At 43.0% G+C, this 136,133-nt stretch overlaps 19 protein-coding genes and 1 long non-coding RNA gene across 29 annotated transcripts; 10 read left to right on the forward strand and 10 right to left on the reverse strand.

Moving 5' to 3' along the window:
- Window positions 1-4,123: 4,123 nt before the first annotated feature.
- Window positions 4,124-6,895, reverse strand: LOC130699918 (transmembrane protein adipocyte-associated 1 homolog). 2 transcript variants are annotated; one of them, XM_057521974.2, is made up of 7 exons: window positions 6,705-6,891; window positions 6,494-6,626; window positions 6,274-6,436; window positions 6,014-6,210; window positions 5,703-5,950; window positions 5,507-5,636; window positions 4,124-5,430 (listed from the first exon to the last, which is right to left on the reverse strand). In XM_057521974.2, exons 1-7 carry the CDS (start codon window positions 6,875-6,877, stop codon window positions 5,281-5,283), a joined length of 1,194 nt encoding a protein of 397 aa, XP_057377957.1. In that variant the 5' UTR covers window positions 6,878-6,891; the 3' UTR covers window positions 4,124-5,280. The 2 variants fall into 2 exon arrangements, with proteins under 2 accessions (XP_057377957.1, XP_057377958.1); XM_057521975.2 differs by having other exon boundaries at window positions 5,281-5,430; window positions 5,507-5,592; window positions 6,705-6,895.
- Window positions 6,896-8,568: 1,673 nt separating this feature from the next.
- Window positions 8,569-9,763, reverse strand: LOC130699921 (uncharacterized). Its single transcript, XM_057521978.2, has 3 exons — window positions 9,362-9,763; window positions 9,088-9,300; window positions 8,569-9,009 (listed from the first exon to the last, which is right to left on the reverse strand). Exons 1-3 carry the CDS (start codon window positions 9,697-9,699, stop codon window positions 8,862-8,864), a joined length of 699 nt encoding a protein of 232 aa, XP_057377961.1. The 5' UTR covers window positions 9,700-9,763; the 3' UTR covers window positions 8,569-8,861.
- A 2,953-nt stretch (window positions 9,764-12,716) lies between these two features.
- On the forward strand, window positions 12,717-17,646 carry LOC130699923 (sphingomyelin phosphodiesterase-like). Of its 3 annotated transcripts, none has more exons than XM_059497241.1 (10): window positions 12,717-13,026; window positions 13,823-13,905; window positions 14,213-14,656; window positions 14,743-15,275; window positions 15,362-15,534; window positions 15,620-15,811; window positions 15,875-16,045; window positions 16,112-16,495; window positions 16,554-16,730; window positions 16,969-17,646. In XM_059497241.1, exons 2-10 carry the CDS (start codon window positions 13,854-13,856, stop codon window positions 17,024-17,026), a joined length of 2,184 nt encoding a protein of 727 aa, XP_059353224.1. In that variant the 5' UTR covers window positions 12,717-13,026; window positions 13,823-13,853; the 3' UTR covers window positions 17,027-17,646. The 3 variants fall into 3 exon arrangements, with proteins under 3 accessions (XP_059353224.1, XP_059353225.1, XP_057377963.1); XM_057521980.2 differs by having other exon boundaries at window positions 12,718-13,026; window positions 13,819-13,905; XM_059497242.1 differs by lacking the exon at window positions 16,969-17,646 and having other exon boundaries at window positions 13,819-13,905; window positions 16,554-16,944.
- LOC130699920 (uncharacterized) lies at window positions 17,184-19,186 on the reverse strand. The gene is made up of 2 exons (XM_057521977.2): window positions 18,788-19,186; window positions 17,184-18,665 (listed from the first exon to the last, which is right to left on the reverse strand). The coding sequence occupies exon 2, from the start codon at window positions 18,639-18,641 to the stop codon at window positions 17,739-17,741; it is 903 nt and encodes a 300-aa protein (XP_057377960.1). The 5' UTR covers window positions 18,642-18,665; window positions 18,788-19,186; the 3' UTR covers window positions 17,184-17,738.
- Window positions 19,187-20,384: 1,198 nt separating this feature from the next.
- On the forward strand, window positions 20,385-28,199 carry LOC130699914 (transcription factor HIVEP2-like). The gene is made up of 6 exons (XM_057521969.2): window positions 20,385-20,680; window positions 22,516-22,611; window positions 22,701-26,695; window positions 26,758-27,173; window positions 27,247-27,691; window positions 27,756-28,199. Exons 1-6 carry the CDS (start codon window positions 20,632-20,634, stop codon window positions 27,870-27,872), a joined length of 5,118 nt encoding a protein of 1,705 aa, XP_057377952.1. The 5' UTR covers window positions 20,385-20,631; the 3' UTR covers window positions 27,873-28,199.
- A 149-nt stretch (window positions 28,200-28,348) lies between these two features.
- Window positions 28,349-31,385, forward strand: LOC130699917 (guanine nucleotide-binding protein-like 1). Its single transcript, XM_057521972.2, has 10 exons — window positions 28,349-28,493; window positions 28,554-28,849; window positions 28,906-29,073; window positions 29,145-29,294; window positions 29,363-29,488; window positions 29,549-29,576; window positions 29,639-29,730; window positions 29,791-29,875; window positions 29,966-30,006; window positions 30,065-31,385. Exons 1-10 carry the CDS (start codon window positions 28,373-28,375, stop codon window positions 30,713-30,715), a joined length of 1,758 nt encoding a protein of 585 aa, XP_057377955.1. The 5' UTR covers window positions 28,349-28,372; the 3' UTR covers window positions 30,716-31,385.
- LOC130699915 (nuclear pore complex protein Nup153-like) lies at window positions 30,765-36,587 on the reverse strand. The gene is made up of 7 exons (XM_057521970.2): window positions 36,384-36,587; window positions 36,077-36,320; window positions 35,922-36,014; window positions 35,571-35,858; window positions 35,353-35,498; window positions 34,938-35,295; window positions 30,765-34,871 (listed from the first exon to the last, which is right to left on the reverse strand). Exons 1-7 carry the CDS (start codon window positions 36,453-36,455, stop codon window positions 31,528-31,530), a joined length of 4,545 nt encoding a protein of 1,514 aa, XP_057377953.1. The 5' UTR covers window positions 36,456-36,587; the 3' UTR covers window positions 30,765-31,527.
- A 1,032-nt stretch (window positions 36,588-37,619) lies between these two features.
- LOC130699928 (double-stranded RNA-binding protein Staufen homolog 2-like) lies at window positions 37,620-40,933 on the reverse strand. Of its 3 annotated transcripts, none has more exons than XM_057521981.2 (12): window positions 40,780-40,933; window positions 40,347-40,606; window positions 40,213-40,288; window positions 39,800-40,151; window positions 39,539-39,744; window positions 39,367-39,473; window positions 39,200-39,292; window positions 38,978-39,139; window positions 38,432-38,908; window positions 38,285-38,371; window positions 38,127-38,225; window positions 37,620-38,051 (listed from the first exon to the last, which is right to left on the reverse strand). In XM_057521981.2, exons 1-12 carry the CDS (start codon window positions 40,850-40,852, stop codon window positions 37,950-37,952), a joined length of 2,094 nt encoding a protein of 697 aa, XP_057377964.1. In that variant the 5' UTR covers window positions 40,853-40,933; the 3' UTR covers window positions 37,620-37,949. The 3 variants fall into 3 exon arrangements, with proteins under 3 accessions (XP_057377964.1, XP_059353162.1, XP_057377966.1); XM_059497179.1 differs by having other exon boundaries at window positions 40,347-40,600; window positions 40,807-40,867; XM_057521983.2 differs by having other exon boundaries at window positions 37,623-38,051; window positions 39,539-39,716; window positions 39,778-40,151; window positions 40,780-40,932.
- Window positions 40,934-41,493: 560 nt separating this feature from the next.
- On the forward strand, window positions 41,494-43,127 carry LOC130699929 (alpha-ketoglutarate-dependent dioxygenase alkB homolog 6-like). Of its 3 annotated transcripts, none has more exons than XM_057521986.2 (5): window positions 41,494-41,677; window positions 41,747-41,862; window positions 41,937-41,997; window positions 42,096-42,197; window positions 42,257-42,398. In XM_057521986.2, exons 1-5 carry the CDS (start codon window positions 41,651-41,653, stop codon window positions 42,281-42,283), a joined length of 333 nt encoding a protein of 110 aa, XP_057377969.1. In that variant the 5' UTR covers window positions 41,494-41,650; the 3' UTR covers window positions 42,284-42,398. The 3 variants fall into 3 exon arrangements, with proteins under 3 accessions (XP_057377969.1, XP_057377967.1, XP_057377968.1); XM_057521984.2 differs by having other exon boundaries at window positions 41,505-41,677; window positions 42,247-43,127; XM_057521985.2 differs by having other exon boundaries at window positions 41,518-41,677; window positions 41,915-41,997; window positions 42,247-43,127.
- Window positions 42,211-43,255, reverse strand: LOC130699930 (ribonuclease H2 subunit C-like). The gene is made up of 3 exons (XM_057521987.2): window positions 42,984-43,255; window positions 42,702-42,934; window positions 42,211-42,616 (listed from the first exon to the last, which is right to left on the reverse strand). The coding sequence occupies exons 1-3, from the start codon at window positions 43,150-43,152 to the stop codon at window positions 42,599-42,601; spliced, it is 420 nt and encodes a 139-aa protein (XP_057377970.1). The 5' UTR covers window positions 43,153-43,255; the 3' UTR covers window positions 42,211-42,598.
- A 229-nt stretch (window positions 43,256-43,484) lies between these two features.
- LOC130699932 (centromere protein K-like) lies at window positions 43,485-44,991 on the forward strand. The gene is made up of 5 exons (XM_057521991.2): window positions 43,485-43,838; window positions 43,902-44,031; window positions 44,098-44,251; window positions 44,311-44,382; window positions 44,456-44,991. The coding sequence occupies exons 1-5, from the start codon at window positions 43,601-43,603 to the stop codon at window positions 44,852-44,854; spliced, it is 993 nt and encodes a 330-aa protein (XP_057377974.1). The 5' UTR covers window positions 43,485-43,600; the 3' UTR covers window positions 44,855-44,991.
- A 24,663-nt stretch (window positions 44,992-69,654) lies between these two features.
- LOC130699908 (uncharacterized) lies at window positions 69,655-70,446 on the reverse strand. Its single transcript, XM_057521963.1, has one exon. It carries the CDS (start codon window positions 70,444-70,446, stop codon window positions 69,655-69,657), a length of 792 nt encoding a protein of 263 aa, XP_057377946.1.
- Window positions 70,447-82,876: 12,430 nt separating this feature from the next.
- Window positions 82,877-85,398, forward strand: LOC130699907 (leucine-rich repeat protein soc-2 homolog). The gene is given in 6 exon segments (XM_057521962.2): window positions 82,877-82,919; window positions 82,961-83,097; window positions 83,503-83,677; window positions 83,745-84,727; window positions 84,802-85,073; window positions 85,075-85,398. Coding segments are annotated over 6 exon segments (1,773 nt in total). The 3' UTR covers window positions 85,238-85,398.
- An 8,197-nt stretch (window positions 85,399-93,595) lies between these two features.
- Window positions 93,596-94,967, forward strand: LOC130699931 (uncharacterized). Of its 3 annotated transcripts, XM_057521990.2 has the most exons (3): window positions 93,596-93,978; window positions 94,162-94,323; window positions 94,488-94,967. In XM_057521990.2, exons 1-3 carry the CDS (start codon window positions 93,617-93,619, stop codon window positions 94,507-94,509), a joined length of 546 nt encoding a protein of 181 aa, XP_057377973.1. In that variant the 5' UTR covers window positions 93,596-93,616; the 3' UTR covers window positions 94,510-94,967. The 3 variants fall into 3 exon arrangements, with proteins under 3 accessions (XP_057377973.1, XP_057377971.1, XP_057377972.1); XM_057521988.2 differs by having other exon boundaries at window positions 94,162-94,543; XM_057521989.2 differs by having other exon boundaries at window positions 94,165-94,543.
- Window positions 94,968-95,518: 551 nt separating this feature from the next.
- Window positions 95,519-98,328, forward strand: LOC130699906 (N-acetylated-alpha-linked acidic dipeptidase 2-like). The gene is made up of 13 exons (XM_057521961.1): window positions 95,519-95,579; window positions 95,668-95,788; window positions 95,865-96,159; window positions 96,245-96,367; window positions 96,470-96,653; window positions 96,731-96,821; window positions 96,938-97,113; window positions 97,170-97,292; window positions 97,358-97,504; window positions 97,586-97,754; window positions 97,855-97,945; window positions 98,043-98,066; window positions 98,131-98,328. Exons 1-13 carry the CDS (start codon window positions 95,519-95,521, stop codon window positions 98,326-98,328), a joined length of 1,803 nt encoding a protein of 600 aa, XP_057377944.1.
- Window positions 98,329-98,722: 394 nt separating this feature from the next.
- Window positions 98,723-104,326, reverse strand: LOC130699905 (uncharacterized). The gene is made up of 2 exons (XM_057521960.1): window positions 104,257-104,326; window positions 98,723-104,112 (listed from the first exon to the last, which is right to left on the reverse strand). The coding sequence occupies exons 1-2, from the start codon at window positions 104,324-104,326 to the stop codon at window positions 98,723-98,725; spliced, it is 5,460 nt and encodes a 1,819-aa protein (XP_057377943.1).
- Window positions 104,327-104,921: 595 nt separating this feature from the next.
- On the reverse strand, window positions 104,922-110,525 carry LOC130699904 (uncharacterized). Its single transcript, XM_057521959.1, has 2 exons — window positions 110,456-110,525; window positions 104,922-110,311 (listed from the first exon to the last, which is right to left on the reverse strand). Exons 1-2 carry the CDS (start codon window positions 110,523-110,525, stop codon window positions 104,922-104,924), a joined length of 5,460 nt encoding a protein of 1,819 aa, XP_057377942.1.
- A 6,502-nt stretch (window positions 110,526-117,027) lies between these two features.
- LOC130699935 (uncharacterized) lies at window positions 117,028-117,667 on the forward strand. The gene is made up of 3 exons (XR_009003583.1): window positions 117,028-117,065; window positions 117,194-117,240; window positions 117,300-117,667. It is a non-coding gene; the product is annotated as an uncharacterized LOC130699935 (long non-coding RNA).
- A 1,797-nt stretch (window positions 117,668-119,464) lies between these two features.
- On the reverse strand, window positions 119,465-120,609 carry LOC132088401 (nudC domain-containing protein 1-like). The gene is made up of 3 exons (XM_059497291.1): window positions 120,205-120,609; window positions 120,012-120,137; window positions 119,465-119,934 (listed from the first exon to the last, which is right to left on the reverse strand). The coding sequence occupies exons 1-3, from the start codon at window positions 120,607-120,609 to the stop codon at window positions 119,677-119,679; spliced, it is 789 nt and encodes a 262-aa protein (XP_059353274.1). The 3' UTR covers window positions 119,465-119,676.
- An 8,543-nt stretch (window positions 120,610-129,152) lies between these two features.
- Window positions 129,153-130,903, forward strand: LOC130699903 (nudC domain-containing protein 1-like). The gene is given in 5 exon segments (XM_057521958.1): window positions 129,153-129,363; window positions 129,421-129,696; window positions 129,753-130,111; window positions 130,179-130,304; window positions 130,382-130,903. Coding segments are annotated over 5 exon segments (1,494 nt in total).
- Window positions 130,904-136,133: the final 5,230 nt, after the last annotated feature.

Genomic DNA, 136,133 nt, shown 5'->3' on the forward strand with positions numbered 1-136,133 from the left:
GGCAGTATTTTCTATTTTTTAGATAACTACAAGAATATTTGTAGTATGTTTTAGAAATTTTTGCCCTAAGTGTGGAATGGAATTTCCCATCACAAACTATTTTTTATATTTCATTTTATTAATATCCCTTTGAGTTATTGCGGTTGTCCAAATTGGTACGTGTCCAGTTTGGGTCCGCTCTCCCCTACTACTTAGTACATAATCGCGCCTACAGTTTTCTTTATGGGGAAATTGTGTGTTGTCGCCCCTAGGGCTTTGATTTGGTTGCTTTAATGGTTAAACCGTTAAAGTTAAGCCAGTTAAACAAAAATGCGTGTAGCGCATGTCTTAATTTTTTCGAAGCGAATAATAGGAATGCATTTTATATAAATTTATATGTACAATACTATGATAATGTATATAAATACTACAATATAATAAATACACATATATACAGTATATTACAATTATATATATATATATTATATATATATATATATATATATTTATACATACAAATTATATTTATATATTTATACATACATAGAATTATAATATATATATTACTATTATATATATCTACAATAGTTATAGTAATTGAAATAAACCAATATAAGAGAAACAAATTTTTAATTATTTGTCAGCAAAATTAATTACGATATTCGCTGATTTAATATATAAATAATATAAACATAATATAAATCGATAGCCCTTGGTAATGGCTATCCATTTTTAGGTAATTATAATCAACATTTTCAAATAGAAAAATCTTAAAGGCAAAATGTGTTTTTGTTGTTTTTCCATCTAAGGTTGTAATGGACGCAACTGATAAAAACAAAAAATAGATATTTCGCTTAAACTTTTTCCTTTTCTGAAAATTTAACATAAATTTCATAGAAGTAGATAGCTGTTGAAAAGAGCTATTGATTGATGCAAAATTTGTCAATTTTGAATGTTTATTTTCCTCGTAAATAATTATTAAAGGCTTTTATGATTTTAGAAAGGGGAGGGGGTGTGTGAAAAAGACGAAACTTTGCATTGATCGTTTGATGCGTAATCTTCGTCAAAATATATAATCATTATAATATTTTTGTTGCTGGTGATTCCAGGAACAAGTTGTTGTAAACGATTGATTTTCAGATGCTACATTTAACCCCAAAAATTACGCTTGAAAAAGTGGTTTTTGACAAATCAGTATGGCGGCCATTTTCTTACCGCGCCAAGTTCAAATTGTAGGTAGGTGTAAAAAATTGTAATTATAAGTAAGTATTTAAATTTTGTTTGCAGCTAGGGAATTTAATATCCGTCTTAGATAGAAAATCGCAGAAATTAACTAAGATAAGTTAAACAAATTTATTTCGACGGTTCTCATTTAATTTACAATTTTAAGGGTCTTTTTCCACATTCCGCGTGGAGAATTACGTTTTATCGAGCGTTCCGCGTGGAAAACTACGTTTTATCGCGCCCTCCGCGCGGAAAAATTACAAGCAGACAGCATACCAAAAAACAATTGAATAACGCCTTGCGCGTTTAGCCCATAAGAAAAAGTGCATCTGCAACTATGCACTACTTAGTACATATATACTGAGACCATGTTGTAACGCTTAGATCATGGTGTATTAGTAATGGTGAGACAACTCTTCGTTATAACGGCCTATCTCGGCTGAAGACTATTTGTGGTCCAGGTTACCTATAGTGAGAGACGCTTAGTGGCAGATATTGAATAAAAAGTAAAGGCTGCACTTACTTGAAAAATTTTCTAAGTCCAAACAAGGGGACATGTCCCATTACCTGTTACATATCAAAATTACCTTCTAACCTTTGTGTAGTTATATTATCGTATTTTTATGTTTAGTTCGTATAGAATGTGGAAGAAGTGGAAAAAAATCTTGTTTGTACTTGTCGCTCCTTAACAAAAAAAAATCATAAAAACTTTTTAGCTTCGTATTCCCAGGGGGCTAATACCCCAAACCGAGCTCCACTTTCCACTGTTTGGTAACTAATATAGAATTGAAATGTGTGGCAAATGAGTGGAAAGTGGAACCTAGCGCCGCGCGTGGCCAGTTTACGTTAGGAAAGGAGAAAAAGAAAGATTTATACTGGGTTCGAACTCCAAACTCCCGTACTGCAATCGAATGTTCTATCCATTAGACCACTGTATTTGTAAGTACTTCTCTACCGCGACACTAGTAGATCTCCTCCTTTGCCATTCAGTGGTTGGCGAATGATCTAGTTCCTAAGTAGTTCCGATGGTGGCGTTGGCTATAAGTCTCCTCAATTAGGCCACACCCACCTCCTCTGAAAACAGGCTTCATTCGAGATAGGCCTTAAAATGGAGAGTTGTCTCACCCTTCTTGTACACCATGGTAGTACAGTATCCTGCACAAAAAGAAGAACACCCGATTTTATTTTTAAAAGCCATCTATGGGCAAAATATATTAATTATTGACCTTTTTTAAATAGGGTTAGGGTGGGTTTGGCGCAAAAACGCTATAAGTTGGGAAGGGTAGTTTTAAGTCCAGACACCTTTTGCTAATGCCTCAGGTGTTACGAAAAATGTCTGGAAAAAGTAGAGTCTAGTCTTTTTTTGTTAGACCCCAAACCCCATGCCCCAGGCTAAGATGACAAATATCTAATGAAAAAAATATTATTCTCAGTCACCCACTTTGTTCAACGGCGACTTTACAGCGCGGTAAAAATTTCGTCTCATATCGGGATCGAACCACTGCTATCCGTGTCTGAATACGAACATCTACCACTGAGCTACAATTTCATAAGACATTGTCTTATAAATACCTATATAATCGTTTATTTCATGGAGGTTGAAGGGAAAAAATTTTTACTATTTGTAAGTTATATTATTTACAAACGATTCTTCAGAACGACATGATGTATAAAAGTGATTTTCTATGTGAAGTCTTGAACACCGATCTCCCGCGTCGCAAAGCGAAACTTACCGCTTACGCACCATAATGACTAACTAGATCGGCAGCGTATAGCACTGCCATTTTTGTATTCATCTTCCACATCCTTTTATAAGCAATTAGCAAAAGGTGTCTGGACTTAAAACTACCCTTCCCAACTTATAGCGTTTTTGCGCCAAACCCGCCCTAACCCTATTTAAATAAGGTCAATAATTAATATATATTTTGCCCATAGATGGCTTTTAAAAATAAAATCGGGTGTTCTTCTTTTTGTGCAGGATACTGTACATTATTGGCAATAATATAATTGACAATATGATATTGACAATAGTCAAACAACAAGTGGGAATAGTGAATACTTATGACAAATAATAATAATAAACAAATATGTAAAAAGCTTATTTTATTTGATGACGAAAAACTGCGAAATTTTTTTTAAATTTTACTGTGATTCAATTAACTTTATTACAGGTATATATATGGTTTTGCATAGTATACCTTGTTGCAAATGTATAGTGATTTGCCCTGGGGTTAATAACATCTCATTTTACGAAAAAAACAAAAACAAAGGGGGGACGTACTTTGACATCAATTCATCAAGTTTTAATAGCTCCGACCAATTATATTTAATTTACTATTTATTAATTGAATTATACCCGACCATTTATAATTTCCAACTAAAAGTCCCTTGGGCCCTTGTTTACATTTTTTCGTGCCATATTACTAACTTAAATGGATTTTCATAAATACGTGGTAAAAGAAACCAATGTTTTGATTTTAGCAATGGAACACGTGAGTTTTCCTTCAGACCGGTTAAACATTCGTCTGCTAAATTTACTGAAACGAAACTAGCAATGGTTGATGCGAGACACGCCCATAGTAAAAGTAAAGTCAGTATATTAACAAAACACAAATTCAAGCGTTCAAAAGTCAAGTGCAATTTTCTATTGAGAATATAACTTTAAAATAATCTAACTTGAAATTCGACTTCGACTTTCACTGGCTTGACTTAAGCCAATTTAAGTCAAGTTTCTTACTTGACTTACACCGGAGTTCGGAATACGACCCCTGGCTCCGAATCAGTTATGTAGCTTATTTGGCGATGGAGTGGGTAGTTTCGAATTTCGGTGCGTCTCCTTTTTTTACAATTGGGAATTCATTTCAAAATTGGTACCAAAATGTTAGGAAAGATAACTCGGATAAAAGCTTATACGTAGAACAAGGGTTGATCCATGCTGTATTAAAATCAAATAACGTAGAGTTACATAATTGACAATGAAACAGACGTAGATAAAACCGTATAAATACAATAAGTGTATGCCACCTCCATGACTAGTACTCGCATAAGCGTCAGCGCTTGTGTCATCAGATTAATTAAAAACTCGATTTGATTCTAGTTCTCTTTTACAAACAATTCAATTACAACGACCAAGTCGCTTATGGAAACACTTGAACAAACGTAAGCCGCCATGACAACCATTTCTTCAGTTACATCGTTCCTAGCACTGGGTTATTTTCTTTCTTGAGAGCCAAGTGGATAATAATAAATCTAAATTATAGTTGAAAATCCGTCTTGCTTTCTTTCAAATTGCAAACAATTATTGGAAATAATATTGTGGATATTAGGATAGAATGATAGAAGAACAATTTTAAACGGCCATAAAATATTCAAGGTGGGCAACATAGCATGTGGTACAGTTCCACGTCGATTCCCAGTGACATAGGAAGACTTTTTTTTTTTTTTTTTTTTTTTTTTTTTTTACTTGACTGGTAAACTTTTAGTTTAGCTACGTTACAAAGATATGCGCCGTGCGCACCGCGAAGAAGAAAAGTATGACGAAAGCTTGTAATATCCATTTTGTCGGTTTTGGGTCTTAATTTTCTTACAGGCTGTTAGCGCAGGAAAAACAAATGGATTTTAAAATTATCTTTAACCCTTTATGTACCTATGTTAGCTAACTGCAGTGTAAAACAGTTGACGAGTCAGGTAAAATTACGCTTTCCCATTTAGACCTAAGAAAAATTAAGGAATAATTCACAACTTACAAAAGTTTGCAATAACCTACTAATAGAGGAAAGTTGATTTGCAACATTAATGTAAAATTGATTACAACTTCAGTTGCAGCAACAGATACTCTGACTTTCCCAATGAGAACTCTTAAAATCCCGGAAACAGGGCAAAAACTGAATTTTTGTCCACCAACGGAATGATGTAAACGATGTATAGCATGGCGGCTTATGAACGTTTCTCGAATTTTCGAAAATTCTTGGTTGCTTCTTTGGTACAATATTTACGAAAAATCATGAAAAGCGTTTTAGCAAGACAGAATACAATTAAGCAGATTCACATACTCCCTTGTCTTAATTTGATTTGTGGTTACTGATGAAAAGCGACCGAATGGTCAGCATTTACACTAGAGATGCTATAACCTGTAACACTGTCAGGGCTCCGGAGAGACACTGCATATAACGGATGAATCGGAGTAGAACTCGTATCTAATTGAGTGCTATCATAGAAGCCATTAGCCTGCGAAACCAAAAACAAAAACCACAACCTAATTTTAAAAAAATTGAAAGTTAAGCACAGGGTACAATGTTTATACTTGATAAATGTAGTCCGAATCCGCTTTCAGTGATGAAAATGAATGTTGGTGAGGTAGCGAAACACTTTCCTCCTCTCCGGAGTCGTCTATTTGGGATTTGTATGAAAACAGAAGAACAGGTTGGGCGACACTGTGACAAAGAAATACTATTAAACTGATTGCAGCTTATGAATGCACAAAAAGTAATTTAAGCTACCTGAAAAAATCTGCCAAGAACGTGTAGTAGACGAAGGGTGTCAAAAAAGTGTAGTAGAGCAGTGTGGTAACATCCACGATACATAGACCACATTCCGTCACGCGATATAGGAGCAGTCCGCTGCCGACACATTGAATTCCATTAAGTACAGAGAGAATGCCAACATAATAATAAAAATTTTTCTTAGTTGGCAGCGCAAGTCGTTCTCTTAATCTTGACCACGGTAACAAAGTTATGATCGCATACACCTTAAGAGAAATAAACAAACTTTTTAGAATTAAACTGTTTGAAATTGTTTCATTGCCACTTACTGAGGCAAAAACTATAGAGGAGACAAACCAGAACATCATGCCACCATGGCCAAACAAATCATAGTCCTTGGTATGAACATGGAATGATTCATCAGGAGAGACAAATTCTAGAGCTCCTTGACTGACTGAGAAAGCTAGAGAAATGCATGAAGTTGCCAGAAGAACTCTTCTAATGCTTGTTTTACTTTCAAGATGCCCTACAGAGAACTGCTTTTAAATTTTCTCATTTACTTATTTCTAAGTGTGCATTTATAACTTACCAAACGCAAGACCAAATATGACTACACTCATTTCAGTTGAAAGGAGAAAAAAACGCACTATTATCCACAACACTTTATCTGCATAATCTCCAGCTGCTAAGGAGGCATTTACTGTCATTGAGACTACACATCGAATTAGACTAATTATAACATTTAACACCACCTAGATAAACAATAAATTGGAAGAATGAATAATACGGATTTCAAAAATAGTGTTTACCAAACCAAAAAATGTGGCAAATATGGGGCTTGACGTAGCTCTTAATTTCAGTCTAGCTCTGTTGAACCGGATAAGCATAAACAGGAAAAAGATAAAGTTGGGGCCGAAAATTGCCAAATCCCATATTCTGACACTGTAGAATGTAAGAACAATAAACATTTCAAGAAATGTTCTTTGAAAATTAAGGTTCCCACAAGAAATTTTTTTTTACCGTGATAACCCCACTTCATAGTAAAGAACCCATTTGCAAAAAAATTCTTCTTCACTAGGTACAGCTTCAACTGTTGTGTTTTTCTGTGATTCTAACAGATTGCCTGTGTGCATCGTAATGACTGAAGGCATCAGGCGAATCAAACATAACGTCACAGGAGATAATAATTGCATGTAAAACAAGTTCAGAGGGAGGAGACTATTCGCTAAATTGCTATATTAGTTATTGGTAGTGTTGCCGCGTCGTTTCTTTTTTCTTCCGTTTTTTTATATTCATCTCCTACTCAACTTTATAAATATTCGTACGTTTTTTTTTTTCAGAATAAAACGATTGGTTTCTTTTCCAAAATACCATCGATTTGTTAACGATCGTTAATGACCGTTAACGAATTTTGTTCCGTTTTTATTGTTTTGACATTTAAAAATTTTCAATCTAAATTTCTCCATTTTGTTTGTCTTAACTATCTCTTTTGCAACAACAAAAAAAGTTTGGTATTTGACCAAAAATTTTGCAATTAAACGAAACAATATCGGATTATTTTGATTTTCCGGAAACATTTTTTAATTGCCTAAACAGATGCAGAGAATCCAGAGATGCCGTTCGACCATAGAAAATTGATCGATGATCTCGATCACGTAAACAAATTTATCGATCGATAGTTCATTCGTTCATAAATTAAGCTGAGCAATGGATCATTTTAACCGGTCAAAAAAATAATTACTATTGCTTACAGATTTACGTCTATGCGATTGGTCTCATTATTACTGAAAGGCGTAGTAGCTTCAGCTAATATTGTTCACGAATCTTTAATACTCTTTTATTCTCTTAAAATAAAAAACGAGTGTAGAAATGTTTAACAACCGTTGGAGTATGACAGGAACGCCGTCATACAGCAACGGACTGGAACAACGTTAGGCTTCCGAGAGCTGACGAGACCTATTGTACTCTACGCCGTGTGGCCGTTGACTTCGTATCATGAAAGTGATTATAATATAACCCTTAAAGCGATTGATTTAATTATATCTGGTTGTTAAATTTACTACAGTGGTGGATTACGTAATTTGAAACCCATTTCTTGGATAAATGGGAAGTGGGAAATTTTCACAATCGTCTGCAACCCTCAAGTAGCCTGTATCAGTTTGCGTTTTTCACGTCTATTATCTTGAAGCATTCTCCCTCTCGGGTGAATGGCTTTATGAATTAAGACAACTATTAAATAAAAGAACTCAGACACGTTTACCCACAATGTCTAATATGTTTTTCAAGTTTAGGCCATAAAAATGATTTTAAAAATGAATACGCGAAAATGAAATACAAACCGGAAACTAACGAAGAAAATAAAGAGAACAAATCAAATCTGGCCTAACCCGCGTCACCTTGAGACGGATACATGAGAAGGCGCCAATCGGGACGAATAGGGAAACAAACAAAAGGTTTTCTGCTAAGCGGAAATGTGGACGACCAATACGATTTCAGTTATAACACGTAAGAAACGTTTACCCGTCACAGCAGTCCAGTTATCCCATAGGCTAGGGTCTGACTTGATACGGAGCCACAAATTCATTGACGGTGGCTTCCACCAGGTCCAATCGAGAGTCTGCAAACATATTTCGAACCATTCTCGTGCGAAATAACATGAAAAAAAATATATGTTATCTGGACGAGGTAACGTTAATTTTGACATTACAAAATGTCACTCCGAAAGACCATTTCTAGTTTAAGGTAGACGTTGTATGTTAAGTGTCGTCAAGAATCAAATTAGAGCTGACAACCGAAACCATAAGAAAACCGATAAGAAAAATAAAATAAAATGCAAGGTCAGACGCAATAACGGAAATTGTATTAGCCGACTTACTCTCATCATGCCGCCTGAAAAACGACGTTTACCCGTCACAACGGTTCGTTTAGCTAAAACGCCGCTTTGGGTGAACACGCTTAAGTAAGTCTTACAAAATTGAAAAGATGTATGTGATCGAAAAAAAAAAAAAATTTAACGTATTTCGCAAGTTGCAATTTGTTTAAAAACGCGGCTAAGTATGTGGGTATTAAGTGCATACACGTGAAATGATGAATTCGGGGTACGGCTTGATATGGGAGCCCCTCCAGTTTGACACTAGTCATCTTTAAAAACATTGGAACAAGTTTGGTTTAAAACCGTTAGTCGTATGGTTCACCGCATTTGACAAGTAGATCGAATAATTTCGGATTACTGACAATATCTTGTTCGGAAGCTAGTAGCAGTAGCTGTAAGATGTATCTGATGAAGTCATATATGCCGCGCAACTTTTCCAATCGGACCTTAAGCCTATGAATACAGAATAAAAGTCAAACAAATGTAGAAATATGCCTTTAGCACTAGTGCACAATACATATTTTTATATACTTAGCAATTTCCTCAGCCCTGGATCCAGGACGAACTTCTTTATTGTCTTCTTCTGGAATAACATATGGCTTAAGTTGATTGATATTTTCTTGAGCTTGCTTTATCTCTTGGTCTAGTCTTTCATTCTTGTGGGATTCTGCCAAGTTACTCAAACAGAGGTTTATGTATTCAGCTGATAAACATGCTATTTCTACATCAGTATGGTCATCAGCTCTATCAAGAAAAATAAGTAAAATTTTTAATAAAAAAACAAATGCAAGAATAGGAGACTCACGGATCATGAACTTCAGCTGACTGCAGTATCAGACTAAACTGGGCGGTTTCAATAGCCTTTTGACAAATCATGTACAACTGCATGTTTTCTTCACTTTTTATTATAGCCAGTTGAGTTTTCTCCACCAGTTCTTCAGGATTCTTGACATTTTCATTCAATTTTAAATTAGCAAGCTTTCGTTTTCGCACCTCGCCTTCTAGTACTAGCCGTCGTTGCCACTCAAGTTTCTGAACAAGTTCCTCAAATTTTTTTCGATCATAGTTCTCTTCTATGGAATCTAAGTCTTTCTGAGTCGCCAAACGAAGGGCTTTCCGAATTTTATCAATTGATTTATTCATGTGGTTCAGTACAAAAAACTTTAGTGGCCCAATAATTATCGGCTTGGCTTCCGTGCCTGCTCAGTTTGCTATTGTTCCCGCGAAAATTTTCGGCTGCTTCAACAACACTGCGGGTTGCCAAATTCCTTGACTTCCATCTTCGGATTTTCAAGTGTTGACCCGGTTTGCTAAAACCGGGTTACCCGCAAAACTCGACAATTTTAACCGAGACACAACATGGTCTCACTACATATGTACAGTACTAAGTAGTACATAGTTGCAGATGCACTTTTCTTATGGGGTAAATGATAAACGCGCAGGGCGTTAGTCAATTGTTTTTTTTTAATATTGTCTGCTTGGAGCTTTTCCACGCGGAAGTCGCGATAAAACGTGGTTTTCCATGCGGAATGTGAAAAAAGACACCTAAAATTGTAAATTAAATGAGAACCCATGAAATAAATTTATTTAAATTATCTAGTTAATTTTTAATATAAGACGGAATGCTGAAATTTTTTAGACACAAACAAAATGTAAATATGTATAATTAAAATTTTTTACACTTATATACACTTTTTAAAATTTGAACTTCGCGCGGTAAAAAAATGGCCGCCATAATGGTTTATCAAAAACCACTTTTTCAAACGTAATTTTTGGGGTTAAATATAGCATCTTAAAAGTAAACGTTTAGAACAACTTGTTCCTCAATCACCAGGAACAAAAATATTATAATGGTTTCCTGTTTTGACGAAGATTAAGCATCAAACAATCAATGCAAAGTTTCGTCTTTTTCACACCCCCCCTCCCCTTTCTAAAATCATGAAATCCTTTAATAATTATTTATGAAGAAAATAAACAGTTAAAATTGACAAATTTTGCATCAATCGATAGCTCTTATCAAGAGCTATCTAATTCTATAAAACTTATGATAAATTTTCGGAAAACGAAAAAGTTCAAGTGTAACATCAATTTTTTTGTTTTATCGGTTGCGTCCATTAGAACCTTAGATCGAAAAACAACAAAAACGCATTTTGCGTTTAAGATTTTTTCGATTTGAAAATATTGATTACAATTATCTAAAAATGGATAGCCCTTACCAAGGGCTATCGATTTATATTATATTTATATTATTTATATATTAAATCAGCGAATATCATAATTAATTTTGCTGACAAGTAATAAAAAAATTGTTTCTCTTATATTCGTTTATTTCAATTACCATAACTATTGTACATATATATAATAGTAATATATATATTGTAATTGTATGTATGTATAAATATATAAATATAATTGTAATATACTGTATATATGTGTATTTATTATATTGTAACATTTATGTACATTATCATAATATTATAAATATAAATTTATATAAACCTAATTCATAATATTCGCTTTGAAAAAATTAAGACATGCGCTACACGCATTTTTGTTTAACTGGTTTAACTTTAACGGTTTAGCCATTAAAGCAACCAAATCAAAGCCCTAGGGGTGAAAACATACACTTTCCCCATAAAGAAAACTGCAGGCGCGATTATGTACTAAGTAGTACATATTGCCTCGCGACCAGCCTGCCGAGACAACTCTCCATTTTAAGGCCTATCTCGAATGAAGTCTGTTTTCAGAGGAGGTGGGTGTGGCCTAATTGAGGAGACTTATAGCCAACGCCACCATCGGAACTACTTAGGAACTAGATCATTCGCCAACCACTGAATGGCAAAGGAGGAGATCTACTAGTGTCGCGGTAGAGAAGTACTTACAAATACAGTGGTCTAATGGATAGAACATTCGATTGCAGTACGGGAGTTTGGAGTTCGAACCCAGTATAAATCTTTCTTTTTCTCCTTTCCTAACGTAAACTGGCCACGCGCGGCGCTAGGTTCCACTTTCCACTAATTTGCCACACATTTCAATTCTATATTAGTTACCAAACAGTGGAAAGTGGAGCACGGTTTGGGGTATTAGCCCACTGGGAATACGAAGCTAAAAAGTTTTGATGATTTTTATTTTGTTAAGGAGCGACAAGTACAAACAAGATTTTTTTCCACTTCTTCCACATTCTATACGAGCTAAACATAAAAATACGATAATATAACTACACAAAGGTTAGAAGTTAATTTTGATATGTAACAGGTAATGGGATAATGGGACATGTCCCCTTGTTTGGACTTAGAAAATTTTTCAAGTAGGTGCAGCCTTTACTTTTTATTCAATATCTGCCACTAAGCGTCTCTCACTATAGGTAACCTGGACCACAAATAGCCTTCAGCCGAGATAGGCCGTTATAACGAAGAGTTGTCTCACCATTACTAATACACCATGGTACTACGTTACTTGTTTCTTGCACATTCGTCTGCAATTAATTTGGGTGGCGGTACAGCCACACACAATTAGCATTACTAAAGTACGACTTCGGGTGGTAAATCCAACAATTTGTTGGATTGACAAAATACTTTTATAGAAAAGTACAAAAAACCCTAAGTTTAGTACAAAACTTGACTTAAGTCGACGTTCGGAATACGACCCCAGATCAGCAAAGGATGGATGGACTTGCTGCTTCAGTTATAATTTTTCATCCTAGAACGGCAAAAGAAAATAGTGTGAAACTCGGCGTACAGATGGCTTTATGTACGTGCAAACAACAAGTAGACAGCATCGTTGTGTTCTGCGTTGACTAGTCAAATGAGTCAATTTTCGCAATCAATCGACGTTTTGCTTGGTTTAACGATAGTGGTTATGTAATCGTATCGTAAGCTGGAAGACCGCAATGTCCTGGTGAAATGTGCTTCGTTCAAGTGAGTCCTATTTTGAATCCGATTTGTACTTTTTAACGTTTTGAGCCAGAGTTTCATTTGTCAAGTCAAACAACATTGGTTTGACGACAAACAATTCCCCAAAAGAACTAAACGTGAACAAAGCATTAAAGTATTGGATATTTGGGGGGGGGGGGAAGATCTCACGCAGTCAGATTCTTTTGTAAGAACATTTTTGTTAACGTTGTGGTAGCTAACGGTATCATTGGCTGTATACCGAATAGGAAGAGGGAAAAACAAACGGAGCAAAAGAGGTTCCCATTGGTACGAGAGTAGGAGAGAAGAACCAGCTTTTAAGAACTAGAGGAGTTGTTGGTGGTTTCTTTAGTGCAACACCCACTGGACCGCCAGTTGGAAGTCCACCGTGGTCCGAGTCGCACCCGATTTTGAGATACGTCCCGTGTTCTTCCTCCCCCAATCTTTCAGAAACTTTTCCTCGTAATCGACAGCATCATGTACGTTATTTGAAGTTGTTTTTTTTCCCTTCCGCTAGTTATTTCAACACATTCGAGCCACTGCGTGTAGTCCAGTACAGGTGAGTTTGTCGTCATTTTCTGACACTTTTCAGGTGCAAAGACCTTTTTCTAGTTGATTTGTTGGCTAGTGACACAGGATCGAGGAACGCAAAGTGTTATTGAACTTGCTTGTGCTGTCCTACATTCATGCATCAAGTTGAAAATGGGGTTCTTTAGAGGACGTCAACAAGTTGGCTAGATACGTTTCGTTAGTCAAACGGTGTGGTGGCCGTGAATTGCTATGCGATGAAGAAAAATGGCTGATCTCGTAACGGTACTTTGCCGGTGTGTTTCGGCACCCCCCCCCCCCCCGCCTTCCCCCTTCTCTCCTACCTTCTTTTCTTTTTTCCCCTACGTCCATCGGCTGTTGACTTCCGCGTGTGCGGAGGGCACTGGCCGTCAAGTCTAATACCAGCATTCCTGGTGCGTACCTTTCTTTAAAAAAAAAAATTAATAAATAAAAGCGAAAAAAAAAACAACAACTAGAAAGTCGAAAATTCATCTTCCGAAATACCGGTGGTCAGAGAAAAGCCTATTAGAAAGTGTTTTGCTATTGAACTGTTCAGCTATGCCCAACAACAACGGCTCATCAAATGCTTTCTTTCTCGTGCTCGAGAATTTCACAGACTTTCTCGGGCATATTTGAGAAAAGAAACCGATGTACCTATTCAAGAGGTCATGAACCCCAATGGCTAGTCGCCAAGGTCATGGACCTTAAAATTTAATGTTCCTGTTGCTCTCAATACGAATGTGTTCATCAACCATATACGTATTTATTTTTATTGTATTTTTTTTTTTTTTTTCGTAAAAAGGAAGGAATACGACTGGATAGCTGATTGGCATCATCATGATTGTCTACGTCTTAGTGGCATTTTCAATGTCTTTTATTGCCGTCTATGGTGAGAAAATAATAAAAACACATCAATAATCATACGTCTAAGGGCCAGCACTGGAGAAAGTGAAGACAGCTGCTTTCTAGTAATATTTTTGCGTGGAAAAGTCAGTTACGATTTCACTAAAGTATAAAGACCCATTATTTGATGATTGTGAAAATGTGTCGAGTCAAAAATGTGTGACCTATTTTCGTGCAAATCTGTTTGTCGTTGCTGTCTTCTTAACTATTTCTAGGCCAGAGGCGATCTTTTCAACGCGTTGACCCCGTTAAGATTGCGGTTTTTAATGCGTCTTGCTGATTTATGCGCACAGGCAACCCACTTGACCAACCTTTGCCTTTGAATTCGGATTTTTGGGAGAAAAAATCGCAGTACTATTCACACGGAGAATCATCCGAACAAGATGTCCGATTGGCGGAAGAAATTGTCGTCGAACGATTACGCACCAACGACGATAAGAAGGCTCATCGATTAGAAGCCCAGTTGGAGCTGATAGCTCCTGTTGTCGATCAAGCCCAACGCAAATGGACCCAACTGGCTGATTTGGACGATTTAAATTTCACGGCTATCGAATGGGAAATCGAAAACGAGCTTCCCGAGCCCAACGACCGGACGTGGCGCAAAGGGCGAGGTCGTGGGGCACGTGGATTGCCAGCCTTCCTGGGCAATGCTGTCAAATTATTTGACCTGAAACAAGTCGTCAAAGAATTGGAAACTTCCGTCATGACCTCAGTCTCTTGTTCAGCTTGTAAAGCAGGTATAGTCATTGCTGCCGCCTAACGGTGACTGCCTCATTCGAATTGTCTAACCCACCGTTACATACGATCTTGTTGATTGTTGCAGGTGTCGGTCTACTGCAGCATTACGTTGATTCAGGCAAGTCAACAGACGAAATCGTTCACGCAGCAACGAAACTGTGCATGAGTCTCAAAATCGAATCACGTCGAGTTTGCGAAGGCATTATTCTCGCCATGGCTGAAGAAGTTGTCTTTGTTTTGTCGCGGTTGATTCTCACGGCTGATGAAATCTGTGGTTTCGTCATCGGCGACGTCTGTGCCATTCCGTACAATCCATATCACGACTGGGAGGTCGCCCTGCCACCTATTCCCAAACCATCACTCATTAGCCAACAGCTCCACAACGGCGGTGTCAGCGCCCAACCGTTGAAGGTCCTTCACCTTTCCGATACCCATTTCGATCCGTACTATCATGAAGGAAGTACGGCCAATTGCAACGAGCCGCTCTGCTGCCGACTGACAGACGGTATTCCGGATTCTCCTACTAACGGCGCTGGACGCTGGGGTGATTACCGCAAATGTGACACGCCGAGACACACCATCGAAAGCATGCTCCAACATATCGCCAACTATCATCAGGTAGGATTTCCGCCCACCTGAAAAAGTGTGCGATCAAAGTTTGACTATGGCGTTTTGGGTTATTAATCAATTGTTAAAAACACAAGGATATTGACTTCATCATTTGGACGGGGGATCTTCCACCCCACGACGTTTGGAATCAGACGCGTAACGATAATCTCTACGTTTTACGGGAGACGGTCCGCCAGCTGACCTACTATTTTCCCAACGCTCGCATTTTTCCTGCATTAGGCAACCATGAAAGTGCGCCAGTTAACAGGTGAGCTACCAGAAATGTTAACAAAAAAAATAAAGCTAATTCTTTTTTCTTTTTTTTAAATGCCGTACGTTTTTCTTGGTTTTAGTTTTCCTCCTCCGAATATCGAGGCTACACATACAATGGATTGGTTGTACGATGAACTAGATCTTCTCTGGCGTAGATGGTTACCCGATTCTACGTCACCAACTGTCCGAAAAGGCGCCTTCTATTCAGTTCTCGTCAGCCCAGGCTTCCGGATGCTTTCACTCAATATGAATTATTGCAACAACAAAAATTGGTGTGACCAAGTCCCAGTTACATGCTAAGAACTGCAATTGATTTTTTTTGTCTCTCTCGGCAGGTGGTTATTATTGAATAGCACCGATCCGGCTCAAGAGCTTCAATGGCTAGTTTACGAACTCCAAAGTGCTGAGCTTAAGGGCGAGAAAGTACACATTCTCGGTCATATTCCTCCCGGCCACAGTGACTGCCTCAAAGTCTGGTCTCACAATTATTATCGCATTGTCAATAGGTAAAATCATCTTTGTTTGATACAATCTTGATCGACCAGTATACATCTAACTTTGTCTCTCACTAGGTATGAGGCGACGATTGCCGGCCAGTTTTTCGGACACACTCATTTCGACGAGTACGAAGTCTTTTACGACGAAGTTTATCGTGGTCGTGCGTCCAGTATCGCTTATATCGGTCCATCGGTGACGCCTTATTACGGCCTCAATCCGGGCTACAGAATCTATCATGTCGATGGCAACTATGCGGGTACGTCACGCATGGTTGTCGACCACGAAACGTGGATCATGGATCTTCAAGAAGCCAATCGACATGCCGTCGACTCGCCTCGTTGGTATCGCCTTTACACGGCTCGTGAAGCATTCCGAATGCCATCGCTCACACCTCAAGATTGGGATCATTTGGTCCACCGTATGACTTACGACGACAATCTTTTCCAAACTTATTACAAGTAACATTTAAACAGTCTTTTCAAATGAGTTGCTGGTTACTCAAACGTTGCCATTAAGGTACTATTGGAAAGCATCTCCTGTACGGCCGAGTTGCGATGCCGATTGCAAGAAACGATTGCTGTGCGATCTAAAATCCGGCCGTTCAAATGATCGAAAATTGACCTGCCAAGAAATCGAAGAGCGAATTGACAGCACGAAAAAGAGCTCCTCGTGGAAGACGTGGCTGTTTAATGGGTTCGCTATTTCATCTGTTTTCACTTTATGGGGCAGGTTGGCTGGTTATTAAAGGGTCTTCTTGCTTCTTTCCAAAGACACGCTTTAACAATGGAAAATCTATTGCGGTGGAATTTGTCCGGTGCTGGTTTTTATCCTTTATGTAAAAGCAGCTCGTTGGTTTTGGTTTCCCACTGCCCTGAATCGTCCTGTTATATTCCATTTAATGTACACGTAATTATTCTAATTCATTGGACAGAGTTTCCGTTTTGGCATTGGGCTTTACATTACCTCATCTGCCAGCGCTGTTCGGATAAATGCTCCCATCATAGGACCTCTCGCCTGGATTCAAAAGTGATACTCGCTCTCGTACTATATTAAAAGGATTGGAAAAGTTTTATACCGGATGGACTTCTTGTTGTTGTTGACTGTGTACATAATACAAAATAAATAAAATAATTAAAAAAGAGACAGTGTGTCTGCCGCATTCTGTATTTGTTCGCGATTGTGTAACGTCAACATGAGTATAGACAAGAGAGCATTTATTTTTTAAAAAGAAGTATTGTTCGATAGATTTGTTTGAAAACAGGGGCACCGAGGCACAAAAGAGGAATGCCAATTTCCGTGTATTGGAATCAGAGGTTCGTCGGATTCCTCTTACTAATACCAGAATTAAGGCATTCATTTTAGACGATAAATGAGCAAGACAATTGAGCTTGGATTTAATTAAAGGAAGAATTTTTATGACAGATAAAAATATGATTCTCTGACGTTGTGCATCAACCGAAAATAGAATATGATGTAAACAAGATGACAATGGGAAAGGATTCGAAATATTTACAAAGGGAGTATTTTGTTAAAAGAAAACCGGGCAGTAAGCAGATTAGCTGTACAGGTTGCTCGGAGGAAGAAAAAAATAGGACAGGCAAGAGGTAAGAACATACGACACAAATTTTAAAAAAATTAGAATAAAAAAAGAATTTAAAAATAAATAAAAAACATTAAGCACTGCAAGTTAATATGTTTCTTTTATCTGAATGGCAAGGTTTTAGGGCGTGTGACCAGCCGGCTCGTTTTAGTGCGTCGGTTACAGTTGAGGCATACCTCGGTTTTCCGTTGGTTGACCCGAACGGCGACAAGTCTACGGCAAGCGCGGCAGTTGATGACGCAGTGATGTTCAGACAACGTCGTGATCAAATCAACCAGCGTCCGAAACTGGTCAGGGACCCTGTTCATATCGATAGTCTCCAATGGGGAAGGTACCGTCCAGACAGTCCCACTTGGCAAACCAACATCCATCACGTTTTGAATGGATCGAAGCGGAATTCCATGATGCGGTCGGTTACCTACGTTGTTGTGGCTCGATGTTGTTCGGTTTTCGCGGTTCTGATGGCTAACGATAAGAAACTTTGATAGTCGTTTCAATGCAGGTGGACATTCGCATACGGCACGGCAATAATCGTCTGACACTTGGCAGAGTCTCATTAGATCTTGATCTTCAAGGTATGTAAGGACCCTGTGGATGGCGGGTATGGAATGACTTCTGATCATGCAACTCAAGACATCACTCGGGCAGTCTATCACATCTTCATTAACCACGAGACTTGTCCTAGTTGAAGGGATCCGATCTTCTGAAAAATGTGTCCTGTTGGGCAAAACAGGCTGGACAGGGGTCTCCAGCAACATTTTTGGATAGGCTATCTGGTGTGATAAAATTGAATCTTCTGCCACTGGAGTGCTGCAGTAGAGTCGTGATGAATCAGAGACATCAGATAGGGGTGTAAAAGATCTGCTCGAGGAAGCAATGCTGGATTGGTAACCAGAATCTGCTGTGCGATTCAAAGAGCTTTCACCCAGTCTTGAGAAACTGCTCTTCATCAGTGGTGTGACTCTGTGTTTACCCCTCATACTATGAGGGCATCTTCCAGCCATTGTATTTCGGGTGGAATTCAATACCTTAGCGGAGAAACAAAAAAAAAAAAACAATAAATACAAATTTGACGGTTGATTTTTTACGAAGGTACATGAAACGGCCTTGAAACTTTATCTTTGCAATAAGTAGCTGAAAATTGTCTTACCTTTTAATTTAAAAAGAAATTTCTCAGAGTGCCAGTTGCTGGTCAATGTTTGACATCGGTTACTTTTATTGTAAAATTGCCTCACTGTGATAACATGACGTGAGCCACTGAGCGTCGACGGCAAGGTTTTGAATTCGAAATAAGCCCAACGGTATAATTGAAATGGTGCGGTCCAACATTGCCAAATGTATTTTTGAAATTAGCCAGTTTCGCCAAGCAACGAATCAAAAGCAGGGGTAGACAGGGCGCAGGGGTATATCAAGGGCATATACCCCTGGCAAAAAGCAAGAGTTCAAGAGTTTTCATTCTTTTGCTTTGCTATAGAAATTTATATTTTAAAATATAAAAACTGTAATTTCTTTTATTTTGATATTGACAGGAACACGATTTTCCATTGGTTTTTCTAGGCTCAAGTTGGTCTTCCGTAAATCCTATATGTCATTAGTGATAATTCACGACACAAATGTGTTTATTTGAAAGAGTGTTGACTTCACACTTGAACTGAATTTTTCATGAGTGTATAAATCCTATAATATTTAATTCAATTATAACGTTCTATGCATCTTAAATATGCTTCATAAAGAAATTGGGCCAAGTATATTAATTAATTTTAAAATGTCAGCTATGTAGGAGTAAATGACATTGCATCCAATAAAGATATAAGACTCACGTTCATTGGCAGGGTTCCGAAATGTTTCCGTAAACGTCCTGCATAGAATGGCGCATTACATTTCGCTGGCGACAGGGAAAGGGTAAGCAAGAACCGTTTCACGGTTATTTTAGGAAAGCGGAAATTCTCGAACGACACGCTTTGCACGGAAGTTGTGTAGTGCCATTCCAATAGCAATTAATTTTTTTTTTATTTTTTATGTTTTGCTACTTACATTTTTAGTCTCAAATTTCTAACATTTTGTTTGTTACGTCAGCTATTTTTATTTTCAGCTGCATCATATAGTAATCAACGTAGCCGTTAGATGGCTATCCGATAAACTGTTGATTTCGAAATTGCTCGTTAGATGCTCGTGTGTCAGTTGTAATCTTTTCTTTTTTTCGTCTGAATAAAGTGCGGTGATTCCCAAAAATCTCCCCTCCCCTTTTTCCGCCTTGAAGCTCCTAGCGGAAGAAGGGAAGGGGGAATGGAAGAACTACGCAGTTAACGTGTCTTTGCTTTTTGGTAGTAGTTGGCTATCTAGTCAAAGAAGAGTGGGTGGGTTGGGCGAATGAATAAGGTTAGGCTTGGTGGACTTTTCTCCTGACTCAGTTCGTATGCACGAAATAAATATAATCTTCATTAAATAATGTACCATTCGCATGTGTAGACATGCATTTAAAAATGTGTTTAAAACGAAGCCTTTGCTTCGTCATAAAATGAACGATCGGTCAAGCAGATTTTTGATTATGGAAGACGAAAACATCCAAATGACGTACATATGCACCGCTCGTGGGGTGGCTGTGGGCTGGAAAATACCACCGGTGAATGGTCGCGTCGCCCATGTTACACTCCTCCTCTTCCTCCCCTTTATCCTTATTCGTTTCACACACGAAAAGGAAGAACGAGAGAGAGAGAGAAGAGGTTTCCCCCGGCGTTTCAAAACAAATCCCAAAAGTTGGTTCCCCCAGTTAGTCGGGAGCATCTCACCCCGTTGGAACTCCCCGAGCCTGCGCTCACACCGTTTCAGTTTCACAACCGATTTTTTTTTTTTGTTGGAATTTCTTTTTCTTGGTTTAGTGTCATGTGACTGTGAATCACCTGTCGAAAAATTGCAATGGCCATGGGGATCAGATAGTCGGAAGATAACATTTTTGTTTCAATTTCGTCAGACAAAAGTGTCCCAACACCTGTCATGCCACGACGGAGAGGATCTAACAACAGCGCTGGACGTCGCACAACTAGTAAGTTATGCGTCATCTTCAACTCTTGGTATAGTCGCGCAAATTCAGTTTTAGTGACCACTTGAATGTTTGTCGGGACTATGGTGGGGGGAATTTAGTTTCAACCAGTTTGATACGAAAGTTATTTTCAAAGCTTTCCACATTTTCTAGTCAGTTTGAGAGTCGCCACGATGAGTCGTGAATGGTTGAATTCCCCCCCCCCCCCCATCACCACCTCCTCCTCCTCGCCGCCCAAGGTTGGCACAGTGCCGGCCACCAGACCCTCACCAGACTGCGTCCCCTTCCAACCCGTCTTTTTCTCGTTATTTTTCTTCGAGTTTCTCTCACGTTATCGGGCCTAAGCAACTTTTTATAGTACTAGAACAATATTAGGTTCAATAAAGTTTGAAGCAAAAGATCCAGCTACAATGTTGTAGTGTTAAGGACTTGAGGAATCCCCCTTCTCAGTATAGACCGATTGGTGGCAGCACTGGGCGTCCTTGAACGAGTACACTGGGACCCATACAAAAAGTATCTCGGAACAATTTCCGTATCACAATTCAGTACGCGAGCTTGGACTGGAATATTTCAAATGATTGCTGTTTATTTTTAAGTTGTCCGTTATAGTTCGACATTTTGTTAGGCGACGGGCGCCAGACGAAATTGGCAGTTGTCAAAATGGCGTCGTCGACCACGACGGAGAATGTGCGGGCAACGAGCCAAAAAAGTCCGTTGTGTGGTGAGAAAAAAACGCTAGGGTTTCTCATGTTTTTAGGCCTGTTCATCGAAATTCCGTCAAATGAACACACACCTGATGTCGGAATGTTGTGGAAGAAGGATAAAGGAAAAAGATGGCGGTCGGGCCACGCCACCACCACGTTCAACCTTGTAGGGAAGCCCGGGTGTTTCGCGAGGAGGGTTTCCCTCCCACCACCAGCCTTGCCTCCAACCTTGACAGCCTCCGGGTGGGTTGAAGGAAAGGGATTTTCACTCTGCCTTGTGATTGGTCCTCACACGAGCAAAAGATTGGAAACGAGAGGAATGCGCGCGCGCCCCCTCCCCACCTCCCCTTTTTCCCGCCGCCGACAGCCACGTCCCTTCCTTCTCTCTCTTTTTTTCATTCAACCCACGCGCAATGTTGCCACTTTGCCATAAGTTAAATTAACAAAGATTGATAAAACGATTGACTAGTTGATAAAAGGATTTGATCCAATTTTGTGCGTATCAGTAAAAAGTATAGAAAAATAAATTGGACATTGACCTGAGATACATTTCAAATGCCGCTTCTGTTTTTGTTTGATAGGGGTCACCCCAAGCCTATTTTTCTTCCTCTAACGGACCCCTCCAAAAGTTGTCTGCTTTTGGCTCGTTAGGGCTTTTGCCTCTATTTAATGGCGACTCGGGTTGTGTGACTGCATTCCATTTCTTTTTTCCCAATGCTGGGTTTCTCAATAGATCCGCCATTGAGGCGCCAATGCGTTTTTGCGGTCTCTTTTGACGTGACGTCCCGAGGAATATTTTCTAATGTTAAACGTGCGTCGTAGGCGTTGCGAATCCTTTTTGCGTACACGAAATTAGTCATTGTGTGTTTCTCGATCGGTCAAATACCTGCAGGGCATTAGCCAGAAGAGGGACTATCGTCAACTCTGTAAATAAACAAAGTGCTAGAGTGAGGCGGTTAGATGGAATGTGACCTTGCCAAACAGGTCATCCGGCAAGAGCCCCCGTCAAGGTTCCCTTCTCACCTCAAGGCTCTTTTCACCTGTCTCCCCTCTTGGCGTTTCTTCCCGCCCGATGATTCAATCCAATGGGATTTCCCTCCTTGATTTCCTTACAATCGTTTATTTTTCTTACAGTTGAAGATGGACGTTGCAATGGGAATAAGAAGATCATGGCCCCTCCACGTTCAACGACTAAAATCGTAGTGGCCTCCCCACCAATTGCTCAGCCAGGTACGGAAAGACTTCCTACTTCATTGGTAGCAATCGTTGCTTACAGCAATTAAAAAAATTAATTCATTTTATTTTTTATGCACACGCAGTCAACGAAATTCCAACGGAAGCAACGCAGTCCAGCGATCTTGGCTACTTGCACAAAAAGTTCAAAAAAGTAGCCGCCACCTTTTCGACGACGCCGGAACCAACAGGGCCGACCGAACAGAAGGTGGACGAATCGGTTGATTCAAAAAAAGAAGACGATGGCTCATCGAAATCGTCCAAAAGTGGCGGCCGTTATGTTTGTCCGTACTGCCAACACGCCTGCGCCAAGCCGAGCGTGCTGGAAAAACACATTCGAGCTCACACGAACGAACGGCCCTATCCGTGCGTACCATGCGGATTCGCCTTCAAAACCAAGAGCAACCTGTACAAACACTGCAAGTCACGCACTCACGTTCTCAAACTGGAAGAAACTGGTGGAACTGCTCAAGGCACAGCATCGGCCATCATCGATCCGGTGGAAGGCGGAAGCGACGATACCTCAGACGACAATGTTATGCTCGACGATAGTGACGATGGAGAACCTCTCGTCCCTGCCGAAGTCGTTCCCGCCTCAACCACCACACCCGAAAAATTCAAAACGCCATACAAACCCAAGTTCCATAACTTGAAAAATCCCGAAGACAATGTAGAAACATCGCAGACGGCAGATGTTGTGGAAGGACCGAATCGACCCAGTGCCGGATTTCTTCACGAAAGAATCACGCAAATCATCAGCAAGAATCAAGCCATTGTCGAAACGTTGGATCCCATTTGGCCGAGACGGTACGTCCGTCAATCCAGTCGCGATAACAAGGAAACCGCAAAGAATGTCTCATCTCCCGTCAAGAAACTCGGCCCAACCGGAAGAGAGAGGAGCTGCAGCTTGAGTTTGGTTCCGCATCAGGCTGAATCCGTCGTGACTGCACCTCTGGTTATTCCGGCGACAACTCGAGTACTGCAAGAGACTTGCGATGAGAGCCAGCGCAAGAGGTGCTATTCGGAAGGACCGGCCGCAACAGATAATCAAATTCGACATTCCGTCCGGAACCTGTTGCAACAACCCGCCAAGCCCCGCACGTCAGACGTCTTCAATCCCCAAAATCCAGAAGGCTCAATTATCAAAGACATCCTGTTGAAAAGCCGTGGATTACTGCCCGTGGTGGATGGCAAAGAAGTTGACCCGCCAACGAAAATGTCCTCTTCTTTCACGGTGAGTGCTCTGCTCAATCCGTCGACGACCAGAGCCAAACCAGTAGAAATACCTCACACGAGCACAGAACTGGTAGACGATCCGGCCGGAGGAACAGAACAGCCATCTAAAAGACTCAAAGTGTCGAGTCCAGACATTCGACCAACACAATCGTCTTACCCTCGTGAAGACCGGATACGCACGTCGCTGCCGCTTTTCGGCGGCGAAGTGGAAATCCACGATGGACCTCAACGGACGGTGATGCGGATTGATCCGTCGGGTTATACCGAATCGAATCGAAGCAACGGACAAACGGAAACACAAGCCGTCATCGTGACAAAAGCCAGTTTGAATTCTGGTGGTGGTATCGTTCGCATTCAACCGCAAGAATGCCGCATTTTGCCCGTCATCAAAACCGCGGGATTGGAAGCGGGCCGCAGCGTCATTCAATCCTCTGTGCCTTATATACCGGGAATCCCCGGTCCTTACAGTTCAAGTGGATGGCTGCCGGCTTCGACCGTCACGTCAATCACGAGTGCTCAGTCTTCGTCATCCGTGGTGTGTAGCTCATCAACGTCACGTCCTATTCCTTCGATCACGGTGCATCCACCGCCGCCAGCCAGTCATCAACCTAGCGGGATCGCCCCGCATGCCGAAGAACGGACGGACAGCGGGTTCGGTGACGAGGATCCACCGACGTCGTCCAAGTTTTTGCGTCCAAATTCTCTGTCGTTGCAGCCGGGGACTTTTAATTTGAAAAAGACAAATATGGCGGGACTGGATCATTCCGGCCAACCCAACATGCTCTGCGTTTCTGGAGCGGGAATGACGTTGATCAGCCCCGAGACGCCTCGTCCTCGGAAACTCTTCCGACAGTTGTATCTCAATGGCCACGCCTACACCTATTTGGGCCTCAAATGCTCGACCAGAGTCTATTTTTGCTGCTTATCCCGGGCCCAGCCCATGTACGTCCCGCACCACCCGAAATTGTCCATGTACTCGCAATGGAAGACGAGAGCTCCCGCCTCGGCGCCACCCGGACTAGAAGCATCCAGTCCAGTTCAAACGATGGCCCTTTACGATTCCAGACAACGTCCGTCTACTTCAAGCATAGCTCAAGCCAATGATCACTGTCGCATGATTTTGACCCATTCTTCCTATTGGACGAACAGAGATAGACCCACTACCACCCATTTCAAATTAGAGGTAGCCGAAGAATCGGATGTTTCGGTTATTGTTCGACCTGAAGTCACCCGAACAGAGAATGAACCCACTCGCCCTCCGGAAGCCACCAGTCCATCGGTTCGGCAACAGCAGCAACAGCAACCGAAACGTGTGCGGATCTTTGCTGGTGGCTACAAATCGACAGAGGAGTACACGTACGTCCGCGGCCGTGGCAGAGGACGCTACGTCTGCGAAGAATGCGGCATCCGCTGCAAAAAGCCATCCATGTTGAAGAAACACATCCGGACGCACACGGATCTAAGGCCCTACACCTGTCGCCAGTGCAATTTCAGTTTTAAAACCAAAGGGAATTTGACAAAACATATGAAATCGAAAGCTCATCACAAAAAGTGCACAGAGCTGGGCATCGTGCCCGTCCCCACCACCGTCGACGAGGCCAATATCGACGAAGATAGTCTGGCCAGGCAGGAAACACTGAAGAAGATGAAACTGGCAGGCGGATCCGGAAATGAAGGCGATTCCGATTTAGACGATGAAGACGACGACGATGACGACGACGAGGAAGACGAAGAAGTCGAAGGTGAGGAAGAAGAAGAGGAAGAAGAAACGCCAATCGCCCCCGTTAAATTACCGATGGGGCAATTTGAAGATGCGAGCGAACCCATACGCGAAGAACGAGAGCAAGAAGTGGCTCGTAGTTTGCTCGACCTTGGTGTCATTGCTCCAGCGGGATGTAAACCTACCACGTATCCGTACGCCAGCCATTTTCATTCGACTGAGGATGAAAATTTGAATCCGTGTGCCGAGGAATTGAAGGAAGAACCTCCAAAAACTCAACAACCAATAGATTTATCGACAACCAACGCGATCGCCACTGATTCCGCGCTTTTGGCTTCCATTTACTCGCCCATCGTTAGCGAAACGGCAGCTCGTCGAGGTACCTCACCCGACATTGGTGCCCAACCGGCCACCAGTGGTATGCTCCAAGCTTATCTGACTGAAAAGGCGTTGAAAGAAGGATTGATGAAACGTCATCAAGTCAAACTGGTGACGCCATCGGTCGTAGTGGAAAACCCAGTCGTCACCTTCTTTCCCGCTCACTCGAAAACGGATAGGAGTCGGTCTGAATTTGTGGTTCCTCTTTCGTCAACCTCTGCGGCCATACCCACGTCGGCGACGGCGTTCAAATTGACGGACGACGGGAAAACGGCGTGCAGCATTTGCAACAAAGTCTTCACTAAACCGTCTCAACTCCGATTGCACATCAACATCCATTATTTCGAGCGGCCGTTCCGGTGCGAAGCCTGCGCCGTTTCTTTTCGCACCAAAGGGCACCTTCAGAAACACAAGCGATCCGTCACTCATTTTAATAAAGTCAACATGAATTTGACTTTCGGGACTCCCAGCACGGAGAACCCTCGTCCGTTTAAATGTTCCGATTGCATGATAGCCTTCCGCATTCACGGCCATCTGGCCAAACATCTTCGCTCCAAAATGCACATCATGAAACTTGAATGTCTCGGCAAGTTGCCGTTTGGCACTTATGCCGAAATGGAACGATCCGGAATTAATCTCAACGAAATTGACACCACCGATTGCCACAATTCACTCGAAAGTCTCCAGTCGTTGGCCCATCGACTCTACAAACAGGATCCATCCAAAATTCAGCAGTGGCAACAAGAGGTTCGTCTTTTTTTTTGGCTTTTGTTTTTGATTTGTTTTTCATGAAATTATTTCCGCACTAGGCCCAAGTTGCAGTGGAAGCTAGTCTGAGAGAACGGACGATTAGCGAATCGTCGGAAGAATTTTCGGATGTTGCCGACGAATGTGATGAACTGGATGAAGATGGAGAAGACAGTGAAGGTCTTCCGGATGGAGCGGGGGTCGAGGAAGCGCCACCAAGAAAACCAACCCCCCCAACAGGGCCTGAAACGAGTCATACTCCTCGGCCAGTGTCTCCACCACTGGATGCGAGGAAAGCTCCTCCGGCCATGTTTTGTTCCGTCTGTGGAGAGTCGTGTATTTCGATGGAATCGTTCCAATTGCACGTCATGGAAAAACATCCGCCTTTGTCACCACCTTCCACAACACCCGTCAAGTCTTGTTCTCCAACGACCGAGTCTCCCGCCAAATTGGCGCCACCCAGTGCAGACATTGGCAGGTACACTGCATAGCTCAAAATCTTTTATTTTTTGTTTCCCCCTGTTGATATCTTTGATGTTTTATGACAGCAGGATTGTCAACCTTGCTGTGGAATCGAGACGTTCCCCCCCTCGTGTATCGGAAGTGACAAAATCGCCGTGGAATCGAGGTGATCTCCAACACGCCCAACCTCGTGGCTTTTATCATCCGTCGACAGCTGCCACAGCTCATTCGTCTGCTAATACGTGGCCACCACGGCCACCCATGTTTGGTGACGTGATGAGCCTCAATCCCATACCGGCTATTCCACCTCAGTGGCATCAAGATCCAGCTGCCATGGCCTGGATTGCGTCACGCCACATGATGATGGCCGGTCACCCGCACAACTACACCAGCGGACACCATGCACATACGACAAATGGGACTATGCAGCCACGGCACTACAGTCCCACGACTAGTTCTTCCACTAATGAGGACACCCTCTTTGCCTGCGAGCTTTGCGGGAAATCGTTTATAGCCAAAGACACGCTCCAACAAGTAATTTGTGTTCTATGCATCATCCAACAACTTTGTGTGTCATTAACGTTGGTTTTCTTTGTAGCATATGTTGGCTCACGCCCAGCCGCGGCCGTTCGTCTGCGAATTTTGCGATGCGGGATTCACCACCCAAAAGCAACTTGAATCGCATTTGGTTCTGCACAGACCCCGGACATCCTGATGCCCAGCATTCATTTTTTTTTTTCTTTCAGTGGCAGCGTGTGTATGATGTAGATGTGTGCTTGCACCCGGTGAAGTTTTGTCCTCCCACGGTATCTTTATTAATAGCGTCACATTTGTTTCGAGTGTGTTATTGTGTAAATGCTTTTGCTACTATTTGGGTCGCTATCTTTATTCATTTTGCTTATATATCCTTTGCGATAATTTTATACACGCTCTTCATATTGCGTCAAATTCAGAAACATATCAGATTGACCCGGCATGTATAGATGACCCTTTTTAATTTTACCTGCTCAATCAAACTTGTTAATAAACTTATTTTTCGATACGGGCTATTATATACTTAGTTATTCATTAATTGTGTCATTTACTGGTACTATTGTTTGTGGAACGTTCATTCGTATCGTTAATCACCGCCCACAAAAAAAAACGTTAGACTGGCATCGTGCGCATTATAAAATCGTCTGCTGCCCCATAACATTCATTCCATTGCAAGTTAAAATGGCACCACCAAGTCGTCGTGTAGCATTTTCGGCCAAGGCAAAGAAAAAACAGTTACAGAATAAACGTGAAGTCAATAGAGAGCGAGAAAGTCAAGGAGATGGCGATTTTTTGGAAAGACGTAAGTTTTTTTTTTCTTAAACGCACATAACGTTTTTAGCTACGTGGTTGTCTTAAACAGGTAAAAAGAACTATGTTGCCCAACACCTGTTGACTAATGATGGACCAGCAGCAGCAGCTAGTTCCACAGAGGCAATTAACTTGCAACCTGGAAGGGGCAGAAATATCAATCGATACAACTTGAAATTTCATGTGGAAACTAAAGAGGAAATTGAAGCAAGGAAAGAGTTGGCAAGGCAGGCTATCGTTCCTGAACCAGAGACAGGCCTTGAATTGGGAACAGATTTCTGTTTTGTTCCTGGTCTCGAGTTTCCTCAGAGACCAAAATGGGACTATACTCTAACACAACAGATGCTGGTATTTACATTTAAACTGCTGCAACAGAAATGAAGTTTAAACAATTTTTTAAACAGGACATGAAAGAAAACAAGTACTTTCGTGAGTACATCAATGAGATTGAAAAGACATTTCCCCTCTCTGAATTGAGCTACTTTGAATTGAATCTGGAAACATGGAGACAGTTGTGGCGTGTATTGGAAATGTCAGATATCCTGCTAGTTGTTGTTGACGCTAGATTTCCTGTAAAACATTTTTCTTTATTTTTTGTCAATTTCATTACTATGTTGTCTTATTTTATTTTATTTTTACCTAGTGCTTGCTGTTTCCTCCGTCCCTGTACCATTACGTTTCACAGCAACTTAAACGAGATGTTATACTTGTCTTCAACAAAATCGATTTGGTACCCGCGCCCGTGCTAGCGGCATGGAAAAATTACTTTCAGACGCAGTTCCCCTTGTTACGCGTAATCATTCATAATATTTGCAGCCTTTTTTTTTTTTTATAAATATTCCACGATGTTTTATTCACAAGGTTGTTTTCTTCACCTCATTACCGTCTTATAACTTACGGGGTGGAGAGCGGAAAACTGGTTTGAAGGCGCAGCGGCGTAAAGGGACCATGAAAATGGCTGCAGAAGGAGCCCTTAAATTGCTTGAAGTACGTATTTTTTAATCCTCCTGTTCATAAAACATCCAGCTAATATTGTATTATTATTAGGTTTGCGAAGACGTTTGCGGAATGCAAGGCATGTTGAACTATATTCATGTCTCGTTGTAAAATTTAATTAACGAGTGGAATTGGATTTAGTTGATCTAAGTGCATGGCGATCCAAGATCATTGAGGAGATGACATCAAAAGGGGATGACGAAGAACTGGAAATTGGAGAAGTTATCCAACAGGTGTCTACCGGTCTTTACTTAAAAGTATTTCGGCCTTTAATCCTTCCATTTTGGCAATAGGCAAAGAAACCCGATGTAGGTTATCATCAACAAGAACGATTCCAAAGCGGCATGTTGACTATCGGATGCGTTGGCCAGCCAAACGGTACGGGACAATAATGTTTACAACGAAATGTTAAAAATTAATTTACTGGTTTGCTTATCCTAATTACTACTATTTTTAAATATCTTACAGTTGGAAAAAGTTCATTGATTAATGCTTTGATGGGGAAAAAGGTAAATCTTGTATCGTGTAGGCCCGTTTCTTGCACAAATAACCAACTGTTTTCTATAGGTCGTGAGCGTTTCCAGAACACCTGGTCACACGAAACATTTCCAAACTATTTTTCTGACACCGAATGTGAAATTGTGCGATTGTCCGGGATTGGTTTTCCCTTCCAAACTGCCACGGACGTTGCAAGTGTTGGTCGGTAGCTATCCGATCGCTCATCTTCGAGAACCGTACACGGCTGTTGGCTATATCGGCAAATATTTGAATTTGCCAGAGTTGCTTAAACTTGAGCATCCTAGTGGTGAAAAATCGAGCGAGGGCGTCGAATGGTCCGCTTATGACATTTGTGAAGGATGGGCAATGAAACGAGGATTCATGACTAAAAAGGCAGCCCGTCCGGACGTGGCTCGCGCAGCAAACCACCTACTCCGGCTTAGTTTGGAAGGCAGAATTTCTTTATATTTGCGACCACCAAATTATAAAGCAGAAGAGAGCAAATGGCAATCACATCCTGATGTAGTCGAAATCACCAACATTCAAGCGCTCGGGAAAAACGAAGACGATGGTTGGTTGAAAGAATCCGCTGAGGTGGATGACGCAGAATCAGATGAGAACGAAGACGAAAGTGAAGACGAAAGCGAAGAGGCCAGTGAAGATGATGTTCAAGTCCCTGCATCTAGCAACAAATTTGCTCTTCTTGAAGATGACGATTAAGAGTCTTATAATCAAAGCACTACGTGATACTAATACAAGATGAATTGAATCACAAATGAACGTCGTTTATTTGAATGAGCACTAGTCGGAACGCTTTTTTTAGTTTCCATAATAACATCAGTTCACATCGCCATGGGTTCCAAAGAAGAAGCCACTGAGCAAGAAGAGGAGATACATTTTATTTTAATAGAGTCATTCCGGCTTACAAAACTTTTCCAACTCCACATAAAGTAAAAACTTCCGACACTATTAATTAATCTCCAACATTTCAGAAAGAAATTAATCAGTCTTAATCGGTCTGTATGACAACTTCTAGATGTGAATTTGTTTAGGTAAGAAAAGAGCCAGAGAATGAAGAGGTTGGATTTAGCGTTTTTTTTTTAAATTCAACCCCTGATCAAGAGATTTGAAGTGTAAACAAAGATCGGCCGAATAGAAAATACCATGCACATTCTTTCGGTAAGCCAAGAATAAGAAACCAGATTGATCTAATTTCGCATTTACTGTACAGAAAAATCACAACGGGTCAACAATGTGTCCCTCTTAATATAAAAAAAAAGGAGCATGGAAGCTCCCTATTGGCCCCGAATTAGAATGTGAAAGGCAAGTTCAGTGCCACTTGTAAAAAGTTCGAAAAATGGAGGTGAAAGAAAACAGAAGAGGAAAAGAAGTAATTACATATGGGAATTTCATCCACACCTACACGTATACTCTCTCTCTCACACACATACATACATCGAAAAAAAAAAAAGAAAAGAAACATTTTTGTAGAATCAAGTAGCGCTTAATCGTCGGGTTACCCAAAGGGTTGTCTATCGTCGTCGAACTGCTTTGCGAATTTTGCGATTGGGCCCACCTGCACTGCCCGTGTTGTCAAAAGGGTTGGCTCCAAGAAAACCGGAAGCAAACCCGGGAGACGGTGCATCAGGTGTTGTGAATCCCGGAGACGAGGCAAAATTGAAACCCGAATTTACGGCCGGCGTAGGAGCACTTCCAAACTGGAAAAGACCAGTCGGTTGTTGTGGAACTACAGAAGGAGTGGGGACGGTGGGAGCCCCAAAATTGAAACTAGATGCGGCATTGAATGTAGGAGGAGCAGCGGCGGCACCGGACGGTTGCGCACCAAATGAAAATGTGGAAGAAGAAGAAGGGGCAGCGGCTCCAAAACCTGTTGGCGGTAAAGTACCAAATGGCGTGGCTCCAAAAGGAGTAACAGTGGATTTTGTAGCCATTTCACCGAATGCCGGGGTTGAAGAGGTTGACGAATTAAAACCCATAAATGGCGCAGCTGTGGTCTTAGTAGCAGCGCTGGCACCGAAAGATCCAAAAGTCGGAGCCGTTGAAGTCGCCGGTTCCTGAGGCGTTCCAAAGCTAAACTGCAATTTGGGTGCCTCCGATGGGGTTGCTGTGGCTGCCGGTGCAACATTTCCAGATCCAAAAGAAAAAACGCTTCCTGCTGGTGTTGCCGACGTCGTCGCTGCTGTTACAGGCCCACCAAATCCAAACGCACCAACACTGCTGCTGGAAAGTTTAGGCGTTTCTTTAGGAAATTGGTACGGCGGTGGTGCCGCGGCTCCGAAACTGAATGGTGCTTGGGTAGATGACGGTGCCAGACCAAACGAAAATCCACTTGATGACGATGATGTTGTAGTAGCTCCAGCAGTTGAACCGAACGTGAAAATGGAACTGGAACTTGCTGGCACAATTGACCCAACTGCAGTGGTAGTAACAGCCGAAGTGGTTGGTAAACCGAAAGCTATCGGGGTGGCCGAAGTAGAGGATATGCCAAAAGGTGTAGGGGCGGCCGAAGTGGGAGGTAAAGCGAAAGCTGTTGAAGCGGCCGAAGTGGGTGGTAATCCAAAAGTTGTTGACGCGGCAGAGGTGGTCGGCAAGCCGAAAGTTGTCGTGGCGGCCGAAGTAGACGGTACGCCAAAAGTTGTAGGAGGGGCCGAAGTTGTTGGGATACCAAACGTGGAAGGAGCCGTCGATATCGCTGGTAAACCGAACGTAGTCGAGGCGCTTGTTGTTGTTGATACACCGAAAGCCACGGGTGCAGTTGTTGCTGATGGTAAACCAAAAGTTGTTGCGGCCGTTCCTGCAGCTTTCATACCGAACGCCGAAGACGTGGCAGTCGTTGACGGGGCACCGAAAGTCGATGCTGTGGTTGCAGCCACACCACCAAAGGTAGTTGGACCACCAAAATTAAAAGCGGGGGTTGCAGTAGGTTTGAACGGCGCCTCGGCAGAAGTTGACGTAGGAGCTCCAGTAAAATTAAAAGAGGTCGATGACGTCGTCGGTGCCAATAAAGAGCTTTTGGAAGTTTCCGCTTCTTTTGCAGCGGTTCCCAGCTTCAAAGTAGACTTTTCTGCACTGCCAAATGAAAATGGAGTCTTTGTCTGATCGCTTGCTCCGAACGAAAATGTGGGGGCCGAAGTGACGGGTGTCTGACCAGCCACCACGGGAGCCGTTGGTTTCTTCCCTAGGATGTCCATCACACTGCCAGTTTCAAGTATGGAAGTTTTGGAAATGGGAACAACAGGTGCTGTACCAAAGCTAAAAATTGGGCTCGCTTTGGAAGCTGGGGTTGTAGTAGTTGCTGCGGCACTGATCCCTGTCGACACCTGAGGCATGAGAGCCGGGACCTTAAAGATCGGTGCTCCTGTTTCAGATTTTGTCGAAGAATGAGAGGTCACGCCTTGACCTACCATATTCGTTTCTTCTGCTTTATTTGTTGTTGATTCTGCCGGTTTCAAACCAAATAGCTGGGTAGGCTTTATAGTAGACTCAGATGACACGACAGGCGTGGTAACGTTAGTTTCTTCTGTTTTCTTGTCATTTCCAAATTTGAATCCACCAACTGGTTCTGTTGCTTTGCTTGGCTCGATTGATGCGCCAAATTTGAATCCACCCTTTTCAGTACTGGCCGGTTCGGTGGATGCAACGCTAGGAACCGATTCTACTTTCTTGTGTTCAATCGTATTTCCAAACTTAAATCCGGAAGTTTCCTTTACTTCTTTTGAGGCCTCGGATGAGACGCCAAATTTGAATCCAGCAGAAGAATCTTCTTTTTTGTTCGATACTCCAAACGAAAACCCTGTTGTCTGAGACGAAGTTGACGATTCTGTTCCGAACTTGGTACCTGTCTGTGTCGGTTGGATGCCAAATTTAAACGTAGAAACCGCAGATGGGGCGACAGCAGGTTTAGTTCCCGGGCGCGGTTCCTCGCAAGATTTGCATCGATTATCTGCATCCGAATTCCTGACCATGCAAACGGAACATTCCCATTGAGTGGAGGCCATTTTGAACTGATCGCCAAACCCAGTTGTCGTAGGCTTGGCAGCAATAGGTACGATGTTTGCTGGTTTCGATGCCACGGCAGGAGATTCGCACGCTAGACATGCAGATTTGCTTTTAGGGTTGGTAACGCAACAGACAGAACATGTCCAGGAATCAGAAGGGGGTTTAAATTTCTCTCCAAATCCTGAAGTTGGCGGGGTGGTTGTTTCTGTTGCGGATGCAACTTCTTGCGTTTTCCCTCTGAGGACTTCAAGGACGCTACCTGATTTCAAGTTTAATTCGGTCGGTCGAACAGCTTCCTTCTCGGTTGCTTTTTCAGTCGCAGGCTTAACAAGTAGAGGAGAACTAAAATTGAAACTAGGCGGTTTTGAACTTGCCGTTGTTTCTACTTCATATGAGCTGACCGTAACCAAGGGCGCCGAAAATGTGAAAGTTGGACGAGAAACCGATACGCTTATCGCAGCGGAATGAACTAATCCGTTAGAACTGGTTCCTGCAGATGCTAATGTTTTCACTGAAGAGGAAGCAACAGTTGATGTTGGTGCCACGGAAAGTGATGGTAGCAAATTGAAGCTAGGTAAACTGTTTAAACCGAGAGGCATCGGAACAGCTGCGAGTTCTTCTAATTCTTTGTCTTCGTCCTCCTGAATACGGGGCGCTGATTTACGAACAGGAGCAGACGTTCGCATTCGCATCTTCCCACCAGCCTGTGTGCTGATGGGAGTGCTCGATACTGCCGCTGATTCTAGCGGATGGATACTTGTGGGCGCTTGTCGGGACACAATCTGTGCCGGAGTACCAACAGATAGTTTCGACGTTGGAGGTCCCAAATTTGGGCGCCGTCGGCTTAAACCGAACCCTTTTCATGTCAGAAAAATAAAATTAATTTTTCGGTTTGCTATTATGCAACTAGTCAAATATTTACCGGTAAAAGAAAGTTCATCATCGTGCGAAGACATCGACCTTCTACTAGTGGATGTTGCAGGAATTCTTTTCGCATCTCTTACTGGTGTTGACATCGCTTCGAGCGCTTGAAGAATTCGTTGTGCTGAGCTACTGAGTACCACATTAGATGATGATGCCGAAACAGAACCACTTGGAGTAGGTGGACCTGTAGAAACGGACGCAGGTCTAGCCTGAATTCGATTCCGGACGTATGGGAATAATGTGGTAGACGGTTGTAGAGCCGCACGGCGATAAGCTGAAGCTCCACCATAAGTCGTTCTACCAGCATAAAAAGGCGAATCTGCAACACTGTCGTTCAACAACGATCGTCTCGCTTCCTACAGAAATCACAAATTGTTAACTGCGAGTGTTTTATCGAAGAAACAAACACTTACGGCAGCAGTTGGACCGAAGGAAGTTACATTGAAACGTGGCCTTTTGCTACCAAAAGACGATAACTGAGGAAGAGAAATATCTCGTTTGTTTGCAGAGCGATTAAGTGACGTATCTTCTTTGTCAAAAAATGAGCCAGCAGTTTCATCTACAAGTTCAAAACAATTTTCATGTGATTGAAACAGGAAAAGAACAAACCAACCGTCATCCTTATACTCACCTATAACCTTTGGGAATCTTGATTCTTCTGCAGCATTGGCAGGCAAATTTGATTCTTGACCAAATGTGTGAAGGCTAAGGGTTTTACGCCCACGACTGCTTTTGAGGTCAACAGCTAAGGACTTGCTCAACGAGCTTCCAATGATTTGTAACGAAGACTGATTTATACTGAGAGGTTCACCAACATTTGAACTTGGAAGTTCAACATTTCTGTTTTCCCTTTTGTGTTCAGGATGGGGTAATAAGGAGGAACACCCACTAGTTGACTCCGAGTTAGAGTCATCATCACCTGTAAGAATGAATACACAAGTTTAAAGATGACAGTAAAATCAACACAAAATTTTGAGCAAACCATTTGTCTGAACCAATTGTTCCCTAGAGGTTGATTCAACAACTACTGGCTCTGGAAACAAATTCAAGGCAGGAACATCTGGAACGGCTCGTCCTGTATGGGAAAACCACAAAAATGCTTTACTGTTAAAAACAATTCATTAGCAGTAAATTCACCTCTGTTTTGTTCTCTAGATGTTCCTGGGGGTCGGCGAAATATGAAGGATTCTCTTTCCACTCCTTCTTGGTAGGAACTACTTCCATTGCTTGCTGAGCTGGTTGACGGTACAGGTTGTTCCACCTCAGCTTCTTCATTTTCACCATCTTCTTTCTTAGGTGATGTTGATTGCAACCAATTGACCAACCATGAAGGTTGAGGTAATAATCCAGTAACTGAATCTGTCACTCGTCTCAAAATTGACTGTTTGAGAAAAAGCCGGATACGTTGAGGGTAAGAAAACACGTACAATTGAACATGTCCTACCTTTGGTCTTTCGTATGGCTTAGAATTTTTGCTCCGTCTTGCCTTAACTTTACCTAAATTATCTTCCCACATGACTGTTTCGTAAAGTGTCAATCAATAATGAGAACCAGATAGTGATGTATGAAAATAAGTTTTTAACCCGTCGCACAACGACCCACACGCGGCGAGGAAAAGTGTCGAGAAAAGATGGCGGATTCAAAGTTTCTGATTGGCGGTTAGACGAAACAAATGAACAACACCAGAAGCAAGAGAGCTTATACCATCTTCTGGTAGATGGCAGTAGCTGCTTGTGTGACAACACAGGTGCGTAAAGTATACCTTTATGTATCATAGGTGTAGGAAATACAATTAAATTTATCTTTTAATAATCTTCCATTCTACTAATTACCACTGTACTTGCTACTTACACCGTTCGCAAAGCTCCCGATAAGGCCTGGCTGGTTTGACTCCGTATATAGCAGGGTTCGCATTCGATCGCCATAATTATTCGATTGCGATAATTATGGATACTTGAAAAACTTCACATTCCACGTGAAAATAAAGTAAATTTTCCTGATTTCCGTTAAAATTCTTTGCAAGTAATGCATAGTTTGTTATTTCTATTGAGTTTTTGGGAAGAAACCGCAAAGAAGTCGAAAAAAAGCGAAGGGAATTCCCTTGCCGATCCCCTCATTTTTGTCTCAAAATCTGCTAAAAAAAATTACACCTCTTGGAATTTTTTGCAAATTACACAGTACCTCAAAATTAAACGTCGATTCCAAGAAACTTGTTTATTTCCCATCAACTAATTCGTTTGTTAGAAAATATCCGTTGTGTTTTAATTTCGAAAGAAAATGCTAGTCATAGTATAAGTATAATTTAGGGGTATAAAGCATAAAGTAGCTATTTTGCAACCATGTACCAATTACCACTAGAGTAATTCCATCCATGTATAAACCCTACTCCCGTGAGCTGTAGGCCTATGCGTGTATTTTGCCGAATGCATACTACTGTATCATGCGGAAATTGAATTTCTGTACCTAGAGTATCATAGGATATTTTTGCACTTGAGAGTATCAACCCGTAATGACTAGTAGCATTTTGCTAGTACCTTTCACGAAAATTCTTATAAATCATGTTACTGATATTCATTACACCTATTCAAATAGGATACTAATATTCATTACATCTATTCAGAATGCACAACTGTAATTACATTTTTTATTACATAAATGAAGTGGCATAATTCCAAACTGACTTGATTCTTGATTAATTTCTCGGATAATCAATTTAAATATTATTCTTTTCACAGAAAGTCATGTAAACGGACATTCTGTACGCTGGTGAGTAATGGAAAAAAAAAAAGATAAATAATCACTACAATGGAGAAGCCAAAAAGGATATACAACAAAAAGAGATTTTCGCTTTCCATCTGGCACAAGGCTTAAGGAAGAGAAAAAGCAAAAGGAGGAAAAAAACAAAACAAAACAAAAAAACGAAAAGGGATAATACTTAGTCCGCCGCTTTACGACCATTCGTAGAAAACATGCACGTTTGCATGTTGTGAGGGTTCCGGGCAATTTTAAATTATTGATTCTCCGAACTTCGTTGATCTGCGTTTTCTTTGTTTGGGCCCGCCATGTCATCAAGAGCCCCTTCGGCAATTAATTTCAACATATTGGAAGCAGCCTACATAAGAAAGTTTCCGATATTTCATTAACGTTCATTAAAGTTATATTATTAACTTGTCCAAGGTATCAATACGTTATCATGAGCTTCTTCCAAAGTGGCACCAAGCCCGTGGGACACTTGGGGCGGGTTTGTATTTAACGTTACGAGACTAACAAAATCTCCTTTTTTACCCTAAAGAATTACGGATTTGAGCAATCAAAGATTAAATGATCAACGATGAAATTCTATACCTTCGGGAAATCTGAAAATTCAAGTTCGTATTCAAGAACTTGCGCCAAATAGCGAAGACGAATCTCCGGACGCAATCCTCCAGAATTCTTGAATAGATTTTTCACAATTGAGTTATTTCATCAAAACAAGAAAATGAATAGAAATACCTTAGGCGGAATAACAGGTTGCGAAGATTCTTGGATTCCTGCAAGAGCCGGTGTATTAGTATTCCGGCAAAGATCCATTTTTTTGCCGGGAGTAGTTCCTATTAAAAGAAGGCCAGGAACCATTTGACGACCAGCGCAATTGGCAGTAGAAACTGATGCGTTTGATACGGCGGAAAGGGGTTCGACAGCTACTTCATCTTCGACCAACGATAATTTTTTAGTATCGCCGAGAGCATCCAAAGCCTTAAGAGCTGCAGCTCGTTTCGCTTCTTTCTTTTTGGTTCCAACACCTGTTGCAGTGATAGAACCTACGGTAACTTCCACAACAAACTCGGGGGATTGACGTGGAACACCACGTTCTGACAAAACAGTAAACACTGGCTCCTTTTCCCTCCGTGCCTGTTGTAACTGCACCAGTTGTGAAATTGGATCTTGAGGTTTTGTGCCAAGACTTCCATTTGATGCAGATGTGACATCCTGTCAATTACGCAACATAGAGCCATTACGCTAAAAGAAAAGGAATTAAATGATAGCAGATAGAGGCACCTTGACCAAATTTCGAGGTTTTTTCCTTGCGAGGCCCGATTTACTTTTAACGCGGGCGCGTGGTTGGCTAATGTTGTTTCCCTCAGAGGGGCGCAAGATACCATTTGGGTGTACTTTTTTCAATGCATCTAACATTAATTCTGCCGCTTTTCTCTTTGCTATCTACGAGAAATCAAATCGTAGATATGTAACGGTCAAGCATTCAACAACAAGATGGCTTACCTTTTTACAGTTACCTTCTCCTTGTGTTGTAACTTCTCCCAGTTTGCACTGCACCACGAAATTTCTCATATGGGGTGGCCCACTCTCATTTAACTAAACAAGAAAACCAACATTTTCACCAGCACAAATACCATACGCTTTGCACACGACGAAGCGAACCAACTTACTACTGTAAATTCCACCGTTTGATTCAGTTTTAGTGCCAATTCATGAGCTAGGGAGACGGGAGATTTCAAATCCGTGTCCGTATCTGCTTCACTGATCAATGGGCTCTCTGTGGAAGAAACGCCATTGCAATTCCGAATAACAATAGAAGTAAAAAAAAAAAAAATAACTTACCATCCGGTTGCGCTTTATTAATCGGTATCTCGTTTCGCAACTGTTCTAGCGCCTGTTGTGCAGCGTGATGTCGTGCTGATTGCGGTGATGGCCCTTCGCCGGTCACGAAAACTTGACCAACTGCCAAAGTAACTCGATGTCTCAGTGGTGTTGGTTGATGACGGTTAAAGTAATATCTCTTCGATACAATTTCGGGATAATCACATCTAGATGTAGTTTAGTTCAGAGTGATGCTATACCTGGTTCGAGTTGGAAGGAAACCTTTGAGGCGTGTACGTGAAAGGACGTTGAAAGTTCGTACTCGGAAACTTCCCTTTTTGGTCGACTTGATTTAGGAGATGATCCCCTTTACAGAGAGGTAGTTCTTCAGGCATCATTGCTTTAATTGAAAGTGGTGCCAAATTTGTATATACAGGTGGAAAATTCAATTTCATTGCAAGGGCATTTAGTTCCACTGTTGGGGTAACAGGTTTGTCACTCTTAGAGCTTACGGGGTGCTTCACTTTGCTTTTTGGTTCAGGAAGGATGAATTTGGTTTTTTGAAGTGCGAATTCTGCAGCAGCATGTTGAGCTTTTTTAATACTTTGCCCAGATGCAGTATACTGTTCATCACCTATACAACTCAGCATTAAAAATGGGGATACATGTTATATAGTTTCTCTTTTAACACTTACCCAATTTGAGATTTACAACAAAAATTTTTTGGTGTGGGGGTCCTGATTCTTCTGTCAGGCGGTATTGGGGATGTATCTAGAATGGCAAAAGAAAAAAGGTTCAAATGAAATTCTGGTAACTTATGGAATTTTACCTTGTGATGACGGGCCAACTCATTGACTAGACACATAGGAGTTTTCTTTTTCCCTGATTGTTCACACACTTGTTGCAAAACAATTGATAGACTGCTTGCATATTTGCATTCACTTTTCTCATTTTTCTGAGTACAGTCAACACTTTCCAGTGTTTTGGCACTGTCTGGCTCTTCCATTAATGTTTTAAGTTCTGAGCTTAGTTTTGGTAACAGACCTTCTTGAGAAACTGATTGTTTCCAATTGGCTTCATGCTCTGAATCTTTGATAAAATAAAAATAAGAAATGAAGCACTTTTAATAAACTCTTGTACAGGATAACAAGTAGGCGAGACATTTCCTTTCGAGCAATAGTATTTTTAACGTTATGGAATAAGAATAACAATTTAATAGCGTTAAGCGATAAGTCTTTTGTTACAATCTCATACAACTGTACCTTGCTTATTAACGTCAATATCCCTACTATATGTTGCACTTTCAACAGATCTCCTTCCTTGAATGCGATGCATTACACACAAACCATTAAAGGATTTAAAACCATTTATATCAAAAATTGAGAAGTGTTTCGTCAACTCAGAATTTGCTCGCTGTATCGACAATATCGTACGATTGGGCCAGAGTATAATGCGGATGCGAAACGGGTAAACTGCGGACCTGCAGGTGCGAACTAGCCCAGAACATTAGTGCATCAACCCACTTTTGTAAAGACAACTTTGGATCAGAGTAAAATGCGGACGCGGGCTGGTACAAAATTTTTGACAGTACTTCGCAGGCCTCGTATTATACGGGGGTACATCATACCACATAAGCATATTATGCATTGTGCTTTATGCGTAGATCAGATAGAGCTGAATTCTGAAGACATGAAATTAGTCACTATGGTAATTGGAAAAATTCTAGTTGAACGAAAAACAAAGTTAAATATTATATTTCACAATAAATATGTATTATATATGAGGTCCGGGTAGATAGTGGGTATTGTAATGCAAGTTCACAAAATATCAGTCCGCTGTTTGCGCTGCCAGGTCCGCAGTTTCAAACGGTAGACGTACGAAACGGTCCGCATTTTCCCCAGAAGTCTTCGAAAAATTGCCAAACAGTTCTGTGCCAGTCAACATCTAAAAGTCCGCAGTTTATCTAGTCCGCACTTTACTCTGGCCATCGCGCTCTTTACTTCGTAGTTTGTGGTAAAACCCTGTTTTCAAGAATAAAGATTTGATTTACCATAGTGAAATCTTTGAAATTACGAACTCAACGAGAACAAGCAACTAGTTTTCCTACAAGTCACACAATACTCAAATAAAACTATGTTGGAGAAATTCCGTGTTGAAAATGTAATTTCTGCTGGTGTACGAAACATATTTCGTAAAACCAGTTAAATGTAAATATTATTCGTATTGCAGTGCCCAGACCATGTCTACTACATCCAGAATTTTCTTACAGCAGAAGAAGAAAATTTGCTTTTAAAGAGTGTGTACAATGTTCCTCAAACCAAATGGACACAGTTGTCAAGAAGACGGTATGGGATGAATCATAGTCGTGTAACAAAACAGAAATCAAATTTTAAATAGTTCTGCCTTATTATTCATTTAGGCTACAGAATTGGGGAGGAGTACCTCATCATAATGGCATGATCCCAGAGGCTATTCCACAGGTGTTGCCTTCTTTTCAACTTAGAATATCAGACGTTCTGAAAATTTTAATGCATACATTCTAGTGGTCTTGTGAGTTACTAGGTATCTATTTATTTAGTGGTTGCAGATATGGATTGAAAAAGTTTCAGGATTTCAAGCTTTCTCCAATTTTCCAAACCATGTCTTAATTAATGAATATAAGCCAAACGAAGGAATAATGGTAATTGTAGAAATATTGGAAAACTTCCTATTATTTATTGTTTGTGAAGCCTCACTTAGATGGACCATTATACTCATCCACAATAGCCACTATTAATCTTGGTTCCCACACAGTCCTTAACTTCTACAAATCTGAAGAAAGAGAAAAGATTGCATTCTCTTTGTTCCTTGAGCCACGTAGCCTACTAATTCAACAAGGAGACATATATGAGAACTATTTACATGGAATTGATGAAAAGGATGAAGATTTTATAGACAATTCCATGCTCAACACGCAGAATAATGATTTCATTAACCAATCTTTGAAAAGGGATACTCGTGTGTCACTCACAATAAGGCATGTACAGAAAATATCAAAAATTACAATAAAGCTGGGTAGATAGCTTGTGCTGGAAGTCAGAACTAAGCTGTTTCATGGATCTGTAAGTACAGTATCACATTACATGAATACATAATAACATAATTCAAAGATAATTATAAATTATTTTGTAAGTGAATTATTTACCATTTTTGATAATAGCAGCCAATCCACAGACTGGTGAATTGAATCATTTTTGTTTGGAAAGCAATCCCAGTTCCAATAGGTTATTTCGCAGAAAGTCTTTTTGATATTGAGATTTCTTGGTTCCATGTCAGTTAAAGGCTTCTTCATTTCATTAACAACAATTCCCTTAAAACTGTTAGGTATTTTGATTTTCTTGCCTTGCAAAGGATATCCACGGAATGAAGCTTCTAAGACTGAAAACAAGGATAAAATTACTAAACAAGAATAGTTACTACCAAATACCTGTATCAGCTTTGTCAATAAAATCTGTGTCCTTGTTTTCAACGTACGGGGAAAAAAATCCTGTAATGTTTGCTTCCCCGTCGTGATGTATCTTACAGGGCATAGAGTGTATTACAGAATTTGCATTACAGCTTTGATCAGGAAGATTCACTTTTACATTCAATGCCATTTCTGTTTCAATATTATGGAATGAAAACAACAGTCCGTAAGCCACCCTTGTCCAATTTTAACCAACCCAGCGTTCGTCCGGCTTGGGGAATTTAACCTACAGAATTTTTAACACAGACAACAGACTACGGAGAAAAAACCGCGAAACCGCCACAGAGTTACACAGGATGCTGAGTTGCGAAGTTTAAAAACTCTGCCTGCCCGCCTTCCAAAGTCCAAAAACAGGAGGGAAAATTAACATGGAAAAAGAGCCAGAGCTCTGTGTTTTTGGGCCTTCATCTGGCAACGTCTTCAGGATACCCATTCATCTAGATTGTAAGCATTGCATCAATTGCCACCACTTTTTAGCGGGAATTGTTTCAGACGCTTTCACGGAATTTGACAACAGATCCAGGCTGAAAGTCTGTTGACAAAAGTGAAGTATAGTGGATATCGGTCTATGCTACCAAATGGAGGGTGAAAAAACCCGCCTTCGGGAAGCTTGTTTCGCTCTCGAAAAGATTATTGCCGAAAACGAGGTTTACTTGAATGAGTTAAATGAAGAGATTAATCAGACAGAAATCCCTCGTCCTGCTGCCACGCTGAAACAAATACGAATTGCGGATAAGGTTGCTGCATTGGAGGCCGGAAAACGCGACCTAGCGTTTCTGCAAGGAGGAGCGAGACCCACAGATTGCCATCCAAATGGTATGTTTCAAAACAGAATAGCATAATGTCTTACCCTATTCATGTTGTTCACTTGGTCTAAAGAAATCCTAAACAGCAAGCCACTTCTATTAACCTTGGCACGTGCATCACAATCACGAGCTAAAGCAGAAATGGAACAGCTTTTGTTGGAAGAAAAGCTACGACAGGCTTCAATTAGAAAGGAAGGTGAAAGGTAGTGTAGTATCTTGAAATTAATGTTTGTTTATGTATATAATTTATTTTCCTGTATTACTTCTAGGAAGAATTTAATTTTGAGTGAACTTAAAATGATTATAAAGGCTTTTTTGGAAAAAATGAAATCTCTTGAGGAATTGGAATTAGCTGAACTACGAGCATTGGAAGCTAAAGCACATGACCTTGAAAAAATCACTGCAGACTTGACAGCAACTATGGTATATTAAAACAATAACATTAAACTAGGGTAATATGTTCTGTGCATTCTGTTTGATAGAACAACTTATTGGGAAAATATTTTGGAGCTCCTCAAATTCCTGGGTATACTGCACTGAGTGATCTTCTGCTGGCAAGTCCATTTTGCAATCAGTCAATTGTTGTGGCAATCATATAATAATTAACTTTATGTTGTCTTCTTTCAGCATCTAATGAAACCCCTTAAACGTCGCCGACGAAGTACGTACATTAGAGTAAAAAACTCTGTTTGGCCGTATTACTTGGAGATCTTGGAAACAAATGGGATCATTGAGTACCATCCGGTTGACAAAGGCAAAATAAGACTTGTTGACTTTTCAAACGGTCAGTTGGGATTAGATCCGAAGAAATTCGAGGCCATCCGAGAAAAAGAAGAGGCGAAAAAGAAGGCCAAAGAAGCTTTGAAGAAAAACAAAGGCAAAGGTAAAGAGGCCCATAAAGGAAACATAGGTAGGAGCAGATTGGTTGTGACAGTACCTAAACGCAATAGCGTTAAAGCTTCAAAGAAGGGCGAAGAAAGTGAGCTACAAGAAGAGGAAGAAGAAGAATGGGAGGATGACCAATAAGATACGCAAGAAGCATTATAGCTTATAAGAGTTGGAATCATGTAAAGAATTCCTTTTCTTTGGTATTGTGCTGTTTCTGCCGATCCGCCGATTCAAAAACACGCAGAAAAACTTGAATCGTAAATTCAGAAATACAAAACTGTTACATATTTTCTTTGAAATAATATTGTATACAATTTTTCTTAGAAAAATTGAAACGATACGAAAGCAAACTAAAATGGTGTAATTCATTTTTGGTAAATAAGGTTAGAACGTAATGTCAGGAATAAGTGGAATGGAACGCAGTTTATCCAGTCCACGTTCGCATTTTACTCTGACCAATTTGTATGACAGAACGGAAGATATTAGTCCGCGTATTATATGGGGGTACGGCGTACCGCATAAACATTTTAGGCGGACAAAAAAGCACAGTGCTTTGTACAGTATGTTCCAAAAAAAATCCGACTACCCCCCTTAAAAAAAATGCCCCCTATCAACGTATAGCTAAGTTATTTACTAGTTTAGGGGGGTTATGTCAGAATATGGGAAAATGCGGAAAAAAATGCAGTAGACGTTACCATAGAAACGAGACATGAATTAGCTAGTGTCTTGAATCGTTAAGAGGTGAGACAAATTGCCGTTAGGCAAAGCCAAAAATTTTTACAAATCTACTACAAAATGTATTTGCACTAGGCTACGGAAGACAGACTTTGGGATGGGAAGTCTCGTTTCCATGGTAACAAATTTAACGAATCATGGCATACGCGCCTTTTTAAAAATATTTGTTCTTATGCGTGGGTTAGAAACTGCTCTTTATTTTCGTATTTCCAATAAACAGTATGTTGTTATTTTAGTATTTGATAATTTAAATACCGCCAAAATTTAAACCCGAAGCCAAAGTTTCGTTCTTTTTTACTCATTCCCCTTCCCCCAATATTTAGTGTAAAATAATATAAATTAATTGTGATTTTTCTGTTGGTCAAATCGAAAAAAGGTTTGTGGAACAAGGTTCCTCTTTATAATATCTATTCATTTCTGTAAAATTTTAAATTGAAAAATGTAAAAAAAAAATTTTAAACAAGAGTTTCTACTTTTTTTGTTTTTCGGTTCAGCGCAGTACTCGTGTGGGAAATCGAAAAACTAGTACTTGTTATCGAAGTTTTTTATTTAGTATTTTTGTTATTCAAATGTTAAAGATATAAATAGATCTGTTAAAGAGCTATCAACTTCTGTAAGATTTTTCATATTTTGGTTAAAAATGAATTAACAATAAATTTTTTAAATTTTTGCCTAAATTTGGGGGAAGGGGAATAAGTAAAAAACAACGAAACTTTGGCTTCATCGTTTGGGTGTTTATCTTTAAAATTTCATCATAAAATTATGGTTTTTAGAAACCTCGTGAACCAGTGCATCTAGTGATGCATTATTTTCAATTATATTCGGCGTATTTATTGGAAAAAAACTCATAATAATAAACAGCTAATCAGCTGCTGGTAGCTGGCGGCCATTTTTTAATGGCGGGAAATTCAAATGTATGAAGATTTATGAGGCACCTTATAATCTTGTTAAAGAATCACAAAAATCGCAATAGGTTTATCATTAGGTCCTGCTGGTATGTTCGGCTTCCATACCCTTATTATATATTTTTAGCATGATTAAACCCATTGAAAACTATGGACACAGCAATTTTTTTTGTATGATAATTGCATGCTTTTGAAATCCTTCTATTGAAAGTGTTTTTCTCATTACAGTAAATATAACGGATAATGTCTTTATAATGTAGAAGAAACTTAAGTTTTTCTCCCAGTAGGGGAGACTGGGGTGAGCCGGGACAGTGGGTGAAGTGGGACAGCTAGAGGAAAAATAGAAGTAATTGATTTAAAATTTCAAAAAAAATATATGTTATTAGTATTTGTGTTTCCTATTTAGGGTAAAAGTTTTAAACGAATATGTGAAAAAATACGAAAGTTATGTAGAAAATTTAAAAAACGGTATTTTTTTCCTTAAATTTTTCGCCGCCATTTAGTGTTTTTCTTCACAATACTACAAGTAGTTAATATTTTATACATACAAACAGGTAGTCTATTCATTTCTCTATCGTTTGCAAAAAAAAATTTTATTTTAGGACTATTATTTTGAGGGGAAATTGTATTTTTACCAAAAGACTTTTTTTGGGGCTAGTTGGGACAGCAAATGTGCCTGAAATTGAACAGTAGTGGGTGGAGTTAAAGGCGGAGCTACAAAAACAGCGTTGCATTAATTAGTAAAAAAGTTACATTTCTAACTAACTTACTTTTTTAAAAAAAAGAGTATATTTAGTAGTATCCTACTGATTTATTACAATTTTTTAAATGTATTTTATGAGTATAAACTTAGGGTGTCCCACATCACCCACCCTGGTGTCCCAATTCACCCAACACCATAGGCTCCTCCCTCAAATTTTTCAAAACTTTAAAAATCTGTAAAACGTAAATTATTTATTATAAAAATCGGGAAAAAAACACGGAGGTAAAGAAAGGTACAACAAAAATATAAATCCAGTCAAAAATAAAATCAAGCAATTTGTGAAGGAGTTATGGAACAAAAACAAAAGGTGTCCCAAATCACCCCAGTCTCCCCTATCCCTGCTGCACCGTCCCTCCATTGGCAAAAGGTAAGCATCCATACAGAAGTAAGCAAAATAGGAATAAAACAACATTGAATTATTATTACCAAACTATTTAACGCCTATAAATTTTTCTGTTTACTTGACTTAGTCGCATGGCCAGCTATGGCACTAGCCATGCAGCAGAGAAAAAAAGGACTTCATTTCTGCAATAAGGCATGATTATTTGATTCCAAAAGAGTTAGTATTGACAAACAACATCGTTAACGAAGAATTTAGAACGAAAATTAAATTGCTGATTATACCGGTGCGAATTTCATTTTCCTGGCAACTTGAAGCCTCAATGTAATTTGATTTATTTCCCTTCTTCTTGGCAAATGTTTTAAAATGGGATGTGAAAGTACGTAGAAATGTTTCGCTCTCCACCGAACATTGAGTGATTCCATAACCACTCAAAGTTGTAACATTTCTTGTCACATCCAACCTTTTGCAGCGCTGTTTGCCTCCTATAGTTTTTTTGCTCTATATACAGAAAGTTTTACGATTAGGTATATAAAATAGGAACGTAGAAATACCTGTGGCTTAACTGAGTTGATTATGCTGTTTATGCCACTAAATTCATCATCTTGCTAAATAATGGCGCCAAAAACCACGATCGCTGGAACCGTCTAAACGAAATTCATCAAATTAGACGGTGCGAAAAGGTGCATCTGTACGTCAGTAGTGTTAAAAATAAAAGAGGATTGGACTTACTCGTTATTGAGTTTTCTTTTGGTAAGCCTGTCATTTCTATACAGACGACAGCATAGCTAGAATGGGGTGCAGCATCTGTACCTTTTCTGTACGCCTCAGTTTAGTATCAATTAGGTAAGATGATTCCTGTAACCATATGCTTTTACGGGCTTATTAAATAGCGGGGTACTTATCGTTCCAAACTATTCAGGAAAAGTGGATATTTTATTGGCAATTAATGTTAATTCAAAATTTTGCTTACCCTTCCTGCTTTGAGAGCTGGGATGTGTGGTGCCAGGTGTTAGATACTTAAAGTTGAACCGAAACTCAGCTAAGTGAGCGGACACAAAAAAGTTTGACCAATTAGACATTCACGGAAAACAGCCTGATGCAACATAGTCTTTCACAGCCGTCATATGAGTAATGTCACATATTTGGCATTTGAGCTGTGATTCGTACAAGTAAAAACCTCCTTTCCTGTGGAAAAAAATGAGAATAGTAATGCAACATTTATGTAAAAATTTACTGAATGTACCATTCTTTATAATAATGATGCATTGCAACGACCCTGGCATAAGGCAATATTTTCAGTCTGCAGATAGTTTGATCAAGAAAGGGGCCAAAATGACAGAAACGTGTATTTCTGAAAAAAAATATAGTTTATATTAAATATTTCAAAACAATTTGAATAATTTCATACCTCAATTAATCCTTTTTTCACTTGGTTTGTCAATAAATTCATGGAAAAGAACTGTTTTCATGTTGGAACTGAATAGTCCTTTCCTCTTCCAACCAGACATCATTAAGATCCTCTTTTAGCTTCAGATGCATCTTTCTCTCTTTTTCCAGGTTTCCAATATTTTTATAGCAGCTCTAAGCTCCTTGTTAGAAAAACTTGGATCTTCTCTCGAAGTACCAAGCTCTCTACGGCACTTTCTAGATGTTCTGTAATGAGACTAAAAGATAATTGTGCGATATGAAAAAAATTTAAAAAATGTTTGGTAGCCGGTGAAATAGGACTGAAACGAAATAGGACTGGAGAAATAGGACTGGGAGAAATAGGACTGACTTTTAATAACTTTTAGGACAGTCCTATTTCTCCTCGGCATCAGTCCTATTTCTCCTTAGAAATAGTCCTATTTCATTTACCTTGTTCCAAGGAGAACGATGAGCCTCCAATCCGTTAGGCAATGTATTACGTAAGAGTGGTGGCTTATATCCATTTCCCTTTTTAAAAAACCGATGGTGTTAACTCATTAGATAAATGGTTCACAAAACTTTTTTTTCTTATCCTATTTTAATTTAAATTACAGGAGACCATGAACTATATTGTATTTAATAGAGTTCATTTAACAAACTACTATTAGACATACTACAGAAATATTTATTACTTATATCGCACATTATGTTGTCATAACCAACTTTTCCAATTGAACTAATGTTTTACTATTTCATACATCTTTCGTTATATACAGCTCTTACATATTCTGATTTTGCTCTAATAATATTTTATTAAATGAACCCTATTAGATTCAAAATAATTCATGTTCCCCAGCAATTAAAAAAAAAAATAGGATAAGAGATAAAACATTTGTGAACCATTTAAATAATGAGTAAACGCCATCGGTTTTTGAAAAAGGGAAATGGATATAAGCCGGCTGGACCTTCATTTACCTTGGAACAAGGTAAATGAAATAGAACTATTTCTAAGGAGAAATAGGACTGATGCCGAGGAGAAATAGGACTGTCCTAAAAGTTTTTAAAAGTCAGTCCTATTTCTCCCAGTCCTATGTCTCCGGTAGAAATAGGACTGGAAATTTTCAGTCCTATTTCTCCAGTCCTATTTCGTTTCAGTCCTATTTCACCGCCAATCAAATGTTTACATGGGAGAGGTTGATTGAAATGTTGTTGGAAATCGATGGCTGCAATAATTGAACATTCAAAACATACCGCTACTGGAATGTCTTTCCGATTCAAAAGATGAGAAAAGCAGGCATTATTAAATAATACGTAAGTAATAAGTAATAATAAATATTTGCAGCCATTTTGTTTACTGCAGTTTTCCGAGCAGTTCTTTTAACTGGTTTGCTGAAAGATTTGGAAAAGCAACCCAATGAATTCATCCCTGTGAAAAATATTCAATACTTCAACTGTCAATAGTTTCATTACATCATTATTGTAACTTACCGTTTCGTCAATTTTCATTGGAGATTCTTTTTTCATAATCATTTTCTTCACCATTTCATGGAAATTATATAAGTTAAAATACGATATACAAGTAGTAGTAGTAGTAGCTTTGTGTGCGGCTGGTGCGTCTGCACCAGCTTCCCGTGGTTGCCTGGCAGTCCCTTACGCACGGTTGATTATTGTTTCACGTTTTGTTTTAGAGTTGTTTATTGTTGTTTTGTTTTGCTAGTTTGTATGTTGCTGTTTGCTTTAGATACTTAGTTTGTTTTGTTTTTCTTGTTCAGAGTGTCTTCGACTTTTAGATGCGATTTGTGAGTTCGCTCTTTTTGATTTGGTTGAGGATGATGTTTCTGAGGACGGCTTTATGTTTTGTTTCTACTTCTTCAGTTAGGCCAAGGATGTTCGATATTGTTAGGTTGATGTTTTCCCTTTGACAGAAAAGGATTAGGTCGGCGCGCTCTTTACGGTAAGTCGGGCAATGTAGGATGACATGTCCTACTGTTTCGATTTCTTGACATCCGTTCGGGCATAGTGGGTCTATGAGTGGATCATATTTGCTGAGGTTGTAGTTTAGTTTGGTTTTGCCAGTGCGAAGTCTGTGGAGTATTAGGGTTTCTTCCGTGCTTCTTCCTAGTTCCTAACTTTCCATCCCCAGTTTAGGCCAGACTTGCCGCGATCGCGATCAAAAATTGATCGCCGATCCGATCTTCGATCAAAAAATGATCGGCGATCCGATTTTGAGAAAGATCGGAGATCGGATCGGCGATCCCAAAAAATTGATCGCGATCCGATCATTTTTAGCGATCAAACTTTTCGCCATCTAGCTGTAAATTTTGCAGTCGCATGGCTCTTTTCACTACTGTTTTTGCGAATTGAAGGAAACTGTTTAGGGTTCACCCTCAATGGCCGTCAGTTACTGCCGCTGTGACAGCCAATGCAACATTCGTTAGACGGTGTGAATTTTAAGCGTTAGATGTCGCACAAAATTGATCGGTAAAAATGATCGGCAAAATTTGATCGCCGATCCGATCTTTTGCAGTTTGATCGGATCGCCCGATCCGAAGGAGTCCGTATATATTGTTTCTCCGCTTTCCGTTGCCTCGTAACAGATGTCGAGGGCTTTGTTAATGGCATTTAGTTCTGCCGACAGGATGGAGGAGTACTTTTCTAGCCTCCAGCCCTTTTGTAGATTGATTCCGGGTACGTAGACTGCGGAAGTGGCGTTTCCGGATTTCGGGTCTACGGAGCCGCCAGTGTAGGCTACGAGCTCTCCTGGTTGTAGGTTGCCGAGGTTTTCCAAGAACTGGATACGCGTTAGGTGTTGGGCGCTTGTGGCGGTTTTTTTGTCAATCTTTAGACGACCGAGGTTGATTTTGGCAAATTCCCACGAAGCCGGCGAATAGAGGTTGGTTGGCGCAAGTTTTTCCATCCACTGGGGTGTGTTTTTTTCGATGGCTGCCATTGACATATGCCAGGATGGTTTATATGAGGTTTTGAATTGGTTTCTTTCTTTCCAGCAAGAGTTTATTACTTCTCTCGTAGGATATTCCGTGTCTCGCCAGACCCTGGCTATGTAGGCTTGAAGGATCCGCTTGCACCTGTTTATTATTGGTTCCACGCTTGAATCTTTGTAGAGGGCCGCTAGAGGGGTCGTCTTCTGTGCTCGAAGCACCGTTCTTAATGCGCTATTTTGCACACTTTCGATTTTTTTTCTTCTTTGTTTGGATGCACTGGTTATGGTGAATGCGCTGTAGTCGGCTAGGCTTCTCACGAGAGCTTTGTAGACTGATATGAGGGATTGCGGTTCAATTTCATTTGGCTTAGAGGCCAAAATTTTTAGTAGGTTTCCGTTTGACAGCATTTTGGTTGCGAGTTCCTCTAGATGGCACTGCCAGTTTAACTTATTGTCGAAGGTTACTTCTAGAAATTTTGCTTTGTTGGCAACCGGGAGTTGTTGGCCTTCTATGAATAGTTTCGGAGCTTGTTGTGGCGTCTGTTTTCTGGAGAAGACGACGAGCATGGATTTGTCGATCGACATTTTGAATCCCCATTTTTTTGTCCAGCTGCTTACTCGGTTGCAATATTGTTGCATTCTTGTTTTTGCTTTGTTTACGTCGGCAGTTTGGAAGTGACTTTTGATGTCGTCAGCAAAGAAGCTAGTGTTTCTTTCAAGGCGTGGGAAATCGGCTATCATTACGTTGAAGAGAGTTGGGCTGAGTACTGAACCTTGGGGTACTCCCAGTTCCAGAGGCTTTCGGCCAGACTTGCCGCGCCGATCAATTTTCCGATCTCGATCTCCGATCCGATCTTTTCTCAAAAGATCGGATCGCCGATCATTTTTACCGATCTTTTTGTACGACATCTAGCGCTCAAAATTTACACTATTTAACGAATTTAGCATTGGCTGTCACAGCGACAGTCACTGACGGCCATTGAGGGTGAACACTAAACAGCTTCCCTCAATTGGCATTCACAAAAATAGTAGTGAAAGAGTACCATGTGGCTGCAAAATCGACAGCTAGATGGCGAAAAGTTTGATTGCTCAAAAAGATCGGATCGCGATCATTTTTTTGGGATCGCCGATCCGATCTCCGATCTTTCCCAAAAGATCGGATCGGCGATCATTTTTTGATCGAAGATCGGATCGGCGATCAATTTTTGATCGCGATCGCGGCAAGTCTTCTTTCGGCTTGACAAGGTATCATATATTTTTACGTACACCAATCTATTTTGCAGGAAGCTGATCAGCCATCTCAGGATGTTGCCATGCAATTTGGCTGTGGTTAGTTTGTGAATGAGTCCGGTGATCCATGTTGAGTCATACGCTTTTGAAATATCCAGGAAAAGCGCATAAGTATTTTGGTTGTTCGAAAAGCCTTGTTTAATTTCTGTTTCCAATCTTATTAGGTTGTCTGCTGTGCATCTGGATTTTCTGAAACCGGATTGTGACCATGGGATGAATTTTTGCTTTTCCAGGAACCATATGATTCGTTCATTGATAATCTTTTCCATAAGTTTTCCTACACCTGATGTGAGGGAGATGGGTCTGTACGATGATGGTAGGTGTTTAGGTTTCCCTTTCTTGAGTATGCAAATAACGACTGCCTCTTTCCATTGTTCAGGGACTATCCCTTCAGCGTATAGCCGGTTCATGCAGGTGAGGCTTTGTTATCACTAGGCAGTAGTCTAATCATTTGGTTTGACACTCCGTCTCTTCCTGGAGCTGTGTTTTTCAGGTTATTTGTTGCTCTTTCGAATTCTTGGGGTGTGAAAGGTCTGTCATGTGGGTGCAGACCTTCTGTTTCGAGAATTCTTGAGATTTCCTTAATCATGTCTCCTTCTCTTCGTTGCAGTTCGAGCATTGCTCGGTCGTCAGTTGCCGTGAAGTACCCACACGGCACATCCCCTTCCTGGGAACCTCCTAAAAGGCTCTTAGCCTCCCCAGCGCATCAAACATACCGTTGAGATGTACTGAGGAGGGCCACAAGACGCTGGAAAGTTGTGGAGAAACATGCCAGTATTTTCAATTCAAGAAATTGTTGGTGATATGCTCAGGAGTGCGAGGTCCCTCCATGAAAGTAAGACTCGCGAGTTTTAAAGTATCGCAAAAACATTTGGCTCAAGTAGAATTGTTAGATAATGTAAATTTTGGGGTTTACCATTTCAAATTAGAATTAAAAATTAGAAATTTAGAATTACGTAACGATATTAGTATGAAATAGTAAAATATTTATGAAATTTGAAAAGTTTTTTGTGACCACTATAAAGTGCAATATAAGTAATAAATAGTTCTGATTTTGCTCTAATAGTATTTTGTTATGAACTCTATTAAATACAATATAGTTCATGTTCTCCTGTAATTTTAATTAAAATAGCATAGGAAAAAAAGGTTTTGTGAACCATTTAAGTAGTTAGTAAACACCATCGGTGTTTTAAAAAGGAAAATGCATATAAGCCGACGTTTTTTTCGCAATATTCTGCGTACCGGATTGGAGGCTCAGAGTTCCATTTGGAACAATTTTTGAAAAATACTCCTATCTCTAATTAGAAATAGGGCTAATGCCTTGGTAAAATAGGGCTGACCTAAAATATTTTAAGTCAGTCTTATTTCATTGCCAATTTCAATGGAAGATCAAGCTTTTGAATTAGAATCAACTATTTCAAATAATATACTGTCCTTTAACATTCTTTTTTTATTTTATTTACATTAAAATGCTTGGTTCTATAATTGGTTCTGTATTGGTTCTATTCTATATGCTAATACCTTGGGAGTTTATTGGTACTACCTGAGGATGATGCAAGAGGGACTGAGGAGCCTGTCAGGCAGCTACCAGGTAACCAAAAAGAAGCTTGTAAGAGGAATCGAGGACGGTTATGGGAAAGACTGGGGAGGATAGCAGGATGCTCTGAGGAGGTACCTAGGAGCCAGTTGTGCTGTGTGGGTAGTTCACCATGGCTTTGGCGATCTTCTTAGGGTCAGTGGTTATTGCTTTGTTTTCAAGTTCGATGGAGTCTATGGAGCTGGTGCCCACTTTCTTCCCGTTTATTCTGCCTATGAACTGCCAGACGTTTTTTGTATTTCTTGAGGTGAGAGTTTTGTGAATTGCTTCCAGCTTTCTCTTTTGCTAATTCTGAATGTCTTTCTTTGAATTGCTTCTGCTCTGTTGAGATGGGTTTTGAGCTCAGGGAGCTTGTATGTTTTCCACAATCTCCAGGCCTTTAAGGTTAGGTTGTGGGCTTTTTGGCACTCTTGGTTCCACCATGGCTTCCTTGGTTCCGCCCTTTGGGCTGCCCTGGGCGGCCGAAGGTGTTTGTCAGACGCTTTTTCGACCGCTTCGTAAAACTTTCCATAGATCTTCGTGGCTGGGATTTTTTCTTCTATGGTCTGTAGGGACCTATGGATTTCTTCGTTCCATTTTTCTATGTGTCTGGGTCTAACTGTCCATCTTTTGTAGTTTTGCGGTCTGATTCTTGGGTTTGTATCCGTTTGGAAGAAGATTGCTTCGTGGTCGCTGCCCCATGATCCCAGAGTTGTAGGTGGACGGGTTACTTGAACATCTATTGTGGTTAAGGTAAAGTCAATCGTGGATTTTTCATTATTTTTGGGAACGGGTCTTGTGTCTAGGTCCTTCGGTGTTATGAGCTGGATGTTTGGGGAGGTGTAAAGTAGTGAAGCTATTGTGTTTCCTGCCACATTTTTGGGCTTGTAGGAATCCCACAGTTCATGGTGTGCGTTTTAGTCACCGCCGTTTATAATTTGTTCGCCTTTTTGCCGGTGGAAGAGTGTCTCCAATTCTCCCTTGTTGCAGTTGCCTTTTGGGCAGTAGACTGAGAAAACGTTGAGCTGGGACTTTACTGAGTTGCGGCGGGTAGTGAATGATGCTCCTATGACTTCTAGGTTTTCCGAGTTATGAGTGTTGTTACAGTTTTGACACATTTATACCAACAAAACACATTGTTGAAGACACATACATTATAGCACAGAAATACAACAAAGGCATTCAACACAGACCTACAAAATAAACACAATACTTACAACACATATACTATTTACAAACACATCGCGAAGGGAAGCCAGCAATCCTGCAGAGCTCCTTCTTTAAAGGACTAACACGAGGGCGGCCAGCCAACAGCAGAGCCCCCTCTTTACGTCCTGTCGGACGTCGGGCCAAATCCCGAGTCCCAGACTAAGTAAAAGAGAGGCCAGAAGTCGACTAAGGTTCGACCTGACCTCTAGGGGTGAAAGGGTGACAATAATGAAAGACATGCAAACAAAGGCTCACACAAGATGGCAGCACTTAAAATACAGTCAACCGACGAGAGAGGGCAATAGTTGCAACAGTGTGTATCTTTTTGTATATCAGGTTCTTTCTGTACAGAATTGCTACGCCGCCTCTTTCGTCTAATCTAGGGTTACTGAGCACTTCGTAGTTTTTAAATGGAAATTTTGTATTTATTGACCGGTGGGTTTCGCTAATTGGGACTACATCTGGGTTCAGTTCGTGTAATTTTCTTGCAAGGATGTCCTTTTTGCTGTTGTGTAGCCCGTTCGGGTTCCACTGGATACGGCTCAGTTTGTCAGGCACTAGTCATTTTTGCTTAGGAGAAGGTCCTTTCCACCTTCCTCTCTGATAGTTTTCACCGGGTTGTGGGATGCGGTGAGGGTCTTGCATGTCCAGGCTGTTCCCTAGTACTGTTTGGAGGTTAGAAATTGGAGAATTTGACGGCGAACTGGCACGCGTTACCTCGTCGAGGAAGGGCTCTTCCATGTGTTCCATTTGGTCCGAATGTAAGTTTTGCTCTTGAATTTGACTGTGCCTTGGTTGGTTGTTGTATTTGCGTGGGTTTTGCATATTGATCAGCATATTTTTTATTTCCTCTAGGGAGCTGCTATTCTTCTTGACATCTTTTTGGATTTCTTGGAGTTGTTTTATGTCGGTTTTGATTATGGTTAGTTCATTTTCTTGTTTTTTTATTCTTGTTTCCATGTTTGCCATTTTACTGGTGTATTTTGCGCTGATGTTTTGGAGGATTTGAGGGATTTTTGGGCTTAGTTCAGCTCCTTTTTCTATTATTTTTGCAGCCACATGAAACGGAATATTTTTTTCTCTTGATTTTTCCAGGATTTTGATCCTCGTAACGATTGATGGGCATCTGGAGTCGTCTGCCTCATGGTCGGTGTTTGCGCAATTGGTGCATTTTTTTCCCTTGTGCACACTGCCAGTAGTTGGTGCTCTGTGCCACATCTTTTGCATCTTCGATTTGCGCTGCAGTTTCTTTCCCTGTGTCCGAGGGCCCAGCAGTTGGTACATTGGTACGGTCTGATTTTAGGTTTTTCTGGGACCAAGACTCTGCCTGCTAGTTTCACTTCAGTGGGGAGTTCATATGAGTTGAAGGTGAGTAGCACTGCCGAGGTATCCACAAATGTCCCGTCAGGTTGTCTCTTTCGGAATCTTTCAGCTTTCAATACACTTTGGTTGTTTAACAGGAATTGAATTGTCATTACGTTTTCTGTAGTGAGGACTCTGGTGATTACCCCTTGGGCCAAGTTGGTGGCAAGGGAGATTTTCTTTTTAATTGGGAACCCTCCCACTTCCTTTAGGTTTGCTAGGAGGCCTTGCTGCTCTGATGAGTGTGGGTAGATGGTGATATTACCGTTGCTCCCGATACGGCTGTCTGCTATTTGTCCTATAATTGTCGTGAGCGATGTTGTCCAGTCCTACTGGTAGGATGGCTGGAGATATCACCTGGGCCTCTCTATCTATGTTGTTGCTGACGCCGAGGTGTGCTCTTTTATTTCGGGACAGGTGCTCGTTCCCAGTATCGTCGGTGTGCATATCAGTGTTTATCATTGCCATCTTGTCTTCTTTTCCCCCACTTTTTCGCACATAAGATTTAGCCAAGGAAGGAGGAACGATATCACTTTGAATGTAGAAAAACGGGCTAGAAACCCGATTTCCGAAACATAGTGGGTGATAGTAGTAGTAGTATCTTTGTGTGTGACTGCGGGTTGGGTATCGCAAGACACGCTAGGGGTTATGGTATAGAATTATAGTCAGGTGGGCTGTTCAAGAAAAAGGAACGGTTGGCAAATGTCGGGCGGAGACACGTAAAGAGAACTTGCCTCCGTGGCGTTTCGAATGGAACTAATACGATATACAAATTATAACCCCACCAGATTAAAAAAGTAAACAAATGACTAAATTCGTCTGCTAATATATCTAAGTAATTTTTAAAAAGGCAACAATGTAGTCCCATAAGAAACACACAGCGAATAACTATGCAGTTTGAGCTCACCCGTTTGAGCTAGCTCATGAACAGTGGTCGCCAAATCATCAACGATTTAAATCAAAAATGATTTAAATCATGATTTAAATCGATTTTTTGTGATTTTGATTTTGATTTAAAAATCATTTTTAAAATGGGGATTTTGATGATGATTTTATCGTTAACACAAATCGATTCCAAATCAAAATCAAATAATCTTAAGGTTTACTTTAAGTACAGGTCCATGAGCCATTATTCTTATTCCCTTTTGACAGGATTATAACAGAACGTAGTGTTTATAGTAAAGTATAGTTTTTCTAAACGTGTTGCCCTCTTTGCTTCTTCGTCCACAAAGAACGATCCCTATAGCTTTGCTGATGATGAGACCTCCACGACTAAAGATGAGATAGATCTATATTTGTCTGACAAAGACACTAGTTTGTCAATGTTAGACAGACATCCATTAATTAAATCTATTTTTATTAAGTACAAAACTGCTGTGCCTTGCAGTGCCCCTGAAGAACGCCTCTTCAGCATTGCTTCATTGGTGTTAATCGCAAGAAGAAGCCGGCTGAGAGGCAAATTATTAGAGTATAGGATTTTGCTGAAAATAGCCAAAAAACTAGGAAATTTACAAATTAAAAAAAAAGGGTTTCTGCTTATTTATTCGCTACTTCTTCTATGTAAATAAAAGATTTGATTTTGATTTGATATTGATTTGATTTGAAAAAAAATTCTAGAAAAATGATTGATTTTTGATTTGATTTTCAGCGATTTTTGGAAAATGATTTGATTTACTTTAAAAATCATTTTTCAAGTGATTTGCCGAACACCGCTCATGAATTCCGTGTTGGGTCTGTCTCCTCGTCGAATTTCGTCGAGAAAGTGCAACTTTTTAAATAGATTTCAAAGGGCATACTGGCTACTGCTACGAAACGAGACTTTTTTAGTCGATTATTATTTGAAAATTTTGTTTAGCTTCGTGTATCGTGAATTCGGGAGCGCACAAAGCCTAATGTTTATTATTTTATTCAAAATCTGACAAGGTCGCCGTATTCAGAGTTTGTTGACACAAGCAGTCTGCAAACATCTATACACCATTTGCTGAAGATTCTGAAGAAGATTCAAGATCGTTTCGGTTTGACAGTGGGGGAGCAAGGCGAAGGAGTGTTCACGTTGTTACCTTCGTTATTATACATGTAATGCAGGTATAGTTTCATCGTTTGTTAATAGAATGAAATGGATACGTATTTTTATGACAGCAAGGTGATGGTGAAATTTTTATCATCGGTTCTTTACAGCACCAACTACGTCAGCGAGATTTACCGATTACTATGCGTTAATACGAAGAGTACGGTCTTAGATGGAGTGCTATTCGTTTACACTGTCAAATGGACTTTTCGCGTTCTCACCAAATGGGCTATTTGCTGCTATCTGCAATAAAAAAAAAATTCTGAAACTGACCTCTACAGTACTAACAGAACTGGGAGAAACAAATCTTTGGTTTCCATTTTTTTTTTATTCCAAACGTAATTCCACCGCAGAACGTTACGCATTTTTTGTTTTAATGTCTGACCCAACTTCTAGTGTACTGAAAACCTTTCAACGGCAATGGTTGGAAAGCAGGCGAGAAGGACAATCAACTCGATCGAAATGCAATCATTTCAGTTACGTAAGAGAAACAAATCATAAAAAAAAAGGAACAATCAACGAAATGCGAAGATTTTCGAAAATCATTCGCAATGCGGTACGGCCCAATTTTACATTAACAAAGTGCAAATATTCTTTTCTTCCACGCAAAAACACGCCGTGTTCCAAACATCTTTTGTCTTATTCACACACGGCCAGTTCCCTTTTTTACCACCACATACAACACCCTCCCCCCCCCCCAACTATTTGCACGTTACGTATTATTTACACAAGAGGGCGCCTCACCCGGAGCACACCTATGGAGCAAACGTAATCTAACACGGGGTTGGGTTTGGAAAGAAGATCAAGTCCCGAGTGTCATATTGCACTTTACACGGCGCATAGTAAAATAGGCACCCCCCCCCCCCCCACCTCGGCCAAAACCCTTTTCAATGTCCTAGACATGAATGGAAATAGAAAAAAAGAGTTTCATATTTTTTTTTTCCTATGTGTGTGTATGAAGTGCACCTGCGTGTAGACCCATAACAAACGAAGACATTCAAACAAAGGAATCGAAAAGATGGCAAAGAAAAAAGGGAGCTCTATTGTCTCGACAAGCGTTTTTTAACAAATGTCAGACTCATTCAAATGTCTACATCCACGTGTGTACTCTTCCTCCCAATTGATCCGCACCAATTTTCGCCATTCTAAGCCCACCCCTTTTCCGACCCTCGTATTTAAACGGCGTGAATTCGCGCTCCATCGTACACATATCAAATAATATCAGGAAGCAAAAAAAAAAAAAAAAAAAAAAGGGAAGGGGTACCACCTTTTTGTTCACATCCCCTCACATTCTTGTATTATTATTCCCCAACCCCGACGTGTTGACGATCAAGTCACAATAGGTACGCGTCACAATCGGAAGAGGAAGCTCCTGTCGTGACATCAAAGAGCAGTTGGAAACTCCTTTTTATTTTATTTTTTAAACATGAAAAGATGAAACTCCGTCAACCATCCAACGCTTTCGACTTGAATACAATTTCCCCAAACCAAGTGTTCTTACGCGTGTGCGGAGGGGAGGAGGAGGAGATTGTGAACCATGAGAAAATGCTATTGCTCTTCTTGGTACCTCTACAGTGTCGTTGATGAGTTTCCAACCAAACAAACCCCCCCAAAAAAATCTCCTTTTCGTTCTAGAACGCTACGTACGATTCCCTAACCGGCTTTTCGGGTTACATACAGCGTAAGAGAGAAGCCAATCTACTGTACGAAATGACAACCGAGATAATATAGCGGGCCTTTTACTTTTCTTTTTTTTTTCTCATATAAGAAAACTGCAATAGTCCCTCTAAAAATAGGAATCAACTGTATACCTTTCTCATCTGGCTTAGGGTGCACAGCTCAACTATGTGTGATATACGGTGATGAAAAAAACAAGAGCAAATGGAATATATGTTCCAGGCATTGTTGATTCCATTAGCAGAGAGGGAGCGCAAGACGCCTATTCGATAAATCATAGACCTATCAGTGCCACTATATACCTCGCTCACAAAAGAACGCACACATGTCAACAAACTTTTTACGTTTCATTATTACGTTAGAAAACAACGTCAACAGCGCAGCGAGGAAACGTCCCGAGCTCCGCATAACGCAGTCGAGCATCACGATAGATATTGACCGACCGGCTTCGATACTAAAAGAAACAACGTTCAAAATTCGCGCATATTTTTCAGAGTTTCCCTACGATATGCATGTTCTCTATGTTACCCTAGTGCGCGCATCTGCAAATCGCGCACATCGATATGAAATAAACACCTTTTCTTTTCTCGTTACGTATCCAGGGTAAAATCTACCCTCTTGCAATGCATTTCGCGTTACTTGGGAGCTACCCTTTACCTACAACTGCTTGCCCCCAACATAACTGTTGGTTTTTTCAAAACTAACAAAAAATTCAATAAAAACCATCCATAGGAAATCCAGGAAAGAAAAACGAACCTACGTCATATAATTGGCTAACGTGCAGGCTTCGTTCGGTGCAGTCAACCATCACGTTTTGATACGAGTAACAGGGAAAGAGAGGGGGTAGGACACGGTGATGTACATACACGGCGATGGAGTGGAAAAGAAAAACGCCGAAAGGAATTCAAGCGCAAAGACGGAGCATGTCTTCGACAAGATGATGTAGTCGATTCGAATTGAACAAAAGTGAAGACGGTTTGGGGGGGGAGGGAGAGATAGAGAAGAATAAGAAAAATCTACGACTAGACGACAATGACAAGGACCACCCGTCCTGCAAGATCAAATTGAAAATGGTCCCCCCCCTCCCATCTTTTTTTTTTTTTTGGCGGCCTGTGCGTATACATAGCAAGAAGAAATCGAGAAAAGCAATAGATACAAGCAAGTCAGTGAGCCGAGTTTTTTTTTCTATTCCCCTAGAATCGATTACGAGGATGGAAGAACTCGCGCGCCAGTAGCCCTCCCCCCGATCTCTTGGAAGATCATCGGCTCGGAAACGATGCGGCACAAGCTATGTAGTCGGACACATAGAAAAAAAAAGAAAATCAAAAGGAAAAAGAGGCCTAGAAAAAGAAAAAAATCTAAACGAAAGACCATGTACAAGTGTGCAAAGATCAATCTCCGTTCTGGGGGTAGAAATACTGATTTACATGATTTACAAAGAAAGTAAAAAATAGAATAAGAATACGACCGCTAAACTTTGTGGAACACATGTGTGTTAGCCGTAGGAAAGATGGGCTGGAACGTACGTACAAATAGAAGAATATATACTACGCCTCCATTTCGTGACTATGTTTTTTTCCTCCCACTTGATGTGCCAAATGAGTTATGCGTGACTCCACGTCAACGACTTATTACATCATTGGCTTTTTTTTTCTTTCTTTCTTTCTTTCTTTCTGCTATTATTTTTCAAGACAGATTTTCATGACTCTTGACATGAACATGTCTTCTACACACAAAGTTTGTTTCCCGCTGCCGGCCAAATGGAACTATCGATTCAACTTGTGCGTTTGTGTTTTTTACAACGACTTGAACATCGCAGCAGGTCATTGCTCTTTCATCTTTTATTTTGTCGTAACGTGCTACTTGCAAGGATTTACGTTCTCCCCTTCTCGCTTTTTAACAACGAGAGAGAGAAAAAAAAAATAAATTATAGATCACCCAAGAATAATACGTTCAAATGGCAAAGGGTCTGGAGAAAAACGGACATTTGGTTCTCCTCGATTGACCGCGCCCTACTGGTTCCATGTCTCTCCTCAACAGCCATCCCCCCCCCCCACCCATCTCTGCAAACTGACGATAGACGTTGTTCTGCTACTACTTCTTTTTTTCTCGTGATGTACAACAACAGACGGCCATCATTTTTCCAAACGGAGAGGCAATAAAAAATAGAGGACTGCTACCCCCCTCTTTCCTTCCGCCTACACATAAAAAGGGTAGCGAGTTTATTTGTCCTTTGGTGTCTATTAGAAAAACAGCGAGGACGTAACAGAACTCTCCAATTTCTCGATTCCGTACCGGTCGTGTGTATGACGGAGGGAAACCAAGAGAGGGGAGACAACATCCAACATTGATTGGGGAGAAAAAAAGAAAAAGATCTTTAAAAAGAAAAACAAACTGAATGCCAAAAAAAAGAAAATCAGGTGATGGCTGTACCCCAATTGAACCCAGCATAACCTAACCTTCCGGAGATGGTGAGGAATCAAGAAGGAGGGTGCATCGAAGCAAACCAGCGGCTCTCGCCCAGGCCATTAGTCGGACCCAATACTTCTTTAATGGTTCCGCACGGGGCGGCACAGTTCGCCACTACAAATCTGTGTTTGTACAACGGGGTTGATATAACAAATACTCCGTGTGTGAGTCAGATGCAGCCTATAAGACCCCACCCTATCGTTTCGAGCAAGAACAAACACACAAGAGTCCAAACCCCCCCCCCCTTATTTTCCTTTTCAGTTTCTGTAAAGAGCGTATGCTTTACCCCCCCTCACCATATAAAAAAAAGACGTGAAAAAAAGGAAAGCCAATACAACAACAAATATACAAAACGAAAGTTACCGAAAATCCCCATTGTACTCTTTCGGCCGAATTCACTTGTTTGTCTTTACCATTTGTTTGTGTGTAATCCTCACTGAATTTGTAGATGCAGTAAGCCTATTTTTCTTCTTTAATTTACATGGGGCCTATTTTTTTCCCCGTTTGGGCTCAAAGTTCCGTGCCTTTTTGGCCGTCTCATCCGGAGTCGATCGGATGGGCCTACTGTGATCGATCATGATGTCGCCTCCTCTGCGCTGCTCTCGTTTATTCGTTTTGAATTTCAACAAACCCCCCTGGTATACCCCTCCCTGGACCAACCCACGCATGTGAGAGATGAAGCGAATCGATGTTCTGTTTCTACACACACACACACACACACACACACACACACACACACACACACACACACACACACACACACACACACACACACACACACACACACACACACACACACACACACACACACACACACAACACACACACACACACACACACACACACACACACACACACACACACACAAAAAGCACAACACACATACACACACACACACACACACACACACACACACACACACACACACACACACACATATCATCTACAGCTTCCAGGTACACACACACACACACACACACATTTACGTTCACACACACACACTCGCTTTTTAACAACGAGAGAGAGAAAAAAACAATAAATTATAGATCACCCAAGAATAATACGTTCAAACACACAACACACACACACAGAAAACACGGACATTTGGTTCACACACGATTGACCGCACACACTACACACACACATGTCTCACACACACACAATACTGTTTCCTATTTTTTTTTTTTTTTTCCTATTGTAACAGTTTAACTGGATTTATTTATTCGTAGACAGGTTACAGCTTTACACGACAGCACTACACGACAACAGCACTAACACAGCTTACAGCTACACAGACTTACTACACTGGACTGCCCCTTTAGCCGGCCGCAGACGGGCTCTTAAGGCCTCTGACATCCGGCCAGATTGGCAAAGGCTCTTCATCCTCCCTTTCCGATCGATAGGCTTTAGGAAAGGGCATACACTGCCCATGTAGGGTGCACATTTTCGGGCCTCGTCGACGTTGAACTCGACGAATAGTTGACGGTCTGGCGATACTCCCAAGTATGGAGCCAAACCTTCGTAGGAGTGGGATACTGACTCCTCTTTGCTGGATGCTACTGGCATGGGAAACACACTGTAGATCTGCAAGGCGTAATTGAATTCGAACACCGGCAGATGAATAAACAATCGAACGTTCCCACTCACAAGCGCCGCCTCCACCCTGGCTTCCTGGTACGCTCTCCAGCGCATCTCCTCCTTGTAATGCTGGTGTTAGTCCCCAGCCTTGGGGCAAAGCTTGTCGAACCGAATCCAGCGCTTGAGCCAGTACATTCGGAGGACAAAGGAGTGGTGACAATCTCCCTATAACTGCATCCGCTAGGCCGGTTTGCCAACCGTGTAGGACTTCGGCCGTCCAGTCCAGCGCTCTATTTGCTTTCTCCACAGACCTTGTTACTTTTTGCAGGAACAGTAACTCTCAAGCCAGGTGAGTCCAGCTATCATTAAAGACCTTCCTCAGCTGTGCCTGTTCTCGACGCATCTGCCCCGCCACTGCCATGAGAGCACTGATTTCCGACTCATGCTCCGCCAGGTGTCCCATAGTCACATTAACAAGGTCGCTTGCTCCTGGAGCAGGTGCACCACCTCCAGACCCCTCTTGTCGAATGACTCGAGCTTCGAGTGCACGGCTTCCAAGTCCTTCGTCGTGGCGGTTCCAAAGAGCCAGTTAAGAAGCTGGCCGCCCCCGTCGATCAATCCGCGCTTCCGCCGGGTTCCGTCGCCTTTCAAAGCTCGTTCTAGTTCTCGGAATTCCCGCCTCCGACGCTCCGCTCTTGCCTTGATTTCAGCCAAATCAAGCGCCGGACCTTCCAAAAACGGTTTTACTTCCATAGGGAAATTCCCCGTTACCGCTTTGCCGAAGGCACTCGACATATCGTCTATCCAAGCGGTAACCAATTTAATTACCTGCTCCGCCCGCTTGGTGGGCACGTCGTAAATGACAACCCATTCTGAGTCGCCCAGTGCCAAAGTACCCTCGGGGTGAAACACTGCTCCCTCGGTAACAACGAATTTTCCCTTCATTTCGTTCCCTTGAACCAATTGGCCTACGACACAGACCAATGTAAAGAACAGCATGTTCTTCATCCATCCGGGTGCCCGTTTCTTCCTGGTAGGACGACCCGTCGGTGCTTCCGCCGCCGAGTCCATTGCGGAACCTCCTTCGTCTTGTAGGCCTTCGTCCAGTTCGGCGATCGGCTCCAATGGACGGCACCTCACTCTTCCCCTTTCTCTTTTCGCTGGCTGTTCCACAGCTACTCCAATAGGGTCGGTGTCAGGTGTCACTTCACTGTCAGCTTCGGGTATCGGCCCCGTGTCATTATCGGCACGCGCCCCACCCGCTTCCATTTCGGCACGTGCCTCTCCCGAGCCGGTATCAACACACTCGACACCCGACTCGGTTTCGGCATCCACTACCTTCTCACTTTCTTCTTCGCTATCGGACTCGTCGTCCGATTCCACTACAAACTTCTTCATTTGAGACACATGCACTACAATAGTTTTTTTCCCACTTGGTTTCCGAAGTTCATAGTTTAGTTCAGTAACTTGTCTGACCACTTTGTAAGGACCCACGTATTGATGCAGCAACTTCTCCGCGAACCCCTTTTTTCGCTGTGGACGAAAGATTAACACTAAATCACCAGGTTCGTACAATGGTGGCACACTCGCTCTGGCATCATATTGCGTCTTTTGCCGTTGCTGTACTATGGCCAGCCGGTCCTTGACGTCCTCTCTCAGCTCCATCATTGCCTTCATCAGGTCTTCTGCGTCGACGAGTTTTGGCTGGTTTGGTCCTGTCGCCGCCAGAAGATCCGCCGGAATCACTGCCTCTCTTCCATACACCATCATAAAAGGCGTATGGTTGGTGCTTTCCAGTCGGGCAGTGTTGTAGGCAAATGTTACAAATCCGAGGAATTCGTCCCAATCCTCGTGGCTCTCATCCACGTACATCGCTAGCATAGTCGCTAGCGTCTTGTTCTGTCTCTCCACCAGGCCGTTTGCTTGTTGATGGTAAGGCACCGTCATGCGATGCGACAGTCGCAGCAATGCCAACACTTCGCGGGTGACTTCGGCTGTAAAACACTTTCCTTGATCTGAAGTCAACTCCCGTGGAAATCCATGTCGAAGCACGACATCCTCGACGAAGAATTTTGCGATTTGCCGGGCCGTGGCATCCGGCAAAGCCCGTGCTTCCACCCATTTTGTAAGGTAGTCTACTGCAACCACAATGTTTGTGTTCCCACTGCGGGATCGTGGGAATGGGCCAAGGACATCAATTCCGATCCTCTCGAAAGGTCCTCCCACCTGTGTGATCTCCATCAGACCCTTCGTCTTTCCCTGATCCGGCTTCCGCGTCTGGCAGCTTTTGCAGCTCTGGACATACCGGGTAACAGCTCTGTCCATTTTAGGCCAATCAAATCTTTGCCTAGCCTTTTCCAGGGTCTTTCCTTGCCCCAGATGCCCTGCCGTAGGTTCATCATGAACCCACGACAACGCTTCCTTCCGCCGCTCCGGAGGCACACAAAGGCGGTCAAATTCCTGACCGAATCTGATCGTCTTCAGGTACAGCAAGCCTTCCTTCAGCATAAAATTTCCGTACTGCGTGGCCCCGTTCTTGCCCATCACTTGTTTGATCCATCGCCACTGCTTCACACGGTCTTGGCCTTCCGCCCAAGATCCTATATCCAAGCCTATAGCCGCCACTGGAAAGACCGCAGCTTGCGCCTCTTCTTCCCCTTCTTGTATAGGGTACCGCGATAGGGCGTCAGCGTCTTCGTGTAAACTTCCTTTCTTGTAGCGGATGGAGATGTCGTATTCTTGTAACGCCAGACTCCACCTCTCCAACCGGCCACTGAGTTCCTGCTTGGTCATCAGCCAACACAAGGCATGATGGTCGGTTTTCACTACCACTTTTGTACCCCAAATGTATGGCCGAAACTTCTTTACAGCCCATACAATGGCGAGGCACTCCTTTTCCGTTATCGTGTAGTTCCTCTCCGACCTGTTCAACACTCTGCTCACGAAGCAAATTGGCATGGGGTTCCCGTCTCTTTCTTGCATAAGCGCCGCCCCTATGCCATAGTCACAGGCGTCGGGATGCACTTCAAAGTTCTTCGAATAGTCTGGATGAGCAAGCTTTGCTGCCTCCACCAGCGCAGCTTTCAACTCGGCGAAACTGTTTCGTTCCGGTTCTTCCCAATGAAACACACCCTTCCCCTCCATTGTCGTAAGCGGGTACGCCACCTGGGCGAAATTGGGCACGAACTTCCGATAGAACGAACAAAGGCCTACAAAGCTTTTGACCCACTTTCTCTTTGCCTTCTCATTGGCATTGAGGTTTGGCCCCGGGAACATTTCAATGGCCTTACAGTGGTCCGGATCCGGCTCTATTCCGGCCTTGCTTACCACGTGGCCCAGCATTCTCACACGCTTGTTCCCAAAGGCACACTTTTCTATCTTCAACTTCAAATTGGCCTTCCGGAAGCAGGACAAGACTTTTCCCAGTCTCTCCAAATGCTCCCCTGCGTCTTTTCCAAAGATGACCACGTCATCCATGTACACCAAACAATCGGTCCACTTTAATCCTGCCAACACCATGTCCATCAGTCGTTGGAAAGTGCTCGGAGCTGAGCATAACCCAAACGGCATCACTCGGAACTGGTAGAGGCCATCAGGTGTAACAAATGCTGTCTTCGGCTTATCGGCTTCCGCAACAGGGACCTGCCAATATCCGCTTTGTAGGTCTACCACACTAAACAAAGCTGCTCCCTCCAGTTTGGATAGAGCATCGTCTATACGTGGGAGTGGGTACACATCCTTCGTTGTCACCTCATTTAGCCGCCTGTAATCAATGCAGAATCGCCACTTTCCGTCCTTTTTCCGTACTAGGACGACTGGTGACGACCAGGGGCTTTGGGCCGGCTCTATAACTCCCTGTTTGAGCATTTTGCTGACTTCTTCCTTAATCAATTCTCGCTCCCTCCATGCCCGTCTCCTTGGCAGCTGTTTAATCTTCGCTGCCCCACCTGTTGGAATCGCATGCTCGAGCACATTACACTGGCCCAAGCACTCCCCACTGTCCGCAAACACATCCTGAAACTGTGTGAGCAGATCAATTAGGTCGTTCCGATCCTGCGCCGCCAGAGTTGACGCTACACACTGATCAAACGCCGCTGGTTTCCGCGGTTTTCCCGACCGGCCCCCGACCTCTTTAGCTGCATCCCTCTCCTCGCTTTCCTCCAACGAGAGATTGCTCGCCTGGTCAATCGGCATTAGGTGACCGATGGAAGTTCCCTCGACGATCACGTGATCCACATGGTCAACATTCATCACGTGAACCACTGCTTCTGGCTTCGAGCAGTCGATGAGAGCATGGCCCGCCGAAAGTCCACTATTTTGCAACAGCTTCTTCGATGGTCTCAGTAACATAATAGGGTCATTTCCCGCTTCAGGGATGGACACTTTTACTGGCACCGCACTTCTCTTCGACACCGTCACACACACCGTCACTGTTACTTTCTTCACGGTTTCTTTCCCACCGCTTGCCTCCATATGGATGGCTCCTAGTTCCACTATTGGCGGGTTACTAAAACAGATTTTCAGCTCTCGGAACAGCTTCAGTAAGTTTCTCCCCATGATAAATTCTGGTCCAAATGTCTTCAAAACCAAGGCTTCACCCTCCACGGACGCGTTTTTATTCGTGACCGTGAGGGAGACCTTCCCCCCTCGGATTCATCGGCTGTCCATCGGCCGTCACGACCATCGGTCCTTCCCACGGGACTATTTTCAATTTAAATCTACTCGCCAACGATGGTGAGATAACTGAAATCACCGCTCCCGTGTCGACCAAAGCATCGACCGGCCGTCCACCAATCCAAATTTCTTCGGTCGGCTGACGATCGCCATTGGTCACTTCCGAAGACTGGTCTCCGCCAATCACCGCACAGGCTGCCTTAGGCTCCTCCCCCTCGGGCTTCTTGGGTTTCACCGCAGTCTCCTTCTTCTTTTCCTTCTGACAGTTTCTCGCGATGTGCCCTTCTTCATCGCAATTAAAACAGCGAAATGGGTTCTTCTTCTTTGGCTTTTTGTTCCAATCGCTTTTCCCGCCTTCTTTTTCCTTTTTCTTCGAAGGATCCTTTGCCCGGGCTAGCTCGTCCCGCAACTCCTGGATCTGGCGCCGTAGGTCTTGCATTTGGTCAAGGTCTACTGCTCCCACGGCAGGCTTCTCCCGCTCTCTACGCCTATCCTCATAGCCCCTCTCGTAGGCTGTTTTGACGGCATCCGCGTGAAGCCTCGCCTCTTCCAAGAAATCTTCACACGTCTTGATGCCCAACACGTAAAGTCTCTCATAAAGGGTTGGGCTCAACCCCCTGAACAGGTGATCTATGCGCACTTCCTCAGCCATATCCGGCTGGACAATGCGGCACATGTCCAGGACATCATGGTAGTACTCCGTGACGTCCTCGTCCTTGCCTTGGACCCTCATCCGCAGCTTCCTTTCCGTCTGCCGCTTCAGATTTACCGCCACGAATTGTTTGAGGAACAATGTCTTGAGCCCTCGCACTTCTCTGTAGTGCTCCGGTTCGTCATCCGTTTCGGCTATGCGAATCTGCTGGTCCTCCCAGTTATCTGGTCGGGCGTTTCTCGCCTCAAGGCCTACAATCCATTTGTAGGCAGGCCCCTCGAGCGAGACGTCAATGGCCCTTGCTAGATCGTTATTGGACCAGCGATTATGGCGGCCGGAGCTTTTCGGGCTCCTTGTAGTGGAACATTGGACGTTCCGCCATGTCTTCCTCTTCTCCCAAGAATGGATCCCAATCTAGTTCGGGCTCCTCCAGAGACTGTCGGCTCGGCGATCCTCCGACACTGAATCCGCTTCGTCCCTGTCTCACTGTTGTCGCTTCCTGTGGAGTACTGAACGCTCTAGGTCGTAGGCCTTCGCGCGGGTCTCTTCCTCCCAAGCCTCTCGCCTCCACCGGCTGGCTACTATGGGTACCCGACCAACGGTTGATGACCCCAGTGGTATCAGCTTCCACGCCAACTGCGCTTCTTCCGCCGGTCACGTCTTCCACTCGTGCCGACGACCGCCGCACGTCCTGGCTCCCGGTCAGTAACCCCTTCGTTCCACTGGAATTTGGGTCGCCCGACTTCCTCCGCTGCGACTGGGATATTTGATCGCCTTCGACCGCTTCCGCCTCCGCTGAGACGGCCTTTACACCGGTACCTTCCTGGACACTGGAGACTGTCGCCTGCGGAATGAGCGACTCGCGGTCGTCACACTCTGCTTGACGTGATCGTGATCCCTGATCACGATGAATGACCCGCCCTACTTGTCGCTCTTCGGCTTCCGCCCTGGTCCGTGCTTTTACTCCTCCTTTGTTCCCTACCTCCCGAGCCTCTTCGTACTGCCTACGTGCAGCTATCGGCCCGACTGCCCCTTCCGACGCACCACTCCCTGCTTCCGGATTCCCAGAATCCTGGTAGCCCTGAGCGTCTTCAAATTCCTCGCCCTGTGGCTCAGAATCTGACTGGAATTGCGCCTGATCTGGGACTTCCCGCGGTAGGGACTCTTCACTGAGCACACACGTACCTTTTTCTCCCAAAGTTAGCTCACTCACTCCTCCAGGAGGGCCTCTTGCGCGGCCCTTTGCCCGCACCGGTGCTTCGTTTGCTCCCTGCAATCCCGCTGTCGACCGTGCTAGGGGTGTTGCCGCCCTCAAACCCGAGTAATAGGTTTGAATCTCCTTGGCTGCCTCTTCTGCCGCCCGTCTACGGCTTCTTTCTCCAGCGGCTGTGACCACACTTCTCCCGTGTGACATTCAAACGAGGGGCATCTGAAACAGAGACTTTTGCTTTTAAAGAGTTCTGTTCTCGATGTATGAAGAAAAAAAAGCGCACTATTTATCATTCATAGATGCTATGACTGGAATGACTGAATGTTATGGCAAGTTAGTGTCATTGTTATCACCCCCACCTTATAAGCCAGCACCTCAACCTCGGATGCTATCCAGCACCCTCACCTCGAAATCGGGTGTTATCCATCACCCACCCCTCAACCTGGGATGCTATGCTTCACCCCGCTATACTAACGGGCTATTAGAAAAGCTATCTCGCTCGGCTATTTCAGAAATTATTGATCAAAAATATGCTGTCGCCTGGCGGGGAATCTTTCCTTTGAAAAAATGACGTTTTCCTTATAGGCCAGCATCTGGCTTTTAGCCAGATCTGGTCGAAAACAATTTGCAAAAAAAAGAGCCAGTTTTCGAAGTTCTTTTTTGAAATACCTCCGGATTTGGTACATTGTCAACTGGCACATCCGTTTCATCTGGTATATCGCTAGTTTCGTCGGGTGCCTCTTCATTAGGCTCGTCGCTTTTTTCGATTTCATCCGGATACTCATGTTATTCGTCTGCCTGAGGAGCGGAGTCTTCTACTGGTAGGTCATGATGGTCGTCATTGTTGCTTTCGGTCGAATCCTCAGGATGTTCTTCAGTTTGAGAATTCAAAAACAAAAAACGAGCGGTCTCCACGGGACGTTTCGTTACTGCCATTGGTCAAGATGGTCTAAAATAGCAGACGAACTGTTTTCGAGAGGAAAATGGCGAAAAAATACGGTATTTTAACTTAGACACCTATTGGCTTTGTCTCTGCGCTCTCCGTCTGCGACGTTAGATGACGCTCACGCAGCCAGGGTAGGCCAGACTGACAAAACAATGCTCCTAGCAGACGACACCCCCAGGCGAACAGAAAACTCGTGAGTAGCTAGCTTTTGTTTAGCTGTCCATCTTTCTGGAAACGATATTATCAACCTCTAAGCATCTTGTAAATGTCAGCATAACAATGTCCGCGGGAACTCGTTACACGTCCCCTGACCTTTTCATTTCTGTACTGAATATTTACGCGAAGCTCACACGGCAGCAACGAACGTAGAGTGAATGGGTTCCCCTCTTTTATCAAGTAGCGATATCATTGGCTGCATGACACATCACTCCATTAAACACCGAATGGATTAGATTTACTTATGATGAATTTTACATTAGGGGCTTATTCGCTTATCAATGTCAGTCTAGTCTACTTATTATCCGTAGTATCAAGCACAAACATTTATGACACGTGTAATAACCATGTCAACGAAAAATGACGGCCAATCATTAATATCAATCACATCATTTCCTTTTTATCATAAATTTGTCCTACACTCTCACTATATACATTCGATGCTTTTTTTTCACAGGGTGTGTGGGAATACTGTATCTTATGACATTTGGATAACTGAAGAGAGGGATTGCTTCAAAATAAAGGGGGGAAGGTTTAAAAAAGAAAACAAAAGTAGCTCGGGAGTGTGCAGTCGGTTATTGATAGTGTCCGGAGAATCCCTACATGTGCTTTTAGCCTGATGCGTGTACATAGGAAAAAAAAAAAAAAAAAAAAAAAATAGGAAACAGTATAGTGAACATCGATTCGCTTCATCTCTCACATGCGTGGGTTGGTCCAGGGAGGGGTATACCAGGGGGGTTTGTTGAAATTCAAAACGAATAAACGAGAGCAGCGCAGAGGAGGCGACATCTTGATCGATCACAGTAGGCCCATCCGATCGACTCCGGATGAGACGGCCAAAAAGGCCCGGAACTTTGAGCCCAAACGGGGAAAAAAAAGGCCCCATGTATAGAATTTTTTATTTTCATTTTATTCCAAAGCCGAGTGGGTTTATATTTCTTTGTTATTTACGTGTTTCATTGATATTTTCCTCTTTTTTCGTAACTCGTAACTTAACCAAAACTGTCGACTGCTTTTTCGGCAGTCGGTTGAACGCTATGTGCTGAATTAGTTGGCTAATTCACGCCCGACTGGCATCCGCCGCTAATGTTGGTTCTATTCTCGTTTTGTTTCTAATTTACGCTGATGTCGAATCATGCGCTAAAATTTTTATTTGTTAGTTATTTGGAAAAACAAAGCGGTTAACGAACGTTCATTAGCTGTTTTGAATGAAACACGAGCATCTTTGTTTCAATTCGAGCGCCATAACGCTCGACGATTACGCTAATAAGTGCATAAATAAAGCGACGTTCTAAACTATCACATCAATGTCCTCCGGCCTCGTGGATGTCATTAACAGTTACCACCTTGTCGTAGATATGCAGAAATGGCTCACGTCAACGTCCAAAAAGCTATTTGTTCTTTCTCCCATCCTTTTCAGTGTTTCTCCTGTTTATTCAGGTGCGATTAGCGCTCGATGTTGTTTTTGCCACTTTGATTATTTTCGCTTATTTAAGCTAGGAGGGGAAAAAATGATCGTTTGCCATTTCGTATTCCTCGATGACGTCGCGAATGCATGTTTCCTAAATCCCCCTTCTTTCCCTGTCGAGTACAAACGATTTTTAGAGGCCACGTACATCGTCAGACTATCAATTGTTAAAGAAAAACTGTTGCAAAACGTGTGGAAATTTAGCTTTAAAAAACGTAAATGATCCAATGTCGCTCGAATTGTATTACGTGCGTTATTAACGCGTTTTCGATTTAATGGTTAAAGCGAGAAGGTCACGTCGTGTAAAACGAGACGGTCGACTTAAAGTCTTAGAATAACGTTCCACTTGTGGGTCCCCTCCGTACGTTTTTATTTTTTATTTTTTGTTTTTAAGAAAAGGTATTATCGAACAATTTGTTTTTGAAACACTGAACTTAATCTCCAAGTGACAAAACGGAACTTGACCAAAAGGACGGGCAAAATTGGTCTTGTTGGCTCACCCATAAACATCAATTCTTCACAAAACGCCTTTCGAAACACGTAAACGTTTTTTTTCGTACTAGAAAAGGATTATAGGTGTGCACGATTGGCTGTGGCTGATGCCATTCTTTGTTTTTTTTTCTGGATGAAAATTGTGTTGTATCGTAACCAACTCTTTTTTGAGGGGGGGGAGAGAACAAGATACACGTCCAAGGGAAGCCGCCACCTACTGAGCTCGTGTTCCCTTCCAGTCTTTTCTTTTCTTTAAAGAGTCGTGCTGTTATTTTTTTATATTCCTATATATATTCCATTTTTTATATTCCTTCCCATCACGGTGCTGCGCGCCCAGGGTATAAGGTACGGCGAGAGCGGCACAGACCTTCAGTTGCCGACTCGTCGTCGTCCTGACAGCACGCTCGTGTTTGTGTCTCATTCTTTTTCAATCGTGTCCAACATTTTTTGGTTAAATCGAGAACCTTTTTAAAAGATTTAATTAGTGAATCTTCATAATTTTGAATTGATTGGCAATTTGATAGTGTTGTTGACTTAGAAAAGAATTGGATATCTTGTGTGTGCGCGTGGACTGTTTGCCAATTAGTGCTATAAACAAAAAACGAAACAAAAAGTGAGAAAACAGTGTTTGTTGAACCGGGTCGTCATCGTAGACGCGTGGCCGCGCGAGTCAATTGAATTTGAAAAAAAGGGGACACATAGAAATAAAAGGATTGTAGTGTTTGTTTGTTTTGTTTGTTTTTTTTGAAGGAAAAAGAAATCTGAGATTGACATTAGTATTCTTCGTTTCGTGATGCTTTTATAATAATAATAATAAAAAAGGGGTACATTTCGGGCCCAACCCGTCATCATTCACGAAAGTCTAGGAGTGTATCACACCCCGCGCTCTTTTCCCTTTCCTCAAGGTAAAAAGAAAAACAATCTATTGAAGATGCGAAAGTGAAAGGTTTTATTTGATATATAATGGCGAATAAGTGTTTTTACACCTGAGCGATCCATTATAAAAACGAAAATTTTCTCCCACAGTGTTTGATTAATTTCAACAAAGTTTCGCGGCTCATTCATTCTCTGAACGCACTTTTTATTTAGCTCTCCAAAGGACAAATCTGTTTCGAAAATAATCGCCTCAAAGTTACAGTTGAATACTAAATGAATTTTGCCTTTATTTACCTGTTGTTTCGCTTGTTGGAAATGTGATACTAGCACCACGGGACGTTTCGTATCTGATTCATCTCGGATGTTTTGTTTTGTTTTGTTGTTTTTGCTTGTGCGGGACGTGTCGTGAAGAACATTTTGTCTGCCTCTTTTGCTCGTAGAAAAAAGAAGCATTTTGTTTCGAGTGGGGGCATTGCTACCCGATTGGATAACCATCTGATCTTTTGCGCTTCTCAAGGACCTTGGGGGGGGGGGGGTGTTGGATGTCCACCACCGATTCATTTCTCGTTGACACGCAACAAGAAGAGGCAAAAACAAAAATTTGAAAAGAAATCGTTTTTTTTTTCAAATGTAAATGTGCGGTCTTTTTCTTGTGGAATGAATTGCTGACCTTAAAGAAAAAAAAAGGGGGGGGGGCGGAAATGGCGGTTTACATGCGTTTGCTGTTTCATGTAGAGGCGCCTCTTTCATTTTGAAAAGTTGCGCGTTTTGTGCGCTGTGTCTTTGGGTACTTGACGTTTCCCTTTTTTCATAAGTCGTCTATTTCAAGTCACTTTTTGGTCATTAAAAACTATCGTCTTTCAAATCCTTTTTTCTCTCGCTCTCTCTCTTTTCAATAGATTCAACAGCCATGATGAAGTACCAGCTCAACGAGACGCCGGCCGTAGTGTTGATGTTGCTGAGCCTCTTGAGCTCCCCCGTCGGCGCCAACATCTTCGGTAAGTCTTGAAATATTATTTTTTATTTTCTCTATCTCTCTGTCTGCGATTTCATCTTATTATTATTTTTTTTCTGTAAAGCGCGTCAGTCTTAAATTGCATGTGAAGAATGCAAAAATCCGTAAAAACTGCGACGCTTGTAAAATGCGTATTATTCAGGCTGGGATTTGTAAGAAAATCGATAGGTGAATGCATTTAGATCAGGACGTGTGGGGTATTTTTTTCTTTTTTTTTTTTTTTTGCTTGTTGATGGATTTGAATAAGTGAATCTACATGTCATTATAGCGTCGTAGACACCGTCGCTCTGAAAGAAAAGAGCTCCAAACGACTTTTTCTTTCAATCGTTCGAATGCAAATAAGTTGCTGCTGTGTGAGCGACGCACGATTCCTCTCCGGAGTGGAGGAAAATTTAAATGGAATAATTAGCTTTTCATTCTTGTGTACGAGTATGGAACAAATGGATTTTCGTTTACCCCCCCCCCCCCCCTTCCATTCAACCACTACTCCCGAAAAGTAGAACTTTTGGTCGAAAGTGTGGCACGGACGCAATTATACGTCGTCCACATGCTGCCTCCCTCCCCCCTTTTTTTTTATTACGACTTTATTCCGTGACACACGAAAAAAATAAACACAATCAAATCGTCCAGTTCTCCATTCAACAGAGCTGACAGAGTGTCGATAGCTTTCTTTTGCCTATGAACTTGAAGCTTAATCCAGTGTGGATGCATCACACCGCGCACGGCCCAATGTATTAAGCTGAATGTCATCGAATTTCTTGTTGAATTTCTTTCTTTAAAAAAAAAAAAATCCTTGCGACTTTTTATTTTGAATCAAAGTAGATCGTCTTATACTTTAACGTTTTTTTTATTTAAAAAAAAAAGCTGCAAAGCCTTTTTTCTATATAAACAAGCGTTGAAGCGACTAGAAGTGGCACTCGACGGACCTTGATCCGGCCTAGTGCGGCGGGACTGAAGAAACGAGAAGACTTTTTTTTTTTCCCCTTCTTTCCCAACACTTTGGCCCACTTTAGTGAAAATGAAAAGAAGGGAAAGAGCCGTCCAAGCGATTGGCACGAGGCTTCTGTTCATCCATTTCAAAAGATTGCATTTTCTTCTTTTCATTTTTTCAATCCCGTAGACACGAAATGTGCACGGGAAAGAAGCGTCGATGATGGAAGTAGCGAGAGAAAATTGAATTTGAGTTTTCCAGTTCCATATTGTTTTTTGCTTTTATTTCTCTCTCTCTCGAAAAACAAGAACGTCTTGTCCGCTATTGACACGCACCCCTATCAAAACTGCGTGTCTTGTTTCTTCCCCATGTGTTTTCAGATTGAAAAAAGGAAGATAACCGAGTGAATGAGTGAGTGTGTGAGAGATATGGTGAGGAAATAACTCGAGAAGATATCGATTTTTTTTTCTTTTGTTTAGGAAAGAACAAGTTCTCTACGCAATCTTGAGAACATAGTGGTTCCCATCAGAGTTTCGAAATCTCTTGTACGAGAAAACAAAAAACAATCTCATCCTATGTTTTGCCACGCCCACCATTGCACTTGTTTCAAAAGTCTCTGGTTTTGAGCCGATAATCAGGGGATGTTTATTCTTGCGCCATCTTAAACTTGCGCTTGACTAGAGGCTCACATTTTTTTTATTTATTTATCGCCAAAACACCGGCCGCCCTTTTTTGATTTTGCATCCCCAAAAACCGAACGGACAAAAACTCTTTAACGCGTTTGGTCACGGCCTACTGCACTAGCGAAATGGCTGTTCAGTAGCTTTTTGAATGCGCTTCTCTTTTTTTAATGACAGTATCCCTCACAATTTTTTTTAAAAGCAGAGAACCTTTAAAAAAAAAATGTGTTTTGTGTTTGTTCAATGGGCTTGATAACACTCGAACATTATAGCAAAATGTAGTGCCATTTTTTTTTGTTGTTGTTGGCTCTATTCTGTTGACTTTGTGTATCGTCTAGCCCCGTCTGCTGGCCATGTGAAACACATTCACCTTGCTCTTTTCGCTTTTATTTATTTGTGATTGAATAGTTTTTTTTTTCTTTCTTTCTTTCTTTCTTGGCATATACTGTCCCAGGTATGTGCCAGTGAGGTGCTCGGGGTATATTCTCTGTTTAAAAACAGGTAGAGATTCGAACCGTACGGGGTCATATAATATGTCGAGACACGCTTTAAAGTAAAAAATAAAAAAAAAGAAACCATTTTATTTTGTTAGCTCCCGTAAAAAAAAATCTATTGAATTTTTCTTGAAGTATTAAAAAAAAGGGGGTCAGAGGACTATGGACATTTAGAAAGAAAAATTGTTAGTAGAACGTTATTCGATATTCAAGATGGAGAAGAAGAGCGGGGTTTCTTTTGAAATTCTTTTGTCGTCTTGGATATTATCAATGTTTTTTTTATATTTCTCCGCCCTCTTTTGGATCTTCTACTGCTCTATTGCGAGGAGGGAGGGAATAAATATTGACATTCTTGATTCTCAATGTCCTATTTTCTTTTGTTGTATCTATGTGGTGAGCCTCACAATGATGGCACAGACAAGCAGGAGGAGGGGATCCGAAGGGAAAGAGATATAACTTGTGTATTATCAGAATCATTAAGTTCTTGGCAAACTTTCTCTCTTTAAGAAAAATATTTTTTTTTTTTAAAGAGTGTGGATGTATTTTTTTTTTCGTTATTTTTGGCTTGTTGTTGCTGTTTTTTTCCCAGTATTGTATACACGTCCAGTTATGGACTCACCGGGTCCGAAAAGGCAAAACCATAACAGCAGATGGTTAGGTGCGCATCCTGCTGCGATTCGTGAAACAAGCCAAAAAGAACGACTCTCTCTGGAGCACTGTCTCTCGTTTGTGTGTGTACACTCACTGACAACATCAACAATGGCCACTGCAGATGCGATCGTTCTGTCTACAACGTCTAAACGAGCCTTCATTTCTTTCTTGCCAAAATCGAAAGTTGTCTTTTTGCCAAACTTAAAAAGAAAACCCACCTTTGTAGAAAGGACGTTTTTGTTTAACAATTCGAAATGCTTGTAAGTTTAAACATTAACGTGAGGTTGGTGGTGCAGGGTCGTCGTTTTCTCCTAAGAATTAAAGTGGTTAGGTTATTGCTTACATTAACTTGTATCTACAATGTGTTTGCCTTTTCGAAGCTTTCAGTTTTTATTTCTTTCTAATTGTTTTCTTTTTTTTTTTTGAAGAAAGAAAGAAAGAAAGAAAGAAAGAAGGGAAATGTTGTTTATATAAAGAGGGACGTAAAACGCAACGAGCCAAAATGCATCAAGATGTGGCCAGCCAGTCATAGCAGTTGTGTGTCTGCCGACCATTACGGCCTTGGAAAGTGGATTAAATCTTTAAAAAAAAATAACAAATAGTTTTTTTTTTTTTCTTTCTTGGATTTCTTTTGTGTGTGTGACGTTGGCTTCGCGAGCCTCTCCAAAAAAAAAAAAAAGAGCCTTTTTTTTTTTTTTAAGTTTTGTGCTCGAATAAATCCCGAGCTAGTAAAGCTCTCGTTTGTTTTTCTCTTGTGGCAAACAAAAATAAACACTTGTCCCGAACGGACGGCTGCAATTGGAGAACGGGTTGTAGACGCCACACAACGTCGTGAGTCGTTTTTAGAAAGAAGAAAAAAAAAGTCCAGGGCCGGACTTCGTGTCCCTTTTTTTTTTTTTTTCTGGTTGTTGACCACCTGATGAAGGAAATCGTACCGCAAACTCTGATTTCAAACTTTGGTCGGGGAAGGGGGAAGCGAAGTTATCTCTTTTTCTCTTGTGTTATAGTTTTTATCCAGAGGTATTTCCACCCTCCGTATTTCTTTTACAAACTCCCTCCGCCGCTTGTTGTAATCGAACCCATCCGACCCGTCGGTCGTTGTGGTTCTTGTACGCTCTTTTTTCGCTTCTGGCTAATTCAACTTGTATGTTTACTGCCATTGTAATTGTTTTTTTTTTTCTCTTCTTTTTCTTGTGTGTGTGTGTGTGGAGGGAACGCCGTTTTTCGAGTTGGTTTCATTTCAATTCGAATATTGCGGTGCGAGAAATGTAATGAAATCGCAGGTTGTGAAAATTCTCATTTGAAAAAAAAAATTTTCTGCCTTTCTTTTGGTTAACAATCGCAGATTGCGATAAATTGAGGCAAAATGATGTGCGCATTCATTTGCGTCTTGATTCAATTTCGTTTTATGACTCAGTTAAGTGTGTAGATGCTAGAAAAATGGTGTCTCGCTGACGCCTCTCTCTTTTCAAAACACCGGAACGAAACTATTTTTAAGTGAAAGAGGAAGAAGCACTTTAGTATTTTTTTTAAGGCCCCGAACTGGAGCGGACATGCACCCAACAAAAAAGGGAAAAGCGCACCTTCCTGTTTGTAATAATAACATTTATTAGACCTTCGCCGGCACATCTTTTTTTATTGTTTCAAACTCAGCGATCTCCCCACATTCTCTCCCATGTGCATTTATTATTTTTTTCTTTCTCTTTTTAATGTTCCAAAAAAACAAACAAAAAAACAACAACGAACGGTAGGGGTAGAGGGACAGTCCGAGTGTAACGAAAAGGAATAATTGTTGCGAAGGGAGAGTAGGATTGATGTCAATTGAAAGCCGAGAGCTCTACGTGCCCGCAACTTTTGTGGGCCACTGTGAAAGGGGTTTAATCAAAGCGATGCGGGAAACTTTTTTTTTTTATCTCTCAAATTCATCATAACATTTGGAAGGCGCTCACGTTCGATATGGTGAAATTTATTGTCGCAAAAACAAGAAGCGAAACAAAAAGGGCAAAAACTTTTTTGATTTAGTTTATCTTTTCGTGTTAGATATCCGCTCAGATTAATTGGCTTCGTTTCAATGAACCGTTTCTCTTTGCGTTTCGCCAATTGTGTGGCCGACGCGCCACACAATCGCGCTGCGAATATGAGTTTCGAAATAAAGAAAAAAAAAGAAAAATTTGAGACAGTGTGACCAAATGCTTCGTGTATTTACCGTGAATTTACAGTGTGTGTGTGTGTGTACCTACGGTTCATTACCCGGGTTTAGAAAAAGCAAAGAAAAGAAAAAAACAGCTGAATTGTAGTGTGACAACGTGACCAAGCTATTCGATAGTTTTGTACCCGAAAAAAAGAGGAAAACTTGCGAGCAATTTGAACAAAAAAAGTTTTCTTTTTTGAAAGCAACTGTCATTATAGAGAGGAATCTTGTTTATTTGCTTCCCTTATTTTTTTTTTTTTTCAATGCTTAAGTTTTTCTTTTTTTTTAACCGTGTATCCGTCGACCATCGACAATGGTGGCAAATAAATCTTTAAAAAAAAAAGAAAGAAAAAAAAGTATAACGCGGTTAAGACAATTTTGATTTATTTCGAAGCTACGTAACGTCGCATTGGCCCAGAAAAAAGACGGATGGATGCGACATAAATAGGGAACGCACCCTCCTCCCAAAAGGGTTGGACATGTTGACACTATCCACATACGGTTCTATTTCTCTCTATCGCCGAGTTGTTGCGAGTATCCATTTTCACGGTTGGCTTCATCTGTTATTCCGAGCGCCTTTATCCGATCAATTCATTTCACGACGACGAAGACACACAAGAGAGAAACTGCGTATAGACGGAAAGCATTTTAGAAAAAAAAAAAAGAAGAATATGTGTTTGAACGAGACAGAGAAAAAGGTGGCCCAGGAGAATGTGTTACACCCCGCCCAGTTGAGGGAATATCAACACGCACAGGCCGCTTCTCCCCCTTCTCGGCCCTCCGTCTTAACAGTGTTGCGCCAGTTTGATTACAAGGCCTGGCTTTTTCCAGGGAGCAGCAGGGAAAAAGTGACATGTAAACCGAACATGAACGAAATCCCTCCGTTGGGTCGTGATGAGTTTTCATTGGGGTGGGTGGGGGAGGTTTAAGCTCTTTCTTGCACTGGTTATATAACGCCAGTTTGCGAAGATAGAATTAGAAAAAAAAATTAAAATTAAAAGGGATTTTGGGATCGTTGTAAATAAAAATGAACTTGTGACAGCTTTAGCAGGCGTTGATTGGTGTTTCATTTGAAGCTCTGGAAAGAAATTAGGGACGTAAACTTAGTTTGATTGTGGGATGTCGGCTCTTGAATATGTGGGTTTTGATAATCCCATTTTTTGTGTGTGTAGACATTGCGTTGATGTTTGTTGGCAGAGGGACTTGAGATTACAAGATGAACTGCGTAGTGCCGTCAAATTTGGGATGATGTCGAACTCTAATAATGCGTCCGGTACAAAAGTCTTCCTATCCTCGGGCTTTTAAAAAAACAAAAAAACATTATTCTTTCGTTTTTCGGTTATGTTATGCGACGATATGCGCGCGGTTTGCGGTGGCAATTCGGGTGAAGGGTTTTGCGTCATTACCATACACGACCGCTTAAAGAGTTTTTCATTAAGCCATTCCAAGGAGTAAACAGCAGACGAAAAAGTCATTTATTATTTCATGTGTTTGATTCAATTTTACAGACTGGTTTTGCTAAGTCTTCACAAGCTCAAGCTCATTGTCAACCAAGAGTGATTGTAAGTGGTTCAGATGAATTCACCCTGTTTTTGGCAGTCTAGTGACCCACCTTCTGATTACTCCATTTGCCATAAACATTTTTCACAATATCTGCCCATTGCTTCGCTGTTCCCTTCAGCTACAGCTAAATGATTCAATAGCATGAGCATGACCCAACATAGGCCTTTTATACCTGGTAGCTTGGCACGGAGATCCTTAGAACTGTTTGCTTTATGATACTTATCATCCACTGTCAGTATACCTTATCACACGCGCTAGAGCAGTTGAGGTTTAATTGAGAAGCACGAGTTAATTTTTCATTAATCATTACAGCTTCTTCCTAGCTTCCGGTGCGCCAGTTCTTCACCTTTTGGGAATTCTTTTTTTTTCGGATGCAATTTCTAATAGCTCATGTTTTCTTATAGGAGAAGAAGTTATCTTCGGGTTCTCTAAGTTCCGGAGGCTGCGATGGAGCGCGCCCGAAAGTGGTTACTGTTAGGCACCCAGAGTCGAACAAACCAAAACCTACTGTTAAAAAGAATAAACCGATCCAAGCTGATCTGGATGTTGCCAAAGAATTTATTCGTTGCAAAGAAGAAGGTATTTTGTCTTAACTATTTCGACCGTTTTCTGTATACGATATTTAACAGAATGTAACGTAAAACAGGGAAATCACGATTGGACTTATCCAAATCAAGTGTGACCTTGCTACCTCCCTCAGTTCGTGACCTAACTCATTTGACCGAATTCTACCTCTACGGAAACAAATTGGCGTGTCTTCCTCCTGAAATAGGATGTTTAGTAAACCTTTCAACTTTGGCGCTCAATGAAAATTCTCTGACAGCCTTGCCAGATAGCTTGGCCAACTTGCGTTGTCTTCGTGTACTCGACCTACGACACAACAAGTTGCATGAAATTCCTGACGTAGTTTACAAACTTCATTCGTTGACCACTCTCTTTCTGCGCTTTAACCGAATTCGCGTGGTTGGTGAAGAAATCCGTCAGCTCACTCATCTGACTATGCTTAGTCTTCGGGAAAACAAAATCCGCGAACTACCAGCAGGAATTGGTCGCCTGACCAGTTTGATCACTTTTGACGTGTCTCACAACCACCTGGAACACCTTCCCGAAGAAATCGGCAATTGTATCCAGCTGTCTTCGCTGGATTTGCAGCATAATGAGCTCCTCGATATACCTGAGAGCATCGGCCAGCTTCGCAATCTCAACCGGTTGGGCTTGCCATATAATCGTCTGACGAGCGTACCCAGATCACTGAGCAATTGTATCCATATGGACGAATTCAACGTTGAGGGCAACGCCATTTCCCATCTTCCCGATGGGCTTTTGTCTTCACTGAGTCAACTGACTTCTATCACCTTCTCCCGCAACTCCTTTACCGCTTATCCATCGGGCGGACCTTCCCAATTCATCAACGTACACAGCATCAACCTGGAGCACAATCAAGTAGACAAAATTCCGTATGGAATATTCTCTCGAGCCAAACATTTGGCCAAACTGAACATGAAGGAAAACCTATTGACCTCTCTACCATTGGATATTGGGACGTGGGTCAACATGGTGGAACTTAATCTCGGTACTAACCAACTTAACAAAGTCCCTGACGATATCGCTCTTCTTCAATCTCTTGAGGTATGGTTTATTATTCGTATGTTTAAAACATCTGAAATTATTGTAACCTTTTTTTTCTAAATGTGTTTATATAGGTGTTGATCCTATCTAACAATAATCTAAAGCGAGTGCCAAATAGCATCGGCAATCTGCGCAAGCTAAGAGTCCTTGATTTGGAAGAAAACAAACTCGAAACTTTGCCCAACGAGATTGGATTTTTACGTGATTTAAAGAAATTAATCGTCCAGTCGAATCAACTAACTTCCTTGCCGCGGGCAGTAGGCCACCTCTCTAATTTGACCTACCTTAGTGTAGGGGAAAATAATCTGTCCTATATGCCGCAGGAAATCGGTACGCTCGAGACATTACAATCACTATCTGAATGATGATCTGAATTTGCACAATCTGCCGTTTGAATTGGCATTGTGTTCCAGTCTACAGATTATGAGTATCGAAAACTGTCTGCTGTCGCAAATTCCGGCTGAGATAGTAGCGAGAGGCCCGGTAGCGAGTTGGAGTTTTGCATTTTGAAACCCGTTACAATAATTAGCTATACGATCCGCCTCTCTACATCCCGTCTCTACCGCACCATGTACTGTGCTGTAGAAAAAATCGTGCGTTGCTTCGCCAGCGAAAAAGAGCCGAGGATAGCCACTGGAATCATAGACCGGCTGAGCAAGATCAGATGCGCACACGTTCATCACACTGATTCCGAGTTAACGATTTCCAAAACTAATTAATACAAATTAAAGATTTAACGGAAAATGAACTTGATTTGTTGTCACGTGATGCGTCGTGTCTAATAAAGGAATATTTGATCAAACGAGCGTTAATTGGTACAGAATTACTCAATCCGTAGTACTTTCACCATCCGATATCCCTCATACAAATTATTTAATATTCTGATTTACACCAGTCATAATCAAGCAATCTCATCTCTGATCTTGATCTATTGGTACGTCACAATAAGATGTGACCGCAATAAGATGTGAGATAAGAAATACTTAGATTCGACGTATTAATAAGTGAGGTTGCAAGGGTTGAGGTAAACTAGTATTGTGAAATATCTATATAACAAACTGCTTCGCCGTTGACTATTAACATACCAATTGCATACAAAATCCTGGAACACTGTACACATTATGCCAATCATCAATGTTCATTACACACAATTAGAAAATTCAAAATACTAAAGCAATTATTAGCACAAACTTCGTCAAACCGGTGATTTTACGGGACACTGGCACAGTGTCGTTGATCAATGCGCCTGCCTGTTGCAATATAGCAAGCAAGCTTTCGCAACGGGTGGTTCTTTTAACTGATGCGCTACCTCTAAAAAAAAACTTGGCCGCCATCTTGGCATCGAACGCATCGAGAAAAGAAAACGCTGCTTGAATGACAGATGCGCGCATCCTGTCGTAAAATTTAGGTCTTGGCCACGCTAACGGGACATAGCCAAAGGACTCGACGTAAAATATGCAAAAGGAAATTATCAATTATTCAACATATTTGATCTCGCATTCCAGTTCGGGACACAACGTTCTGACGAGGGGGAAAAAAAATTCTCTTACCGCATCAATATTCGTTGGGCTCGTGCCTGTCGTTGGTGATGGACGTGCACCAACGCTGGCCGTTTCAGCTTTCTTGTTTCGCAGTGTCTTGACTAATTTCCAGCGGGCCGCACTGCCCTTCGCTGTCGATTTGAGTATCTTCTGCTGTTCAACATCCATCGGATCCATGTTATCTTCGCCATCTTGAATGTAGCTTAGGTTGACCTCTACGCCATGAATGGATGGACTCAATGGCCGCTTTTGCTGTCGGCATCGGTGATGTTCCAGCCGCTGCGATGCTGTTGGTGCTGGCGTAGTAGACATTCGTCCCGTAAGGTTGCGGTTCCGATGCTTCTTCGTTTCCGTCTTTCAGCGCCGTAGTTGAGGTGAAAAACGAAAAGACGGACGATGCGATGTTGCTGGCCGTACTTCCGGCGGCTGACAGGATGTTACCACTGCTCGGGAATATGTCCGAACCTCTCGAGCCGGATATGGATAGCCGCCGCAAACGTCGTCGGTTCTATTGCAGCGTCGCCCGTGTGCCTAGTTGCTTCGCAGTATTCCGGTTCTTTGTTATCGTCTTCGTAGTGATAAAAGAGCTCGTTTCCGCCTTCGTTATCATCGTCAAAACTCTGATCATGCGGAGTATCAGACCCGCTAGTTTCGCCGGAAGAATAATCGTCGTCTTCGTCGTCCTCATCGTGCGCTTTGACGCTAACTTGTTTCGACTCGACGGCCGGCTCTTGCACAGTAATTCCGGCTCTTGCACAGTAATTCCGGCTCTGTTTGGTGAACTCGTATACGATGCCCAGTCGTCATTCTCTTCATCCGCCACGCACTGCGGCTCGGCAGTTATGGCCGTCTCGTAAACAACCGGAGTCGCATAGTCCCACGTTGCTTCAGCTGGAGGCAAATAACTGGCGTCCTCACCAGAGGGCCGCATGCCGTTAACAATGGCATCGCCTTCCAGCGCTGGATAAACTGGAATCCGGGCTTGGAGTTCATTTAAAACGGCCTGCATTTGATTGCCGTATGTTGTCTGTTGATTATATTGGCGAGCAGCTTCAGCCAACGGGTCAGTTCCACCAGATTCCGCCTTTCGTTCCATCTCTTCCAGTTGCATCATACCGTAACGATACCACTCATCGTCCATATCGATACTTTCCTCAGTGCTCTGCCAACGCGGTGCCGTGCGGTTGACGTTGGCCAACGGGCTTGGGGAAGAGGGTGCACTCTCAATGTTGGCCGTTGGCCGGAATTGTTCCGGTTCAAGGTAATCCATGGATTGCGGGGATGGTTGCACAGCCATTGCATTTTTCGGGGAATCATCTGCTGCAGCGACGCTATTCGCTTTGGCTTCGCTTCGGGCTGCATTTGATGGCTACTCTTGGGAAAAAGATTTCCTCGTTGTCACAATCCCATTGTTCCTTTATTTCCGCCTGCTCTTCTCCCGACGGACGGCGGGCCACGAAATCCAAATTCAAACTGAGGCTAACACTAGCGCCATCATCCGAAATGGACGGCGCACGTTCTCTACGGCGATTGTCCGACTTAATACTGCTGGACGAAACGATGGCTACGTCGGGCAATGCCATTGGAGCCGGAGATGGAACCGTAGTAGCGGCTGCTTCAGCTGCTGCCAATCTTCGGTAACGGCCCAATGCTCTAGAGGCCGCAAATTCTCCATAAGGCGGGCTACTTGGTCGCCTGGCCAAATGTGACGGTTCCGCCCCAGGTATGGGGGCAATATGGGAATTGTCCCACCCTCGACTAGCGCCACTTGACGTCGCCCCTTGTCCCGTCGCATCACCGTCCCAATCATTGCCGGAATCAAATCATTCGTTACAGTACGAGACAAAAGCTCGGCTGCTATGGTCACTCGAATGGTTTGCCAACGACGTCTAGGGTCCGTAGTGGCCGACGGGGCGTCACGACCCAATCATCGTTTTGTTGAGGCAAACTGTGCAGACTTTCGGGCCTCTTTCCGTCCGCACTTCCTCTCCGTCCGCCAATCATGTTCGTCAATTGTTTCATCATCTTCATGCCTTTTTTCAAGCCCGGCAACGAAGACGTCCGGCTGAAAGAAAAACGTTTGCCATGACCTTCATCTGATTTACTAAAATGGCCGGTACTTCCGCTGGCGCTGTGGGACAAAGGCTGTCCATCCATTTCTTGGATGGTGAATTTCATAGTTGTGCGTACTTTCATGACAGTGCTGGTCCTGTTTTCTTTTTGTTTGATAATGATGTCATTAACCAATAAAGTCAGAGAAACAAATAATTCAGTTTGGCGTACTCGCTGACAAGTCGAGTCGCAGCTGCGACCGGCTAAATTGATGGGCGCAACACGCAAACTGTTTCCCTCCTATTTTTTTTTCTTCTTTTACTCAAACATTTGGCACGGCTCTCTCTCCTTTCGGCGAAAAGAAAAATAAAGAAAAACTCGACGCAATAATTACGGCGCCCAAGTTATTGTCGTTTTGTGTACTCGACTGTGTGTGTGTGTTCGTTGCTGGCTATCGGGGAGGGCGCAAAGATATGTGGCCGCGTCTGGCCGGCCTCAATAAAACAAATGGCTATTAGCTTCTTTGCTTCCCTATAAGAAAACACGACACGAAATTTAGCGGCAGAGCGTGTAGCAAACAAAAACGTATCTCGTTCTTTTCTCTTCGTTTTTTGTTTCACAGCCAAGAACAAGGAGAAAACAAGTGAAGGGCCAATAAATCGATCTGCTATGTATCGCATTAACAGCACTAGCCACAAGGGCGAGGGTGGCAAAGAAAAAAAAAAAAAGGACGGCCTGACAAATGACGTATAGACGTTTCGTAACATTGAATAGATTTCGCGAGAGACGGATGGACTGGGAGATGTCGAAACAAGAAGGATAGAACGTTGCACGTCAGTACTTATGGCATATACAAAACTACTATCAAATGCATTTTTTTTCTTCTTTCCTTTGTGTGGAAATAAAAACGATACAGTTGAAGCAAAGAGAATGAGATTTTGATGCGGTTCGTGAGCTTGTACGTTGAAAGTTGCGTGTGTTGAATGATTCACGAACACAGACCCATTCCAAATCTCCGTGGAAATAAATAAAAAGAGCAAAGTTCTTTGGGTGGAGGCGATGTTTTTGAAAACGATGCAACTGAACATTCGTTTTCTTTTTACGTCCGTGTACTTTGTGTGTGTGTGTGTGTGTGTGTGCCATTCGAAATATGACGCAGCCCACAAAATACGTGCCCAATATCTTCGATATCAATAAATGACATGCAAACGGGCGCGAGGTTCAAATCCAGTCTGACCCATTTTCTTTTTCTCAAAGAAATTCTTTTATAGTTGCAAATAAAAGACGCTCACAAAAAAAATTCTTTTCTCAGATTCAAAGTCACGCAGTTTGTTTGCCCCATTCGATATTATTATTGAAAATAAAAATAAATAAATAAAAAAACTCAGCCAAATGGCGATAATAATCCGGTCAAAGATTCATGTCCAGCACAGAACGAGAACGGACCTTCTAGCCAGTAGGGCAAAAGAAATCAAATAAAAACGAACAGGGCAAATGTTTTGTGTTTTTTTTTTTCCCTTGTTTATATCTCTCCGCTTGCGCGAGAATCAACAACGGGGGGGCTTTTCACTTGACATTCGTACTGTCCCTTGTTTATATCTCTCCGCTTGCGCGAGAATCAACAACGGGGGGGCTTACCGACAACGTGAAGTCGGGGGGGGGGGGGGGGGACGGACCGTCACGTGAACGGCCGAAATTCGCCAATCGTTGGTGTAGGTGTGAAGTCCAGACGTCAGGGGGTACCTGATTTTTTGTGGGGGGGGGGGGGGGGGGGGGGATTTGATATTGGCAAACCGTCACGTGAACGGCCCGAATTCGCCAATCGTTGGTGTAGGTGTGAAGTCCAGACGTCAGTATATGCAAATGAATTGATTTGAGCGCGCCAAATTCAAATTTTCTGAGAGACGCAAATGTCAATAGCAGAGGCTGATCAGGTAGTTTTCTTTTTCTTTCTATTTTTTTCTCCTTATAGTAGAGAGGTCAACAACGTACAAATCGCTCGACAAAGGGAAGCTCTTTCCATTCTCGATTGTGCGTCCATAAATCGGAAATCACGCCAAGTTTGACGTCACGTGAATAGCGCATATTCGTTTAAAAACAGACATTATACGGTTAAATCAAATTTAAGGCGTAAAATTTGATATCAAGACTGGCAAAAAAATGGCTATTCATTCGCCTTTCATCGTAACTTAGTCTTTATACACGTATACGTAGTCCTGTATCCAGCTCAGTGCGTCTGGTGAACCATAATAATTCAATGATCCCGCTTCCTAAATTTCACCATTGGAAAACAATGATATATGCCACATTCCCAGGGCTTTTCACGTCGGGTAGACAAATGTTTGTCTGGTACGGCCGAGTACTATACCACAACACATGCTGCTCCTAACTACTACACTACTAAGGCTCCCGAGTACTACACCACAATATATGCAGCCCCTACATACTACACCACAAAGGCGCCCGAGTACTACACTACAACATACGCTGCTCCTGCTTATTACACCAGAAAGGCGGGTGCTTCGTGAATTAGACGACGAGAGAAGGAAACAGGACACTGCCCATGGTGACGATATCACTTAAGGACTGGAAAAAGAGGACGAGACTTCGAGACGTAAGACGATAGGATGGGCGACTGACACGCACTTGTGATTGTAGTTGGGGCGTACATTTGCTTTTACCTTTTATACTTCGGTGTATTTCCACTTTTTTCTATTTCGTCTTTTTTTATTGTTTATTTAGTCATTATACTGTTTGAAAGGAGAAAATAAGTTTTAATATAACTTCATCTAGGAATTGGAAGTGGTGGCTGTTGGTCTCGAAAGAGAATAACTGCCAGTTGGAACCGGCCGTTTGTCTCGCTTCGGCTTAGTCCGAAGCATCCGCCACAAACTGGGAGAATTGAACAATTTGGTCCAAACGGCTGTGGCAAATGCAGAGAAGTATGTTATCCAGCAACCTGCTCAGCACGATAGCAGCACGATAGCTGGACGATTGGAGCAAGCTCGCCGTTGGTTGGCCAATCCAAGCGTCGATGATCGTGGATTGCTACAACAGGCCATTGCGTTGATTGTTGAAGAAGGAAGAAAGGTAGCGCAGTTTGATTCTAAAATCCCCATCACTTGCATAAAACGTAGCGCAAACTTGTCGTTTGCCGCAAGGACTGCAATGTGAACAACGAGCAGAAATTCTGGCCCTTTGTAATCAAGTTGATTCGCTGTCTCCTCAGCTTGGGGACCTGTGCCGTTCTGGACAATGCAATTCGCCCCAAGCTCAAGCTGTTGCCAAGTAAAGAAAAAAAATTTATGCTGGTTAGTTTGTACTGACAAGTATTGTTGTTATATATAGTATTATATGTTATATCTAGTATTGTAACACTCGAAGGGCTTAAACCATTATGAATAAGCCTTGATGCAGCAGCCAGTCCAGAGACTCCAGCACCAACAATAATTACCTGTTTCATTCTTTTACATGCAGAGAAGCCTGCGAACCCAAGTCAAACGTTGGCAAAGTTGCACAGAACAAAGAATTTTCGTTTACGTGCGAAAACACTCGTACTTGCATACTATCATAATGCCTTATCGTAAAACAATATCTTGTTTGTTTGTTTTGTTATTTTGGGTGCTGCAGATGCTAAATAAATAATTTTTTTTTCCGGCGGGAGTAGAATAGTCTTAACAAATATGAGATATCACAAGGCGACAAATTTAAAGCAAATAAATATGTATTTATCTGCTAATCAGGCAACAGTCGAAGGTTAGTACTAAAAGGTAGGTTCGCGATATTCAATTTTTAAATATCGTACTTAGTGTTTGAAAAAGAGCTAGGGAAAAGTACTCAATTCATTTTCCAGAAGAAAACTATTGGAAAATATTCACATTGTGATCGAAAAAATCAAAACGTTTACTATACAAGTTCAGTGCTTAGTTGTATCAGAGTCATAGAAGGGATACACTCTTCCCCTCTATGACTGGTTGTATGTTTACATCAGCTGGATCTGCGTGCGTTTCTATGTGGTATTAGAGGTTGTTTGGTAACCGTGGAAACGTTGTTTGTCTGCTGTAGTCACGTTCAAAAAAAATTTGGAACGTGAACAAACATGACCGCGAAAGCAGCAGAACTACAGCGCGAGGTGAGAGAAAATGCCGAAGATTATCAGAGTTATTTGAAAAACTTGTATAAATGGGAAACAGAAATCAAAGTTAAAGATCAGGTACAATACATGATTTTTTACCTTACGACGAATCATTAACGTAGTTTGTAACGATAATTAAGTAGCATGCGACTAGTTTCAACTAAAAATCTGCGATTGTTGTTTTGCTTATTACAAACACATCATCGGACTTGTGCGGCGAACAACTTTCCTTTTCGCTTCCGAATTAACGATTTCCATAACTAATTAATACAAATTAAAGATTTAACGGAAAATGAACTTGATTTGTTGTCACGTGATGCGTCGTGTCTAATAAAAGAATATTTGATCAAACGAGCGTTAATTGGTACAGAATTACTCAATCTGTAGTACTTTTCACCATCCGATATCCCTCATACAAATTATATAATATTCTGATTTACACCAGTCAAAATCAAGCAATTTCACTTGTGATCATCTTCTGTTGGTACGTCATTATACATAGCCTTGTAGATCAGACCGCAATAAGATGTGAGATAAGAATTACAAATTAAAATATAGATTCGACTTAATTATGTCTTTATTGCTTGATGAAACAATTATGTGTGCGATGGCCGGTGCAATGAGTTCAATCTTTTTATTTATATTTTTTTTGGCTTGAATTTTTATTCCACATTTATGTGCGTGGGGGAGGGGGTGTTTGGATACGATGGAAAGCGGCGTGTGCGTTTGTCAAGCGAAGATAATGTTTTAAAACGGGCAAATCCCGCCGTCCCATTTGTTAATCTTCTCATTGGCTTCCAAGTACCGGCCGTCAAGTTCACCAACGAATTCGATTCTTTTTCAAGGCGCGTTTGTTTTTTGTTTTTTTATTTGGAACGTTTTGACGCACATCGCTGTGCAATAGTTTCGTGGGAAAATTCCGAGAAATGATTAAACGATGTAGAAACTAAAAAAAAAAAAAAAAAAAAGAAAATTCGATTCTTTCGAGTTTTTATTTTTGTTTGATCGCCATCCGGCCGCCTTTTCATTTCGCCTGTTTTTCTTTTGTTTTGTTTTTTTGTTTTAAGTTGACGGTGATGTGCGTGGGGTAAGACGAGTCGTGACATTGTTACTAAATGAACACGACACTAAAAACTCTTCCTCTTTCTTAGGACGAGACGCATGTCTGCCAAATTTCGACCAAAATTGACAAATCAGCCTGGATTGAACAGTTCATCGACTAATTTTATTTTACCCCCTTTAACACCTCTTCGTGTTAAACCCCGAGTCTTTGCCAAAGCCTTGGCCAAAACCAATCATCTAACGTATCGAAAGCCTACAGAGGCTGCTATTGACAGTGCACTGTCAATTAAGGGCGCTGTTCAAACTAAAACGAAACAGACCGTTCCAAATGTTTTAGAGGGCAGCAAAATCCTTCATGACGAACACTGGCTCTACGGTACGTTGGGCGATGACTGGAGTCATCCGAATAATGTCAGCAGTTACCCGATATGGTCTCCACACGGACATGCTAGCAGATTCCTGTAAGTATTGTTGATTCCACTCATCTTAATTCCTATCCAAATAGACCATTGTCCAAATTATTTTCATATGCATTCCCTAGTGTTTTGCATAATCACCTTCAAACTTTTTAAGTTGAGCCTCGTTCCGCCATTGAATGTAGTAATGTGCAATACTTAAATTCGCTGCTACTGTTTATCCCAAAGTAGCAACGAAGAGTTTCGTTTGGATTCCTCACTCGTAATCTGCCGCTTCCAACTGGATTCGACCTGTTGCCAAATGGTGCCGTGCCCGTTTCAGCACCTTCCCCAAAAGGATGCCCGACGTCAAGAGAAGTCATCTCCAGTGGTCTCCAAAAACACAGCCAGGTTGGCAACGTTGGCCCTTCTGCAGCTCACATTTTGACATACCCGGCAGCAGGAGAGTGTTTACTCACAAATGTTTGCCTTTTTCAATAGTGTTGAATCAAGTTGCCGAATGAGCGTCAAAAATCGATCCTTTTTGGCACAAACTAATTTTTTTTTTTTCCTAGTTCGGGCCGGGTCGAGTTATAGCCTTGTTACAAAACTGACAAAAAAAAAAAGAAAATAATCCCTGAAAAACAAACACAAGCAAGTTAGTGGCATGACTCATGCTCTACTGTGCCAAAGTTCATGAGTGAGAGCGTAAGTATAAAAATTTATTTTCGTTTTGTCTTCCATTCGTTGGGTTTGACCGAGGAAAAGAAAAGAAAAAGTTTTGTGATAATATATTTAGCAACTAAACATGTCTGCCGATCAGTGTCGTTCCTTCAGACACTTGTCCATCCAGAGTGCTAAAATGAGTTCGTGGCATCCGAAGAACAGCATGGAAAGCAGTCATTAGTACGTCTTTATTTTTGTCAAACCAGCCTTAAAGCAGCTTCAGTTGCTGCTCATCGTATTTCAAGAAATATTGTCATACCTCATCGGTCAAATCGTCTGTGTAATAACTGGAATGAAGAGGAAAAAATAAATGTACAAAGACCTGATCACTTCTTTAATCTTTAATTAATTATTTTTTTGTCCTTTAATTTTTGTACCAAACTAGCTGTACAAGCATTTTGTAAAAACCTTTTTATTAATATACTTTATTACATAATTTACCCTGCGGTACAAATTACATAAAAAGATCAATGTGTGATTTGGCATCATAGGTAAACAAAGTAGACGAATGACGGGACCGTTGAGTCTGTGCCTCTGTGGGAACTGCGGGTTTAGGAAGATATGACGAGCAGTTATCCTACCCAATTTAATGTTTTCCAGAGATAAGATGTTTTCTTTATTTAGTTTATCTAGTGAGTAGTACTTCAAAGTTGATGTGCCTATTTTAAAGGTCATTCCCTGACAGACCAATGGATATGGCACTAAAACGATTGCGTAGGAAAATGCCATGTGGTGTGTGTGTCCATTGCTCGCCGTCGTAGAAAGTTATCCAATCGTCGAAACAACGATCTAATAAGGAGGAAGATAGACGAAATGTCACAGGTGTTGGTGTTTCGAGCCCAGATTCTTCACGTATTCTACCCTACGGCCAATATTGAGAATGAACAAGCATTGGGTTTTTGGATTTGCAATCCTCTACGTTGCCACAGACATAGCTATCGGTATGCTTGATTTTGAACTCGATTCATATACGTAATGTCGAATAATCATTTGTCGTCTTAATCTCGCAAACTCCATTCTAAAATAAAGGTGTTGGTCTTTATTACGCTGGTTACCACAACGCCAGTCGATCGATGTCGGCAAATAAGCGAGATGTCTTCCAAGATTTACAAGACGAAATTTCATCTGCAAAAATCGAAAGCTTCCTTAAGTAATAATTTATAATTGGATTTTTTAAAAAATTGATATTCTGCAGTGCCATTACCTTTAATTTAACATTGTTTCAGACATCTAAGAAGTGTTCCCCATTTAGCTGGAACTGCAGAAGACAGTCAACAGGCTGAATGGCTGCGCGATCAGTTTCTCGAATTCGGTTTAGACCAGGCCACTGTAGTTCCATACCATGTTCTACTGTCTTATCCAGACATGGAGAAACCAAATAAGGTCTACCTCATTGATAGCAACGGTGTAGCCAATTTCACGTCTTCGGGTAAACAAATGCCATTGTACTCGCCAGAAGAAAATTCAACCCTTGTGGCACCCAATTTCAATGCGTACTCTGGAACTGGAACTGTTACATGCGTACGTTAAATGACATTGATTGTAGATATAAATATTAGACTCGTCACTGAGTTTTTAGTTATACTAAAACGTGCTCGTCATATAGGACGGCCTAGTCTACGTTCATTTTGGACAGGAAGCTGATTATGAGTATTTGGCCAAAGAGGGAATCGACGTTACTGGCAAGATCGTGCTGGCTCGTTACGGTGCGTCATTTCGGGGAAATATCGTAAGCCAATGGGCAATAATATTTTTTTACTAGTAGCACTAAATACTTAAAATGTTTTTTTGTTTTTTTGTTTTTTGTTTTGTTTTTTTTTTTCGTTACTAGGCAGATCTAGCGGAAAAGAAAGGTGCCGCTGGTGTGTTATTGTATTCTGATCCCAAGGAGTTTGCGAAGAAAGGGAGGAATGAAACATATCCAGATTCGTGGTGGATGCCGGGTATGGCCGTCCAGTCTGGCACTATTATGCTTGGAAATGGAGATCCTCTAACTCCATTCTACCCAGCCATCGGTATATGCGTTTTCGTACAAGCGTGTAGGAATTGTTTAAGATAAGCTAAATCGGTGTTTTTATGACAACTGTTGAAGAAAGTGCTTATAGGATTCCTCAGTCACAGGCAATGCTACCCAACATCCCGGTGCAACCGATAGGTTATGACGAAGCAGAAATCTTATTACGGTTAGTGATACGAAGTCCTGGTTTGAGCAGGATGTCTTGAATTTACTTAGGTTCCAGTTACTTCAATTGTGAATGCTAATCCTGATTTTTTGTTTTATGGCATGTCCTATTTGCAGGTCATTGAAAGGGAAGGAAGCACAAGACGAATGGTGGGGCAGTTTAAACACCACATATTTGTTAGGTCCTGAATTCCGGTCCATAAATTGGACAATCAAAATGGAAATTCTTACAGCAAATAAAATGGCAACAATATACAATACAATCGGCATGCTACACGGCCAAGAAGAACCAGGTAAGCTAGATAAACCTAGTTAAATACGCAGCTTGGCATACATTTATCTATTGTAGATCGTTATGTGCTGGTCGGAAATCACCGCGACGCCTGGATTCTCGGTGCCCGTGATCCATCCAGCGCAACCGTCTCTATGATGGAGATGGCAAGAGCTTTCGGAAAAGCGAAACTTGACCACAGTTAAATATTCAGGTGTTAAATTCTGAATCTTTTACTAAACATCCTTCGCATTTCCCCCAAATAGGTTGGCACCCAAGGCGGAGTATTGTCTTTTGTAGTTGGGGAGCCGAAGAGTACGGCCTAATTGGATCTTACGAATGGGCTGAGGAGCACTCAAAGGTGTTGAGTCAAAGAGCTGTGGCCTACTTGAACGTTGACATTGCAGTCCAAGGTAAGTATTTGAATACTGTTGTCTATGTGACCCTCATTCCATTAAAGAATAAATACTTAACGAGATTTTACTACCACAAAGGCAACTATTCTCTATGGGGAAAAGGAGCACCACTAATGAATAGTGTTTATTTGGAAAGCTCTAAGAAAATAAAAAATCCCAGCCAATCAGAAGTAGAAGCCGGACGACCTACCTTATTTGATACTTGGGCCTATCGCTATCCCGACACTTTGCATCCTGGTAGACCAAGGTATATTAGCAATTGCGAAGAGTTTAGATTTTTGTTTAAGTTGTTAAACGAGATCACATTTTATGATGGAATATTTGTCTTGCGTAAACGGAACATGCAGGGTGAATATTTTAGGAAGTGGGAGCGACTACACAGCTTTTATGCACATTTTGGGCATTCCTTCCATCGACATTTGTTACAATTATGAAGAGGTATTTGTGCTATTTAAAAATAATCTTTAGCACTACTGTAACGTGGTATTAATCCTTTATCTCTGGGCGTTCCACCTTAATTACGCAACGTTCATAGAACATTGGATCATATCCCCTCTACGTAAGTTTCGCCTTTTAGATTACAGACTCCGTCTAAACTAGCTGTTGAATTTTCAATCCTTTAGCACACACTCTATGAGACGCATCACCTAGTAGCTGACATCATCGACAAAGATTTCCTGTACCACCGAGCAGTCACACAGCTTTGGACAGAGATCGCCCATAATCTAACAGAATCAGTCATTTTGCCAATGGATTTGGCCTGGTACGCCATCTACTTGTCAGAGAGTGTGGCCAATATAAAAACACGTGTTACAAAGTAAACAAGTCTGTAGCGTATAAACGAATAAATGAAAACGAGAAACGAATGTCGAACTAGTCACAAAAAAAGGACTGTATTAAACTTAGCAAAAAAACGAGACAAAACTGAGACAGCGTGAGAAAAATGGCGACCCGACAGGTAGCACGGTCGAAAAAGAACTGAGCGTCCTTACACGTCACTAATCATAGCGTGCATCAGAAAAAACAACTGACATAAGCTTCGCGAAAACAATAAGCCGCTAATTAAACTAAGGGAAGGGTAATGGTTGGCGCGCGAAGCCCGATCCTGGTTTCCATGGCGACTCGGGAACAGGAAGGGTAAATTGCAGACGCGCGAAGCCCGATCCGAGTTGCCATAGCAACTCGGTAACACAGCCGGCCCTGCTGCGGCAAATCTCAAGCAGCATTGAAGGCTTCGACGCGGCACAGCATCGTGACCGGGCGAACGTAGGTTTTGCCGGACTTTGTGATGACTTCTGCTGCGCGCACCACACCGTCGGGTCCAGGCAACACTTTTTCGACGCGACAGATTTGCCAATGGCCACGCGGGGACTTCGGATCGACAAGAAGCACTATATCCTTAGCTTCTAAGTTTTTTTGCGTTTCCGTCCATTTGTTGCGGGTCGTAAGGGTTGGGAGATACTCTCGCAACCAGCGAGCCCACATCTGGTCTACTAGCTGTTGCGCATGATACCACCGACGACGAAAGCACCTAATTTCCGGGTCGATGACTTCAGCGGGTAGATGGGGATTGGGGCGCCCCAACAAAAAATGATTCGGGGTCAACGGCGCGAGCTCCTGGGGATCTGCTCCCAGGTAGGTTAACGGGCGATCGTTCAAAGGCGCCTCAACTTCTATGACGACAGTAGCGAAGGTCTCTTCTTTGACAGTTTGCTGGCCAAGAATTGCGCGGAGGGCGTCCTTGCAAGAGCGCACAAGTCGCTCCCATACACCTCCAAAATGCGGGGCGGAAGGCGGGGAGAAATGCCATCGGATCTCCTTACGCGCCAGCTGATCGACGATTTTGGCGTCGTTTAGGCGGGTCACTGCTTCACGCAGCTCGCGTTCTCCAGCCGTCAAGTTGGTGCCGTTGTCGCTGAAAACGTCAGCGGGTGCACCTCGTCGGCTAACGAAGCGGGTAAACGCCATCAGGAACGAGTCGACATCCAGAGATGGGGCTATCTCCAGATGGATCGCGCGGGTGGAAAGGCAGGTGAACAGGGCGATCCAGCGGTTCTCCGTGCGGCGGCCAATCGAAATGGGGAACGGGCCAAGATAGTCCACACCAACGTTGGTAAACGGCGGGTTGAATGATTCGACCCGTTTTGCAGGAAGCGGAGCCATCATTGGCTGGAACGGCCGAGATCTCATCCGGGAACAGTAAGGGCAGAAAGTTATCACGGACTTTACTGCTTCACGTCCTCGCAGCACCCAGTACCGAGCACGCACTTCGGCCAGCGTCCGGTCAACTCGCCCGTGGGCAACGGAAAGATGCGCCCACCTAATAAACAACTTAGTTACCGGATGCTTCGGGTCGAGAACCGCTGGATGACGGGCTTCGGTGTTGATCGGGGCGTTCTCAAGGCGGCCACCGACACGAACGATTCCGGCACTGACGAGGTAGACGGACAGCTTCAGTAGCCGGGATTCAGGGCGGATTGTTTTCTTCTTCTGCAGCCGGTGTAAGTCGTCGAAAAACGAAGCGCGTTGCGAAATGCGAATCAGAAGAAGGCGGGCAGACTTAAGCTCGGTCGCACTCTGTTGCCGGCCCGTTTTCAGATCCTCGATCGGTTCGGATGGTGGGTCTGCACGGCTGCCGCCTGGATTTACCTTTCGCTCGATCCGTCTTCGATTTACGAGGACCCGCGTGTTGGTGACAAATCTCCAAATCCAGGCGACAATGCGCACGAGACGGTGCAAGTTGTCAATACGGGCGGCAAAATAATCTAGCGGTCCGCTAGAAACGATGACAGCTAGGCATGCGATAGATTCTTCATCGTCGTCGCCTAGTGCACAATCCGGCATCTGGGCGGGCCAATGTTCGGGTGGCATAGCGAGGAACTCCGGGCCGCGATACCAACGATGATTCGGGTCGAGCTCGGACGGGCAAAGGCCACGGCTACATTCATCAGCCGGGTTTAGGATGCCTGGAATATGGCGCCACTGCTGCGGGGTAGTCGAATCAAGGATCTCCGAAATTCTATTAGCGACGAAGACGTTGTAGCGGCGATGATTGGCGTGAATCCAACGAAGAACGGTCATCGCGTCCACCCAGAAAAATACGGAAGAAATGGGCAGCGTCATTTCCTTCAGCAAATAATTCACCAGCCGGACTGCTAACAGCGCACCTTGGAGTTCCATCTTCGGGATAGAGATTTGGTGGATCGGAGCAACTCTCACCTTCGCCATCGCGAACGCAACTCCGATCTTGTCGTGCAGCTCAGAACGAAGAAAAACGACGACTCTAAATCCGTCATTCGATGCATCTGAAAATGCATGTAACTGGAACGATAAGTAGGCTGATTGAGGGCGCGTAATGAGACTTCGCGGGATGTTCAGTGACTCGAGCGCAGGAAGATGCTCCATAAAACGTCCCCACCGATTCAAAATATCAGCAGGCAAAACTTCATCCCAGCCACTTTTAAGCCGCCAGATGTCCTGAAGAATAATCTTCGCCACCAAGACCACCGGCACGAGCAGACCAAGCGGATCGTAAATGCTCGCGACGGCAGCAAGAATGGAGCGTTTCGACTGGGCTTCGTTTGACGGCTTGAAACGAAAAAGGAATTCATCTCGTTCGCTGCTCCACAGATAACCCAGCGTCCGTTCGGTCGGCAAATCGTCGAAGTCCAAATCGAGATCGGGCATAAGGCGAGACGCGGAGGGCACGCGATCCAGCAACTGACGTGAAGAACTGAGGAACTGGACGAGGTTGAAGCCACCTAGGCTAAGCAGTTCCACAAGTTTCTGGCAGGTTGATACTCCGTCTTCCACTTCGTCGAACGATGCTAATAAATTATCCACATAGAAGTCGGAGCGTATCCGGCTCGCGACTTCCTGCAGGTGGACGGGTGCATCTTTTTCGAGGCGTTGAAGGGCAAAACTGCATGTTGTTGGCGAAGACACGGCGCCGAAAATGTGCACCGTCATTTGGTACTCCTGGATAGGATTTTCAGTTCCCGGCTCCCTCCATAGAAAGCGAAACATTGGCCGGTCGCTTTCTCGCACCAGAACCTGGTAAAACATTCTGGCGATGTCAGCAGTAACAGCAATCCTCCTTTCACGAAAGCGAAGCAGCACTGCGAGTAGCTGAGTCGTCAGATCCGGCCCTTTCAGCAGGACGTCATTAATGGCCATTCCTTTAAAGCGGGCAGCAGCGTCATAGACGAGTCGAACCTTGTTGGGCTTGCTGGGATGCTGAACCGGGTGAAACGGGAGATACCAAATCTTGGAATCGGGATCGGTGGAAGTGACTCTTGTAGCGTGGCCGCTGCGAAGTACTTCTTGCATTTGTTCGGAAACTGCTTTGCGTAGATCGCTGTTCGACTGCAGTCTCCTCTCCAAGGCGAAAAACTTCCGTCGGGCAAACTCCTTGTTGTCCGGCAGCTTCGGGCAGTCGGGGCGCATGGGTAAACCGACTTCGTAGCGAACTCCAGTATGGCGAATGGTCGCTTCCAACTGCTCTACGGCGCAACGGTCAAGCGCGGACATAAAGGTTTTGGGGGCCTCACGAACGGGCAGCGATTGAGTCCTCCAAAATCGCTCAACGGACTCCTCCAGCAGCTCGATGGAATCCAATTTGACGAAATTTATACTTGCTGCTTCCGCAGCGGACATCGGAAAGGTTTTACCCACGACGCACCAACCGAACGGGGTGCGAACTGCATTAGGTCCTTGAACACCTGCTGGCGGGCGACGGACTTCGAAATTCAGGTGAGCATCCTGGACGTCCATGCCAATCAGAACTTGGACTTCTGTGGCATCCCGAGCGGGAAAATCAAGGCCGCGAAGATACTCGAGCGAGGTGGAAGAGTTTTTCAGCCGGCGGTGCCCAACGTTGAGATGGGGAACTACGAAAGCGTCGGAAACCGGACAACTTTCCTTTCCGTCCAGCGATGACACTGTGAAATCCACCAAACGAGTGTCGACGATTGGATCTTTCCCGTGGAAAGTCCCAAAGCGAATTTTGCGAGGCCGGCCCGTTAGGCCGAGTGCTTCAGCCGCGTCCTCACGCAACAAAGTAGCTTGGCTAACGGTGTCCAGTAGAGCGAAGACGTCGAGGGTACGATCACCAGCACGAAGACGAACCGGAACAACGGCCAAAAGAACGTTTGATGCTGAGCGGGGTGCAATGGCGAAAGTCTGCGGACCTGGAACGCCGCTCGAATCTTCGTTCGGAGGTGGAAAACGGCGGAGTCCACTCCTCTCGGGGAAAACTCTTTCCGCACCATGCACCAGCGAATGATGGCGAGCACGGCATCCGGACGATTCACAGGCCGGCTTCGAACGACAGTCGGTACTTCGATGTTTCCCTCCAAGACAATTGAAGCAGATACCTTTCTCTTTCACCACCAACGCTCGATCGTTCGGCGACATCCGTCGAAATTCCGCACAGCTACTCAGACGATGTGCCTCGCCGCAGCTCGGACAGACGATATCCGCTTCTCTAATTGCCTGGGTAGACAAAACGGTTGGCGGTGGACGGACGGGCGGCGACTTTGCGGCTGAGGGTTTGAATGAAGGGTGTCTTGTGAGGTTAGGATGCTCAAAAGAAACACGCTTTCCGCGGGGCTCGATCCTGGGCGCTAGCTCGACAGACGCAAAGGCGATCCTCTCCTCTTCAACAACCTCCTCCAGGAACCGATCGAGATCGCCAAGATCTACAACTCTTGGCAAACGTTTTCTAACATAGCGGGCCCAGCGATGTTGAAAAAGAGGCGGCAATTTTTGAATTGCTTGGTCTAGGTTGGCAGCACTTTTCAAGTCGTGCTCTAACCCTCCTTGCTCCAATACGACGACTGCTCCGTGCAGCTGATCCGAAAACAGCTCCAGCGCCTGACGATCACCTGGTTTGACGATAGGGAGACTCAACAGATCGCGAATTTGGCAGCGGGCAATCTGCTCACTCGAACCGTAGTGTTTCTTCAGGTAGGAAAGAACAGCCGGGTAGCCTCGAGGCGCTCTCAAAAGCGGGGAGATGCGGCGCAGAACATTGGGGCCTACCCACTCGGTTAGAATGGCTAAGCGCTGGGCGTCGTTCGGGATGACGTCATGGACGAGAGCCTGGAAGCGCGAGGAAAAGAGCAGCCAATCACGCGGGTCGCCGTCAAAGGGAGTTTTACACGCAAATGGCGCCGATCCTCCAAACATCCAGGGAACAATAGTGTTTGCGGGTACAGCTGCTGGGTCCTTCTCCAAGTTGTCGACCCAGCTGTCCACTTTTAAGACGGCCGACCGCGATTCCGGGACGTTTTTGGAGCGGGTCTTTAGTTTTGACGACGGCATAGGGCGCAATTCCTCGTCGAATTCGCTGAGGGAGCTCAAAGAGAGCGGCGAAGACGAACGAATGGATCTCTTCGAAAACTCCTCAGTCATACGAAGCCGGGCAATTTCATCCTCGATTTTTCGCTCCTGTCGTCTGGCTGAGACGCGCTCTTTCTCCTCCTGAAGTTTGCGGGCCAGCTCGCTAAGGCGTAGATCTTCATCCTTCTCTTCTTCTCTTCTCTTCCGGATCAACTCGAGCTCGAGTTCGGCGGCACGCCGTTCTCGCGTCAGGATCGAAAGAGCTGAATTTCCCGACAAATGAGAGAAAGCGCTACCGGCAATGGAAGATTTTGATCTTACCGAGGGCGAGCGATTACCCTCGGCTTGATGACGAGAAGACCGGTCTTGGACAAAAACTTCTCCGGGCCGGGATACAGTTTATTCACGGGGCTGCAGCAGGGATCCGGAGGGGACATCCAGCGGAGTAGAATCAGGTGGACGTGTCGGGTCAGCCATATCACGGCGGCAATAAAGCTTTAGCTCAAATCCCGTAACTCTGACCGTTACCCCTCCTGGGCTGGCGGTTGATTCAGAGTCGGGATGTCTAGAGACAAAAGCACATGCTAGCACAAGACGAAAAAGCGACGAAAAGAATGCTACTTAAAGGTTACCAGAGTCGATTGTCCCGGGTTTCGGCACCACTTTGTTACAAAGTAAACAAGTCTGTAGCGTATAAACGAAAAAATGAAAACGAGAAACGAATGTCGAACTAGTCACAAAAAAAGGACTGTATTAAACTTAGCAAAAAAACGAGACAAAACTGAGACAGCGTGAGAAAAATGGCGACCCGACAGGTAGCACGGTCGAAAAAGAACTGAGCGTCCTTACACGTCACTAATCATAGCGTGCATCAGAAAAAACAACTGACATAAGCTTCGCGAAAACAATAAGCCGCTAATTAAACTAAGGGAAGGGTAATGGTTGGCGCGCGAAGCCCGATCCTGGTTTCCATGGCGACTCGGGAACAGGAAGGGTAAATTGCAGACGCGCGAAGCCCGATCCGAGTTGCCATAGCAACTCGGTAACACAGCCGGCCCTGCTGCGGCAAATCTCAAGCAGCATTGAAGGCTTCGACGCGGCACAGCATCGTGACCGGGCGAACGTAGGTTTTGCCGGACTTTGTGATGACTTCTGCTGCGCGCACCACACCGTCGGGTCCAGGCAACACTTTTTCGACGCGACAGATTTGCCAATGGCCACGCGGGGACTTCGGATCGACAAGAAGCACTATATCCTTAGCTTCTAAGTTTTTTTGCGTTTCCGTCCATTTGTTGCGGGTCGTAAGGGTTGGGAGATACTCTCGCAACCAGCGAGCCCACATCTGGTCTACTAGCTGTTGCGCATGATACCACCGACGACGAAAGCACCTAATTTCCGGGTCGATGACTTCAGCGGGTAGATGGGGATTGGGGCGCCCCAACAAAAAATGATTCGGGGTCAACGGCGCGAGCTCCTGGGGATCTGCTCCCAGGTAGGTTAACGGGCGATCGTTCAAAGGCGCCTCAACTTCTATGACGACAGTAGCGAAGGTCTCTTCTTTGACAGTTTGCTGGCCAAGAATTGCGCGGAGGGCGTCCTTGCAAGAGCGCACAAGTCGCTCCCATACACCTCCAAAATGCGGGGCGGAAGGCGGGGAGAAATGCCATCGGATCTCCTTACGCGCCAGCTGATCGACGATTTTGGCGTCGTTTAGGCGGGTCACTGCTTCACGCAGCTCGCGTTCTCCAGCCGTCAAGTTGGTGCCGTTGTCGCTGAAAACGTCAGCGGGTGCACCTCGTCGGCTAACGAAGCGGGTAAACGCCATCAGGAACGAGTCGACATCCAGAGATGGGGCTATCTCCAGATGGATCGCGCGGGTGGAAAGGCAGGTGAACAGGGCGATCCAGCGGTTCTCCGTGCGGCGGCCAATCGAAATGGGGAACGGGCCAAGATAGTCCACACCAACGTTGGTAAACGGCGGGTTGAATGATTCGACCCGTTTTGCAGGAAGCGGAGCCATCATTGGCTGGAACGGCCGAGATCTCATCCGGGAACAGTAAGGGCAGAAAGTTATCACGGACTTTACTGCTTCACGTCCTCGCAGCACCCAGTACCGAGCACGCACTTCGGCCAGCGTCCGGTCAACTCGCCCGTGGGCAACGGAAAGATGCGCCCACCTAATAAACAACTTAGTTACCGGATGCTTCGGGTCGAGAACCGCTGGATGACGGGCTTCGGTGTTGATCGGGGCGTTCTCAAGGCGGCCACCGACACGAACGATTCCGGCACTGACGAGGTAGACGGACAGCTTCAGTAGCCGGGATTCAGGGCGGATTGTTTTCTTCTTCTGCAGCCGGTGTAAGTCGTCGAAAAACGAAGCGCGTTGCGAAATGCGAATCAGAAGAAGGCGGGCAGACTTAAGCTCGGTCGCACTCTGTTGCCGGCCCGTTTTCAGATCCTCGATCGGTTCGGATGGTGGGTCTGCACGGCTGCCGCCTGGATTTACCTTTCGCTCGATCCGTCTTCGATTTACGAGGACCCGCGTGTTGGTGACAAATCTCCAAATCCAGGCGACAATGCGCACGAGACGGTGCAAGTTGTCAATACGGGCGGCAAAATAATCTAGCGGTCCGCTAGAAACGATGACAGCTAGGCATGCGATAGATTCTTCATCGTCGTCGCCTAGTGCACAATCCGGCATCTGGGCGGGCCAATGTTCGGGTGGCATAGCGAGGAACTCCGGGCCGCGATACCAACGATGATTCGGGTCGAGCTCGGACGGGCAAAGGCCACGGCTACATTCATCAGCCGGGTTTAGGATGCCTGGAATATGGCGCCACTGCTGCGGGGTAGTCGAATCAAGGATCTCCGAAATTCTATTAGCGACGAAGACGTTGTAGCGGCGATGATTGGCGTGAATCCAACGAAGAACGGTCATCGCGTTCACCCAGAAAAATACGGAAGAAATGGGCAGCGTCATTTCCTTCAGCAAATAATTCACCAGCCGGACTGCTAACAGCGCACCTTGGAGTTCCATCTTCGGGATAGAGATTTGGTGGATCGGAGCAACTCTCACCTTCGCCATCGCGAACGCAACTCCGATCTTGTCGTGCAGCTCAGAACGAAGAAAAACGACGACTCTAAATCCGTCATTCGATGCATCTGAAAATGCATGTAACTGGAACGATAAGTAGGCTGATTGAGGGCGCGTAATGAGACTTCGCGGGATGTTCAGTGACTCGAGCGCAGGAAGATGCTCCATAAAACGTCCCCACCGATTCAAAATATCAGCAGGCAAAACTTCATCCCAGCCACTTTTAAGCCGCCAGATGTCCTGAAGAATAATCTTCGCCACCAAGACCACCGGCACGAGCAGACCAAGCGGATCGTAAATGCTCGCGACGGCAGCAAGAATGGAGCGTTTCGACTGGGCTTCGTTTGACGGCTTGAAACGAAAAAGGAATTCATCTCGTTCGCTGCTCCACAGATAACCCAGCGTCCGTTCGGTCGGCAAATCGTCGAAGTCCAAATCGAGATCGGGCATAAGGCGAGACGCGGAGGGCACGCGATCCAGCAACTGACGTGAAGAACTGAGGAACTGGACGAGGTTGAAGCCACCTAGGCTAAGCAGTTCCACAAGTTTCTGGCAGGTTGATACTCCGTCTTCCACTTCGTCGAACGATGCTAATAAATTATCCACATAGAAGTCGGAGCGTATCCGGCTCGCGACTTCCTGCAGGTGGACGGGTGCATCTTTTTCGAGGCGTTGAAGGGCAAAACTGCATGTTGTTGGCGAAGACACGGCGCCGAAAATGTGCACCGTCATTTGGTACTCCTGGATAGGATTTTCAGTTCCCGGCTCCCTCCATAGAAAGCGAAACATTGGCCGGTCGCTTTCTCGCACCAGAACCTGGTAAAACATTCTGGCGATGTCAGCAGTAACAGCAATCCTCCTTTCACGAAAGCGAAGCAGCACTGCGAGTAGCTGAGTCGTCAGATCCGGCCCTTTCAGCAGGACGTCATTAATGGCCATTCCTTTAAAGCGGGCAGCAGCGTCATAGACGAGTCGAACCTTGTTGGGCTTGCTGGGATGCTGAACCGGGTGAAACGGGAGATACCAAATCTTGGAATCGGGATCGGTGGAAGTGACTCTTGTAGCGTGGCCGCTGCGAAGTACTTCTTGCATTTGTTCGGAAACTGCTTTGCGTAGATCGCTGTTCGACTGCAGTCTCCTCTCCAAGGCGAAAAACTTCCGTCGGGCAAACTCCTTGTTGTCCGGCAGCTTCGGGCAGTCGGGGCGCATGGGTAAACCGACTTCGTAGCGAACTCCAGTATGGCGAATGGTCGCTTCCAACTGCTCTACGGCGCAACGGTCAAGCGCGGACATAAAGGTTTTGGGGGCCTCACGAACGGGCAGCGATTGAGTCCTCCAAAATCGCTCAACGGACTCCTCCAGCAGCTCGATGGAATCCAATTTGACGAAATTTATACTTGCTGCTTCCGCAGCGGACATCGGAAAGGTTTTACCCACGACGCACCAACCGAACGGGGTGCGAACTGCATTAGGTCCTTGAACACCTGCTGGCGGGCGACGGACTTCGAAATTCAGGTGAGCATCCTGGACGTCCATGCCAATCAGAACTTGGACTTCTGTGGCATCCCGAGCGGGAAAATCAAGGCCGCGAAGATACTCGAGCGAGGTGGAAGAGTTTTTCAGCCGGCGGTGCCCAACGTTGAGATGGGGAACTACGAAAGCGTCGGAAACCGGACAACTTTCCTTTCCGTCCAGCGATGACACTGTGAAATCCACCAAACGAGTGTCGACGATTGGATCTTTCCCGTGGAAAGTCCCAAAGCGAATTTTGCGAGGCCGGCCCGTTAGGCCGAGTGCTTCAGCCGCGTCCTCACGCAACAAAGTAGCTTGGCTAACGGTGTCCAGTAGAGCGAAGACGTCGAGGGTACGATCACCAGCACGAAGACGAACCGGAACAACGGCCAAAAGAACGTTTGATGCTGAGCGGGGTGCAATGGCGAAAGTCTGCGGACCTGGAACGCCGCTCGAATCTTCGTTCGGAGGTGGAAAACGGCGGAGTCCACTCCTCTCGGGGAAAACTCTTTCCGCACCATGCACCAGCGAATGATGGCGAGCACGGCATCCGGACGATTCACAGGCCGGCTTCGAACGACAGTCGGTACTTCGATGTTTCCCTCCAAGACAATTGAAGCAGATACCTTTCTCTTTCACCACCAACGCTCGATCGTTCGGCGACATCCGTCGAAATTCCGCACAGCTACTCAGACGATGTGCCTCGCCGCAGCTCGGACAGACGATATCCGCTTCTCTAATTGCCTGGGTAGACAAAACGGTTGGCGGTGGACGGACGGGCGGCGACTTTGCGGCTGAGGGTTTGAATGAAGGGTGTCTTGTGAGGTTAGGATGCTCAAAAGAAACACGCTTTCCGCGGGGCTCGATCCTGGGCGCTAGCTCGACAGACGCAAAGGCGATCCTCTCCTCTTCAACAACCTCCTCCAGGAACCGATCGAGATCGCCAAGATCTACAACTCTTGGCAAACGTTTTCTAACATAGCGGGCCCAGCGATGTTGAAAAAGAGGCGGCAATTTTTGAATTGCTTGGTCTAGGTTGGCAGCACTTTTCAAGTCGTGCTCTAACCCTCCTTGCTCCAATACGACGACTGCTCCGTGCAGCTGATCCGAAAACAGCTCCAGCGCCTGACGATCACCTGGTTTGACGATAGGGAGACTCAACAGATCGCGAATTTGGCAGCGGGCAATCTGCTCACTCGAACCGTAGTGTTTCTTCAGGTAGGAAAGAACAGCCGGGTAGCCTCGAGGCGCTCTCAAAAGCGGGGAGATGCGGCGCAGAACATTGGGGCCTACCCACTCGGTTAGAATGGCTAAGCGCTGGGCGTCGTTCGGGATGACGTCATGGACGAGAGCCTGGAAGCGCGAGGAAAAGAGCAGCCAATCACGCGGGTCGCCGTCAAAGGGAGTTTTACACGCAAATGGCGCCGATCCTCCAAACATCCAGGGAACAATAGTGTTTGCGGGTACAGCTGCTGGGTCCTTCTCCAAGTTGTCGACCCAGCTGTCCACTTTTAAGACGGCCGACCGCGATTCCGGGACGTTTTTGGAGCGGGTCTTTAGTTTTGACGACGGCATAGGGCGCAATTCCTCGTCGAATTCGCTGAGGGAGCTCAAAGAGAGCGGCGAAGACGAACGAATGGATCTCTTCGAAAACTCCTCAGTCATACGAAGCCGGGCAATTTCATCCTCGATTTTTCGCTCCTGTCGTCTGGCTGAGACGCGCTCTTTCTCCTCCTGAAGTTTGCGGGCCAGCTCGCTAAGGCGTAGATCTTCATCCTTCTCTTCTTCTCTTCTCTTCCGGATCAACTCGAGCTCGAGTTCGGCGGCACGCCGTTCTCGCGTCAGGATCGAAAGAGCTGAATTTCCCGACAAATGAGAGAAAGCGCTACCGGCAATGGAAGATTTTGATCTTACCGAGGGCGAGCGATTACCCTCGGCTTGATGACGAGAAGACCGGTCTTGGACAAAAACTTCTCCGGGCCGGGATACAGTTTATTCACGGGGCTGCAGCAGGGATCCGGAGGGGACATCCAGCGGAGTAGAATCAGGTGGACGTGTCGGGTCAGCCATATCACGGCGGCAATAAAGCTTTAGCTCAAATCCCGTAACTCTGACCGTTACCCCTCCTGGGCTGGCGGTTGATTCAGAGTCGGGATGTCTAGAGACAAAAGCACATGCTAGCACAAGACGAAAAAGCGACGAAAAGAATGCTACTTAAAGGTTACCAGAGTCGATTGTCCCGGGTTTCGGCACCACTTTGTTACAAAGTAAACAAGTCTGTAGCGTATAAACGAAAAAATGAAAACGAGAAACGAATGTCGAACTAGTCACAAAAAAAGGACTGTATTAAACTTAGCAAAAAAACGAGACAAAACTGAGACAGCGTGAGAAAAATGGCGACCCGACAGGTAGCACGGTCGAAAAAGAACTGAGCGTCCTTACACGTCACTAATCATAGCGTGCATCAGAAAAAACAACTGACATAAGCTTCGCGAAAACAATAAGCCGCTAATTAAACTAAGGGAAGGGTAATGGTTGGCGCGCGAAGCCCGATCCTGGTTTCCATGGCGACTCGGGAACAGGAAGGGTAAATTGCAGACGCGCGAAGCCCGATACGAGTTGCCATAGCAACTCGGTAACAACACGTTACGAGACACAATTGCTGGCTAATGACGCCAGTCTGAGCTAGTAGCGCATTTTTCACCTCGAAAATAGCATCTGATACATGGCAGGAATTCACTTTGTCATGCTAATGTTTCGTGTATGTTTAATATAGATCATTTCGAATCGGCCGTCAGGAACGTCAACGCAGCTACTAGGAACTTTCAAGACAACACCTTAAGTATGCTCGATTCCAACGAGTACGTAAATGAATATTATTGTTATTATTGTGCCTTTCCATTACAATTTTTTTTATGTACTAGTGTCTTGGCCGTACGAAAAGTTAACGATAAGCTTATGCAACTGGAACGCCACTTTATCGACCCGCATGAACTGCCCAACCGGCCAGAATACAAGTATTTCATTTGGTTACAATTTTCCCGTTTCTCTCTAAGAAAAGACGACACTAACATTCCCAATATCTAATTTCTGATAACTGAAAAATCAAAACAACATACCCATATTGTGTTTGCGCCAAGCTCAAGCAACAGCTATTCGAGCAGCAGTTTCAGTGGTTTGACGGATCTTTTGGAGGCTGTTGGCAACCAGACAGAAGCGGAAAGACGTCGGTCTTTCCGTGGGCTCAAATCAAACAGCATTTGTCCGTGATTGCCTACTTAGTAGAAGCTGCAGGCCGATCATTGTCGGCCTGCGTCGGTTGTTACCTATAAAAAACCTTGGTGCTAGGAAAAAATTTATTGCTTCTTAGCAGAACTGTGAGGATTATCCCTAGTTTACATTTGTTTTTGTTGGAAATATACAAATACCAGCATGTAGCACATACAGTAATGGTTTCCTTTGCCTTTATACCGATGGCCGGAGATTGAGAGAAATATCCTAAAAAAGGGGTCAATGGTGCGCTATATCATATAATCCTGGCAGAATCCCTATCGGGAAATTCAGCGTATCAAAAAAAAACTGTTGGTCTGACGAGAAAATGAATAATTTCCCTAAAATCAGTGTTTACTTTTGTGTATAACGCGTAGTTTTTATACAGTTCTATGTTGTACACCTTTTTCGTCAAATTGCTGGGCTCGAAAATAAGCCCATTACTAAATAAGCCCGACTTCCCTTATTCTCAAGTCGGGCTTATTAAGTCGGGCTTAAAATTTTTTCCTGCAAAAATCGGCACTCGCCCGAATTGGTTGGATATCATAGAATATACTCAAAATTGAATGCTGAATCGGGGAAAATTGTTCTTTTTCTCCTGGAGTCAAACGTTTTTTGAAATGCACCGAATATTTGACGCAATGCTAGCGCGCCACTACGCTATAGCGCTAGCGCGGTGCAGCAGAAATATTCGGCGAATGTATACAGAGAATTAACTAGAAAGTTGACCGATAGATGGCGAGAGCGATAAAACAGAAAAAAGCGATATTTTTCTAGCCTAATTCTAGATTTCCTTAAAAATACGTTATTCCGATTCGAAATTGATCGCTGATCACGAAAATAAGATATATTTTTATATTAGGCTTCTACTTTTTGAATTAATCGTTAAAAACAGAAGGCCGGGCTTATTTTGTCGGGCTTAAAATTTTTTCCTATTAAAAAATAATTTAATTAAATCTAGATAACAATACATGATTCTGATTCAAAATTTAACAAGGAACTCGAAAATGAAATTTGTTTTTACGTAGAGTTTATTGTTTTTGAATAATCAAAAAAGTTTGATGTTTCACTCTAGCGCTGTAGCGTACTGGCGCGCCAATCATGATTTCGATTCGCACACGCACTAACTATATATTTTAGATTATTCCAAAACTATAAACTCTGCGTAAAAGTAAATTCAATTTTCGTATTCTTGGTTAATTTTGAATCAGAATTATCTATAGCTATCTAGATTTAATGCTACTGTTTTTTAATAGGAAAAAAATTTAAGCACGACAATATAAGCCCGGGCTTATTTTTAAAACCAACTTTTACCGCTTTTTACGTTTTATTCAAAAATTATGAGTCCCACAAGAAAATAACCCTCATATTCGTGATGCCCGTTCAATTCTGCATCGAAACTCTGTATTGAACGCGAATTCGAAAATTTTGCCAAAATTGAAAAAATGAGAAGGCTATTGGCTTCTAACTTTTCCAATTTTCTTCAAATTCTAGATTTCATTAAAAATACATTATTCCGATTCGAAATTGATTGCTGATCTATGGCAATCCGTTTTACAGAAAAAAAAAAAAAAATTTCGTCGGTTTTTTTCTTTTTTACAACTATGGCCATCTATCGGCCGGCATCCTATATAATTTTCTAAATACAACTTTACGTACTTTACCCATGTAAATATATCATTTTTAATTAATAACTTAATTTCATTAAAATAGAACTATACAATAATTCCTTTGTTATACTCTACTTACTTAAATTTATTATTATTACTATTAACTATTAACTTTTCATTTTGAACTGCATTTTTCAGCGATGATAATCAGTGTATTGGATTTTGGCCAATCAAATCCGCAAAAACAAAGAAATCCGAAGCAAATCCAATTTTTTGCGGATTTGCATTGGATCTTTAAATCATTCAAGACAGCAAAAGTTCTCGAGTAACATAACCTAAACTAACCTAAGCTAACTTTAACTAACCTAAGCAGTAAAATCCAATTTAATCCACATCCTCAAATGATGTGATTTGGATTTGATTGGATTTGATGATTTGGTTTGTTAAAATCCAATACACTGATGATAATAATAGCCATAATTGCTTGTTTTAGGTATAAACAATATGTTTGAGTAATCTAAAGTCATTCTTGTATATTATTTTCACACCTCAACAAACAATAACGACTTTATATTACTCAAACATATTATTTATACCTAAAACAAGCAATCATTCTAATTGTTATTAGAACGGTTTGAGTAATATAAAGTCGTTGTCGGTTGTTGCGGTGTGAAAATAATACACAATAACAATTCTATATTACTTAAACATTATACTTAAAACACGCAATCCTTCTAATTGTTATTAGAAATACATTCATTATACTTACTGCAGTACAAAATGGATAGTTAATAGTTAATAGTAATAATAATAAATTTAAGTACTAAAACAGCAGATTTTAACATGCGGGTTAAGAACCTAATTCGTAAGATTACGTTCTGAAGGCTTTGCGATTGCTCAATAACGAATTAGCTGGCAGCATCTTTGATTACTGGGATTGTTTATTCACGTTGCACACTTTCGGGATATAACGCTTTATCAGAGAAAAATGGTTTCCATAATTGTTGGAGCATCACTCAATGTGTCGGATTGCATGACTGACCGTAATAAAGATGCCGTAAGTGACACACGAGCCAGTGGCGGATTCCTTCTTGCTATCGCCTATCTCATGTGCTTCGTCCTCTGGGGTTAAGTGAAACAAATTTTTTAGCGTATACTGTAGTAACACCCAATGCCTGATGCGTCTTTGAACCAAGAAATACAGCACCAATGAAACAAAAACTGAAGATAATTAAACTCGACAACGAAAAAAACCTGTTATTTAACGTCCAGATTTTCTCCTGTTTCGTTTTGTTGCTTACAAATGTTTTCTATATATATTTTTCGCTAAGCAAGGCATTAAGCCCCGTTTCTAGATGTGCTGCGGGAAAATACTAATAGGACTTTTTCTACAAATCTTTTCCCACGAAACCTTTCAAAATGGGAAAATTTACCTGGTATATACGAGTTGTGGCCAATTCTAACCCGCACTGGCTACTGCGGTACTTATTTCCAGGACGCGACGTGTTTCGACATTGTGGTCTAACCGTAAATAACCAAAAACCGCTTCAAGCGAATGGTCAGGTCAAATATGTTGATTCAATTTAATTTAATTCGACTAAATTTTTGCATGCGCGACAATCTGCCTAAATACCGTTTGATTATTCCGTCCTCGACATATTCAAGACTGACCAATTTAAGGAATGGCCATTTTCCTTACTTCCGCTGCTGCCTCATTTTTTTTTTTTGCCAAACGACATTCAGTTAAAAACAAAATAAAAACATTATTTAATACAAAAGATACCTTGCGGGCAAAAGTGAGGCAGACTCGGTACTAGCACTAGTGGCGTGGTTCTCCTTGGCAATAGTTCCATTTGCTTCAGTTATCAGTAATCTAGCAAGAAATAAAATCACAAAGATATGGGACATTTTGTGGTATTCATTAAAGTTTTGCTTTCTTACATTTCTCTTTCTATTTCCTTATTTTGCTATTTGCTGTCTCCTCTTTCCCTATGTCTTCGAGTTTTCCTGTTTGTATTTGATAGCAGATTTAGTATCAATATGCCTGCACTTCCCCTGTTGATCAGCTTAGTTATTAGAATAACAAAGCAATAGAGATATATAAGTTTGTACCATCACCAGGCATAAATTCAACTTTAAGTGTCACCTGCAGCATTTAAACTGTGGAATCTTCGTGAGAAGTCTTCACAGAATTTCAACCTATGAGTCAACTGATGATGCTAGGCTTAGGAAAATTTTAGATAATGTGAATATCATAAAACATATATACTGCAATAGAGCTTTATGAACATGATATTATTCTAAAACTAGATTGCAGTTAATACAAGTTGATCCTTCTTCAGGGGGAAACACACCAATTGCGCTTCATTTTTCGCACAGACCATGTGTGTATGTGTTTTGCAGTCCTCCTTTCACGTAATGGACACATCTGTCAGGTAAATTAGTAAATAAATTAGCTTCTGCTGCCAATAAATGGGAAATTTTGTCAGCCTCACAAATTTAAGCAGTAAAGGATGACAAAAAAAAAAAATACCGGTATGTGGGTCAGGAACTGAGCAATCCCTATTTTCTATTATGAGCCATAATCACATCAACCCATACTCTAACCACAAAAACCTCTCCTGGCACTCCTGGAACCCACTTCGGGAATTAAAGTTTCTTAACGCAAATGAATTTTTACTATATCATACTCTGTATAATACTTAACAAAATAAAATACGGAATACGGTAAAACTCCTTTATATGCTCACGGTGTAGGAAAGCAACGATGTGTGTGAAATCACCTAACATTTTTCCTATTTAGTGAGCATGGGTTGTGTAGAGAACTAACTAGAAAGTTGACCGGTAGATGGCGTAGTAAAACATGGCAATCCGTTGTAGCTAGATAAAAATATCCGGTGTTCTTCATCTAGCGGTCAGGTTTTTAGTTAATTCTCTACATCCACTAACGAATTTCTACTACATAGCGCTAGTGCTGTAGCGTGATAGCGCGCTAGCATTGCGTCAAATATTCGGTGTATTTTCAAAAAGATTAACTTAATAGAAAGAAACAGCGGTTTTTTTCCCGGAATCATTTTTTGCAGGAAAAAAAGTTTAACCCGACGAATTAAGCCGAGCCCAAGGCCTAAGAAAAATCGGGCTTATTATTTTAGTCGGGCTTAACATTTTTTTTCTACAAAAGCTTGACACTAATCGGAATTGGTTGAGTATCACAGGATATACTCAAAACTGAATTCTGATTCCGGGAATATTGCTATTTTTTTCATTAAGTTAATCGTTTTTGAAATATACCGTTGATGCAATGCTAGCGCGCCAGTACGCTACAGCGCTAGCGCGATGCAGCAAAAATATTCAGTGGGTGTATGTAGAGAATTCACTAGAAATCTGACCGGTAGATGGTGATAGCAGTAAGGCGGGGGTAAAACAGATGGGACAGAGTCTTTTGGGCGAGTTACAAAAAGGACTCCAGGGTTTACGACTTTTGGTTGCAGGTTTCCGACACTTGGCATTTGGTACCCGACGAAAGGACATCTGTCTACCGACTTTCGGACTAGTGGTTCACGACGTTTGGGCGCAACAATAAATTGTTGCTGAACCCAACGAGTGGTACACTTGCCGACAAGAGGACTCCCGTGCCATCGATATTAGGACTTTTTTTTTTTACTTGATGATTGGGACTGCAAACGTCAAACAGACTCCCGATCTAGCGACAAATGGACTTTCAAAACAGGTAGACAATCTTTTTTTTCTTCTTTTACCTATACCATTGCCAAGTAGGTAGGGTATTTAATTAATGTAATTACTATAAGATGTTTTTCTATATGTGTCAACTTATGAATTTTAATATTTGTATTATAGAAAAAAGTATGAATAAAACTATAAGAGTTTACGTGCTGATGCCAGAGGTAAACCTATCAAGTTTTTATTTATTTTAAATTTACTAATCCTTTTTAGTTTATTCAAGGCATTTAAGATATGGTGTAGCAATAGAAACCATTCCTTATAATGTTATTGCAAACGTCATCCAAGACATTGTATGGTATGGATATGACCATTCTGTGTCTGTGATAAAGAAACGTGGAAATGGAGTGGTACTATACTAACATAATCTTATTAATCCTTTTTTTCTATAATAGAAATCTTAAAATTCATAAACCAATAAATCTCTGAAAGCAGGTCGTGATATATATTAAAAACAATGGACAAGTACAACTAGAGTAAATTGTAAATTAAGGTTTTCCTAATCAGGTACACATCCGTGCTATACCAATTCATTTGTAACAGAAAACCCAGAAAAATATATTTAACATGTAACAACAAACTGTATTTGCATGCCCTCTTTGTCTTTGAATTTTTCGTAAAATCAGGATGATTACCGTAGATAAAAAACACTACGTAAATTTAAAAATAAAAGATTTCCCAAAATATATATCTTCAGACCCGACAAGCACAGCTTGTGGTTCAACAATTCGTAATTCGACAGACTGGGTGGATGCGGATTTCCTAGTCGTGATCTGTAAGTAGAAGAATCAGTTTAGGAAAGCAGAAGCGGCCGTTATACTTTTCAGTTTAAGAGTAAAATAAAGCTGTTCCAACCTGAAATCATAGATACCCTCGTCGTCTTTTCTTATGTATTTTATAAGCAACGTCCAAATGTTTTCGGTATTGTCCGCTGAAGTAACACGAATCCTTTCGTCCCTTGAATATACTTTAGAGTCCGCACTACAAAATATACTAATATCGCCGACGTACCCAAGATACCTACAAAGTAATAAGGATGTACCTACCTTTCAGAATTGGGATGTTTCTGACATAATAACCAGACGAACAAGTAAAGTTGTTAAATGCTTGCAACAAACAGAGGAAAAAAACAGTTTTATTGCAATGTAAATCATTCGTTGAAGTAACTCGTAACATATTCTATTCTAATTTATGCAGCTAGTTCGCTGTGGTGGTCTGGCAACTGAAACCAAATACAAATTACTAGAAAAGGGTTTTATTTATTAGCAACTTTATTTCCCATCTACCACTGTAGGGAAAAACTTTACGTGTAACGCATTTTTTTGTTTTTGGAGTTTTTTTTTTAGTTGGTTACGCTTAGCTGCTTTTCGGTTGCTAAAACTGAAATATTATTTTCGTCATGTTATGTTATGTTCTGTTTGTGCCAGTTGACATCTGCATACGCAAGATATTATATAGGACGCCTAATATTTAGACAATCATCTTTTTTGCCTTTGGGTTCATCAGTGAAACTTACGCCATGATCCTCTCTGAGCTCCATATGACAATGAAGAAAAGCTGCATCTCCTGTTTGGGCGGCGATGACAGTGTTAATCTTTGGTTCTGTTTCGTTTGAATCCCATCGCCGTCCTGGAATGTCAATTGGGTTTTCATTATAGCCTACTCTAGAATTAAGCAATCACAAATACAACGAGACATTTGATAATAAGAATTTGATACAACGAAGGTCTAAGGCTGGCATTTTTTAGTTCTCTAAATGAGTTTCGTGGAACAGCTATATGTAACCCAAATTTTTGTTGAAGAATATAGTTTTAGAACAGAGAACATTTCGTCAACAGTCTACATGACACAAAGTAGCCAATACCCACAGACACATGAAGAATGCTCCTATTTTGTTTTGAAGAGGAGTTCTTATGTTGTGACATTCCTCCCTCCATAACAACATTTTTCAATTAGGCAACTGATCTTTATTCTTTAAATTACAGTTTATAATAACAAATATCTAAATAAAATAATAAGCTGGAAAATGCCGTAAATGCTAGCTGGTGGCAAAGGCAAAATATTTAACTTTTTTCTCTCGTCCCGGCCGTTGTCACAACGTAATATAACAGAACATAAATATCACTTTAAAAATAATTTTTACAGGCAAATAGATCAAGATCTGCTCTGCATTTGGGTGTGTAGTAATTGCATTAATTAAATACCCTACCTACTTGGCAATGGTATAGGTAAAAGAAAAAAAAATGATTGTGTACCTGTTTGAAAGTCCATTTGTCGCTAGATCGGGAGTCCGTTTGTCGTTTACATGCGAGTCCGTTTGACGTTTGCAGTCCCAATCATCAAGTAAAAAAAAAAAAAAAAAAAAAAAGTCCTAATGTCGATGGCACGGGAGTCCTCTTGTCGGAAAGCATAGCGCTCGGTGGGTTCAGCAACAATTTACTGATGCGCCCAAACGTCGGGGACCAGTAGTCCAAACGTCGGTGGGCAGATGTCCTAACGTCGGGTACCAGATGTCCAAGTGTCGGAAACCTGCAACCAAAAGTCGGAAACCCTGGAGTCCTTTTTGTAACTCGCCCAAAAGAGTACATGCCTTGAACATGTTAGAGGGCCCGAACAGAAATTTTCGCTAAGGTTTTTTTTTTACTAGGCGGTGCTACAGTAAATTTCCGTTGTTCCTTAGAAGCCTGGATGTAGCCCAAGGCCTGCAGTGCAGCCGTGTGCAAGCATCGCCAGGATAGTTCTAGTTCGTCGCCCATAGGCTGCCAAATAAGACCATCGACGTCGTGACGTAAGCAGAAGGCTGGTGCCAACCCAGGAGCCGACTGAGTAAAAAACAGAAGCTGTCCACTCAGTATTGCCTGTAAAAGAAAAAATTATGCAGCGTAAAAGCCATTTTCCTTTCAAATGAATTCGCGCATCGTAGCTTCCCGCATACTTTGTGCGTGAATTCGTTCGTTTCTCCGTCAAAGCGAAAAATACACGACTCATCCATGGGCATATCATCACATTCTTCTAGTTGCTCACTGCTGAAGACGGGAGGTCGACCACCGCCCTCTGCTTGCTAAACAGAAAATCAGGGATTGGTGACGTGGCGAAACAGATAACCAATTTAATAGGCAATACAATACCGTTTCTTTCATGTCCATATTAATTACGCTTTCATAATCGGCGGCTGTTTCGGGGTCCAAGACTTTTCGACCACGAAGATCACTTTGGATAAGATGATTCCAACTCAGTGACTTGTCAATTTTTGACAAGATAATCTCCAGTTTCCCATCCGACAGTGTCCACGTACTGGACTCGACCGAAATGGGATGAGCCAACTCGCCAACCAAATATGTTTGATTTTTATACACAACTTTCGATGCCTGACTTTCAATTTTGACGACTAAATCGTGCTTCGACGTCTGTTTGTTAAATGTTATCCATACAGTCACTTCCTCTGGGCTTTCCATCCAAGTGTAGGCAATCTTAGTTTCGGCTTCATCTAGGATAGCATTTGAATAAATTCCAGTTGAAGGACAAGTGAACATTTCCACATACCTTGTATCGTTTCGCTATTTGCTAAAGGCACAGCAACATCCTTGTTCGAATCGAATATAATGCGAAGAGGTTCTCGGGCAATAAGGCATAGCGCTTTACCAGGGCTCAAAACAGAAGCGTAATCCAAGCCGTGAGGTATTGTGACGGCTACTGCCGCACTCCACTAAAAAAGGACTGACTCACAGCGCTTTTGGACCTGGTGTATTAATTTCTGCCACACTTAACACTCCACATCCAAACTGTCTACTGAGAGCCCCGTCTCACTCGTAGGCCCTCCTATTTAAAGCAAAAGGGTCGTTACCCGCTAGGGTGACACGGGAAGTAAAGGAGATGGTCACGTAGATAACCTCTACGTGACCGTTCGAATAGAAAGCGCATAGAAGGGGTAAGCTCTTCCAATAAGATGGTCAAGCAGATAATTCTACTTGACCTTACGGAAGTGAAAGCGGAGAAAAAGGGTTGCGGCTGATGTACGAGACGTTCCCAGCACGTGGATGTCCTCGGACTCCACGTGTCCCTCGTTAACACGTGGATGTCCTCCGAATCCACGTGACAGGTCCCCCCCGTTCGAAGGCGATCGCCCCCGATTGCCATAGTATGCAACGATTAGAGTGATAGCGAAAGATAATAGTAATAGTAAAATAATAATAAAACAACATTGGTAACATCCGTTTTCCGTGTTCAAAAGTCCGTGTCTTGTGTCCGAATCAGTCGTTCCTCGGTGGCCGCTCCTCGTAGTGCGTGATCCGTTGTTTCATATCTCTGCATGCCATCTTTGATGTGGGTATCTAAGCGTTGTGCAAGCCGTAGTGTGAATCCTGTCAGGCCGAAAACACTGAGTAGTAGAATGACAAACGCTAATATCCATTCGTATGGGTAGTTCCCATAGTTTGACGTTGGCAACGCGTCCAGCAGGTTCAAAATCTGATTATGTGTTAGCGTTGCTGCTGCTTCTAGTTTTTCTTGTTGTCGCAACATGCTGCTGAACTTGTCGAGGTGTGACGCATTTGATGACGGGAACTGTACGACCGTTGCCATTTTTGGGTTGGTGATGTTTGGACGGAACTCCGGTAGGTCTGGCATATGAATTGATATGGCTGCGGCTGTTGTGGTGCCTTCCAGGCTTGCTGGAAATATCCAATCCTCTGTGCGAGCTGTGCATCCTTGTGGGACTTCAAAGTATCCTACTGCCGGTAATTGTAGGCGTTGTGACGGTACTTGCTTACTGTCCGGAGGGCATGAAAAAACCACGTTATGTGGGCCTGTCGCTGAGAATGCCCATTGGTTTTGTCCTAGGTAGACTACTTCCGGGCCATTCCACTGTATGAATTGTTTCTGACAATACGCTTTGACTTGAGCTTCCTCGTTGTTGAACAGCGCAACCGCACACGATTTCCTTTTTCCCCTTTTTGAAAATCCCGTATGGAATTTGCATAGTTGTTTATCTAGTCGTCGACAGTTACTCATTTCGTCTTTTGATAACTCGACAAACGTATCTAAGTCGGCTGTTATTGCCAGAAAATCTGGCAAGTTGGTTATTTGTACCCCGTGTGTGCCGTTTTTGGTTGGTTTTGTTAACCTAACTAGCTTGAACAAATTAAAGTGTTGTGCGTGGTCATAAATGGGGATTTCGATAAAGAGGCGGAACTTATTATGGGTAGCTGCGACCGACACCCGTGCTTCCCGATAGATAACCCATAATTCCTCTGCTGGTATCGTCCAGCCCAATGGTAAATGTTTATTTATCTCTTTTATCGCTCTCTCTAGTTCTGTAGGCGAGAAGATTTGTGGTGGTAAATGCCCGTTAGCCAGCGTTGTTAATCCTATTTCCCAGTCCCCGATTTGTTGTTGAAGCCATCCGATCACTTGTTCCAATGATTCGAACGTCGAGTCCAGCTCTGCGAAGTACTGCTCTTGTTGTATGTGTGCTAGTTCATACGCAAGAATGTGATCCAAAACATAATCTGCCCTCTTCTGAAATATCGTGGACTGCTGTTGTAGTTCCTGCAACAATGCTACACTTGATCGTGATAGTTGTAGGCTCTCATTTATGATCAATGCATGTTGCTCCAGTACATGGACTATTTCTTGTTTTTGGTTTCCCATTGCATCAATTTTCTTATTTAGTTCTACCAAATCCGCCTGAGTGGAGACACCAAACAACCACTTAAGTGCCGTGCCACCCAAATCTATCACTCCTCTTTTCGCTCTAGCCGCTCCTGTCAGAGTCATCGCACATGTTGTCAATCTTGTTTTGGATAAGTTTAATGTTCTGCTCAGTAGTAGCACTTTATTCTCGATTTTACTTGCTGTCATAAAACTTGTGGTGTCCCTCCATGCCGCGTGTCCGTCTTCTTTTTCAAATTTTGCTCCATCCTTTCTATGTTTTGCTGCCAGTAAGGCCAATTCCTCCAGGTGTTTTTCTACTATCGTGACGGCCTTCTCTGCATCTTGTAGGATCACATCCGTGGCCATCGTCCATGATGATTCACTGATTGTAATTCCTGGTTGTTCTTTGAAAATTACGGTGTCCCTGACCATCATTGCTGAGGTACTGAATGTGCACCCGATTAACAATAGAAACAGTAGGTCAATTATCCCTGCCCTGAAAAAATCGGGTTTGCGCCGATTCCGTAGTGGCCGTGTAAGGCCCATCTCTTGGGTGTTTCCTTCTCTTTCCGAAGTTTGTTCCATCGAGTGGCTTACTGGAATATTTGAGTTTTTCTGCCTAGCTGTCTGTTCTTCCTCTTCATTCTCTATAATCTCGGTTGTTTCGTCCTCGGCGCTCGTCGATTCACTCCTGTTTTCCTGATGTTTCACCCGTCCGTTATCCGCTGATGATCTTTGTGCCAATCCTTCCTGAAGTGTGCTGGTTTGATGAAATAACTTCATACTGACGACATGAACGATTTCGGTTTTGCCGCCTTTTCTCTTCGGCTGGACTTCGTAGTTAACTGGCGTGGTTTGACGTAGAACTTCGTATGGGCCTATCCATCGATGTAGTAGTTTATCGGAACGTCCTTTTTCCTTATTGGCTTGTATATCTGTACCATGTCTCCTGCCTGAAATGTTACTATGCGGTGATGAGCATCATAACCCATTTTTTGTTTCTCTTGTGCGTGCTGTAATCGTGTCCGCACAATGTCTCTCGCGATTGATAAGTCACTCATTAGTTGTTCAACGTATGTCTTTTTTGCCAAGTCCGTTGAGAGTCGTGGATTTGGCTGAGCTCCTGTTAGTAGGTCTATTGGGAGTACTGGTTCTCTACCGTATAGTAGAAAAAATGGCGAAAATCCAGTGGATTCTTGTCGTGCTGTATTATACGCGAAGCAAATGTGCTGCAATAGTTCATCCCAGTTCTTTTGGTCGTTTGAGACGTACATCGACATCATCGTGGCTAAAGTGTGATTCATGCGTTCCACTTGTCCATTTGCTTGTGGATGATAACTTGAAGTTGTCTTATGCCTGACTCCCAACTTCTGAAACATGGTTTGCGTAACTTCTGCTAGGAAGCATTTGCCCCGATCCGTTATTATGGCTTCGGGCATTCCATGACGTAGTGCAATGTATTCCATCAGAAATTTAGTAACGTCTTCTGCCTTGCCCGATGGCAAGGCTTTTAATTCCACCCATTTTGTCAAATAATCCACTGCTACGATGATCATTTTATTCCCTGAGTCCGATAACGTAAATGGTCCTAGGAGGTCCACCCCCACCTTTTGGAACGGTCTGGCCACTTTGATACGTTGCAGCATCCCACCTGGAAGGAGTTTTGGGCTTTTTCGTGTTTGACACTGTGGGCATGTTTTAACGTACTCCATCACGTCTTTCGCCATGTCCTCCCAAAAAAAACGGTGCGTAATTTTCTGTAGCGTTTTCTGGATTCCCATATGTCCTGAATACGGATCATTATGACATGCTGTTAACACCATGTGTCTATAATCAGGAGGAACGCATAATCGTAGCCATTGTTTTCCCCATTTCGTCTTCTTTTTATACAATTTTCCTTCATCCAGTGAAAAGCACCTTCCGGCCGATCTTTGTAATTCCAGTTTTTCAATAAGTTTTCCCCATTTGCTTACTCCACGTTGCTTCTGTGCCAGATCCAATAATATGTCTGTTGACATAAAGTCTGCTTGGTTATATTGCAGTATTCCAATAGCTATGCACCGATCTTCTGTCTCCGTTTCTGTGATGGGGATTGGGTAGCGAGACAAGCAGTCCGCGTTGGAATGTAGTTTACCATTCCTATATCTGATCTCTACGTCGTATTCTAGTAGGCACAAACTCCAGCGTGCTAGTCGTCCTGCTAAATCCTTTTTTGTCCTTAGCCAACAGAGGGCTTCATGATCGGTCACAATTATTACTTTGCAGCCCCACACAAAACTTCTAAATTTCTTCAAACCCCAGATGAGAGCCAGGCATTCTTTCTCAGTAATCGAATAATTGACTTCTGATTTTGACATCAGCCGACTGGCGTAAGCCAACGGATATTCTTATTTGTCTTTGGACTGTGACAATACCGCCCCAATGCCGTATCCACAAGCGTCCGTCATGATAATCATCGGTGCTTCATAATCTGGGTGAGCCAATATCGGGGCCGCAGTTAACATTTGTTTCAGATTTATGAAACTTGTTCGCTGAGCTTCCTCCCAAATAAAAGATGTGCCTTTCTTGGTTAATCTTGTCAGTGGTTGGGCTAATTTGGCGAAATTTTTTATATGCCGTCTGTAGTACGAACAAAGCCCGACAAAGCTTTGAACTCGTCTGATTTTTTCTGCTAATGTTTTTCCCTCGTTGCATTCTGCGAAGTCTGCTACTGCTGCAATTTTTTCCGGATCTGGTGATATGCCTTGTTTAGAAACCACGTGTCCTAGGACTTTCAACGTCGTCATTGCGAATTGGCATTTGTTTCCTTTTAGTTTAAGCCCTGCTTTGGCTAAGCACGATAATACCAGATGTAAGCGATGCACGTGAGTTTGAAAATCAGGTGCGTACACCACTACGTCATCTAGGTACACTAGGCATGAATTCCAACGCAGTCCTCCCAAAATGACGTCCATTGCCCGTTGAAAGGCACTGGGCCCATTCGTTAGTCCGAATGGCAGGACTTTGAATTGATATAATCCGTCTGCTGTGATAAACGCCGTCTTTTCTCTGTCTTCTTTTCGCAGTGGAAGTTGATGATATCCTGATTGTAAATCCATTATGGAAAAATATTCCGCGCCTTCTAGTTTGCTCAGAATATCGTTGATACGGGGTAGAGGGTATACGTCTCTAACTGTGACCTCGTTTAATCCCCGGTAGTCTACACAGAACCGCCATGATCCATCCTTTTTCTTTATCAGTACGACTGGCGCTCCCCAAGGGCTCTCTGATCTCTCTATGATGCCAGCTTTTATCATGTCTTCTGATAATCCTTGTATGATTTTCCGCGCTTTCCATGCGCTTGCATTTGGTCGCTGATATATTGGTAACGCTCCCTCTTTGATATTGATTTGATGTTCTGCTGTCGTACAAAATCCCATATCTTTGTCATTCTTTGCGAAGCATGATAGGTGTCCTTCTAGTAGTGCTAGTAGCGATTTTCGATTTTCGTTTGTTAGTTCACTATTTATTTGTTGTTCCAAATTATCTACTAGGTTCTTCTCCTCCAACGTCAGCTTGTCCTTGTTTTCTCCGTCCTCTTGTTGTGGAAGCTCCTCCCACTCACACTTGATTATCTTATTGGTATATGGCTGTACCGTCCCCAAAGTTGACCCTTCCTTTAGCCACACTGGTACGGCCGATAAATTGGCCACCAGTATGCACTTCGAATCTGCCGCCAGAATAGCATGACCTGTTGCCAGCTTTTTAGACACCCATAACTCTGTCGAAGGGGAAAACAACCCAGTTGAAGAGCTATTCTCGTCGCGATTTGTGTTCACTGTTATCACCGAAAATGCCGGAATCATGTAACTAGTTGTGTTACTAATTTTACTGCCAGCCTGAAGACTTTCCTCTTGATCGTGATCATCCTTAAACGGTAGCTCTCCCAATATCACTTGCGTTGTGTCACCGGTGTAATCAATTCGAAGTTTTCCGAATTGTTTTAAAAAATCATTCCCCAGCAACAAGTCAATTCCGTCCATTTCCATGATTACTGCCCTTCCTTGGGCTGTTGTATTATTATGGGTTATGGTTACCCGGGCTGCTCCTAACGGCGTTACTTTGGAACCATTTGCTAATACAATGTCCGGGCCGCCCCAATCCTCCATCACATAATGTGTGCGTCCCAACAATTTTGGCGATATGACGCTGACTGCTGCGCCCGTGTCCACCACTGCCGTTGCTGTGATGTCTCCACATTTCACCGTCTTTTTGATAAAACGGGATATGTCCGACAACAGTATTGGTACATTCTTCCCCAACTTTTGTTTTATAATCTCACTTGTCTCTTCACCACTTTGATCTTCCTGTGTTGACAATGGCTGTGTTGACTGTGCCGTTCCATGGTCCGTTTTGTTAGGAATGTTAATCTTGTTCACATAAAATTGTTGCTCCAGGTTCGGTAATTCTTCTGCATTCGAGTGTAACGCCACACTGTTCACCGTTCCTGCTTGCTTGTGTCCTTCCGGCTGATGAAACTGCCTTTGCCTGGCGTGTTGTTGTTCGCCCTGTTGTCTCATCCGATTCTGTCTTGGGCCTCTGTATAATGCTGACGCTGGGTTCTGGAAGCATCTGTAGTCAAGGTGGCCTATTTTTGAACAAAATCCGCATACGTATCTTCCCTCGGTCGTCCTTCTATTTCTATCGAATCCATTACTACTGATTTTGCTTTGACCCATTTTAGCCATTTGGAATGCCGGTCCTGTAGATAAGTGTAACTGTTTCACCGTTTCGTTTAATTGTTTCAGCGCACTCGTAATTTCTGCTGTTAATGTCGGTTGAGTCACATTCTTGTTCAGTTTCATATTTTCCGGCTCCTCTGATAGCGCTCTTAAAGATTGGGCCCAAACTTTCTGGTTCGCCAGAACCATGGCCTCCGTGTGTAACTTGGCCAGATCTAGAAAGTCAGCCGTAGATGTCGGCTTATGTGGGTAAATTTTTTGCAATAACGATGGTTTTAGACCGCGGTATAGATGTTCTAGTTGATGCTCTTGTGACATTGTCGGGTTCACCAACCTGCACATATTAATTACGTCGTAGAAATACGACACTATGTCTTCCTCTACGCCTTGTACTCGTTGACGAAGCTTGCTCTCTTGCACTAGTGTGAAATTAGCCTGCCGAAAGGCCGCTACGAATTGCGATTTTAACCCTGTCGCTGCTGGCAGATTGGGTCGTGTTGGGTCTTCCGGGTTCGGGCGGAGCGGAAGATCCTCCCAGTGATCAGGGTGAGGATGCACCAAAAACCATTTTCTGGCTGCCCCTTCCAAATACATCGCGAAATTCCGCGCTTGGTCTGCATCTGACCAACGGTTGTACGCTGCCACTATCTCAAAGCGTTCTAACCAATCCATAGGATCTTCCTCCGGGTTTGCTGAAAAAATCGGCGGTGCTATGAATTTTTGTACACTTGCCGCCATGTTGCTGGGCCGTGTGTAAAAATTGAGCCGAAATTGCTCTGGTGTCGAGTTTCGTGGTTCACTGATTACTGCGCGTTCTACTCCACGAACGTCTTCTCTTGACACTGTCGCACTGTCACGTGTGAGGGGTGTTACATTAACAATGACACTACTATCAGGCACTTCCACTTTTTCTATCAGTTCAGATTGATCAAATAGTTCCGGATGTAACCGTCTACTTGGCGCCCGGCCGCACGTAGGATATCTCCCTGACTGTTTACTCATCAGTCGACGCGAACACTGGAGAATCCCAATAGTTTCGAATCTCAAACAATTCTCCAAAAAATTACGGGACCCTCCCCAACGAAAACTTCCGCTTTGCTGGCCACCTCTTGTACCAGTTTGCGGCAAACGCACGAAATCAAATGCGATATACTGAAAATCCGCACACAACAAAAATAAAGGAACCTTCCCAACAAAAAAAACTTCCGCCTTGCTGGCCACCTCTTGCACCAGTTTGCGGTAAACGAACGAAATTAAATGCGATAAATGGATTTACGGAAAATTCGGTTGACCGACACGGAATCAAATTTACGAAGTTCTTTAGGGGCTCGACCTGCGTCTCCACCAATTGTGACGGCTACTGCCGCACTCCACTAAAAAAGGACTGACTCACAGCGCTTTTGGACCTGGTGTATTAATTTCTGCCACACTTAACACTCCACATCCAACTGTCTACTGAGAGCCCCGTCTCACTCGTAGGCCCTCCTATTTAAAGCAAAAGGGTCGTTACCCGCTAGGGTGACGCGGGAAGTAAAGGAGATGGTCACGTAGATAACCTCTACGTGACCGTTCGAATAGAAAGCGCATAGAAGGGGTAAGCTCTTCCAATAAGATGGTCAAGCAGATAATTCTACTTGACCTTACGGAAGTGAAAGCGGAGAAAAAGGGTTGGGGCTGATGTACGAGACGTTCCCAGCACGTGGATGTCCTCGGACTCCACGTGTCCCTCGTTAACACGTGGATGTCCTCCGAATCCACGAATCCACGAATCCATTGTTATTTTTAAGGCCAAACTCTCTAGTGAAGCTCTGGGCAAAGGTGAACCGTTTAAGATTACCAATTCAATGCTTAATACTATAGAAAGTAATCAGTCAGAGACCCTTTCTGTTCTGGCCCTTAAAGTTGAAGCTCTTGGTATGTTTATTACTGTATATGATTACAATGTTTCATAATGAAATTATGTAACTGCAGGTAAAGTTGAAAGCCAACTTGCCCTATCAGTCTTTGGTTGCAGCGAGAAGGAGACCCCATTGATCAATTGTTTGGAATGGGTGCAATATGAACATGTAGACGGACATTGGTCTTTCAAGCAACTCAAACGTTTAGCGATACCTCACGGCTTGGATTACGCTTCTGTTTTAAGCCCTGGTAAAGCGCTATACCTTATTGCCCGAGAACCTCTTGGCATTATATTCGATTCGAACAAGGATGTTGCTGCGCCTTTAGCAAATAGCGAAACGATACAAGGTATGTGGAAATGTTCACTTGTCATTCAACTGGAATTTATTCAAATGCTATCCTAGATGAAGCCGAAACTAAGATTGCCTACACTTGGATGGAAAGCCCAGAGGAAGTGACTGTATGGATAACATTTAACAAACAGACGTCGAAGCACGATTTAGTCGTCAAAATTGAAAGTCAGGCATTGAAAGTTGTGTATAAAAATCAAACGTATTTGATTGGCGAGTTGGCTCATCCCATTTCGGTCGAGTCCAGTACGTGGACACTGTCGGATGCGAAACTGGAGATTATCTTGTCAAAAATTGACAAGTCACTGAGTTGGAATCATCTTATTCAAAGTGATCTTCGTGGTCGAAAAGTCTTGGACCCCGAAACAGCTGCCGATTATGAAAGCGTAATTAATATGGACATGAAAGAAACGGTATTGTATTGCCTATTAAATTGGTTATCTGTTTCGCCACGTCACCAATCCCTGATTTTCTGTTTAGCAAGCAGAGGGCGGTGGTCGACCTCCCGTCTTCAGCAGTGAGCAACTAGAAGAATGTGATGATATGCCCATGGATGAGTCGTGTATTTTTCGCTTTGACGGAGAAACGAACGAATTCACGCACAAAGTATGCGGGAAGCTACGATGCGCGAATTCATTTGAAAGGAAAATGGCTTTTACGCTGCATAATTTTTTCTTTTACAGGCAATACTGAGTGGACAGCTTCTGTTTTTTACTCAGTCGGCTCCTGGATTGGCACCAGCCTTCTGCTTACGTCACGACGTCGATGGTCTTATTTGGCAGCCTATGGGCGACGAACTAGAACTATCCTGGCGATGCTTGCACACGGCTTCACTGCAGGCCTTGGGCTACATCCAGGTTTCTAAGGAACAACGGAAATTTACTGTAGCACCGCCTAGTAAAAAAAAAACCTTAGCGAAAATTTCTGTTCGGGCCCTCTAACATGTTTCAAATTTTGTTGATATGACGTACGCAGCTTTACGCGATGCCTTCAGTCATGTTTACATATACCGCCAATCGACTTGCACTTCGGCTGGAGTGGAAATGGTGCATCGACCTACAGGCCGACGGGTAGGTAACATTGCCCGTCAACAAGTTCTCAATATTGATAGTTCAGAAGAGTGTCTCGATGCTCTGGCGACAAACAGTTTTTTGCTTCTTCTGACATCTTCCTCTCTTTTTGCTATTCGTGTAAATAGCGATTGAAACCTCTAATCTATCAGTTGCTTCCTGGAATTGAATAAATACATTTTCTGATCCAAATGCAATTTTTTTTATTGATTTCGTAGTTCAAGGATTGTACAATATAAAGCAAGTCTCTATTGAGAAAAAATTTCCGTTGAATTTCCCGATAGGGAGTCTTTCTAGATGACATATAGTAAACATCGGATATTTTTTTATATTTCTCTTAATAGATGGCGTTGCTGGTAATAGAAATTCGAACACAGTATGGCAATATGGCAATCTGTTTTACCCCCGCTTTACTGCTATCACCATCTACCGGTCAGATTTCTAGTGAATTCTCTACATACACCCACTGAATATTTTTGCTGCATCGCGCTAGCGCTGTAGCGTACTGGCGCGCTAGCATTGCATCAACGGTGTATTTCAAAAACGATTAACTTAATGAAAAAAATAGCAATATTCCCTGAATCAGAATTCAGTTTTGAGTATATCCTGTGATACTCAACCGATTCCGATGAGTGTCAAGCTTTTGTAGAAAAAAAATGTTAAGCCCGACTAAAATAATAAGCCCGATTTTTCTTAGGCCTTGGGCTCGGCTTAATTCGTCGGGTTAAACTTTTTTCCTGCAAAAAATGATTCCGGGAAAAAACCGCTGTTTCTTTCTATTAAGTTAATCTTTTTGAAAATACACCGAATATTTGACGCAATGCTAGCGCGCTATCACGCTACAGCACTAGCGCTATGTAGTAGAAATTCGTTAGTGGATGTAGAGAATTAACTAAAAACCTGACCGCTAGATGAAGAACACCGGATATTTTTATCTAGCTACAACGGATTGCCATGTTTTACTACGCCATCTACCGGTCAACTTTCTAGTTAGTTCTCTACACAACCCATGCTCACTAAATAGGAAAAATGTTAGGTGATTTCACACACATCGTTGCTTTCCTACACCGTGAGCATATAAAGAAGTTTTACCGTATTCCGTATTTTATTTTGTTAAGTATTATACAGAGTACTAGTAGCTTTGGGCCCGTCCAGGGCCGGGGGATAGGTGGCGCTAGCGTATTTTAACGCTATTTTTAAGAAAATCGATTCATGCCATTTTTTCGCCCGTCTACTTTCTTTCGCAATCAAGAGTTCCCCTGTCTTGCCCGCCGACCCACTCATTGTTTCTGCCCGTCAAGATGCCAGTTGAAGTTGCCCGTCGACCCCCTCTCTGCCCGTCAAACCATTTTCTGCCCGTCAACCCACATTCCTCTTGTCCAGTCGCTGCCCGTCAAAACGCCCGCCATAATTGCCCGTCCACCCAAATTTTGCCTCTGTCCGTCTTCCCTCGCAAAGTTCCTGCCCTTCAACCCACTTAGCTCGCCAAGAAACCGGCTGTTGCTTCCCGTCGGCATCCTCTTTGATCGTCGGCCCACTCTCTGCCCGTCGACCCACTCTCTGCCCGTCGGCCCACTCTCTGCCCGTCGGCCTATTCTCTGCCCGCCGACCCAATCACTGTTTTTAACCGTCCATCGCCTCATTTTCTTTGCCCGCCAAGAAATCAGCTGAAGTTGCCCGTCAAACCGCTCTCTGCCCGTCAACCCACTTTGCCTGCCAAGAAACCCGTCATTGTTGCCCGTCTACCTCCTGTCTGTCCGCTGGCGCACTCTCTGCCCGTCGGCCCTCCAAACAGCATCGACATTTTGTTCGCATTTGCTCGCCCCCCCGCCATTTGCTGCCCGTCATTAATGCCTGTTCCGAATCCTACAGCCCCAAATAGTTAGAAGAGGCTTTATCTAAAACGGTATTGTGCCATAGGCGAAAACGGAGGCAGGGGAACGTAGACGACGCAACGAGGAGGGAAGATCACCCTTTCGCAAAATTATTAGAGACAAGAATTTGCCTGTTACAGTCGCGTCACTCGTTTTCCCGTAAAATATTGTAACTTGTAAAATATCAGTATTGAGCTAACGTGCCCGTAATTAAAATACAGAGTGCGAAATTTACCTGCAATCTTAAAGTCAGTACGTATCGTTAACATTTTGGTGCATCGACCGGGAATCGTGAATCCCAACGAACTGATCCGTAAATTGTAGTCGTCTTATCGCTCTGTATCGTCCACATCGTTTACGCTACAGCACGAAAACTCATGCTGACGTTGTCTCCTATCAAGAGGATCTACAATCAAGCGTTACCTTTAGAACAAAACTTAATTAGACGATTTACGCCACATGTGCTCGCCCCTATAGCACATTGAATCGTCTACGCACGAAGTATTGTCCTAATAACTTGATTGTCGAAACCGTAGCTTGTACCCGTCTCGTCGACAAGCTCATGCCTTTAAATAACGTCTAAAGTGCATACTCGCAAATCAGTCCCGCGTGGCAGATCACGTAACACGTTGCGTAAACTGATCCCATACGTCATCCGTTGTCATTCAAGCATGGCCAACGAAGCTTTCCCTCTCGATGTTATTCAAGAAGAAGAACCGGAGGAAGATTTGGAAGAATGGCAAAGGACAAACGACCCCGCTCAGCTAAAACAGCACCGTACGCAGGCCAAGAGAATCCACACGATGGCACTCAATCAAGCTCTCCTTGCCGTCCGAATGCAGGAAGATGTTGGAACAATCGAGATTGAGCGAACAAGCCTGGTTCGTGCATACGACATCGTTGAAAGAATTCACCGTCGCTACGTGGAAGTCTGCAAGTTCGACGGCGAAGATCTAGACAGAGAAACCAGCTGGGGAATTGATATTTCCATCAAACACTCGAGGGCGTTAACCGACATGGCCAACTACATCGACTCCCTTCAGGCCCGCGCAAGATCAGTTGCAGGTTCCAGCCGTAGTAGTGTTTCCAACCGTTCATCAACCTCATCGACACGACGTAAACTTCAGGAGGCCGAGCGGTTAGAAAAGGAAACGCAACTAAGGATTCAACAGGAAAAAGCCGAAGCCTTACAACAAGCCGAAGAGGAAGAACGTAGAAAGCAGTTCGAACTTGGCAAGATGCAGCTCGAAATCGCCAGAAAGGCAGAGGAAAAGCGGGTTGAAGCAGCACGTAAGGAACGACAACTGAAAATGGAGTTAGAGAAGCAACGTTACACTAGCTCCTTGTTACGTAAACAACTCGCAGACGAATTAGCGGAAACCGAAGAGACGGATGAAATCGAAACGTCCGGGTTTGATAAAACAGATGTCTGGAAAACTTCTAACGTCCCATTTCATGCACCCGCTACGCCTGTTCCAGAATTCTGCATGCCGTACAGACCAGCAACGACAATGCAACCATGCTCTCAACACGGGCCGGCTGCGTCCCAACAGCCGTTTACGTTTGACCAGCCATCTTCGTCGTTTCCTAACTTGAACGTCAACGCCTCAAGCTACGCACCCACAAACATATTCGATCGGGTAGCTCAGCAAATCAACTCCAGCGCACGTCCGCCGTCACATCCAACAATCGCGATGTCGGCGCCTCCCGTACACAACCGATTTACGCAACAAACGTTTCCGTCCCAGAGACCAGTTCCTGATTCGCAACCAACGGTGTACTCCCCTGATGCCTGGATATTCACCGTGAATCGTCATGACGCACCTCCGACATTTCGTTCATCATCGAGACCGCCGAAAGCTGAACCACCGAAGTTTGACGGCAACCCGATAAACTGGCCTATGTTTATCCAGTCATTCAAGGTTCAGATCCATGACACATGTTTCAGCGATGCCGAACGTCAACATCATCTACGTGCATGCCTGACGACCGAAATTCAGAAGAACCTCGGTGAAGTTCTACTCAACCCTGGATTATACTCCTTTGCATTGAAAGAGCTGCATCGGAAGTTCGGAAATCCAAGAATCGTATCAACCGCCTGCTCTTCATTGCTTCTAAAGCTACCTTCGTTTAAAGATAGCGACTACGAATCTTTAAAGCAGTTTTCGTCCACACTCCGTTCAGTCGTCGCAACTTTGCAACTGGGTGGATATGGATTGGAGCTACACAGTAGCACCACTTTGGCTCAATTGGTTGGAAAATTGCCGCCCAACCTACGCAGTAAATGGGCCGAAGTGAGCTATCGAATTCAAGATAGATTGCCTACGATACTCGACCTGGACACGTGGCTCGATGACGTTACGATGGCGGAGTATTTCGTCCGTGTTGGCGTCGACCCCACATTCCAGCAAGGCAGTCATCCGAAGACTCGAGAAAACGTCCACAAATCGTCTAACAAAAAACCGAAGAAGTCGACCACGCCCCCTATGGTCTTCTCCACAACCGTAAACATCGCATCCTGCCCATATTGTGACGATGCTCATCGCCTTTACCTCTGTGAGAAGTTTAAGGCGTTAAATCCCACGGAGCGATCGGAGGTAGTCAAAGAAAAAAGATGCTGTTACCGGTGTCTCGACGACCGCCATCTAAGTTCCGAGTGTAAAAGGGAAAAGGAATGTGGAATTGAAGATTGTAAACGTCTTCACCACCCTCTTCTCCACGGAGCACCGAGGATGTATCCGAAAACGCCACAATCGAGCCCGACGTCACACTCTTCTCGAAAGGGCCCATTTAACGGCGCGGTCTCCTACGGCTACGAAAACGAAACGACCCTGCTGCCTATCGTCCCTATGGTAATCGAAGCTAATGGTCGAACCTGGACCGGGTACGGATTGTTGGATCCCGGTAGCCAAATCTCAATGATAACCAACGCGCTTGCAAATGAATTGGGACTTCAAGGCGAGAAGGGAATTTCGATAATCGGAACGTACCACGGCCGCGACCCAACTGCACACACGACAAAGGTGTCCTTCAGAATCTCGTCGTTGGACAAAAGCAGTTCTTTCGAAATCCCGAACTGTTACTCCGTTCCCGTCTTAAAAATCAAGAACGAAAACGTCGATCTAAAGAAGCTTGTCAAGGATTGGCCTCATCTAGCTGGATTGAAGGTTCCCGCCCAAAATTCCGTGGACGTGAACGTGTTGATCGGCTCGTGTGATATGGCTCCGCAAGAAGTCCTTGAAATCAAAAGAGATCCGTTGAACGAGCGAGCTCCGCGAGGTCTCCGAACAGCCTTTGGATGGTGTATAGCCGGTCCGATTTCTCCGGCCACCGTTGCACAACTTCAGTGCAACTCGCTCTCATTAGCGCCCCCACCCGATCAAGATCTTGTGAATGCGATCGATCGCTTTCTACTCACCGAGACCTACGAAGCCCGAGCAGGTGTCAAGGTGCCGGTCAGCGACGATGAATTACGTGCAAACAAGATCCTA

Source organism: Daphnia carinata, chromosome 10 (assembly GCF_022539665.2).
Source record: "Daphnia carinata strain CSIRO-1 chromosome 10, CSIRO_AGI_Dcar_HiC_V3, whole genome shotgun sequence".
Classification (NCBI taxonomy): Eukaryota; Metazoa; Arthropoda; class Branchiopoda; order Diplostraca; family Daphniidae; genus Daphnia; species Daphnia carinata.

Bases quoted from the DNA above. Each gene is read 5' to 3' on its own strand.
- LOC130699918 (XM_057521974.2), bottom strand. From the start codon at position 6,877: ATGCAATTATTATCTCCTGTGACGTTATGTTTGATTCGCCTGATGCCT. The intron at 6,627-6,704 runs GTAAAAAAAAAT...TACATTCTACAG, and splicing joins TATGAAGTGGGGTTATCACG to TGTCAGAATATGGGATTTGG. The intron at 6,211-6,273 runs GTAAGTTATAAA...AGTTCTCTGTAG, and splicing joins CATATTTGGTCTTGCGTTTG to GGCATCTTGAAAGTAAAACA.
- LOC130699921 (XM_057521978.2), bottom strand. From the start codon at position 9,699: ATGAATAAATCAATTGATAAAATTCGGAAAGCCCTTCGTTTGGCGACT. The intron at 9,301-9,361 runs GTGAGTCTCCTA...TTTTCTTGATAG, and splicing joins TCAGCTGAAGTTCATGATCC to AGCTGATGACCATACTGATG. The intron at 9,010-9,087 runs GTATATAAAAAT...CTGTATTCATAG, and splicing joins AGGGCTGAGGAAATTGCTAA to GCTTAAGGTCCGATTGGAAA.
- LOC130699923 (XM_059497241.1), top strand. From the start codon at position 13,854: ATGATTGTCTACGTCTTAGTGGCATTTTCAATGTCTTTTATTGCCGTC. The intron at 13,906-14,212 runs GTGAGAAAATAA...TTATGCGCACAG, and splicing joins GTCTTTTATTGCCGTCTATG to GCAACCCACTTGACCAACCT. The intron at 15,535-15,619 runs GTGAGCTACCAG...TCTTGGTTTTAG, and splicing joins GAAAGTGCGCCAGTTAACAG to TTTTCCTCCTCCGAATATCG.
- LOC130699920 (XM_057521977.2), bottom strand. From the start codon at position 18,641: ATGGCTGGAAGATGCCCTCATAGTATGAGGGGTAAACACAGAGTCACA.
- LOC130699914 (XM_057521969.2), top strand. From the start codon at position 20,632: ATGCCACGACGGAGAGGATCTAACAACAGCGCTGGACGTCGCACAACT. The intron at 27,174-27,246 runs GTACACTGCATA...TTATGACAGCAG, and splicing joins CCCAGTGCAGACATTGGCAG to GATTGTCAACCTTGCTGTGG. The intron at 27,692-27,755 runs GTAATTTGTGTT...TTTTCTTTGTAG, and splicing joins CCAAAGACACGCTCCAACAA to CATATGTTGGCTCACGCCCA.
- LOC130699917 (XM_057521972.2), top strand. From the start codon at position 28,373: ATGGCACCACCAAGTCGTCGTGTAGCATTTTCGGCCAAGGCAAAGAAA. The intron at 28,850-28,905 runs GTATTTACATTT...TTTTTTAAACAG, and splicing joins CTCTAACACAACAGATGCTG to GACATGAAAGAAAACAAGTA. The intron at 30,007-30,064 runs GTAAATCTTGTA...TGTTTTCTATAG, and splicing joins ATGCTTTGATGGGGAAAAAG to GTCGTGAGCGTTTCCAGAAC.
- LOC130699915 (XM_057521970.2), bottom strand. From the start codon at position 36,455: ATGTGGGAAGATAATTTAGGTAAAGTTAAGGCAAGACGGAGCAAAAAT. The intron at 35,859-35,921 runs GTTTGCTCAAAA...TCATTCTTACAG, and splicing joins ACAATTGGTTCAGACAAATG to GTGATGATGACTCTAACTCG. The intron at 35,296-35,352 runs GTAAGTGTTTGT...TGATTTCTGTAG, and splicing joins CCTTCGGTCCAACTGCTGCC to GAAGCGAGACGATCGTTGTT.
- LOC130699928 (XM_057521981.2), bottom strand. From the start codon at position 40,852: ATGCATCGCATTCAAGGAAGGAGATCTGTTGAAAGTGCAACATATAGT. The intron at 40,152-40,212 runs GTAAGTGTTAAA...TGAGTTGTATAG, and splicing joins TGTTGTAAATCTCAAATTGG to GTGATGAACAGTATACTGCA. The intron at 39,140-39,199 runs GTAAGCCATCTT...GATTTCTCGTAG, and splicing joins GAGAAGGTAACTGTAAAAAG to ATAGCAAAGAGAAAAGCGGC.
- LOC130699929 (XM_057521984.2), top strand. From the start codon at position 41,651: ATGTTGGAGAAATTCCGTGTTGAAAAT. The intron at 41,863-41,936 runs GTATGGGATGAA...TTATTCATTTAG, and splicing joins ACACAGTTGTCAAGAAGACG to GCTACAGAATTGGGGAGGAG. The intron at 41,998-42,095 runs GTGTTGCCTTCT...CTATTTATTTAG, and splicing joins TCCCAGAGGCTATTCCACAG to TGGTTGCAGATATGGATTGA.
- LOC130699930 (XM_057521987.2), bottom strand. From the start codon at position 43,152: ATGGCATTGAATGTAAAAGTGAATCTTCCTGATCAAAGCTGTAATGCA. The intron at 42,935-42,983 runs GTATTTGGTAGT...CCTTGTTTTCAG, and splicing joins TATTGACAAAGCTGATACAG to TCTTAGAAGCTTCATTCCGT.
- LOC130699932 (XM_057521991.2), top strand. From the start codon at position 43,601: ATGGAGGGTGAAAAAACCCGCCTTCGGGAAGCTTGTTTCGCTCTCGAA. The intron at 44,032-44,097 runs GTAGTGTAGTAT...TATTACTTCTAG, and splicing joins ATTAGAAAGGAAGGTGAAAG to GAAGAATTTAATTTTGAGTG. The intron at 44,252-44,310 runs GTATATTAAAAC...TCTGTTTGATAG, and splicing joins CAGACTTGACAGCAACTATG to AACAACTTATTGGGAAAATA.
- LOC130699908 (XM_057521963.1), bottom strand. From the start codon at position 70,446: ATGAGGGTCCAAGGCAAGGACGAGGACGTCACGGAGTACTACCATGAT.
- LOC130699931 (XM_057521988.2), top strand. From the start codon at position 93,617: ATGTCTGCCAAATTTCGACCAAAATTGACAAATCAGCCTGGATTGAAC. The intron at 93,979-94,161 runs GTAAGTATTGTT...TTTATCCCAAAG, and splicing joins GGACATGCTAGCAGATTCCT to TAGCAACGAAGAGTTTCGTT.
- LOC130699906 (XM_057521961.1), top strand. From the start codon at position 95,519: ATGAACAAGCATTGGGTTTTTGGATTTGCAATCCTCTACGTTGCCACA. The intron at 95,580-95,667 runs GTATGCTTGATT...TCTAAAATAAAG, and splicing joins TGCCACAGACATAGCTATCG to GTGTTGGTCTTTATTACGCT. The intron at 97,114-97,169 runs GTAAGCTAGATA...TATCTATTGTAG, and splicing joins ACACGGCCAAGAAGAACCAG to ATCGTTATGTGCTGGTCGGA.
- LOC130699905 (XM_057521960.1), bottom strand. From the start codon at position 104,326: ATGGCTGACCCGACACGTCCACCTGATTCTACTCCGCTGGATGTCCCC. The intron at 104,113-104,256 runs GTGAATAAACTG...CGGGAAATTCAG, and splicing joins CGGATCCCTGCTGCAGCCCC to CTCTTTCGATCCTGACGCGA.
- LOC130699904 (XM_057521959.1), bottom strand. From the start codon at position 110,525: ATGGCTGACCCGACACGTCCACCTGATTCTACTCCGCTGGATGTCCCC. The intron at 110,312-110,455 runs GTGAATAAACTG...CGGGAAATTCAG, and splicing joins CGGATCCCTGCTGCAGCCCC to CTCTTTCGATCCTGACGCGA.
- LOC132088401 (XM_059497291.1), bottom strand. From the start codon at position 120,609: ATGTTCACTTGTCCTTCAACTGGAATTTATTCAAATGCTATCCTAGAT. The intron at 120,138-120,204 runs GTATTGTATTGC...TTTTCTGTTTAG, and splicing joins ATATGGACATGAAAGAAACG to CAAGCAGAGGGCGGTGGTCG. The intron at 119,935-120,011 runs GTATGCGGGAAG...TTTCTTTTACAG, and splicing joins CGAACGAATTCACGCACAAA to GCAATACTGAGTGGACAGCT.